This window comes from Punica granatum, chromosome 3, assembly GCF_007655135.1.
Source record: "Punica granatum isolate Tunisia-2019 chromosome 3, ASM765513v2, whole genome shotgun sequence".
NCBI classification, from domain to species: Eukaryota; Viridiplantae; Streptophyta; class Magnoliopsida; order Myrtales; family Lythraceae; genus Punica; species Punica granatum.
In genome coordinates this window covers 15,121,356-15,265,534 of record NC_045129.1, presented here as the reverse complement: position 1 = coordinate 15,265,534, position 144,179 = coordinate 15,121,356, and the positions used below count along the sequence as shown (strand labels likewise).

The following is a 144,179-nucleotide window of genomic DNA, read 5'->3' as shown; positions in this document are numbered from 1 at the left end:
CTAAGAAATGATTTAAGATATATGAATTATTTGAAATCATCTCGTTAATCTTTTGCAATCTTTTATTTGTATTCCAATGAATTGGATACATTTTAATGGCTTGTTTGGATTTTAAATAAGATTTTAAAATCTTACTTTTACTTAATTCTGCCAACAACAAAATAAAATAATTCATACAAAGTTAAATAGTGAGTCCCATTTATACCTCTTCTTTTTTTCACAACAAAACAAAATATCTCATACAAAGTCAAAGGGTGGGTATCATTTATACCACTCTTTTTCAAAATCAAAATATAATTTTAAAATATTACTTACAAACCAAACGCAGCATAAATCATGTCGTTAATCTCTTACATGATTTATTTCAATAGTATTATTTTGTTAATGAGAAAGCATTTATTGTGAAAGAAGTCAATAGATTTACCTTCATAGCATTATTATACTATTTAAAAAATTACAATTCTGACCATATTTATTATGCGGTTTACAATTTTATGTATATTTATTTATCTGCACATGTAGATAGGTGGTTGTCTGATGATATTCCCCCTTGAGGAGAAATGAAATGTAATATGGGCCAGAACGTAGCAGGTTTAGGCCCAACCCAACATGCCGTCGTCTGTAAAGACTGGGCCATCAGGCCCACGAAGCCCAACCCTCAAGATCCAATCCTTTGTCATCAAAGTCGGGTCTTCTTTTTCTACGTTTAACGCCGTAGGCACCCAGCCAGCCCGCCTGCCTGCCTTTTTGGAAAGAGAAGAAACAATAAAGAACAAAGAAGACGAAGATCTTTCTAGAAGCAATTAGGGTTCTCTCCAGATCTCTCGAGGACCATTCAGAACTTCTCTCTCTCAACTCAACCCACCCTTCCTCTCTCTGTTTCTCTCTCCTGAGGCTCTCCGTCGCCAAGAGCCCCATTTAAAAACCATGGACTCTCAGCTCTAACAACCTCTCGATTATTCCACACAGGCACCCTCCCTCTCTCGCTCTATCTCTCGTCTCCGTCTCTCTCTGCAGCGCTCGCTGCTCCGTGGGACTCCGCTGAAGCTCGGCGCCGCTCCCGATCTGTCCTGTTAAAGGTGAGATCGGTGGACCTTTTAGATCTAGCCGCTTGCTTGCATGTCTTCGTTTTTGATCGGCCCGAGGAAGTTCCTGGATTCTGTCCTGTTTTGATTGTTTGAATGGTTGATTCTGGGGTGATGCCGTGGTCCGTACGTACCGGTGTATCTTGGGTTGATTCTATTAACGGCTGTTTGTACTTCCGGGTTTAGGCTTCTGTTTTTCCTGCGAAAAAGTTGCCGGCTTTCGAATCCCACTAGCTTTGCTGCATTGGCATGGACTTCAGCTTCGTTGTTTCGTATTTTGTCGCTTTTGCTGCTTTGCCTACAGCTTGGACGTGTGAAGACTGCAAATTTCGTCAAATGAGTGTTATTGTGGTGGCAGATGTACTCAGTTCAGTGGTATAGGATGGTGGCTGAGTGCCATGGTTGTTTGGATGTCGGAGTTTTGGTGTTAAATTCTCGCTGTAGCTCGTAACTCCTTTTTGTTATTGCTGCCTTTAGAACTTATCGTTTGAATGATGGTTTCCCTATCGTTCCTTGCCTGTGCTGTCAGCAGTTGCCTGTCATTATGTGTATGATATTGATGCCGCTTGCTCTGATGTTTGCCTTTCTTGATGCTGCTGCTGTACAGGTGGTTGTGATTGGCAAAGATGAGCGTTGTCGGCTTTGATTTTGGAAACGAGAGTTGCATTGTTGCTGTCGCGAGGCAGAGGGGAATAGACGTTGTGCTTAACGATGAATCCAAGCGTGAAACTCCTGCAATTGTCTGCTTCGGCGAGAAGCAACGGTTCATTGGCACTGCTGGAGCTGCCTCTACAATGATGAACCCCAAAAATGCCATTTCTCAGATTAAGCGGTTGATCGGCCGTAAGTTCTCGGATCCTGAACTTCAGAGTGATCTTAAGTCATTGCCTTTCGCTGTTACAGAAGGGCCAGATGGATTCCCATTGATCCATGCTAGGTATTTGGGTGAATTGAGGACATTTACACCGATCCAAGTTCTGGGCATGCTGTTCTCTGATCTCAAAGGCATAGCTGAGAAAAATCTCAATGCAGCAGTAGTAGATTGTTGCATTGGGATTCCTGTATATTTCACAGATATCCAGAGAAGAGCTGTCCTCGATGCTGCCATGATCGCCGGGTTGCATCCTCTCCGTCTGCTTCATGAAACTACGGCAACTGCCCTGGCTTATGGTATATACAAGACGGACTTGCCTGAGAATGACCAGCTTAATGTTGCATTTGTTGACCTTGGTCACTCGAGTATGCAAGTTTGCATTGCTGGCTTCAAAAAGGGGCAATTGAAAATATTGGGGCATTCCTATGACCGGAATCTTGGTGGTAGAGATTTTGATGAGGTTCTTTTCCGGCATTTTGCCGCAAAATTTAAGGAGGAATACAAGATCGATGTATACCAGAATGCTAGAGCATGCCTGAGGCTCCGAGCAGCATGTGAGAAACTGAAAAAGGTTCTCAGTGCCAATCCTGAGGCGCCCCTTAATATAGAATGCTTGATGGAAGAAAAGGATGTTAGGGGCTTTATCAAAAGGGAGGAGTTTGAACAAATTAGTGCTCCAATCTTGGAACGTGTCAAAGTACCATTGGCAAAGGCCCTTGCAGATGCGGGACTTGCAGTTGAGAATGTTCATATGGTTGAGGTTGTTGGTGGAGCTTCTCGCATTCCAGCTGTCGTGAAGATTATGACAGAGTTTTTCGGAAAGGAACTCAGGAGGACAATGAATGCTACTGAATGCGTGGCTAAAGGGTGTGCTCTCCAGTGTGCCATTCTAAGTCCCACTTTCAAAGTTAGAGAGTTTCAGGTAAATTTTGATGACTGCACTGCATGGTTGCTATCTTTCTGCATCTTTTACTGTCCCTATGCCCCCTGAGCAATTGGCATTGCTGTGCTTATGATTTTGTGCTGTGTGGTCGCATCATTTTGTGAATTGGGTTGTTTTATTTTGGATTTTGTTCTATCCATGTCTTTTGTGAAGAGAGCTTGTATTTTGTTGTTCTATATCTAGCCTCGCCTTTCTTCTTTTTGTTAATTCTCACTGTTGTTGAATCTATTCGATTATGAAGTTATTCTGGGTCATTTTAGGGTGGGTAATGCCATGAAACATTTTCTGGACTTGAGAGTTTGAGATCGACTTTACTTCTGCAGGTTCACGAGAGTTTTCCATTTTCTATATCCTTGTCGTGGAAAGGTGCCTCTTCAGAAGTTCAGAATGGAGCAGCAGAAAACCAACAAAGTACTGTTGTATTCCCCAAGGGAAATTCAATACCCAGTGTGAAAGCTTTGACATTTTTTCGATCAGGAACATTCACTGTTGATGTCCAGTATACAGATGACAGTGAGTTCCAGGGTGCAGCAAAGATCAGTACGGCAATGGTAAATACAGCTGCCCGCTGATATATTGTACCTCACTCAAGGATGGGACTACCTTCTCTAGTATTTTAGCTCATAATATGTTGCATCTCCCTGCAGATTGGTCCTTTCCAGTGTACCAAAGGTGAACGTGCTAAGGTGAAGGTGAAAGCCCGGTTGAATTTGCATGGGATTGTGTCTATTGAATCTGCAACTGTAAGTAAAAGACAGCCCCGGCAATAACATCGTTGCTTTCAGTATAGGCATTTAGCTAATAATAATTTGGTTGATGCTGTAGCTGTTGGAAGAAGAGGAGGTTGAGGTACCAGTTACAAGTGACCCTGCAAAAGAAGTCAACAAGATGGACACTGATGAACAGCCAGGTTCCGTGCCCCCTACTTCAGGTGAAGCTGATGTTAACATGCAAGATGCTAAAGGAACAGCTGAGGGTGATGCCACTGGTGTTGAGAATGGCGTTCCTGAATCTACTGACAAGCCTGTGCAGATGGAGACAGATAACAAGGTTAGTGCTGCAAAATATTCCCAGGTTTACTTGAAAAATTTCTGGATTGACTAGTTTTCTTGGCAACTAAATGAAATTAGAACAATGTCAGTGGATTAAACTATCTGGAGGATCTTGGAGGTGAAGTGATGTGTTAGTCATTCATTTTGTTTTGCCCTTAACTGCAAACCTCTGTTGTCTTTTCTAAGATTCGTTGATGAAATTTAATAATGAGGTTATGGTTTTGTTATTATTCTGTAGACTGAGGCTCTGAAGAAGAAAGTGAAGAAAACAAATATTCCTGTGGTGGAGACCGTTAATGGTGGGTTGTCTCAAGCAGACTTGCAGAAAGCAGTGGAGAAGGAGTTTGAAATGGCTTTGCAGGATCGCATCATGGAAGAAACCAAAGACAAGAAGAATGCTGTAGAAGCCTATGTGTATGATATGAGGAACAAGGTGGGGAGGCCGGTCCAACTCCAATAATTGTCTTTTTAGTAACTTTTAATTAATGTGTGACCTAACCCTTTCTTGTGTTCTCTCAGTTGTCTGACAAGTATCAGGAATTTGTGACCGAGTCGGAGAAGGATCAGTTCATCAGTACGTTACAGGAAGTGGAAGACTGGCTGTATGAAGATGGCGAAGACGAAACAAAGGGTGTCTACATTGCGAAGTTGGAGGAGCTTAAGAAGGTAATGAATCTCCCCGTCTGTTTCCTATTTCCAATATGTGTTCTCTGTCTCAAATACAAATTAATTGTGGGAACCACAGGAAGGTGATCCAATTGAAGAGCGATACAAGGAACATATGGAGAGGGGAACGGTGATCAGCCAGCTCGCTTACTGTATTAACAGCTACAGAGAAGCGGCCATGACAAATGACCCGAAATTTGATCACATTGATGTGTCGGAGAAACAGAAGGTTTTATTGTCCTTCCTTCTTCTGGTTCCCTCCTCCCTTGCCTCCTCTATCTGCCCCATTGAACTGAACAAAATGAGTGGTTTCTTTGCTCTAGGTATTGAATGAGTGTGTTGAGACAGAGGCCTGGTTGAGGGAGAAGCAGCAACAGCAGGATTCTCTTCCTAAACATGTCACTCCAGTTCTCTTGTCTGCCGATATAAGAAAGAAGGCAGAGGCTCTTGACAGGTGCATATAGTACATTCATAACTTTCGTGATGGTGATATGGTTCGTAACCTGTTTCCCAGGGAAGGAAATTAACAACCTATGAGTTTAAGTTGGATGGGAACTTTGAAGCCTTAGGTTAATTGTTCCTCAAGTAACACAAATAATTCTAGAAACTAGGCCCGAATTCTTGACATTCAGTTCTTTGTGCTTCCATCTCTTTGCTGGATATCCTATGACAGGGGTTTCTTTGTCATTATTATTATTATGGACACACTAATAATTGATTAGGTTGGTTTAAGCTCACTTGTCCGATGTGATAATAAAGATTATTATTAGATTAGTATGGGGTTGTCCTTGCCTTTTACCCAATTGAAAGTTGAATGTGCTTCCAACAGGGTATGTAGACCTATAATGACGAAACCGAAGCCTGCTAAGCCAGCATCCCCCGAGGTTCCTCCGAGCCCGCCACCTCAGACTAGCGAGCAGCAGCCTCAAGGTGGGAGTGAAGATAAAGAGGCTGCCCCTGGGGATAGTGAAGTTCCCCCACCACCTGCAGAACCAATGGAAACTGACAAGTCCGATGCACCTCCTGCAGCTTCATAGGTCCGTGAAGATCCGCGGGAGTGTGGGGTCGTACAATTTGGTTCTTGTGTGGTAGGAAGGATCTATTATGTGCTTTTTTGTTAGACGTGTTTATCGATTTTTAATCTTAAATTGTTCTCCAGAGTCCGGGGTTCTTTTTTTTTTTCAAATGGGGCTTTCGAGGGGAAGGATACTCTAATGATATGGGAAGCGTCTAGGTTGCTGTTCCCAATATACTATTGGTTATCTTCTCACGATAAGTGTCAAGAGGGATAAAAATTTTTTACCTGTGGAAGAAGTTTTATCCGAGTCTATAATTTTAATTATGCCGTTGTGATGCTTGGAGTGGACTGCCCCTTAACTGCCCTTTGGTACCAGTTTCATTGTGTGGATGCGCAGTCACTATGGTTATTGCGGTAGCTATTAGGACTGCTCGAGGCAATTAAGACTCCAGCTAGCCTCACAGCTAGCCTCACAAGGAGATGATCCTGTGTTTTATTGTGGGATGAGCAGAAAAGATACCGGGTATTGTCTGTAAAACCTTGGCGATAACGCTTAGGTGCGCCGAAGTTGGCGCTACATACAAATAATTCATTAGACAATAAAAAAAATTTGATTTTGGGTTGTAGTCGGAGAGCCTGAAGTTGTGGCCAGAAAAGATCGGGTGGCTTGCTCAGCAGTGAAGGAAGACCCACTCTATCTCCCGTTATGGAGGTGGCGTATCAGAGTGTCGTATAGGCCCGTTGTCAGCACCTAATTTCGATCCATCGGCTCTGGGGGGTAAAATTGTCATTTTCAAATTTATTACCTTTATAAAAAAAATTAAATTAAATTAAATTAAATTATATATATATGTATAAAAAAAAAGAAAAAAAAAGAAAGGATTTAAATCTCGGGCAGGCCGGGCAGCGTTGACCGACTGCCCGGGACCCGCCGGTTTTAAAAAAAAAGAAAGATTCGGGCAGGTCGGGCAGCGCTCGCCGGCTGCCCGCGATCCCCGCCGGTTCGCAACCCCCCAAATCGCGATTTTTCGCGATTTTCGCCAAATCGATCGAAATCTCAACGGAAAGGTGATGGAATTGCAATTAAAGGAAACAGAAAGTCGATTCGGAGGGGGGGGAACAGGACCCAGGAAGCAAAAACAGAAAATTGGCCCTTGATTTGAAGAATTTTGAAATCGGAGAACTCGGAGCTTTTGCTGGAACACCGCAAGTTTTCCCCCCGATTCCGGCGGATTAAGCGCTGGTGAGGTCCTGATCGACCACGGCGAAGCATCGGCGGCGTCCAGAGCTATCTCCCGCACCCTCTCGGGCCGTCGTCGCGGCGTCCAGGGGCAAGAGCCGCCGCCCGCGGCGCCATCGCCGCCGTCCTCCTCAGACCCTGACCGCCTTGAGTTAACGGGCCTCGGCCAAATTCTCTTTCTTCGCAGGTCCAGCCCAGAAGTTCGGCCCATTCGGCCCAACGCTCCAGTTCGGCCCAGCGTCTATCCCGGGCGGTTTCTCCTTCGGGCGGGCTAGCCCGATCCGGCCCGGCCCGATCCGATCCGATCCGACCCGACCCGATTGTCCAGCAATTTTTTTTTTTACAGAGAAGCCCCTCAACTTTCTGGACTAGGTAAATTCTCGACTTAATAGCATGATTAGGGCTCCTTTCCTGAAAAAGAAATCAACAAACCTCGAAAAAAGGGGAGCAGCAGATGCAACTCCTCGACGGAGACAGAACGCAACGCACTCGGAGGTCAAATCTTTCGAACCCTTCGCCCTTGCAAACTCGAGAGACAAAAGAATCGAGCCCACTAGGTCGAAAACCCCTCGGGGCGACCTAAGCAAAAGCTAGGGCAAGAGAGAGGCACGACTGAAAATCCCGAGGCGGGCAGTCGCGGCAAAAGGAGAGCTAATCCCCTTTAGGTTGAGAGGTACGGCCCCGAGGTGGGTAACTGTAGCAAAAGGAGAGCAAAATGAGAGATAGATAAAATTGAAGCCCTAGTCTCTCACACATCGTGCGGACTGGGGATCCTCAACGGAAGTGGCCAGATTATCTACTCCAACATGATCCTCGATCAACCCTCCAACACAGCTCAACCGTCCAGCGTGGATTCCTCTTCAAGCACAGTGGGCAAACCAAGCATGCTATCCAAGCAGTTTAATACAGCCTACACAACAGAAGAACATAAGAAAAAGGGTACATCTCGCTACAGGCGTGAACTCGTGTATCCTTTTAGATTGGGACAACGCGTTCCCCCAAGCTTTCTCTTTTCTGTTTGTCTTTGCATAACTCCAGAATGGGTCACAGCCACCCTTCAACAGGCTACCACAAAGCCGAAATTCCAGACATTCCTTTCTGAGGTCTAGTCATAGTATTCTGGAAATGGTCAGACCGAGTCTGATAAAATCTGGGCAAAAAAAATCCCAGTGCGGGTTACAAACGCAGTCACCTTATGGCACCCTGACGAGAAGGGTCCTAAGCCGACGGGCGTGTCGAATAATCGACAGAGCTGCTAGAGCATCATTGAAAATGTTTCGATATGCTTGTGCATGGCCAACAAGAGCCTTGGAGGCCTCGCATTGAGGCTTTCGAAAATGGGATCTCATTCGCATCGCCAAAGCAAAAACTCTCCACGGGTCGCCTCGGCGACTCGAAACTGAAGAACATGCGTCGCGAACACATCCTTTTACTTGTACTTATACATTGTTAGTAACCCCATGACTTACTGATAATGCCAGGATCACAGGTACAACAAACGCAAGAATCACGACGGACTTTGATCCCCTGTCCAAGAGGGTACGTAGGCGCTCGCAGAGCTCGAGTCCTGCACCGCAAGACACCGGTCCCTCAGCAAAGCACAACCATCCCAGCAGGGCCGGCATCCGGCGGAGCAACGAGCAACCGCCTCGTAAGCAAAAGTCCCAGTGGCGAGACCAGCTGCTAGCAAGAGCAACAAACAATCGATCCAGCAGCAGGGTCGGCTTTCGGCAAATCAAACACACTGCCGTCCCAGGGGCAAAGCACCGACGAAGCAACTTCATCGCAGCAGCAACGTCAATCGACAGTAGATCAACACCTTTGGGACAGCATAAGCCTTGTACACTCAGCGCGCACCACTGTCCACATGACTAACGAAGAGTTATGCTCTTCTCTACAGCACCGCCTCTCGACAATAACATTCACAAGCTACTGGGGCATCCTCGGTGAACACAGCGACTGGACCATTTTCGCCAAAGACAAATTGCAATTTCAGTGGTCTCACGAGATTGACATCCACCGTTAGCTATTGTTCTCTTCTACGTGCAGATGCGCATGGAACTCCAAGGGGCATCTCCCCTTGACGGACTCATGTCTGCCTCATACGACAAGATTGCAATCTCAAACTCGAGCGAAAGGCCTTCAAGGAGACACCTGGCACCATCATTTGACAAATCCGTTAGCATTAACGGGCCCAAGTCAACTCTCTCGCGTTCTCGAGCCATCCTCGATGACCGAAACCTTTTACTGCTTTGAGTTTAGACACCCACATTTACTACTTTGGGTTTGGACACCCACATTTTACTACTTTGGGTTTGGACACCCACCTTTACTGCTTTGGGTTTGGACACCCACATTTACTGCCTTGGGTTTGGACACCCACATTTTTGGACACCCACATTTTACTGCTTTGGGTTTGGACACCCACCTTTGCTGCTTTGGGTTTGGACACCCACCTTTTATTGCTTTGGGTTTGGACACCCACTTTTACTGCTTTCGGTTTGGACACCCACATTTACTGCTTTGGGTTTAGACACCCACCTTTTACTGCTTTGGGTTTGGACACCCACTTTTACTGCTTTGGGTTTGGACACCCACCTTTTACTGTTTTGGGTTTGAACACCCACCTTTACTGCTTTGGGTTTGGACACCCACCTTTTACTGCTTTCGGTTTGGACACCCACCTTTTACTGCTTTCGGTTTGGACACCCACTTTTACTGCTTTCGGTTTGGACACCCACATTTATTGCTTTGGGTTTGGACACCCACCTTTACTGCTTTGGGTTTGGACACCCACCTTCTACTGCTTTGGGTTTGGACACCTACCTTTACTGCTTTGGGTTTGGACACCCACCTTTTACTGTTTTGGGTTTGGACATCCACCTTTACTGCTTTGGGTACAAACGCCCACCTTTACTGCTTTGGGTTTGGACACCCACCTTTGACTGCTTTGGGTTTGGACACTCACATTTACTGCTTTGGGTTTGGACACCCACATTTATTGCTTTGGGTTTGGACACCCACATTTTTACTTTGTTTGGGCCCGTAAACCCATCTTTACTGCTTTCAAGGCCATAAGCCCACCTTTATTGCTTTTGGATCCATAAACCACCTCTTCACTTCTTTCAGGTACATACGTTTATCCAACTCCCATGAATCTAAAACTAGAGAGAACAAGTGGCTGTGGGGAAATATGCCAGGACGGTCGCCGAGATCAGACGGGGTACTTCTTATGGTCATTGGCTGCATCTTCTATCCGTGGGGCACGACTTAAAATCCCGTAAAGGGGAGCCGCGGCAAAAGGAGAGCATGAATTATATCCTTGCTAGGCTGAAAACCCACAAGGGGCGGTTTAGGCAAAAGTTAAAGGAACCGAGAGGTGCGATCGAACCCTATCCTGGGCGGTCGCAGCAAAATGTCTGAGTGTACAGTTCCTGGGAGGCGTCCCCCGAGCGGGCGTATGTCTGTCTCGTTCGACAAGTCGTAGTCCCTATCCGGGTGAAGGGCCCGAAAAGGAGCACACATCAACTTCGCCAAACAAACCCATAGGCGCACGACCAGCGACAAGGCGCGGCTATCACTGCATCGTTTCAGTACCATACCGGCTTAACACCGAACATATCACCCTACACTATCCCATAACAGCCCACATATTAGCAAAAACGAGGAGAATTGCCAAACGGTCGCCAGGACCAAACAAGGTGCTTCTTTTAGTCTTTGGCTGCATCCTCTATCCGAGCACGCAACCAAAGAGGGGCAAGTTGTCAGCACCTAATTTCGGTCCATCAGCTCCGGGGGGCAAAATTGTCATTTTCAAATTTATTACCTTTATAAAAAAATTAAATTAAATTATATATATATGTATAAAAAAAAGAAAAAAAAAGAAAAGATTTAAATCTCGGGCAGGCCGGGCAGCGTTGACCGGCTGCCCGGGACCCGCCGGTTTAAAAAAAAAAGAAAAAAAAAAGAAAGATTCGGGCAGGTCGGGCAGGGGCCGGGCAGCGCTCGCCGGCTGCCCGCGATCCCCGCCGGCCCGCAACCCCCCCAAATCGCGATTTTTCGCGATTTCCGCCAAATCGATCGAAATCTCAACGGAAAGGTGATGGAATTGCAATTAAAGGAAACAAAAAGTCGATTCGGAGGGGGAGGAACAAGACCCAGGAAGCAAAAACAGAAAATTGGCCCTCGATTTGAAGAATTTTGAAATCGGAGAACTCAGAGCTTTTGCCGGAAAACCGCAAGTTTTCCCCCCGATTCCGACGAATTAAGCGCTGGTAAGGTCCCGATCGACCACGGCGAAACATCGGCGGCGCCCAGAGCTATCTCCCGCACCCTCTCGGGCCGTCGTCGCGGCGTCTAGGGGCAAGAGCCATCGCCCGCGGCGCCATCGCCGCCGTTCTCCTCAGACCCCGACCGCCTTGAGTTAACGGGCCTCGGCCAAATTCTCTTTCTTCGCAGGTCCAGCCCAGAAGTTCGGCCCATTCGGCCCAACGCTCCAGTTCGGCCCAGCTTCTATCCCTGGCGGTTTCTCCTTCGGGCGGGCTAGCCCGATCCGGCCCGATCCGATCCGACCCGATTGTCCAGCGTTTTTTTTTTAAGAGAAGCCCCTCAACTTTCTGGACTAGGTAAGTTCTCGACATAGTGGCATGATTAGGGCTCCTTTCCTGAATATTATTGCTTGCTTGATAGATATAATGTGAAATGAGTATTCTTGGGTCGTGTGGGTGATCGGATTTGTCCCGAACTCGATTTTACGAACTTTCTATTTTGTCACATTTCAGTCCAGAGGACGTATTTTATTTTTTTAAGATCTGCCCCGAATTTCAAAATTATTTTCAATCAAGCCCTGATCATTTTTATTATTTTCCAATCAGTTCTTGGATTTTTCTGAATTTTCCCAAGAATCCCAATGAACTTTTCAAATTGTTTCAGTTTAGTCTCGGGACCATTTTTCACCCTTTTCAGATCTGCCCCGAATTTCAAAATTTCTTTTCAATAAAGTCCCAGTCATTTTACTATTTTCCAATCAGCCCTGGAATTCCCATAATTTTTCAAGAATCCCTAGGAACTTTTCAAGTTGTTTCAGTTTTGTCCTGGGGCCATTTTTTTTGTTTTCAGATCAATCCTGATTTTCAAATTCAGGTCAAATAAGTCATAGGACATTTTCAGTAAATTTTTTTTACACAGTCCCTTTTTTTAGAATTTTCAGATCAGTCCCCAATTTTTTAGAATTTTCAAATCAGTCCTCAATTTTTTTAAAATAGCTCAATTCAGTCCCCTGGACATTTTCTAAAATATCCGGCCTTTTTCTACTTGGATCACCCACCGACAATGTATGTGCCCCATTTAAATATTTCATTTTTGTAATTATGTGACCATGTCAGAAATTAGAGTTTATCGGACGGTCAACTAATGGCTATCTCGACGGCTCGAAATCCGTAGACTAAGGCATTCGGCAAGTTTTTAATTAACCTAAAATTCTACATACGGGATATTCGGGACGTTAAATTTGGCTAAATTAAATCACTTGATTTCTTTAATTGAATTGTACGAATTGATTAATAATTTGTAATCACGTCGACAGTTCAAGAACTGTTAGTCATGCCCTTTTCAAAATTCACAATTTCAAAAGCACCGAAATACGTACAACGTAATCTTGATTTTCATGCACACACATATTTACCGATTCAAGGGCTTGATTACCAGTTCTTGTCCTGCCGTGATCCTAGCGTAGGTTTGTGCATAGAATTGGTCAAAACATGGGAAAACAAATTAATCACAAACTCGGCTTAAATCAAACATGGGTAATAGTCGAATAGAGGGTTAGGTTTTGAGTTTTTTAGGTGAAAATACTTTTAATCTGTAAAAGCCATATTGTCGCGATCCAGAATAATCTAAAAATAACCCACTCATTCGAGACTTGACTATGGACATCATGTCTGTCGGGTCCGTTAAATGATGCCGAATGCTACATACCCTATCCATCATCCTATTTGTTTGTTTTAGGGTAGGATTTGTATGCCAAGATACCCGGGATAATAATTGATTAACTCACATAAATTCGGCGATAACAAAATCTCATTGTTTGTTTATTTGCGCTTGCTTGTTACATTTTTACACTTATTTGTTATGCGGGTCGAGCCCGATCCTTTAGGATACGATTCACTAGGTCCAATGCCCATAACCTTCGATCACGGGGTCCAATGCCCCCATACACCGAGTGTGTATTTAATTTAATTTTCGGTCTTTTTCAAAATCATACGGTGAGCATGAGTGAAATAACGGCTGAACGCGAACCGACCGGGATTCAGTCATTGTAATTTATTTTTTATTTGAGAGAACAATGTAAGGGTTTTATGATGCATATTTATTCATGTAATAATCCCGGTTGGAGAGTGGACGGTCCAATGCCCATAACCTTCGATCACGGGGTCCAATGCCCCCATACACCGAGTGTGTATTTAATTTAATTTCCGGTCTTTTTCAAAATCATACGGTGAGCATGAGTGAAATAACGGCTGAACGCGAACCGACCGGGATTCAGTCATTGTAATTTATTTTTTATTTGAGAGAACAATGTAAGGGTTTTATGATGCATATTTATTCATGTAATAATCTCGGTTGGAGAGTGGACGGTTCAAGTGTCTATTCGAATTTACGGTGTCAAAACGCGTAAGATGAGCGGAACTTAATTAAGCGGTAATTAAATAAAAATGGCAAGCCTAGACAAGCTAGAGTACCGATAGGGCATGCGAGATATAGGCTCGCATGTAACAGAACCCCCGAATTCGGAACCTCGGGTTTCGCAGACCATATGCTTTAGCAATTAGGTGTACCCCGTACCCCTAGACCCGGGTAACTCACCGGCCCTCGACTTTCGAATCGTAAACAGGTAGTGGCGACTCCTTCTCACGTGCGTCCGTCGCGCGTCCCCGGGAAGGTGGACACTCCCAAGCCGCGTTGCATTTAGGCGCGCGCGCACGTGTCCCGACGAGACGAAATTCGGGTGCGCACACCCGTGTTAAGTCGAGAAGGCGTATCAGCGTCGTATAGACCTGTGTTAAGTCGAGAAAATGTCACGAGGGTGTGTTTCCAGATCAGTCGGTCCTTGCATTCCGCTTTACCATTTCTTCGGAAGCATAGAGAGTTTGCAATTATAATAAAGGAGTGTTCACCGACATCAGAACTTTTGGAAGTAGACCGGGAGCAGAAGCTGCCTAACAAATGGATTGAAATGGTTAACCCGGGCGAGATTGATGTATGTTTCCGATAAAAAGCGGTTGGCCGGCTCGTTAGGATATAAGCGATCAATTTTTCGAAGTATTAATACTGCGTTTGGTTTCAATGTAGAGTTTTAAAATCAGATTTTGATTTTAAAAAAGAGTGGTATAAATGGTTATGTATGAGATTCACTCTTTGATTATGTATGAATTATTTTATTTTGTTATGGGTATAATTAAGTTAAAGTTATTTTGAAACCAAACGAGCCATAACTTTCTGCACTACAGGATAATTAGTGAAGTAACCTGCATTTGCATTCCGTGCTGTGATAGACATAAGTGGACAATAAAATGATTAAAAATTGTAATTTGCATAGCCACACAAACAAATCCGAACTGTAAGAAAGGCCCGTGCATAGAGCTCTTTTATATATGTACTAAAAAAGATCTAATTGTATAATTAAACGGGTATATAAGTAGCATAAAATTTAATTGTGAAGGAATCTTTGTTTACGAGAAATCTAATTTTAATTTTCTTTTTCGATCGTGGCAATTTATTTTATTAAAAATTATTTTTTCGCTGTGCGTACGTAATATGTTTATATATATATATATATATATATATAATGTAATAGACTTTTCAACTTGGAGTTTCACGAGTAATATAACACGATAATGGCACGTCATTTGTCGTGTAATAATTGATAGGAATTTCAAGTCACTCAATCAAAATCATTTATGAATTTATAGTCACAATTAATAGTTAATGGTTCCATAAGCATATTCTACATGTTACCATTCTATGAGTTGTTTTAAATTACATTGAATCATACAAAAATATCGTTTAATAAAATCGTGGTTAATAAAATGGTGGGTAGTAGTGATGGCAATCTTACTGCTCCTGCTATGCAATATTCAGGCTCCGGTGTATAAACTGAATAACCAGTAGCACCACCAGCCACCAAGGGGTTCACAGAAGTCAGAGATGACTCCAAACCCAAGTCAAATAGCCAATCCTAGCATATGTCAACGGGGGGATTCGAACTTGAAACCTGAGAGGTCGTGAAACCATATGGAAGTGAGCTTGGAACCATTAGATCATTATCCCGATGGTGGTTGAAATTTGAAATTGACTTTCGAAAATACTGTTTAAAAAAATTAGGGGAAAAGGAAGGCAGTGGCATACGAACGGATAGGTTTGGGTTGTAAACATGAGATCGAAAGTTTTTTTTTTCTTGGGGCCATATACAACAATAGCAAAGATACAGATTCTGCAGTTTGATTCATCCTCGTTGTGTTCGTGACAAAGAATTATGTTCCAGTGTCCACAATTCATTATATATGGATTATTGAGTGCCAATGCGACCGCATCACTGTCTGAGTTCTGATGAGATAAAATCATGTCCAACAATCAAATGAATGACTAGAATAATTAGACTTGAGGCCCGCGCGTTGCTCATGCGCTTGTGATTTTTTTTAGTTGATTTATTGCAAATAAATAAATAAAATATTTTTATTTCTATGACTTATTATGTTTTTAGCTTATATGTAGTATTGTATTTAGAGAAAACTATTAATTCGGTTCATGAGGTTTATCGAAACCCTCAGCTTGATACGGGAAGAAAATTTGCCATCAATAAGGTACATGAAGTTTGATTCCATCAAAGTAGCCCGATGTCAAATCTCCGCGACAGAAATCCTATGTGAATTGCCGCGTGGTTCACAGGTCGAGAAAAATTACTGAAAAATCGCAAATAACCAAAACGATGTAGTTTTGATTTGATATAATTTCTTTTTAAATTACTTAAAAAAAATAGGGGAGCTCTAGTGGGGGCTCCCCTCATTCCCCCTCCCAGGTCAGAGAGAGAAAGAGAGAGAGAGCGAGGTGGAGCTCTGGTGGGGCTCCCCCATCCTCCTCTATTCCCTCACTTTCGAAAGAGAGGGAATAGAGGATGGTGGAAGAGCTCCGATGGGGGCTCCCCGTTTTTTTAATTATTTAACAAAGCAAAATGGCATTGTTTGAAAGCATCGCTTCAAACGACGTTGTATAAATTATTAAATTTTTTTTATCAAATACAACGTCGTTATGGACTTTATGCTCAAAACGACTTCATTTTGTTTTTTCTTAAAAAGAAGAAAATGGCTAGGGGAGCTCGACTAGAGCTCCCCATTTTTTTTAAGTAATTTAAAAAATCAAAATCAAAATCAAACCAAAACTATGTCGTTTCGGTTCCTTGTGATTTTTTAATAATTTATCTTGATGCCGTGAGCTGCTTGGCAGTCCATGTAGGATTTCCGCCACGGAGATTTGACGTTGGGCTATTTTGATAGATGGAATGGAATTCAAGAACTGTTTTGATGGCAAATTTTCTTCATGTATCGAACTGAGGGTTTTTGTAAACCTCATGTACTGAATTGATAATTTTCTCCTATATTTATATATTAGTAGATGTTATGTTGTTACTCTTTTTTTTAATTGAATTTTTTGAATCTATTTGTAATATATTTGTCTAGGTAGTGTTATTTATTTTTTGAAATTTATTCATAAATAATATACGTTATAATACTCAATCCAATACATCTTTTCATATGAATAGTTATATCAAATAATACCTATTTCACTTATTGATATTGAAAATATAGGGTAATTTGTACATTTCATGATAATAAGAGTTACATATTTGAAACTCTGAGTCTTAAAAGTTCAATATCTATATAACATATTGGACATATGATATGTACATCACTTTACAAAGGCCCGGAAGGGGGGAGTCCCCATCCAATCCCCCCTCTTGGCGACCACTCAACTCCTTGGGGTTGGATTTTTTAATTTAATTTTAATTTCTCATTTTCTATTACCTTTTAAATAATTTTAATTTGCAATTAGTAACTACTTACCACGCGGAATTAAAAGCGTCAATTCCAAATTAGCAGCTCCTCACGAAACGAACCAAAACTGTCTAATGGACCAAATATATAGTATCAATTTTGCTTTTTTAAAAATTGTATGAGCAAAATGGACTGAAGACCAAAACCATAGGACCAATTTTTTTTCAAAATAAAATATGAAAAAGAAAAGAATAAAAAAAGTAAGAAAAATTGAATGGAATGTTTTGAACACAAAACAAGGTACGGAATTAACCATCTCTACCACTACAACACCAATAAACTTATACTCACCTCTCACATTCTTTAAATTTTTTTAATTAATTAGTTTTTGTAAGTTATTAAATTAAGAAAATTTACCTAAAATGACCTATGGTTTATCCATTTTGTCAAATCTATCCCATAGTTTACTTTTTGCATCAAATCTATCATGGCGTTATCTTTTCCATCGACATCTAACGGCCGTGTTGACATGGCGCCCGCGTGGCAAGTGTGGCCCACTATCTCTCCACGTGCCACATCAGCATGACCGTTAAATGTTGACGGAAAAGATAACGCCGGGATAGATTTGATGCAAAAAGTAAACCATGTGATAAATTTGACCAGAAAAAAAACATGAGATAGATTTGAAAAAAAGGGTAAACCATAGGCCATTTTAGGTAAAAATCCCTTAAATTAAAGAAGGAAAATGAAGAGACACTCAATGAGGAGTTGCTTGAAAATCTTACGTGACAGACTCATATCGCACGAATGGGGGCTTCTCGTCACAAGGGCTTGAAGAGCCTACTTTAAATACCTAAAATAGATAGATTAACAAGATATCGTGTAAATAATATACCGCGTGTAACAATAATAGAAAACTTTATTTTGATAAGAAAATATATATTGAAGTTTTTATTAAAAATTCTTAAAATTTTAAAAAATTATAAAATGCTAATATGGCGGCATGAGAGGACCTAGAACTTCGATGACGTGATAGCATAAGAAAAGGCGATTTTAATTTTGATAAGGTGCCAACGTAATATGCTGGCTCGAGAGTTTGTTATTATATATTATATATTATACATTATATAGCGTAAACTATATATATACGATATAATCTTATCCTACCATACTCAATTGTACGTTTGTGTTTTGTCACTTTTTGTATGGCCTACATTTCCAATCTAAGCAATTAAATTCTTTTATAATTAGATAGAAATGTATTTAAATGTTTTTGAATCAAGTGCTCGGCTAGTAGAGATGCAAGTGGTTGGGTTAGATCCAAGAATATTTATTAGGAACTAGGAGTTGGGAGAGGGACATCTGATCCAAATTCTACTTCATGTTACATAATTGGAGCCTTAAATGACAATCATGTACTCATGCAGTCCATGCATTATGTAGGCGTTTGTATTTTCTATTTTAATCGATCTGTAAAAATTATATTTTAGAAAATTAATTAAATTAAAAGCTTAGAAGTTTTGGACGATAAGTCATTGCCTAGAATTCGATAAAAGATAATACGAGAGGATGATCATAATGAGAGAATTATGTTTTAATCTTTACTCAATTAGGGATTATAAAATTAGTAAATTATCTCTATTTAATAAGATAATTTTTTAAATGAATTTAATCTAAATTATGTCTTAATTATATATATATATATACACACACTAGTATTCATTTTTCCCCCAATTTGCTCCTCGGCAACTCCAATAGTTATAGGTAACGAGGATTTAATTAGAGGTGCACTTCATGCCAAATGAATAGAGAAGCATGCATGGATTCCATATGCCAGATTATTCAATTCTTTTTTTTTTACATAACATTAAAATTAATTATGGGCTCATTCATATATTATATTTTATAAGAGGCTTTCTTTTCGTTTGCTGTGTTTTAATATCGTGAAAAGCAGAATTGAACGGGATATTCAATAATTCATGCACAGATAATTAGTTCCGCAAAGATGAAAATAAAGCACTGATATAGAGCATAGAGGAAGAAGGAGAAAGTAGAAGATGGTGGAATTGGGGAAGCATTTCGGGAACTTTTGCATCTTTGAAAGTAAGTAGATTTATTATTATTATTATTATTAAAAAAATTTTATGAGGAATTCTTATAAAAAAATTGATCTGATAAAAAGAAATGGTCAAGAGACTAACGCCATATATCCTAGAATTGGTGGTTAATGAAAGATATCAAAAAAGTTACCAATATTAGTCCTAGGTTATGATATTTTATAATATTCATTTTCAGAAAGTGAATTTTAGATAAATCTCTTAGCTGTTAATTTTGTGGCATTGGTTTATTCCGATTCCAACAAAAGTTTATGTCTCTTTGTGAAAAATTCATTATTTAAATAATACAAAAGAACTACACTAACAAAATTGATACTCTCTGATTTCATTTAGGACTGTGGTGCAATCAAATAAGTATTTATTTTACTGAGTTTTAAGTGGAAGCAATATTTGATCAATTCTTTCAAAATTATGATTTGACTAATTTTTTACGGTTGAAATCGTGATTTTCTTAAGTAGGTTGATAGTTGTTTATAAAAACTACTTATATTTATTCTCTATTTTAAACATTAAAAGGCTTCATTTGAGAGTGTTGTTGTTAAATTAAAAGTGCTGAAGTATAATTGCTAAAAAATAAGTGCTGATTTAAAAATAAGGAAAAGCATTTGGAATGTAATATTTTAAAACTACTAAAATTAAAATTAATATTTAAAATAGGGAATAAGCAAAATCAATTTTTATAAAGACTTATCAATTTACGAGAGAAAATCACGTTTCTAATCGCAAAAATTAGGCAAACTATGGTTTTGAAAGAATTTATCAAACACTGATTTTACTGACAACTTAACAAAATAAGCACTTATCCAACTACCACCACATTTTCAAATGAAATTTAATTTTAATTTTAACAGTTTCAAATTATCATCACTTCCCAAATGCTTTTATATATTCTAAAATCAGTACTTATTTTTTTATAATTATACTTCAACACTTTAATTTCAGCAGCAACACTCCCACATTAAGCCTATTAAGAGAAGACACATCGCGTTTCTAGAATTGAGATCTCAGTTAAAGAGAGTGGCAGAGAATATCCGAATTCCTTGGACGTGGTAGGATTTTTCTTCTACGACATGGTACGTACTTTAGTCTTTATCTTCTTTGTTTTTTTTTCCCTTCTTAAGTGAAACTTAAACTTAACTACATTGAGAATTCAAATATAAAACTAAGAAATTCTTTCTTCATGATATTCTTGCAATACTCCTAATCAACAACCAGCCAAAAAGAACCTTATATATCGATCGTTAGTACACATGCGACCCCATGCGCCAATTGTCGCTCAAAATTACAAAATAAATGAAAGTGAATCGCATTCATAGTCTTGGAAAAAAGAGATTGGGGAAAGAGAGTTCCGATTAATTAAAGAACAATTATCAGCAGGAAATATCGGCAGACGAAACGGAAAGAGGATTCAAGAATTGGGCAGTATAATGAAAAGAGACAGCAATTCCGGGCAAGAGAGGTCGGCCATTGTTGACCAAGCAGTCGTCGTACTGTAAACGCCTGAAGCCATTAGGATTTATGAGGGTGGCCGACGTAAACCATCCGCATCGGAGGCGGATGTTAGAGATGTTGCATGGGAAGTCGCACTCGTTTAATATCACCACCGAATAAATTGGGATGCCGGAAGGGTGTTTTCCCGTCACGCCGTTGGAGATTGTAATATCTTCGTAAGTGCATGCCCCGTTTTGCAGCAGCGCTCTCCCTTCAGCTCGTGCCACTGCAAGAGTTTCACCACACACATATAGTAATAATAATAAGATTGATCCTAACGTACTTAGTAATTCGTCCGTACAATAAAAGTCTACTTGGTCTTCGATACGTACTCTATATATGTGCCAAAATATCAATCATGAAATGGAGTTTCAAGCATAATTAAACAGCGAATTAGTGAGGACTGAGATTATATATGTAACGAACCGTCTTGAGAGAATGCAATTAGGAGCAGAAGGCCCAATACATAGAGGGTTGCTGCCATTGCAAGAGATCGTGGCTTCTTCTTCCCTATATTCTCAATAGAGCATGAAAGAATTCACACCCACAGACACAGATATATATACATATGTAATTCGTTCACCTATATATATATATATATATATTATTTAAGATATATTATATTTCTTAAAATAGTGAGATAATGTGCTGTTATTAGTGGAAGGATAATTTATCTAACGGTCGAAAGATAAATTGATCTTTCCACATGGTCCAAAAGTATCGATGATGATTTATATACTTTCCTAGTTTGGCAACTAATATAAAAAACAAAAAGTATATATCTATACGAGTCGAGACATGTACTTCTTGGAGTTGAACAAAAAGTATATATCAATTGTTTATTGCCATTTTTGTTATTTAGTCAAAATTGCAATTGACTTTTGCTGTTCATAAAGTGAATCAGCATTTTTCAAGTATCAAATAGAAAAAATAGGCTCGCGCTGTTACCACGGCCAAATTAGCTAATTCCACCACCACATTTATATTAGTGACAAATAGTGAGAAAAAATAATATAGAAAAAATTGTGTGAGTGCCACATGGCTTTATGTAAAGGGGAAGTAAATCGATGTTATAATTATATTATTATTTATATCTTTTAATTTTCATATATATCTTATCGTTTGTATGGCCACAAATTTTTTTATTAGTATTGTTTCATATTAAACTATTTTTTATATGTAATATTATTTATTAGTCACATTACTGGTTAGCTTGTATAATGTACATATATTTGATGGTGTGGATTGGTTTGCGCTAAATATGTATAATGGATTAAACATTTTAGAATTTAGAATTTATTCATTCAAAACTCAAACTCAAATTTTAATATACTTATAGAACTTGTAAGGAAAAAATATAAATTTGATTTTCTAGGTTTGAGAACTTTTCTATTTTCATTCTTTTTTTATTATCTTTTTTGTTTTCGTCTTTTACCTTTAAAAACTTTTCTATTTTAAGCCTTTAATTGGAGAAACCGTTAAATGTGACTGAGTTAGAGCCACATCAACCATCACGTCATTTTAATAGAAAGTGATACTTTAGTTTACTCTATTTTTAATTTTACATGCTTACATAAAATTAAAATAGATTAAACTTTAGATAAGTACAATCCATACTCATATTATTTACTATTTACTAATTATAAAACTGGTCGATCAGATCGGTTCGACCGGGAATCGACACCTTATTTGGTCTGGTTCTTTGAAAAACCGAAGTAGCACCTTTAGACCGGTGACCCATTAAACCAGGCAATTTTTCGGCTGAACCCATACAAATCGGCCAGTTTTATAGGTTTCCTTTTATTGAAAAATTAAATTACATGAATGGAGACTTGAACCAAGGACCTCAATCCCTCTAAGAGTCACATGCCTAACCTCTTAGCCATTTAGGCAATAGCCATATTTATTTTCTTTTGATCATTCTTTATCCCTTTAACCATAACAAAGGAAGAAACAATTTCAATAAAAAAACTTTCTTTCATTCATTATTTGAATTATTTGAATTATTGTATATATATTTGATTTAACATAGTCTTTTTTAATTTTATATGCTCATTATTTATTATTTAATTAGATGTGCGGTTCGACCCATCGAACCCCTGGTTGGACTCATAAACCCGTGAACCTATACCTTGACCGATTTAGCGTCCGGTCCGGTTTATAATAACATTGCGTAATACAATATCTTTTTTTTAATCTTTTTTAATGGCTAAATATAATTACTTTCACAATATTGACATGCAAAAGTTGCCTCCATCATATCATCCATATTTTTATTTATTTATTTTTATGTTATTAATTATATCTTTATCATTTATAATTATCTAAATTAACCCCCGTGATTTTCAATTCTCTTTCGCGTTCTAAAAACCAAAACCATAATATTACGGATAACCATGCCTATATTAAGTATAGTATTTACACTATGTGGAAGATCCACGCTTCCGGCGAAAAAGTTTGAATTTATTAATTATATCAAAATAAATTTTTATGATTATTTATTTATTCATTAACTGAACAGTAAATAATATGAATGTAACTTAGCATATAAAGTATGACATAAGATAAATAAAATAAATGAAATGATAAGATGACTAATAATAAAGATAGTAAAAACTTGATAACATATATGGCTATAATTTTCAAATATACCGAAACTATCCTCAATTTTTCAAATACAAATAAGGTCCATCAAATTTTAAAAGAATAATGATATCGGTTAGATTAAAAATTAGATTTCATTGAATCAAAGTATCTTTCTTTGCTTAAGTATTACTCGCCATTACAAATTATGTGGGCATGCTTCAATAGAGACCAAAGTTTTATTTATATATTGTTTAGATCAACCACGTTTTAGAATATGATTTATTTCTTGGACAATTGCGTAAAATTTGCCAAAAAAATATCTTTTTGGATTAGACCGAATATTATAAGATTAAGTTAATATGTACAATTAATTATTGATCTGAAGAGCCATTTCGCCCTGCAACAAGGCGTGGGACATATGCGTAATAATATATAAAAAGGGAAGAACAGAGGTAGCTGCATTCGTTCAAGCCTTGCCTCTAGACTTTTATCTTTTCTTTTTTTGGGTGAAAGGGAAAATTTCAATAAAAGCCAAATAGCAAGAAGATCTACAAGGGTGGGCATACTTATCCCAATTCGGTCTCTAAAGAGAGCAAGACTTAAAAAAAGGAGGGGTCTTATGGACTAAGATATGTGTTATAACAAGATGTCCAAATGAGATTAGAACAATGAAAAATCGAAAAATAAATAACACTAAATATATGTGGTAAAGCTCTCTAGGTGAGGGAAACATCTACGGATAAAGCAGGAGTATCCACTCGACCAAAAATAGGAGATTACAATAGAGATTACACTCGTATTTTCTTTATCCCCTTACAAGACTCAACCCGAGAAGAGTAACAATCTTCTTAATTCTCACAACCCTCTTACTCTATGAACCCTAGAGCTTTCAAGAGAATAACCCAAGAATTTCTCAAGAGAATTACACGTGACACTCATACAATGTAATCTGTCTTCCAAGACTCTTCCTATATATATATAGACAAGACCCCCATCTCTAGTACCAAGTATATACTCTAAATATTCCCAAGATAATATTCTAGAATATCTTATCTTTAACGAAATCTGAGTTACAACGAGTCACTGAATCTCGAGATTCTCTTGCTTTCGGCCAAGATTCTTGCGATAGCTCACAAAATGCCATGGCACTTCTGCCTCAATAGGTCTGTTAAAATTGTTGTGGCAATTCTGGTACATTATCGTGGCAATTTTTACTGATTGCTCATTCCTTTTCTCCGATTAATTCTTCGTTCTCGTTTTCGGATTTTCGAATCTTTCGATCTTCCAGCTTTGATGCGAGACACCTCTAACAATATGCTTCAATTGGCTGGCTTCCCGGTAGATCTTCATTGGTTGGGATTCCTCAAAAGAGCCATAGAGATTCCTACAGTCACAAATGATGTGATCGAATAAGAAATTAGTAGGGGCTACAACTCCATATCCAATCACGTATCACACATGCATCAATTTCAATAAGTAGCCTTTTAGCCCACCTATTGCATGGGTCACATTTCAATTAGTATTTTGTAAAATAATTGATAAGGAAAATTCGGCAGAGCCAAGCCTAGCAACAATTGAAGAAATAACTCCAGTAACCCTTGATAAGGCAAGTCCGGAATCAATTCTCTCTGGTTTTTCGACATTTTATCACCTTTTGTTTTATGAAAATAACATTTTATCTTTTGTGCTGTTTACATTCCTAATAATTCTGAAGGAGCATGTTGTGGATCTTCTGCAAAAAGCCAGCTTTCGCGATTGTCACTTTGTTGTTCCTCATGGTCAACCAAATGTACCTCGACAAGATTTGCATCTTCATGTTACCCTCGCTATGTTCCCCACTAACTCTAGGACCTTGCGGCCGCTGCCGTTACCTCCACCTCGATCCGAGAATATCAATCAAATCATCAACCTCGAATTGAAATCCACGCAAAAAGGTTGTAATTAAATTATCAAAAGTGAAAAACGTCAATCCTTATCTCGGCAGTGAAAAGCTCGAGGACGATGGCGAGGTAGATAGAAGCGCCAACAACAATTTGCTCAGCGTACTTCTCGATCTTGAGGAATTGGATGGAGGGTTTGGTGACTAATTAGGCGCTTTGATTGCGTTAAACAGTGAGAATTAATGGAGATGATTCATACATAGTTAGGATGGAAGGGATGGGAGGGCCAATAAGGAGAGAATTTTAGATAATGAAAGATAGTGGGATATTAATTTATTGCAATAAATAGATATTAATTGATATCCTTTAATGCAATAAATTCATTTGTTTAAACTTACTTATTTAGATGCATCCGAAATGACTTCCGATGAGGAGCATATGAAATAATGAAAAATTTGACGTGGCAATCTATCCCTCATGAAATGAACGGGAGTCTCTCGTTGCTCGAGTGCAGGAAGTCAACTTTAATATAATATATAAATAGATTAGGCGCCTAATGCCCTCGGACTTCTATGATACTCATAGCATTATGCTCGCCAACACATATTTAAAATATAAAAAAAATTGAGAAAATATTGAATAGTTTTTTGAAAATTAAGAATGTTTTGATAAATTAAATATTTTTTGGTCCTGCGCCTTCGTCTAATTTATCTATATATACTATTATAATGGGCAAAAGAAAACAGTCGGTGCAATTTTTATTCTCCTTATAAAACCCATAATAATATACTTTAATTAACTAAAAACCACTAAATCATGGAAAAATTAAGGGGCGATAAAATCATATCGAATTTTTATTAACTACCTATAATCCAGTTATTTCCTCTCCCTCTCCCTCTCTCTCTCTCTCTCTCTCTCTCTACATCCTCCCTCCCGTTCCCTCACTTCACGGCCTTTGTTTTCTTTTATTATTTTATGATTAAAATTAAACTGTCCACATAAAATGATCAATACAATTTTAAAAAAGATTATGAACAATAATTAGTTTTTCGCAAAGTTTCAGAAAAGGAATGAAAAATTGATGTTAAGCGGTACGCGTCTTGTATTGATTATGCAATACATGAAGCGGTCTTTCCTGGGAACGACCTATATACCTCAAACCAAAAGCCTGCAATTTTGGCAAAAAACGCATTCCAATCCATAGGTTTCTGACTTGTGCATTCCGGTCCCTAATCTTTGTATTCAACATGAGGTTAGTCTTACTATGTGCATATTTAAGAGGATATAAATTCTCTTGGTTCTATTTTCCGAAAATATCGCAAATATAATTTAGGTTGTTCATAGATAATAAAATAAAATATTTTATATAATAATACGAAAGTTAGTATGGATACTTTCTAAAGATGATTTTGACATTTTTCCTTTGATTAACAAACTCCATCTATCTTATCTATCGTACCATAAGTACGTAATGCTATTTTGTTTCCTAAAAGTTTTACATGCCAAACTTGACTTCTTCTTCTTCTTTTTTCGAGTCATTAGATTAAGAATAAGATAATAAAATTGATTCACTTATTTCCACTCTTTCCATTAAAAAATTAGCAACGCATCTCTCCATTCTAAAACCACTTCCGACTCAATAGACTTTCCGATCTATATAATAATTAATAAGATATTGGCAAAATATTTTTAGTCAAGATTTTGATATCTCCGAGAGCGTAATGGAGGAAACAGAACTGGAGTTTTCACGTGTATAAATATGCCATGGCATTCATTCAGAACAGTCATTTACGAACTTTGAACTGTTGAGTTTAAGTTAATGCTACGTGCGGAACTGCAGCGGCATGACGACCCTGATTCAATATAGGAAGAACGACAAGAAGTAGAGGAAAATATGGCAAGTAAAGAAAAGGAAGGGTTAAAACGGAAGGAATGAAAAAGGAATTAATAAAAGACATAGCTTATCATATCATACGACCAATAAACAGCATATGTGAGTCCACCTACGGGGACGCTGAAAATTCCGACAGAAACAGACGCCCCCCCCTTCCCCCCCCCCCTCTCTCTCTCTCCCCTCTTCTTCTTCCTCTGCTTGTTCCCCTGCGAGCTGAGGAGGAGCTGCGGAGATTCCTGACATACCCAAGTCGGACGCCCTGGAGCTCGATCAGTTCCTGTAAGGTAAGATCTATCAATCCTCGGAATATGTCGTGGAATTAACCGTATGCCGGCTTTTGTTGCTCTTCTTGCCGTTGCCATGTCCTTCTTGATCCTTGATTTGTCCAGTCTTTCAATTGTGATTCCTGCTGCCGTTCTCTTTGCTGCTGGAGGGTGCAGAATGAAGATCAACATGTTATGTGTATATTCGCTGTTTAATTTGGTTTAGATCGATTTATATGTTGCGCCGTTGATTGGCTGTGCAACGGTAAGTTCATGAGGTGCATCTGAATTGCCTGCATTGGGGTGGTTCTCGGCGTCTGCGCCTTAATTCTGGACAATGAGATGAATATGATATTGCATAATTGCTTGCATTCTCGATGTGGAACGAAGGCAACCTTTAGATCTCTGAAGGGTTTACATCTAGATGGAATGTAGGGGATAATGTAGCCAATTCAGTCTTTTATTAAAGTTTGGGAGATACAGGGGGATTTGAAGGTTGTGTTGTTGTGTTTGAGCTTGTTTACTTACTAGTTGCAGGTTGGATTCCACAATTTCAATGTCATAGTTTCTATATTAAGCTTCTCAAAGAGCACAATTGTCTTCTGTTTCAATTGCAGGTTTCATCCCTTTCTTTAGTAGCTCCTATTTGTTGTGTGGGTTGGGCGTGCTCTGCAAAAATGAGCGTAGTTGGGTTTGATTTTGGAAATGAGAGCTGCGTCGTTGCAGTTGCAAGGCAAAGGGGAATTGATGTTGTGCTCAATGATGAGTCAAAGCGAGAAACTCCTGCAATTGTATGTTTCGGTGAGAAACAAAGATTTATTGGGACTGCTGGAGCTGCTTCTACCATGATGAATCCGGTGAATTCCATTTCCCAGATAAAGCGCTTGATTGGCCGTCAATTTTCTGACCCCGAGCTCCAAAGGGATTTAAAATCCTTTCCTTGTCTTGTCACAGAGGGGCCAGATGGTTACCCCTTGATTCATGTGAGGTACTTGGGTGAGTCGAAGACGTTTACCCCAACCCAAGTTCTGGGCATGCTGTTCTCTGATCTTAAGGGCATAGCTGAGAAGAATTTGAAGGCAGCTGTGGTTGATTGCTGCATTGGGATTCCAGTTTATTTCACGGATCTTCAGAGGAGAGCTGTTCTAGATGCTGCCACTATTGTGGGGTTGCATCCTCTTCAGCTGATTCATGAGACTACCGCAACTGCCTTGGCTTATGGTATTTACAAGTCTGATTTGCCTGAGAATGACCAGCTCAATGTTGCATTCATTGATATTGGTCATTCAAGCTTGCAAGTCTGCATTGCTGGCTTCAAAAAGGGCCAGCTGAAAATATTGGCTCACTCCTATGACAGGAATCTCGGCGGTAGAGATTTTGATGAGGTTCTCTTCCAGCATTTTGCTGCGAAGTTCAAGGAGGAGTACAAGATTGATGTATTCCAGAGCGCAAGAGCATGTCTGAGGCTCCGTGCTGGTTGTGAAAAGCTTAAGAAGATTCTTAGTGCTAATCCCGAGGCACCTCTGCATGTTGAGTGTTTGATGGATGATAAGGATGTGAGGGGCTTCATCAAGCGGGAGGATTTTGAGCGGATTAGTGCTCCAATCTTAGAGCGTGTCAAGAGACCCCTAGAGAAGGCCCTTGCTGATGCTGCACTTTCGGTTGAGAATGTTCACATGGTTGAGGTTGTTGGATCAGGATCACGTGTTCCCGCTGTTGGGAAGATATTGACAGAATTCTTTGGGAAGGAACTTAGGCACACTATGAATGCAAGCGAGTGTGTGGCCAAGGGGTGTGCACTCCAGTGTGCCATCTTAAGCCCCACCTTCAAAGTTCGAGACTTTCAGGTAACTTCCTCCTTTTTGGCCCCTGTAATATTTTCTTTCAGTTTTCTGTTTCTTGCTCAACATTGGGAGTGCCTTTATTGGCAATACATGTGTTGGTAGTTAGTGCTTTATCTTTTTCTCTAGAAATTCCTTTCGGAGAAGGTCAAGTTGGCTTGTCTAAGAATTAATAATAATGGGAGCCTCAGTTGCATTGTTGGGCTCTCTTCATTCTGATTATGCTTCTAGCATTGATGTATGACTGTCTGAAACCAACGTGTTCCTCTCAACATCAGGTCAATGAGAGCTTTCCATTTTCAATTGGCTTGACTTGGAAAGCCGCGGATTCCCCGAACGGGGGTGCGGAGGGTCAACAAGGAACAGTAGTGTTCCCTAAAGGAAATCGAATACCTAGTGTAAAAGCTTTGACATTTTTCAGATCAAACACATTTACCGTTGATGTCCACTATGCGGATGTCGGTGACTCGCCTTATCCTGCAAAAATCAGTACATATACTGTAAGTATCTGCTTGAACGATTATCGTTTTAGGGAGAAACATTGCTATTGCAATCTGTTTTGCCGTTGGCATCTAATGATGTTACATTATTGTGAAGATTGGTCCCTTCCATTGTACAAAAGGTGAGCGAGGCAAAGTTAAGTTGAAAGTTCGCTTGAATCTGCATGGAATTGTATCTATTGAGTCGGCAGCGGTAAATCTACGAACATTTCTGGTTTTAAATGAATTTGATTCTTTGTCAACCTTAATTTTCTCAATGACTTGAATGGGATTGCAGCTTCTGGAAGAAGAGGAGGTTGAGGTTCCGGTCACAGAACATTCAGTTAATGAAGGTGACGAGATGGACACTGATGAAGCTTCAGCTGGTCCTACTCCATCTAGTTCCCATGATGCCGGTGCTGATGCTTCTGGTGTTGAAAACAGAGCTCCTGAATCTGGTGATAAAACTGCTCATATGGATATAAATACCAATGTAAGTTTGTTATGTCTTCGGCCATCTTTCTTCTTGAATCTTCCAATTTGGCTCCCCTCCCTCTTCAGTTTCTCTCTTCTTTATTTATTTAAACTTAATGGCAACTGTAATTTTTATCTCTGAAATGTATACTGATTGCGCTTCTATCTCGTGTTTTTTTTTCCCCAACAAGGCTCCAAAGAAGAACGTGAAGAAAATAAATATTCCCGTGGCAGAGTTCATCTCTGGTGGATTATTGCCCTTGGATCTCCAGAAAGCTGTGGAGAAGGAGTTTGAAATGGCTTTGCAGGATCGCATCATGGAAGAAACCAAAGACAAGAAGAATGCTGTGGAAGCCTATGTTTATGATATGAGAAACAAGGTACTGAGCTTCCGTTGCTGGTAATTTTGTCATTTGTCTTCTTTTGATGCATGGACTGATGTCGATCTTCTCCTATCATCAGCTCAACGACAAATATTATGAGTTTGTTACCAATTCAGAAAGGGAGGACTTCATTAATAAGCTGCAGGATGTTGAGGACTGGTTGTATGATGAAGGTGAGGATGAAACAAAAGGCGTCTACGTTTCAAAGCTCGAGGAACTTAAGAAGGTGATTCTGACTCACTGTGCATCGCTCCCTCTTCTCTCTTTCTCTCCCCTTCTCGCTCTAATAATTATCTTGTCTTTTAGAGAGGTGACCCCGTTGAAGTGCGGTATAAGGAACATATGGAGAGAGGAACGGTGATGAGCCAACTTATTTACTGCATTAATAGCTACCGTGAAGCAGCTATGTCGAATGATCCCAAATTTGATCACATTGATATGGCTGAAAAACATAAGGTTTGCAGATTTTTTTTCTCTCTTCTTCCTACGAAAGCATTGATCCTCCCTCCCCAATTAAATTTAGAACTCCATTATTGCAGGTGTTGAATGAGTGCATGCAAGCTGAGGTGTGGTTAAGGGAGAAGAAGCAGCAGCAAGATTCACTTCCGAAACATGCTAATCCAGTTCTCCTGTCGGCTGAGATGACAAAGAAGGCTGAAGCCCTTGACAGGTATATCCTATCCTCTTTCTTCTTCAAATCCTAGCTGAGGTTGTACCAATACCTGAAATTTTTGTGCAAAAATGCTTATGACAAATTTTATAATATCGGACACTTTCGATTTAAAGATGCAGAACTTTCAACCCTGTAATTTAGATGACATTCCTCTCTCCTAAATGTCTTGATCCGAGCACTGTTCTAGCTGTTGAAGCCGTAACACCATATTTTGGGATTAGGAAGGAAGCATTCTTCTTTCATGGGAGTTCTGTTCTTGGAGAGGGTGGGAGTCTGAAGGAATAGAATAAACTCAAACTATGGATTTCTCTCTTTCCATTTCACTTTCATAAGGTGGATTTCATTCTCCTCTTGATTGATCTCATCCGAATAAGGAAGATCATTTCCCTTTCCCTTTCTATTCCTTCTGTTTGATTCCCTTTTTCACTAGGATGCATCGAAACCTGCCACATGGTAGGGTCCTCATAATAGTTCATTATGGGATTGCTGTCACTATTCTTCTTTTTCCCCACAACTATAATTCTTAGTCTGTTAAATAGGTTGGTTTTCGGACAGGGTTAATATATTTCACCGGTGGTGGCCCTTTGAGAAATAGGAATAGGATAGAACTCTGTATAGAACTATAATATCATGGAATTGCATTCCCTTTTGGTTTATACGCATAAAATGGTCTTCAAATTCTGGTCTTATTGTTACGGGGCATGTGATGAATAATTTCATTTACTTTTAGCTCTGTGGAGCGTTTCTTGTAACACTTTCAGAACGTTGACAATATTACATCTCAAATTCACCAGATTTTGCCGTCCAATAATGACAAAACCGAAGCCCAAGCCGGCAAAGCCAGCCACTCCAGAAGTCCCACCAAGCTCTCCTAGTCATGGCGAGCACCAGTATCAAGGTGGGAATTCTGGTCCAAAAGCCAACTCCAATAACAATCCCCCTGCCCCAGAAGCTTATGAGGAGTCAATGGACTCCGACAAATCCGATGCACCGAGTTCTGTGTAAGTTTTTCTCATAATAAATCGATTCCCTCGGAGATTCACTTGGTTCGGCCAAGCTTGACTCCTATAAAGAGAATTTCTGCTGCACAAACCGGAGATGTAATTTTCTAGCAGAGAGGAAAGGCTGTGCAAGACTGTTGTATGTTGTCTGGAAATGATCTATATATGTATCTTCAGCCCTCATTTAAGTTTTGTTTGCCGTTTCTTAACACTTTGCTTTTGGAGAGTGTCATCTACTCAGGACTCGAGCAGAGCTGTACTGTACGATGTTGTCGTCGGGGAAAAGCACTTTTGCTTTTCTAGAAGTTACACGATATTGAGAATTGCGGGAAAATTTGCTCCCCAGAGTTTATAACGGTGCATTTTGTTTCAGAGTTAAAGTAACTTTGATTTTGATTGTGAAAAATGGCAAATGATTATATCGTGTATTGAGTTAAAGTTAAAAGTTAAAATTTTTTATTTGAGAAATGTGTATTTTTATTGTGTAGTGTATTGAGTTAAAGTTAAAGTTAAAATTTTTGTGATTTTAACTGCGAAACTAAATGGAGAATACTTTTGCTTGATTGCTTGATACACTTTATTGGTGGTGATAAAGGGTTCACATGTGGCGAATCGACATCCCACCATCTCTTCCTTGTGGTCCATTATATTCCACTACTTTTATATCATGAATGTTTGTATGGAGACATATTTTAAGTGTTCGACTCGTGGCTGTGGTACATTAATAGCATAACAGAGAATTCGACTTCCTTAGACTTCCTTTTGCTAGAATCATCGCCGCCTAAGCAAATGCTAATTGCACATGACAGTCTCGTGGACGGGAAAATGCTTTCTTTTGGAAATTTATGAGATAATTTCAGCTTATTGACCTTTTTTTATTAATTGACATTTTCTAAGTAAAAGTAAATGTGATTCATCGATAAGACGATATAATTTTGTCGACTCCATCATATGTCGTGATCGGTATCGGCTTCTTCTATTAGCTTCTCTTATATTTATGGTTGCGACAGGCGGTGGGGGGGCGCCCCATATGCGTCTCCCAGCGTGAAAGCATCACTTCAGGAGGATTGCGGGTCGGGCGAGGAGGGGTCTCTAAGGCGCGGTGGGTCCAAGAGGAAGAGGGAACTGGCAGCCGTCGGATGTGCTGACTCCTATCAGAGAATCTCGCGAGGTGAGCCGTCCGATCCTCATAGAAACCCCAGCACGTGCGAGTGAATTTCCCGACTCGTCGAGGAGGCGACGACAAAGCAAAACCAGGAACGGTACGAAATGAAATGAATGAATACAAAAAAAAAGGCGAGAGCAATTATTGCGCGAGGGGGAGGAGGGGCTAATTTACCGAGGGGAAAAAAAACTGCTCATTGAAACTTGTCAACTTTGTTTTTCTTTTTTAATTTTATTTTTCGAGTATTGTCTTATCCTCCTAGTAATTGACCTTACAATCCTTCGGATTCAAAATCTTGCTCATCCAAAATCTTGCTCATAACGGGATGAATTGTAATTTAACAATATCAAAAATTATTCGGTAGACGTAAGTGAAATTTTGAATTAGGAGGATTTTTTAGCACACAACTTAGGAGGATTTAGCAATCTTAATTTTGTTATTTTTTAGAAATTCTGTGCCCTAGATGTGGAATTTCTAGCCATTTCTTGCCCTCCTTATTGTGCGGAATTGTTGAACTGAAGTGTGAAACGTTTTGACAATTTTTTTTTTCTGTGAATAAAATTTTTACATTTTAATTCAATAATTTCAATACAAACTGTTATTCTATTTATGTGAAAAGTTTTCACATTTTACTTTAATAATTACACATTGAAAGGACTTAAAAAGTTATTGTGCGAAATATTGTTGCATTTTAATTCAACAGTTTCATGCCAAAAGAATTTTTTTTTTTGTGACAAAAGATGGCAGAAAAATCCGTTACTTAATCATAAAATTTAAGTTCGTTTTTCGAAGAAAAAATGGTGGTGTCATTGGAGTGATGTTCAGTGTCGTGGAGGATTAGAGCGGGCCCGACCTAGTCATGGTGTTGATGGTGATCTCACAGCGTTGAATTCGAGCGTGATCTACCCGATCTTACAAATTTTGCAAATTAAGTATTTTATTTTAGGGTTTTTCTATTCTATGCCCTATAGAATAACCAATAATCTCTTACCATTGTAGAATCATTTTTTTTTTATGAATAACATATAGAATCATGTTGATCATTTAATAATCATTCCCAAATATTTCAATGCCTAAAGTACCCTATGTTACAATTTTGGCAATAATCCAACCTAATTAATTCTCTCTTCTGATTAATTCTCCTTTTCGCCAAAAAAAAAGAGTCCTTTTTAAATACTAAATTTAATAAATATAATTTTCGAGATAAACAACTCTAAGATTCTATCTAAAATTTGAAAATTATAATCCTAAAATACTAATATTAAAATTTTAATCCTCAAACTAAAACCCTAAAATCTTGAACCTTGAATTTCTAAAACCCAAATCTAACCCTAAAAACTAAATCCTATAATTCTAAAACCCAAAACCGTAAATCGTAAAACCCGAAATCCTAAAATTTTAGATTTATGTGGTTCCAAATTTTCCAGTTTAGGATTCAAAGCTTTAAAGTAATTTTGATTTTCTAGGAAATATCTTGGATCTTTTTCCATATTTTGTATGCCTAGAATTTTAATTCTATTTCCCTTAAGTTAGACATTTGAAAAGTCAAATATGCATTAATAAATGAACACCTAATCAAATATGGTAAATCTATCATTGCTTAAATTATATGCCCTTAGGTAATCGAATAGAAAAATCCTTTATTTTATCATCTTCAAATGATTGTAAACCATGTTAGATGCAAGTCATATAACTTCATTCAATCAGTAGAAATTAATCACAAGAATAATCAACTATGAAATTCTAACTGTAACGATTTGTAACTTTATTATCATTTATTGTGCAAGTCATATAATTTCACCAGAGGGTGGAGCAATCGGAGCTCTTCATGTCCAAGCCTACCGCTCATGGAGTTGGAGGAAAATGTTAGAGCTGCGTGATATTATCTAACTTCATCTTAGTTGGAGATTGCGAGATGGTTGGGACATTTCTTCTTGGTATGATTCATGTGCTCTCGTAGGACCTCTTATTGATTATTGTTCTACATAATATATATGGCTTTCCCTCTCGTTCGAAGTTCATTTTCCCCGACCCTCCTTTATTTCCTGGCTGGCTATCTTAAATAGGCTTGTTACTAAGGAAAGACAGTATGTTGTATCCACTCATATCTGTGTGTGGTATCATGAAGCCCTTGAGACTCGTGATCATATATTCTTTAGCTGTGCATTTGCAAACCAGATTTGGAGCTCTATTTTGATGCAGCTTCATATCTCAAGAGGTAGCGGCAATTGGGAGCGGGAATTTGGCCTTGCATATGCCTAGAAAGGGAAACCCTCAGGCTCCATCATTCTGAAACTTATTGCACATGCTATATCTACGGAGTATGGAACGAGCGTGATGGCAGGAGTTTTTCGAGAAGTATCGCAAATTTTCAAAAATGTTGTCAAGCAGATTGTTGCCGATGTGAAGGGAAGGGTCATGTTAATCCCAATCCTCATCTCAAGCTACTCGACTGTCCTTATAGCTCATTGGTACGATTTTGACCTGTATAATGTTTTTTTTTTGATGATTTCGATCTTTGAGCATCTCTCAATATGTGTACTTGAAGACAATTTTGTTTAGAATAAATCATCACTTATAAAAAAAAAAAGCTCTTATATGGTCATTTGTATAATTTTTTATGGTGAACTATCATTTTTTTATGCTAAAATAGATATAAATGTAAGAAAGATCTTTTTAGTTACTAAGAGGGTTAAAGAGCATACTTTCTATATATAATATTATTATTAACAAAATACTTTCTTAAGAAAATAGAAGTTTCTTCCGATAAAAACAAAAAATTTCCTGTACTAATATGAATATCAAAAGTAATCTTAAATAAATCCGAGACGAGTATTAAATAAGTTAAATTTTGTACATCCTCACAATGCATGGGCCTACACCTACTTACGATAAAACATAAGAATAACAATCCAATGCGTTATAATTATTCTTATATAAACAAAATATGACGTGCATATTTCAAAATCAGTTTTTAGAGAATCAAAGATGGTGTATCACATCGGTGCATGCTCTCTCTTGTTAACTAAGATGATGTTTGTTTGATACTTAGTAGGACTTTTCCTACTCCTTTATTTAATATTAAAATTTTTATTTCATTATACTAAGCTCATGTGCCTTCTTTGTACCGAAAAAAATCATTTTCGGAGAGCATCTAATTTAATATACATATACATCTATCCATATATAAGTATCTTTTTCAGTAGGCATATACAATTAAAATTTACTTCAGTTACAATAAGCTACTCAATTAATGCTCTTCAATTAATACAATTTAAACATAGGAAAATATTAATATTAATTTAAATATGTTATAAGTTAAAATAAAAAAATAACCTAACAAAGGTAAAATAGAGATTCATCTATCTATTAAATTAAGTAAAATGAATTTGCCATATTTTATATGTGTAGGTGCAACGAATTTTAGATTGTATTTAAGTAAAAAATTGAATGTTCTTTTTGAAAAACTAAAAATGCTCTAATAATTTAAAAGTGTTTCTTGTAATATGACATGTTTTCTTAAGGTCAATACACCCACTATATTTGGTTTCAGAGTTAAAATCACAAAAATTTTAACTTTAACTTTAACACAACACACTACACAACAAAAATACACATTTCCCAAGTCAAAAATTTTAACTTTAACTTTAACTCAACATACTACACAACAAAAAACACACGTTTCCCAAGTCAAATTTATAATATCATCTCATTTTTCCTTTTCCATAATCAAAATCAAAGTTACTTTAATTCCGAAACTAAACGCACCGTCATGTCCTAGAAATAAAATACGAAAAAAATCATTTTACGCACTATTTTTTTTACTTTTATTTCTCAATACACCGTATCTCGAGCTGTTTCTCTCACAATTTTATATTTGTAAATAATTTAAAATTTTGTCTGAATAATAACCATTTGTACTATAATTTTTTATTCATATCGCACGTATATTTATATATTTTTCTATATAATGAGGCTTTTTGCAATATTTTATTGAAATAATAATCTCAAGCGAATCAAGTTAATTTTTCTTATCGTTACAATTTTTTCTTCTTAATTTTATTGGATAACTTCTCCTTTTACATATATATATATATATATATATATATTTCATAATACCTTTTTTGCATGATTCACTTGTTGCAATTAAATTTTTCGTTTCTGTATTACTTAGAGTTATTATCTATTTTAATCATATACAAAAATATATATAAAAAATTACTGTGCAATACGTTGGAGCTCCATTTTGACAATACTTTGTCATTGTTTTATTTTTTTGATTATTTTATTCTTAACAAAATTGTAAAATTTAATGTTATATTAAAAATATATGAACGTTAAAAAATTTCAAACGAAAGGTTTTTTTTATTTCACAAATGTATTGAAATTTGAAAGTCCTACAAAAAAAAATTCAAAATTATTTAAATTAAATATTTTTCACACCAGCACAACACCCAGACTTGTACCTGGTTTAGCATAAAAACTAAAACTCATGCTTTGCATGGCCATTTTACTAGTATAAGATGAAAGGGGAATTATAAAATAGATTAGCGTGATATTTGATTCATTGAAATGGAATTGAAAGGGATTAGAATCGACAGAGAATGGAATTTAAGGGAAACAGAATTAAAATTCTGATTCAAAACCTTTGTTTGATTGAGCCTTCAAATTAACATAAAATGGAATCAGATAAATTTTGAAAAGACTAAAACGCCCTCTGTAACTCTCGGAACCTCATGGCTTTGGGAGCCACGAGGCTCAGGTGGGTTCACCGAGCCCTCGCAAACCCGGACCAAGGGTACAAGCCACAGGTGGAAGCCTCGAAGGAGGCAGGAGGTGGACCGGAGGGAGGAGCAGCACGGTTGGGTTCACCACTGCTCGAAAGCTGCGGAGCCTCGTTTGTGGGCTTGCGGACCTCGTCCCGTGGTCGCCGGTGCTCGTGAGCCCTCGGCGAAGGTTGTAGTTGGCTCCGGCGACCTTGGGACGAGCTCGCCCTGAGCCCACGACTAGCGTAGTGGGTTCAAGCCGACGACTCCCGTGAGCTGCTTGCAACAGCCTCATGGTTTCTGGCCTCTTCGTGCCTAATGCCGGCCGAAAAAGCTTGTTTGGAGCTTCTCAGGTGGTGGTCGAGGGGCAGCGACGACGGCGGCAGCAGCGAGGTAGTGGCGGCGGTTCTGGTACATTAGAGTTGTGGGGGTGGCAGTTTTTGAAAATTAAATGAATAGTGGAAGGGTATATTAGGTGTTTCATTTAAAACCAAATATGATCCAGACAGATTCGCAAAACTGGCCGGGTTGAGGGGAATGGCAAATCTGCATCCGTACAGAATAGGAAAGGAGTTAAAAAAATGCAATTCGGAGCACAATGTGTAACCAAACATGAGCACTTTAATTCCGGGCGGAATTGGGTCAAAATCGAATCTGGACTCCCTTGACCAGACAGCCCATAAGTGAGTCTTTTAGAAATAAATTAAAGATGGTGAATTGAGATGTATAATAAAGTATTTTATTGAAAGTTTATACGGTTCCTTTAAGAGATCACTTTTGTCCTTTTTTAACCATCATATCAACAACTCTAATTGAGGACTATAGCATAATAAGTTGATTTGAAGAGCATCCGTGATGCGGGAGAAAATTGACTAGAGGTCCACGAACCACAGTACCAACGAACTTTCCTCAAAGAACTCTAATTACGTTGCCTCCATTGCGGATTCGCTAGCGAATCACACGCTATCAATGCCTCATGATAGTCATAGATTTAGTTATTGCTCGGATGTGCTTAATTTTACTCTGTTTGGAGATATTATAGGGCCACTATGCCTCGATTATGTATCCATTAATTTTCTTATTAATGCATTGGGACTGGCCCCGTATTCAAAAAAAAAAAAAACTAATTACATGCAAAAGGGTAAAAGAGAGACTCTCCTCTCCATGCATAAATAAGAAAGTGGATATAATAACTTCAAATAGAAGTGTCTAAGATGTTCGGCGTCTTGCTTTTAGGCTTATATAGACAGCGTGGAGATTTAATAGGGAATATCTATCTTGATATCACATCTTTGACCTTAATTACAGTTTCAAGCAGGTTTACTTACGTAATACGTGCCTTGAAGAGAACATAATATTTCGATAAGAAATTGTTGGTGGATAATAATATAGGTAATATTATAATATTTATAGAACAGTAAACTACCAATTTGTCCACTGTGAGATTAATTTTACATCAAATCTGACCTTAATAAATTTTCTACATCAAATTTGATAATGACAGACTAAGTGTACATTAATTGACCTATTATGTCAACAACTATGTTAATTTTAACCAGAATTACTGACGTGTACATAACAGTGTTACGTAACACACGATAATTGGCCGAGTGAGTTTCACATATTTTTTAAAAATAAAATGTATTCTGAAAATTAAAAAATAACAAAAAAAAGGCCAAAGGTATCGAAGTGAGGAGGTGGGCAGAGGTGCCTCCCCCCCCAAAAGCAATCGGGTTCGCCGGAGACAGTAGTGACTTTCTCTGTCTCTGGTGATCTCGATTGGGGGTAGAGACCGGCATCGAGGCCCCCAACCATCGAAAACAAAAAAAATCCCCAAATTCCAATGATCTTAATTGAGGGGATGGGGGTGGTGGCCAGAGTCGAGAACCCCACCGCTGGCCACCTCCCTACCTCCTCCCTTCGAGCCTTTCAACTTTTTTTTATTTTTTATTTTTTTAATTTTTAGAATAATTTTTATTTTCAACAACATATGGTACCCACTCGCGCCAATCACCTGATTAGGTACTACGGTACATATGTATATATATAATGAAAATATTGATTATTTAATAGAGTCTATAAGAGGAACATGTTTCCTTATTATTATGTATTAGATTTATAATTGCATCTGCACATATCTAAACTCTAAATAATAGTTAATACAAATGTTTCAAATATATTTCATGATTTTTGGTTTTTTTTCACTAAAAAAAGTTTTTCAAGTGACGAAATATTATTTTTGTTTACGTTTACATTAGGATAAATATTTTTTTAATGAAAGATGGATATTAATCTTTTTTAATTTTATTTTCATTTGTTTCTTTATTTTCGATTTTCTAAATTTCACCATTTTCCACTAAAGAATTCTTTTATGAGGGATTATCTCCTACTTTCATATATCAATATGTCTCTATATCACTGATTACTTGAAATTTTGCTAGAAATAACTTTATCACTAAATTATAATTATGATTATGATTATGATTATGATTATAAGTTTGTGTAATTTTTGATAATATAACAGTAATAAAAATAATTAAAATCTAAAAATTATTGTTTATAGACTTTGGACCTATGTATTGCATGAGTGAATTAATCTAGTTTATTTCAAATGTAAATATCGTTATTCATGAATCGTCAGATACTAAAATCCTGAGAAATAATTACATAGTAAACTCTATTTCACTCTACTCTATTCTTCTCTCAATTTAATGACATAACAATTACTTTTTTTTTTTAATTTGATAGTAAATTTTCTCACATACTTTTTTCTTAATCATTATTACAACTAATTTTTTATATTAAAATTTTCCAACTATTCATTATTTTAAGTTATTTTCTTTAACTTTATAATAAATTTTCTCAAATACTTTTTCTTAATAATTATTAAAACCGTTTTTTAATACTTTCTCCAAACTATTTTGTCTTCATTTTATGGAATAAAATAGAGTATAACTCTACTCCGAAATTAAACTTCCAGTCAATGACTATGCAAGTAGGAAGTTCATCACTCATAACAGTATCATTACTAATTCGTGAACTATCAAAACCTATAACCCTAAAGAAGAACCACATACTGAGAGTAGACAATAAAAAAAAAGAGCTTAATTTATATTAAACAACAAAAGAAGAGCTTAATTTATTACTACCTGTGGAGATGCTGTCGCCGCCGTTGTTTTGGTCATGATGATCTTCCTGGGGCATGATGATTCCCTCTTGGGTGCCGTATTGAACCAATGCCTTGAGATGACCAAGTTGGATTAATCTTCTCGATGGCTTGTTTGAGTACATGGAGACTCGATATCGTGCCTTTATTAGTACTTCAAACACTGGACGTTCTCGATTGATGGGATCTATATTTTCTCTCATGAATATTAATATGAGTGAAATTAAATTTGTAAAGTAACTTATTTTATACGTAGATGATTTTCCAGATATGGGATTTTCACATTCTCATTGAGAGGGATAAGGCCCAATTGCTTTCATTTAGTAGCTTTAACTCCTATCACCTTTAAATTCATTGATGGTGCGGTTGGATATCATTTGGGCTGTGGACAGGGATGGACCGGGAAGGAGCTGAGGTGGCAGTGGACCCTTTACAATTCTCACCCTTAAAAAAATTTATGTATAATTCTTCAAATTTTAATAAAAATTTTTATATTCATCTTTTATAATTCGAAAAAAATACCCTATTATTCATCCCCTCAGATATCTCGCTCCCCTAAATCCAAAGTCTGAGTCCGTGGTTGCCTGTCGGCACTTTGAGCTCAGGATTTTGACCATTCATTCAGATTTCAAGAAGCATCGCTACATATATACCAATGATGATTTATAGGAAAAACCGATTGGAAGTCTCCTAGACGTGTCAGATTGACGTTTCTTCAACCGATTTCAATAATCTCCAAAATGGGAAAGAGGAAGTCTCATTCCTCCCCTTCTACGTGAGGTCAACACATTAAAAAGAATGTAAACTATCATTTTGGTGTCTTGGTTTTGTTAATTTTTGTCATCAATTTCTTGCCTAAACGTCCACATTTTGTAACAAATCTAACGGAAATCTAACGTAGACGCCTATGTGGAGCAAATGACTTTAAAAAGAGTCAATTTAAAAGTAGACAACACAAAACGCAATCGTTTTCGTTTTTTTTTAAATTTAAAAATATTTTTTAACATTTTTAGCGCTGCGAAAGGGGGAAGATGGATCGGGTTGAGCTAGGGGCTCCTAAACGGGCGCCATCCCCCTGGGTTAGGTCGCCGAGGACACCATGGGCCTCTGGCAACATCGCCAAAGGGGATGGTTCAAAAGATAGTGGAGAGATGGAGACGCAAATTGAGCCAGAAGCCTCTCGCCCACTATGTTTTTTTCCACTGTGTTTTACGTATGCTTCCTTGTTAACTTTCCATTTTAAAGATGTTGATGACGGACCAAATTCATAAATGGAATGTGAATGTTTAAGCTAAATTTATGATAAATGAGGGACTGAATTGTTGGATAAAAAAAAGTTACGGTACAGAGTGATAGATTCTTTTTTTTTTTTTTTTTAGGTCCATAGTTGGCATGTTCGTGAGTTTTTTATAAAAGGGTTTTGACCTTTTCCAAACCCCAGTGATGCGTGAACCAGTTTTGCTCGTTGAGTTATGAGAATGGTTTAGAAGAGATTTTTTAACCAGAATCCTAAGGGTTAGGAAGGTTATGGTATTTTGACCAGTGCCAAATCCTGTTAAGGTATGAATAATAGTAAATTATAAAAAAGAGTATAGTATAACGACACACGTTTTCATATTGTAATCAAAATGTTTTAAATTTGATATTTATTATGAAATTACTTTTATCCATTTATGAGTTAGGAATATTCATGGGATAGAATCTAGAACGGTTAGATTCTTTCCTATCCAAATCCTTTAGAAATGATCAACCTCCAAACTCTTTTCAAACTAGTTTCAGGAAATAAAATATCAATTAAACTAACATCACTCCTGAAAGAATTTCATCACTCACGTTTCACCAATAACATGAAAAATGACGCCGATACTTCTCAATCCAACAAAAGATGGATCAAAAGATGATCTCGAGCCCAACTTTGATAACTTAAAACAATCCATTAAAACGAAAGAACTAAATTGAAGAACGGAAAGAGAACACGCCTAAAGAACTAGAATATGGTTTTCTTTAAATCTATTAAATAATTGGGGTTATTTTAGCTATAAAAATAACATGAAAACAACTTTAATATATTTGAGAGAATATCAGAGAGTACTAAAATATTCGTTGGATGTAACTTAGAGGAGTATCCGCCACATATTTTTCTATTATTTGTATTTTTTTTTCCTTTGGTGAATACTAACTATTATAGACGGATTGATATCTATGGACCCCATAAGGGACAAGCGAATTGAAATCGAGTATAACGACAATCACTATGCAAACGACATCGCTGTTATTCAAATTATACTCCACTAGATCCACAATCGTTCACTGAATAATAGTAAATCATGAAATTTACTATTATAAAAAGATAAGTCGTTACGCTCTTTCACGAATATTTCAATTGTTTATGTTAAGATCTGCATGTCCTATGTGTAGCTTATGACAATAGATAATGAGATAATTCTCATTTCTCACAAGAAGGTACTGTTCCTATTCAGGTGGTCTATCATCAGGTTTATATCAGTGCGTGAGCTGAATAAGCATATGAATCATAGATTTAGTTAATGCAATGAAATTGTATATCAAAGCCTAACGTATACCATGAGATGATGTGTGCTGCATTTTTAATTGGCCAAATGGGCATTTGAAGACTGGCTCTGATCACTAAGCCTCGTTAGGGTTTTTTTTTAATTGGATTTGATTTGCCCATTTGGAATTTAACCCACGGTTCCATTTTGGAGAATGGACGTTTGGTGCGTCATTTTATATTTTATCATGTCCCCATCAGCTTTGTCTTCTTATGCTGCCCAACGTGACATATATCTATTTGATTCATTATTGTATATTTCCCCTTAAAAAAATATATTACAAAATATAATATAAAAATCTTCTTCCTTGTTAGATTTACCATAAGAACAATAACAAAAATCATTCCAGGGGAAAGTCCACGTAGATGGGTCCCAGGTTTTCTTATGATAGTCATCATACAAGAAATAAAGGATTGGGACCCCTTTCCTTGTGCCATCGCTCGGAACTATTTGATGCGGGGAAAATAACAATTTTAATGTTATTATGTAATTCGAAAAGAGATATACATGCATTTTTAAAAACTCTCACACGTTATTGGAAAATTATTGTCAAATCTCGATTTTTGGACTCTAAAAAAAAAATTCTTACAATTTACTATTCATGGCTGGTGAAATCGCCATAAAAGCTCAAATTAATAAACTCACAGAAAATCGAGTTTTATTGAGTCAAAGACCTGATAACAGAGAGTCAAGCTAATATGAGAGTTGAGTTACAATTTACGAGAAAGGTTTAAAAGTCAAAAAGATGAAAAAGATTCAAGAATATTACGGGTGTGTTTATTTTTAAATTTTTTTTTTAATTTAACTGAATTTCATTTATATTTAATTCAACAATACAATCATTATTTTTTTAATTTTTTTAATCATTCAATTCAATTTTTAATATTACATTATCTCAACTATTTATTACTTTTTCACAATTCAACAACACAATCATTACTTTTTCTCAACTATTCATTATTTTTTCACACTTTTTCTCATAATTAAACAATACAATCATTACAAACTAATTAAAATCAAAATTCAACTAATCTCTAAATTCAAACGCACTCGCAATATTTCAGAACTTCAACTCATCTATACATATGTAATCGATCTACTTGTAAGTAAAATTTTAAGGATATTACATAACATAAAGCAAAAGGGTATGAGAAACACAATTTCACATCGAAAATGAGAGTCATTGTATCAATTTTCAATTTGTAACCAAGATGGGGCTTTACTTAAACATATTTTCATGAGATGAAGAGGACCAATTTTAATTGATAACCTCATGATATATTTATATATACTTATCTATTATTTACATCATTAATATTAAAAAGTCCTATGGTCTTGATTTATTTTTATTCGAGTTAGATTGGTTTACGAAAAAATAAAAATTTTCCAATTATGAATTTTTTCACCCATAAAATTCCAATTCAAGATCTTGCTTGTGAAAATCGGACGTTGAATGGACTAAACCACCTATCCTATGTATGTATGATTTATATAATTACTGGTGGATAAAGAAAGAAAGGAACAAGGAATTGTTAGGTACGAAGAGTTTCCGTGTGCGTGCTCGTATGCAACACTTCCCCTTCTTTTCTTCTCTGTCTCTCTCTTTTTCCCTCATATTATCAATCCAAAAAAGCAGAGGAATATACGCAGTCACAAAGACCGTATCCGTATCCGTATACATACCAGTCTTCCTTTGACAGTCACAGAGAGAGTGAACATGAACAAGATAGAGACAGAGAAGAATATACGGTGTATGTACGCTGACCTTATACGTCCCCGTCCCCGTATAGCTCTCCTAATCATCATCATCATGTGGAGAGAGAGAAGAGAGAGAGAGGGAGGGAGAGAGAGAGAGAGAGAGAGAGAGAGAGAGAGAGGAGTATATCAGAAGTCTCAGAGCTTCAAATGCTTCGCCGATTCCGATAAATGCATGACACGAGAAGAAGAAGATGAAGACGAAGAAGAAATCAAAAGAAAATCTCTGATGGCCTAATAGCTTTAGCTGAGGGATACTGAGAGAGCAAGAACTAATGGGTCCTTCTGGGTCGACTCCAGCTTTGCTGCATTTGGGCTGAGCTTTTCACGGGGGAGAGAGTGAGACCCAGGTGGGTTTTTACTGGATTTTTTTTTCTTGAACCCCATCCCTTCCGATCTTCGAGTCCTTCAGTTTCAGCAGGTTGAATCTGATCATAAGCTTGCCGGATAGTTCAGTGGTGTCAGTCATGGCATTGATATAATACATGGGTTTCAGTTTGGTTTCCAGTCCATTGATCACACGATCAGTAGTAGTAGTTAGTGGTCATCTTGGGGTTTTCTTTCACGGTTTCATTGTGGTTGGATCTTATGAGCAACGGGCCATCTTCTGCTGCTGATTTTGTTATGTGATTGTGATCTTCAGTTGATGCCCAGAATCTTCTTCATTTGCCCCCTTTATCACTGTTTTCCGAGGTTTTGTTCTCCATTGCGTTCTCTGTTCTGCGGTATGGTCACAGATCAGTGCTCTGTGGGCAAACCCATGCTTTTGTCTGTATTTGGGTGTGAAGGATTTCTCTGTTCCGGTCTGTGTCTTTTTCTCCCATTTGCTCATGTTCTTATCTTGATTTCAATCTTGAAGCCGGGGGTTTGATTGGTTTTCATCAAGGCTGAGAGTTCTCTTGTTGTTTCTTATCAATGGCTTTATAACTATGATGGAAATCGGTCGAATGCACGGGTGTTAGTTCCAGTTGCTTGCTCGTTGTTCGACTTGGATAGACAATTCGTCCAACCCAGCCCCTCTGATGAAATAAATTATATTCTGGGCTACGCTTGGTTTTTTGTCGTATTTCAATTTGTTCTTCCTTTTCAATTCTTTGATTGAATTAATATGTTTGTGGTTTGCAGGAACATATTGCAAATTTACTCAGAAATGGTTCGGGACTCTGAAGATGCAAATTTACCCGACCCCCTTGCGAACCCTCTATGATTGATACTTTGAGCTCTGATGGCTGATTCTTCCTCCGAGTTCTACTTCCATTCTGATATTTTTGGCCTGAGACACATCAGCAGTTCATTACCGAGCATCCCAAGTCCGTTTGTCGGTTTAAGTACAAAAGGTCCCTCGGATTCTGACTCAGTTCGGAGCCCGACTTCTCCTCTTGACTTCAAGCTCTTTTCCAACCTCAGCAACTCATTCAATCACAAGTCACCAAGATCAAACGGGCCTCACAAGAAGTGGGACTGCTCTGAAGTTGGCCTTGGCATCGTTAACTCGATAGCCAACGAAGTCAACTCTAGTGATGATACTCCCGTTTTGCAGCATAAGCATATTATCTTTGGACGCCAGGTGAAGAACATTGGGGATTTTGATCTGAATTACCAATGCTCACGGTTTCATCCCGTTAAATCTAATTCCTTGCCCAGAAACTACACTGTCTTGCCTCAAAGAAAGGTCAGGTCGCCAGAGCCTGTTTTGTGTAGCACAAATGTCTCTTTTCGGAACGGAGAATTCCCTTTAAAACCGGAACTGTTGAGAAGCCGTTCCCTAGATACTGGTAAATCTTTCTCCTCCATTGAAAAGCCAAGTTCCAATTGCTTGCATTCAGAAAAGTTAGCTACAAGGACAATTTCGGAGAAACCTTTGGAAGTTAAGGAGAGTTCTCTTCCAATTCCTGTTGGCAGTAGCAACGGAAGTTTGGGCTCTCTTTCTGCAGGAGAAATAGAATTGTCTGAGGACTATACATGCATCATATCCTATGGTCCAAACTCGAAAACAACCCATATCTTTGGCGACTGCATTTTGGAGTATTTCACAAGCAGCAATTCGTCTGATTTGAAAAAGGAAGAACAGGGAACAGAAACGACTACAGTACTGGAGTCCAGCAGGAAAGCAGACTCTCACCCTTCTGAGGAACCGTCGAGGTTCTGTTACTTGTGCAACAGAGAACTCAGGGGAAGAGAGGAAGTTTACACCGATGGGTTTGTCTCTCAAAACCTATAACATGATTTATTACTTTGCTATAGATCTGATATTATCAAGAATGTGTTTGTTCTCTGTTAATTTTACTTTACAGATTCGAGAAAGCATTCTGCAGCAGTGAATGCCAGTCCAAGACCACAGAGCAAATTGATAAGCATTCCTCGGAAAATTCGTCAGAATTGATCGACCATGAAAATCTCTTCTTAATGGGTACTCCATTTGCAACTTAATAAGTCACAATAACTGCTCCCCACCAGCTCCTACTGCAATGACTCTTCCATGCCCTCGCCGAAATAAAGTACGGGTAGGAGAAGAGCTGTTTCTTTGCGTTAGTTGCAGCCATGGCGAGCGAGGGTATAGAGTTTCTTTCCATAGCGGGGACTTAAGTTATATCTGCCGGTGCTATTGCGAGTCGATGGGTAGAAGTGGCCGAAAGCCCTCACTCACCAAAATGGTTTCTTTTTCTGATGTTTCATCTCTTTTTCCCGGCCATTTGCCCGATATGAGGTCATGTTGAGGTTTCTGAATATATTCAAGATCTTGTGGACGCTGCCAGTACTCTTTCCATGGATAAAAGAATTCTCTTCTGCTGATGATCAAGTCTAAATATATACATATAATACACACAGCCACACACAGCCACACACACACACACACACATATATATATTGACAGTTTGTGGGTTATTATTATTAATGTTATCTTGAGTTGAAATGGTGGCTGCTCTGTCATGGAAATCCTTTTCATACCTCTCTTGTACATCCATAATCTGTTGCTTTCTGAAGAACAAGTGGTGTTTCTCTTTTCAGATGTTTGATTGTGATTGATTAACCTCTCTCCTTTGAGAATTAGAAGCCTCATTTTGCTTCTCAGCCATTCTTTTTTAAAGTGGAAGCCTGGGTGGTCAATAGAATTCTTTTTTTCTAAATTCTCAGGAACTTTGACTGGAAATCCAGTGGCTGGCACAGCCAAATCTTTGAGCTAATTCCATTTAAAGCAAATTTGATGGATTTTGTTTATTTTGGTACAGTGGTCTTTTGACAGTGATACGCCTGTTTTCCATATATAAGTGTTTCGGACCTCCGACTCGTTTCTGCTAAGAGCAGTGCATCCGCTTCTCGACATAATCGCTATACTGCCCCCTCACAGGACCTGGAGTATTGGTGGCAGCAGCAGCTTTTCGGTTACGCTATATGTAGCAGATATATAAATCTTCCATAGCTCCCCAGTATGATGTTCTCGGCCTCTAAAGTTTAGGCCTCTATCTATTTTTCATTTGAGAATAATAATAAAAAACAAGAAGAAAAGAATTCATCCTGGCAGTTTCTTTCAACATGACAAAGTCACCTCAATCGTGAATCTTGGACTGCCGAGCCAATTCGATCCCCCACAAATACGGAAAGACTTATCTTTATGCATGTCATTTTATTTATACAAGTTTCTATACTTCTACAACTAATTCGCGAAAAAAGAAAATGCTTCTTTCTTCTTCTACACTTAAAATCTCTCTCTCTCTCTCTCTCTCTATATATATATATATATATATATGGCATCATACTAAATAGTGGTGAAATAGTAAAACCATTAGTAATTCCTATGTTAATATACCATATAGAAAATAAATGACAATAGTTAAGATTCTAATCAATAACAATATATGAATATAAAGAAAATATTCAAAGAAATATGAAAGAATATTTCAATCCCTTATTATCATATCATCCATAAATATATATTTATTATTTCAAGAAAATAGACAATCATCTATATAAACATTTTTTATGAATAAATTTTTTTTTCGATGAATATCATCTATATAAACTTAAAATTAGCTTAATAAATTTTATGATTAATTACACTAGTGGTCCAAAAAATTTTACAAATGTATTAAATTGGTCCAAAAAGTTTTTTTTGCTACTTGATGGTACAAAATGTTTCAAAAGTATAACATGATAGTATAAACCGTCAAATCGCAACTGAGTCCGTCAAGCGACGCTGACGTGGCGCCCTGCGTGTCATCTCCTTTCTGACGTGGCCGAAACAGAAGACTGATGTGGCTTGGGTGGGAAAACATGGATAGCAAAGAGGACTAAAATTAAACCAAAAAAAAGGAGAAAACTTCAAATATCAGAGACGAGAGGAGAGAAAGGAAAGAACTTACGGAGTCCTTTGCCCAGAAACTAGAAACCATTCGTCTTTCTCACTATCTCTCACCAAGCTCTCTCTTTTACCAGTGAAAATCTGATTTTGAGTGCAAATCAAGCTCTTAAGGTGATCAAATACCAGTGTGAGGGTCGTTTAAGTGAAATCGGTGGGTGTTGAGGGAGAAAGAACAGAGAGCTGAGAACCAAGACAGAGTGTTGAGGGAGAAAGAAGAAAACCCATCATCTCTTTGGCCAAGCTCTCTCTTTTGAGTGCGATCAGAGTTTGAGGGTGATCACAAACCATTGTGAGGGTTGTCAAGTGCAATGGCGTTCGTTCCCGAAGATGAAGGTCGATTTAGAAATGAACATGATGCTGCTCCCTTGTATGGTAAGTAATCTACTTTCGAGCTATGTGGATGATTTTTTCTGTTTAAACTTTGGCTTTAGAAAGGACATGCAAAACCCTTGTCAAATTTTTGAAAGGTAATGGCAACATTGAGCAATATAATTGATTTGGTGCTTACTTGTTTTTGACAGTTGAAGGTTCTCAACATTTTACAATCGAATATCATCATGGGGGCAAGTTTGAACGAGGTAGGATACATACTGTTTATGTTGGGGGTGAACTAGATTTTGTGGATTTTGTATCTGTTGAATACATATCCCTGCTAGAGATTGATGCTCATCTTAAGGAGTTAGGAATAAGTAGATTTGCAGATTACTTTTGGACAACTGATGTAGAGAAGTTGGGTGATAGTCTAGAGAAGCTTCGAACCGATGATGATACATTGAAGATGGCAAATCAAGCTGTAAGGGAAAGGAATTATGTGCATATATACATTGTTACTAAATCAACACAAGAGGTGCTAGAGGAGTATATGAAAGAGGAACAAGCAAGGAAAGTTCCTAGTAATGTTAGGATCGAGGAGTTGGAAGATGAAAACACCTCCATGCCAGTGCAAAGGCCTAAGGATATTAGAAGCAAAAGAAGACCTTCTTATTGGTTGGCATGCAGATGATGGGGGTTTGGCTGAGGAAAATATGGGTGAAGAGCATAGAATGGAAGCAAACAGAGATGTTGATGAGGCTGGTGATGGGTTAGTTAGAGGTGGTAAAGACAGAGTGAAGTTATCAGGTGTCAATGCCACAATGAATGATATTAACTTGTAATATATTGATTGGGATGATCTTAACTTGGAAGAGATTGATAAGTTGACATCTTCTGCAACACTGAATGCCACTGTAACCTCTACAACAGTCCATGCTATGGAGGGGCAAGAAAGAACTAGGAGAGAATCAGTGGAAGATATTGTTAGTGACTTCAATGATAGTGATTTTGATATTAATGATGATGTGGAACAGGTTGAAGCAAATGTTGCAATGGCAGAAGGATTTCAACATGGGGGAGAAAGAGAGGAAGCAGATCATGAAGTAGAAGGTGGAGAGGTACAACATGAAGAAGTAGAAGGTGGAGAGGCAGAACATGAAGACGCTGAAGGTGGAGAGGCAGAACCTGAAGAAGCTGAAGGTGCATGGGAGGCAGGTGACCATGGTGATGAATCTGATGGCTTTCAAAGCGTACATTCCGATGATGAGGATGAGACCAGACAAATGCTACTAGAATTTAGGCTAGAAAGGGACATGGAAGATCCCAAATTTTGGAGAGGTATGTTATTTCCTACTACGAAGGTCCTTAAGCAAGCAGTGAGACATTATGCTATATTAAACAAGGTAAATGTGGTCTTTGAGAAAAACCACAAGGATAGAGTGAATGCGAAGGGCAAAAATTGTGAGTGGATTCTGAAGGCATCACTCAACAAAAAGCGCCAGGCGATTCAAACAAAGAAGTTCCGTGGTGAGCATACATGTGGGAAGGAGGTGCCAACTCATTTTGTGTCATATAAGTAGATAAGTAAGCAATATCAGGACCACATTAGGGCTTACCCAACATGGTCACAGAAGTCCTTTGCCCATCAGTTGGACCATGATTATAAGGTGAGATGCAACAGAATGAAGTTGTGGAGGGCAAGAAAACATGCCTTCAACATATTAAGGACCTCAGATGTCAAACAATATGCTAAGTTGAGGGACTATGCTGGAGAGCTTAGGAAGACCAATCCTAGAACCACTGTGAATATTGGGTGTGACCTGATGATTTTTCAGAACATGTATATATGTCTTGATGCTTGCAAGAGGGGTTTCTTAAGTGGCTGCAGGCCATTAATTGGGTTGGATGGTTGTTGTTTGAAAGGCAGATATGGGGGGCAGCTTCTTGCAGCAGTTGGGATTGATGCAAACAATTGCATCTATCCTATAGCATATGGAGTGGTAGATATTGAATGCAGAGAAACATGGTCTTGGTTTTTAAGGAATCTAGCTCAAGACCTGGAAATTCAGAATTCTAGACCTTGGACCTTTATGGGAGACAAGGAAAAGGTAAACAATGAGTTCATTTATATGTAGATGCATACATAGTTATTATGCCATATTATTAGTTGCTTTAACTGCTTTTTCTTCCTCTGTTATTTAGGGACTGGTACAATCCCTTGAGCAGTTGTTTCCTGATGTTGAGAAAAGGTTTTGCACACGCCACCTATGGAAGAATTTATGCACCATACAGACTATCAAGAAGGGGAAAGAGATTAAAGATCTTCTTTGGACAGTTGTTAAAGCTACTTACCCAGCTGAATTTTTTAGAGCCATGGAAGTACTCAAGAGAGAGGATGGAAAGGCTTGGCAGTGGCTCCAAGATAAGGACCCACCACAATGGCCTAAATCTCATTTTAGACCATACCCCAAGTGTGATATCATATTGAACAACCATTCTGAATGCTTCAACAGGTAACAAATATATTTAAGCATTTAAGTGAAAAAATATAACTTAAAAGTATGTGTTGATGCTTAATTCATTTCTTTCTTTTGTAGGTGAATTTTAGAGGCAAGAGATAAGCCTATTCTTACCTTATTGGAGACTATCAGAACACAACTAATGAAGAGGATGGTCCTTAAAAGGAAAGTAGCTGAGAAGTATACAGGTAAGTACTGTCCAAAGATTTTGAAAAAGCTTAAGAAATACAAGTCACTTGCTTCTGGTTGTTGGGCAACAGAGTCTGGTGCTAAAAAGTATAGTGTATCTGTTGGTGAGAAGCTGTATGTGGTAGATTTGGGAGAAAATTCTTGCAGCTGTAGGAGGTGGCAGCTATCATATATCCCCTGTCAACATGGCATTTAATGTATTTTGGAAGAAAGGAAAAGGCCTGAGGATTTCATTCACAACAGCTATACTGTTGATAAATTTAGATCATCATATGGGCCAATCATATATCCCTTAAGGTATATAGCTGACTATGACCCTACTGGTTTGCCCCCCGTGAAACCTCCTCCCATTAAGGCCAAAAGAGGTAGACCCAAGATTGTCAGGAAAATGGGTGCTAATGAGCAGGGCATAAGAGTCAAGAAAAATGGTACTGAGATTGTCGGAAATAAAGGATGCATCATCAACAATTGCAGTAACTGCGGTGGCTAGGGTCACAACAAGTGGACTTGTAAGAAAAGAGGCAGTGCTACAAGTACTGAAGCTAGTTCTTCTAGCAGAGTGAGTTTACGCTATCCAATAGTTTGTGCTATACTGTTGGTGCTCCACATTTCTATTAAACATTGAATTCTAAGTTACAATTGTAGGCAAAGAGAATGAAAGCAACTGATAGTATTCCCCCACCCCCTGATAATACTGTACCTAGGCCAGGTGGTACGCCACCAGATACATAGGTATATATATCAATATCAATTACACATACTGAATTGAAGGATATTGTGTAGATCAATTGATGAGTTTTGTGGATATTTAGGTTGCACCTGAAAGTTCTGCCCCAAGTACAATGCCAGAATCATAGTTCATCACAAGTTTCGAGCCACCTGATGCATCTGCTTCAACATCCATTGGGAGAGGCACAGGGACGGGGAGAAGGAGAGGAAAGGGAGGCACAACTGCTGCAACTGCTCCAAGATCCATTGGGAGAACTACAAGATCTATGAGCCAGCAGCCAACTACAAGAAGGAGATGGCGTTATTGAACATGGGTCTGGGTCTGGATCTGGTCCTTCTTTGGGTTAGACTGTTGGTTGTAATCAAATGTTTTCCTTTTGTTAGTTGGCCTGCCCTAAACACTATTGGCTGTTTACATATTCATTTTGGGTATGGAACACTGGATGTCACTAGCCTAATTGGCATGTTGCCCTTTTTTGCTCGTATGTATTCATTTTGGGTTGTGAGCATACACACTGTTGTTTTTCCCTTTAATGGTTTACTGAAGCATCCAGCTCTCACAGATTGCGTTTAAGGGTTTACTGTGAACCCTTAAGTTACTTAAAAGAAACATTTTGTACCATTATGTTATATATAAAAAACATTTTGTACTATCAAGTAACTTACATAAAATATTTTGTACTATTAAGTTACAACTTAAAAACAATTTGAACCATCATGTAACTTATGTAAAACATTTTATACTATTATGTTACAATTTTAAAACATTTTGTACCGTCGTGTAACGTCCCACCATAACTGGTAACGGCCATCTTCTTCCTGTAAGCCATCTTCTTCCTGTAACGTCTCTGTGTATAAAGTTGTTCGTAACCATCAGTTTTTAGAAACCCAAATGGATGAACTCAGAGCCAGGCTTTCACAAAAACACGACATTGCCACTTCCTTTACAAGATCTATAAGCACCTTCACCATTACAACCATATGAATTCATTTCCATTACAACACCTTCTCGATGATTTTCCCTCCTTCTTGGATCAATAGCCACGGAATCGTTGGCCTAACTTTGCCTCTGTCCATGATGTCAGCAGGCGTCGACAATGCCATCTCCACGATTGCATACAAGCTGAAACTTCTGTGATGTAAGCTCTGAGCTTCGATCTTGATTTCACGAGTTTTGGAGCCCTTGAACGATTTCACGCGTATTCAAGCCACATAAGTCTTTTGTTTGGGCCACATCAGTCTTCTGTTTCGGCCACGTCAGAAAGGAGATGACACGTAGGGCGCCACGTCAGCGTCGCTTGATGGCGTCAGTTGCGATTTGACGGTTTGTACTATCATGTTATACTTTTGAAACATTTTGTACCATCAAGTAGCAAAAAAAACTTTTTAGACCAACTTAATACATTTGTAAAACTTTTTGGACCACCAGTGTATTAACCCTAAATTTTAAGCATTATAGCTAATCTTATAATCCAACTAATTAGGTCATTTGATCTAAAAGTGTTCAAATTTATAAAATTTAATATATTTAATATAAGTTATAATAAAGCACAAGCAAATAATAAAATTTAAAAGTTTTGATAGGCTTTAAGAGTATTATTCTTACAGTAATTAAAACCAATGATTTTATCTAAAAGTATAAAAAAATTTAAATTAATTTTTCACACAAATAAAATTAATAATTTCAATGATGCCATACTGCACGAATTTCTTACTCAAAAAAATTTAATATATATTCGATATGTATCCTTCCATTGCAAGTCTGAATTTACCACATTAATTTTTATACAGTATAAAAATATAAAATTTTTACATGTTAATATAAACTATAAATTAAATTATTCAAAATTAATTTTCATAGAAAGATAAATTGATAATTGCAATCATATATATTACATGAATTCCTTCCTCAATAACTTTTTCATATATATTCTTCACAAGTCTGATTTTATCGCATTAAGTTTATACAATATAAAAGGGGGTTTTTACATCAGATATCTCATGGTTTTATCTGTTTCTCAAATCTATCCCATGGTTTAAAAATTACTCAGAAATGCCTACGGTTTACATTTGGTTCTAAATCTATTTTGGCGTTAATTTCTCCATCAATATTTAACGGTGATGCTGATGTGGAAAGTAAGTGGGCCCATCCTTGCTTCTGTGGCCCTTTACCTATGATAGATTTGAGAAAAAAAATTAAAATCATGAGATAGATTTTAGAAAAAATTAAAATCATGTGATAGATTTTGGGCCAACGACGTTTCATTGACGAACAAATTGTCGCCGTGATATATTTGGAACAAGATGTAAACCATAGGTCTTTCTAGGTAATTTTTAAAGCATGAGATATATTTGAAAAAAGGGTAAAATCATAAGATATATGGCTTAAAAACTATAAAAGAAAATAATTTTTTTACATACTATAAATTAAAGTATTCAAAATTAATTTTGTTAGAAATTAAATAGATAATTGCAATGATGTATATATTACATGAATCCCTCATCCAAGAACTTTTGATATATATTCTTCTATTACAAGCTTGAATTTACTGCCTTAAGTTTATACGATATAAAAATAATTTTTTTACATGTTAATATAAACTATGAATCAAAGTAATCAAAATTAATTTTCTTAGAAATTAAAATGATAATTGCAATGATGTATGAATCTCTTACTCAAGAACTTTTGAAACATATTTGATATATATTCTTCTATTACAAGTATGAATTCATCATATTAAAGTTTATACAACACAAAATATAATTTTTTTACATGTTAATATAAACTATAAATTAAAGTATTCAAATTTTGAAGTAATTTCAAATGAATTCATCGTTTTCAATGATGTATTTATTACATGAATTCCTTATTCAAAAAGTTTTGATGCGTATTTGATATATATTCTTCTATTACAAGTTTGAATTTAGCACATTAAAGTTTATACATTATAAAATATAAATCTTTTACATGTTGATATAAACTATAAATTAAAGTATTTAAATTTTAAATTCATTTTTGTAGAAATTCAATTGATAAGTGCAATGATTTATATATTACAGGAAATTCTTCTAAAGAACTTTTGATGTATCGTTGATGTATATTTTTCTATTACAAGTCTAAATTTACTGCATTAACTTTACACAATATAAAAAAAAATTCCATGTTAATATAAACTATAAATTAAAATATTCAAATTGTTTCATAACATGAAGAGAATTCATATAGATCTACAACAAATGAAATATGCACATACACTTATTGCTTATACATTCCTTAGCATATATCTAAATTTTGCTACCTTGCAACTTGCACACACACACACTACATTTAAAATGTACTTGCTTCTTAGCTATTTGTTTGTATCAATAGAAGATGGAATTTGTATTCACCAAGAAAGGTCAGATCATTCATGTATATTTAAGCACCTCCTGTAAGAAATCAACCGAAGGTGATGTTAGATAACCGCATGAGAGTAAATGCCATCTATTTGTATTTTTTTTTGCCACCATCTAATTGCAATTTGAAGTCTATAATATAATTCAGTGGAAATCAACATCGAGATTTTGTTTCTCTGTAAATTTGATAATAAAACCCGCCCCTCTAGAATAGAAACAGAAATAAATTTCCCATGGCTTTGTTTGATGAACTCATAAGGCGCACCTATAGAAAAGAAGAGGAACTTTTGAAGGGATAAATTCTTAATATAATAAGCAACGTAACAAAATACCGAAACATAAAGAATATACCTGTGTCTTTGTCTGACGAACTTATATGTTGCATGGCTTTTCCATTTAAAAAATTGAGAGGTCTGGATATATGAGGATCATACACACACACACACACACACACACATATATATAGCCTGATTTTGTTGTAGCTATTTGACCACAATAAATGGAAGTAATTGAAAACGAAAAAGAAAAGTAATGGACAATAGAAAGGCACAGTTACCATATTAATATTATTACAAAAGGATCAGAATGTAACTTCATTTTTAAGAATTTAAAGAGTAATGGAGAGTAACGGATTCCTATGGATCCGAATGGTACTAACTGAAAAAGGTTAATTTACCATAATTAAATTATAATAATTATTAATTATCATAATTATTGTACACTTTTGATATATATTTTTTGTTCATATTACTTGTTCATATATATTGTACAATTATTTATAGTTGTACCCCTATTTAATGTAGGGAATACAACTTTATGTATGTCAACGCAGACTTCGGGATGTTCTGTTAGTACACGTGGCTTGTGATCCAATTTGGGATCGTATTTATTTGGCTGATGAGCCACCTAACTCATCTACGGGGTCAAAATATTAATCGCCTAAGGATTTTAAGTTTGACTCAGTCTTTCTAACCAGAGAAATGAGTCTGAGGGCTTTGTTACGAGATTAGAGGCCCGCAAGCCAATAACTCACCCTTTCGGTACCCTCCTAAGCTCCTAATAGTTCTAACACTTTTTATTCGTTAAAGTCGAGTAATTTAATCTTAGTTCAGGTCTATGTTCGCGAATGTGTAAGGAAATTAAAGAATGAATTACAGACTCCGCACGATACACGTGTTTATACAATTATATAGTTCGACTCAAAATGGGTCACACATTTGGGCCAAGAAAGAATGAAAATGGTCATACCTTCATGCCGATCATACATGGGCCATACATTCAGGTCAACATTCATACAACGGGCCGAGTGGGCCTATAAATGGGCCTAAAGCTTAAAAGAGAAAAATGGGCCTAGGGCCTTTAACCTAAAAAAATTCTAAGTTAATTTCCCGTGTCTACTTATTTTATTCACGGTTTCTCGATTTTATTCACATGGCCACGTTTATATGAATTAGCCGATTAATCCCCAAAATTCTACAAAAGGAGTGATCTTAATCCCTCAAGGTCAATTTGAATTCCAAGACTCAATTAATGGGTTAATCACCCTCGATCCCCTTGACATGTGTCGACATACATGATTATCCATTTTAATACAAGAAATCGAATTATTAATTTGATTAAACCAAGTGATCGGCTTTAATCCGGTTTAAGGAACCTTGAGTCCTAATGACTCGCCCTCAAGGTCACGAAGACCTTCCTAGGTCCTAAGACTCCTAATTAAATTACTAATTGACCTAAACTCGTGAATTATGCCAAGTATACATGAATGATAGACCTAACCCGGGCCGGAACAAGGTGCTTCAATATTTATAGATTTTTGTTCATATATATTGTACAATTATTTACAGTTGTGCCCTTATTTATTCTAGGGGATACAATTTTATATATATAGATTGTTATAAATTCTTAGCTATTTTTGCTAATTTTTATTGTTCTAATTAAAATAATTAAATTTTTCTTTAAAAAATCTAAAAATAATTATTAAAATAAGTCTGAGTAACGCACAGGTCAGAACACTAGTTTATACATATTTTTATCAACCAGTTCACCTGTGCCACTTTAAACTAATTATCCTAAAACTGAAAATAAATGGTCTACTAGCCCACCTAGAACAATAACAAGAACAATAATACCAACGTTTCTGCTAAATTCTTCTCAGGATCCTTATAACTACTTTTAGTAATAGCTTGAGTTGACCATCAAGGTGGTAGCCCAGTTGGTAACGGACTTCATCTTCTAAAGGGGAGGTCGATGGGTCAAAACTCGACTTAAATACGAAAGCGCTTGCTTTAGTAGACCCTTGTCCTCTACCATATGGGAGTTGTTCTAGTCCACTGTACGCTTTGGTAGGGTCTTGGTGACCTACGTGGGCTATGTCTCACCGAGCTCTTTACCCATTCGGGCAAATGGAATATTCCATGGTGACTGTGGAGCCCCTCTGATCTCCAGAGGGGGGTTGCTACGCTGGTCTCCCCCTCCCGGCCTTTTATTCAGCAAAAAAAGTAATAGCTTGAGTTGCAAAAACATTCATGACCTCATTTTTTTAGAAAGGATGATTGGTACAGTAACATAAATCATCGACTTGGAAACACTAGATCTTGGATTCAATACTTAGTAATGTAACTTATGCGTCGCTTTATTGCGCTTAATTTTGTATTAGGTCTTTGACTTCTTTATAACGAAAAAAACTGCATTTTTTTTTGCTATGACCGGAAGAAGGATTTTTATATAAAATATCTTTAGAAATGCGACATGGCGACCAAGCGCACGCATAGGGGTGGCAATTCGTAACGTGTTGTGTCTAAACGGATTCGTGTCATCGAAGTCAGTACCCGTACACGATAAGATTATTAAACGGGTCATGTTTCACATACACGAACACGGCACGTTTATATCCGTGTCAACTCGCACACGACATGTTTAAATCTATTTATTGAAATGTGTCATAATAGGTACACATATCCATACACGACACGATTATACCCGGTTACTCGGACACGTTAACACGATCTGTTTATCCAACTCGGTTACCCGTTTAACACGACCTGATCATGATTCATATATATACCCACTCTGTACAGCTTTGAACATTCATTTGACCTCATATGCTTCAAGAAGAATATACATTAGAGGAGAGGAAAAAAGACATTTGATCATATCACTTGGTCACTCAAGTACAACAAACTCGAAACCAATGACAACTGTGGCATCGGGAAAGGAATAAACAGGCAACTACATCTCTCATCTCAAACAAACAAAGTGGGGATCAGACAAGCAGCAAGCAACAAAGCAGAGCAATATTCAATTGCAAGTATTCAAGTCAGTTATCTAATTGAATTTCCACAAATAAGTTAAACTGCAAGTATTCAAGTTCAACAATCAACAATCAACAAGCAGTAAAGCAGAGCTGAATAGATTGGGCGAAATAAAACAAGCAGCAAAGCAAAGCAGGGAAGAGGGGGGGTGGGGTCCGCAGAGCAGCCAGTAGGGATACTTGACGTCGAGGTCACGTGGTCGAGTCGGGGTCGAGGTCGACTTTGTTTGAGGTCCAGGTGACGTCGCTTCGTCTGAACAGTTAGAGAGGGCTCGAGGTCGAGGGCTCAACAGTCGAGGGCTCAACGGTCAAGGGCGCAGGATGGTGGTCGCGGTCGTGGGGTCGAGGTTGCTGGGCTGAGGTCGTGGGGTCGAGGTTGCTGGGCCGAGGTCGCGGGGTCGAGCCGGGGTCGAAGTCGTGAGGCCGAGCCTAGGTCGAGGTCGACTTCGTCTGAGGTCAAGGACCGAGCTGACGTCGCTTCGTCTAAGACTTTGAGGTCAGAGAGAGGGCTTGAGTCGAGTGTCGCAGGATCGTGGTCGCAGGGTCGAGGTCGCAGGGTCGAGCCGGGGTCGAGGTCGAGCGGAACGGCGAAAGGATTCAGGACCGTGGATGGTGGAGCGGTGGAGGCTTCGTCTGATTGAGGTGGAGGTGGAACGGAAGGAGGAAGGGTTACAGGAAGGCAAGGGCTGAAGGAGGAAATTTCAAAATTAGAGTTAGCAGAAGGGTGTTTTGGTAAATTCAGTTAGATAAATGGGTTAACATGTTACACGATTAAATAACACGATTAAAAACGTCTAAATAAACAGGCTTAATCGTGTATAATCGGGTTACATGGGTTCAACCCAGTAAGTCACGCTTATTAATTGTATCTAAACGGGTTGGACCCGTTTAGACCGAATTCCAAAAATGCCCAACCCAAACCGTTTAATTCCGTGTCGTGTTATCGTGTCATTTCAAATATTGCCGACCCTACGCACGCACAATGACATAAAATCAGTTTCTTTTCTTGTTTTCTTATTTTCTCAAAAAACAAAGGGAATATCGAGATTAGCGGGAAAAATTGATCAGTTTACAATTTTGCTTGAAATATAGGTCGTATTTGAAGATTGTTATGTTTGATAAGTATATTAAATAATTAGGAATATGAATAGTGATATAATATTACAGTGTTTGGTTTGTTAAACAAATTGATGTGTAATGAATGTAAATTTACAATAATATCTTTGCCCGCTAACAAAAAATAATTACTATATAATATATGTTATGTTGGTGATGTACATTAGAGATGGATCAGACAAGAAGTGGAACCGAATTTGGAGATAGGGCCTATGAAGAGCATCGAACAACTCATGGTGATAAATTAAAGAAGACGAACTATGACGAAAATGAAAGGCTCAAGGCATGAAGGGAGTTCTTCCTCAGTGAACATTTTTGAAGAGGGAAATAATCACCTGTACAGTCTATTGAGGATTTATACCGTAGGAGGATGGTTTGAAGACGAATGGAACCGAATTCAGATTCGAAGAAGAGGGATTGGAGACGGTCGATGAAGATAATATAGATCATGAACTGAGAGTTGAAGAAGGGATAAACAAGATTTTCGATGTTGAACAATTGCTTCAAGTCACAGGGTCAACGCTTTCCAAAATGAGTTATTCGCCCCTACACAAAGTTGTTAAAGAGTTTCGGCGAGTCTCTTTGGGGATACAATAAAGCCTTGGTGTGTTCTACGATTAGCAAACTCGCAGAACACCCAAACTCTCTCACTCTATATTTTGGAATTATTTCAAATAATTGATTATATGACTTCTGGCACGAAAACCTCTATTTATTTGTATCGAGTGGACATAGATCAAGAGAAAAGATTTATCCTTTTCTTTGGGACGTGTCCCATGGAAGCACCTTGTACATTTTTGGTCAAATAATTGTCTGTGCAGACGGTCAAATGGGCGTTGACTGTACGGATGGTCAAACAGGCGTTGGCTGTACGGATTTTTTTTATCGAAATTTTATTTTCATCCACTTAGTACGAAAATTACACTTAAATATTTAATGAAAATAAAGCCTATTGAATTTGCAATCTAATATACTCATCAATCCCCTACTAGATTGCACATTGCAAAAATTAAATGATTACGGATATGCATAAAGAGTGGTATCATTATATTTAAACCGTCCCTTAGTACAAAACCCTCAAGGCATCAACAAAGTGATTGATGGTTAGTCGCTTAAACCATCGCTCTTAAAGTCGATACCCGAAAATTCTCACACTCAACCATGAAAGAATTCAAGTAAGAGTTTCTTTGCTTTAGCACCGTTATGGTCATGTACTCATCCCATTTTCATGAACATGTACGAGAGAGAAAATCTTGTGAAAGAAAGGGAAAAAACTCTCGTTCGAAGTGGCACCATTTCATTTCCATATAAGCGGATTACTCAATAACTAATATCGAATAAAAATCCATTAAGGGTTAAAATTCATCCTCCTAAATCGAGCACTAAATCCTCATTCTTAGTGCAAATTTTTCATTCAATAACTTATTATTACCGGTTCAACCTCGTAACTAACTTTTGGCTAGAATAAGGTAGGGTTCCCATTATCAATGACGCGAATAATGATTTTAATTCTATTTTAGCAACGGTATCTATACCAAGTCCATCAACTAACCTTTCATTGATGAGATCTCTAAATTTTCACACATCTTAACATTTCAAACTCATGTCTCAAGTTAGTATGTCTAACTTTCAAAATTTCATTTAGTAATACATTTAAGACACAGTCAACCCCCTAATCACAATATGCTGAAATAACAACCTACGTTGTGGCCACAACTTTATCTCTAACAAGAGATCTCTCCGCCGTTCTGCTTTCTTAGCCTCATTATTTCGAACATGTGTATTAGTTTGATCACTAGAGATCATGTGTCCAGACTCTCATTATCTCACCTTTAGAATTTTTCTAGCATCAATAACCACATATATATACAAAAAAACATTTTAGTTGAATCCCTTGTGATCAAATGTTCGAATTGGACTCATGTTCCAAATCCTCTAAATCCTTATTAGTTTAATCAATACAGATAAAGTTTTTGGACAAATACTCCGAATCGTTTGATCATAAAAAAAAGCTTATTTTCAATGAACACACTTTCCTTAACACTAGATAAAATTCGATAAGCCTTAAAATCTCGAGAATATCTCTAAGTACGCCCGTGATTACTCTTAATCCCAACTTTGGTCTTCGTTGATCGTGAAAATCATGAGGCCAAACACCCTGGCACTTTGAAATATTCCAAAATCAATTTTATACATTTTCATAACCCACATGGAAGATATCTTGACAATCCTCGACATTATCCGATTAAAGATGTGACACACAATCAATAATGTATCACTCTAGAGATCATATGGATGTTTGGCGTTCAATAACATCTAGTTAATTATATCCACCAAGGTATACTTTTTTATTAAATATAAGTTTCACAATTATCCAGAAAATTATTATCACTTAGATTGATGTAATTGCTCATTTACATATATTGAATAGACAGATTAAAAGTGGAAACCTCACACATCTCAAAAAGGGCACAAATAAATGGTATAAGCAAATTAACAAGGTTTAATGGTTTTGTTACTTACCTCGAACGCAACATTAGCCTCTACAACCATCTCAAATAACTCTTTTTGATTGTTGAGGATTTGTACCTTAGGGTGGGTGGTTTGAAGACAAACGGGACCAAATCTTGAAGATGAACGAAACCGAATTCGGATTCGGAGAAGATAGACTTTGGAAACGGTTGATGAAGATGATGTCGATCATGAACTCAGAGTCAAGGAAGATGATAAACTTGATCTTCGATGTTGAACCGTTGTTTCGAGGCATGGGTCAAGACTTTCCGAAAAGAGTTAGTCGCCCCCAAACAAAGATGATACAACGAATCGTTTGTGTGTTCTACGATTGACAAACTCGTAGAACACCTTAACTCTCTCAATCAATATTCTGAAATTGTTTCGAATAACTGATTTTATGACTTTTGGCATGAAAGCCTTTATTTAGTTGTGTGCAATGGGAATAGATCAAGAGAAAAGATGTGTCCTTTTCTTTAGGACGAACCTTGTACATTTTCTGCCAAATAACTATCTGTACCAATGGTCAGATGGGCATTGACACTAGGACTTTTTTGTGTTTATCGAAATTTTATTTTCGTCCACTTAGTATGAAAATTACACTAGTTGAAAATTATGCTCATCATAGTCTACTGCACCAGTTGACAGTCAGTGGATTATGTACTATTCTCTACCTGTGCATTATATAGTCAACTGCTCGCAGTATTACAACCAATTGCTCATGGTGTCGGCCTTAATTCCTTTTCATCGTAATCTCAATTTCATCCAAAAGTAATTCACCGAAATGCAAACTCAAAGATTTTGCAATATAATTTTTCAACGATATAAACACGTATAATTGGACATGTCATTACTTACCAAAGACTTGATGGAGTCATTCTTATGTACAAAAATTAATATGAATATCATTTCCATAGTCACATGACATAGGCAAAAGAACATCTTCATGATCACGTAATTTATAGAAATAATAGCAAGCATAATTTCTAATGACTCAATAGACACTTGATCCATTTGAAGAATATGAAGAACTAACTTATTAGCCTCTCCAACCGGCAAAAGATATAGAAGATAAAAAATAAATAAAAAGCCCAAAGAATCGTCATTATACTCTCTCATAACAATAACAAAGTCATGAATGCTCAGTTATCTCTTTTCTTTCTTCAGTTCTAGTGGTAGTATATAGTGTTATTATATAAGAGAATATACTAATTAGCAAATAAAACGAATCCTATACAAGAAATTATGAAGAAAAATATTGAAATCAATACTCCTTTTCATAATTTTGCTAATGCTAATAGTAATTTATTAGAATGCAATACATTTGGCAATGGTCCAACTAACCCAAATCAAATCCCTATAAATTTTTTCTTTTGGTTTTTCACATTACAACCTACAATCAATTATCAGTTTTGAATTAAAAAACAAGAATTTCAGGATGGTGATAAAAAGAAATGAAGCAAGAAATATCACATTGTCATGACAAATTGAGGTTAACAATGAATGGTTCTTGTACAATGAGAATAGATCGAGTGACAAGGAAAATGAAACATAAAAATGGAATGAGAATCATAACAAAGATCCTAAATTTCAAAAGAAATCAATTCATAGACGTACATGATGACAAATCGAAGTGAGAGACGAAGAGTTGTCGGCTAAGCCAAAGGCAATGGAGGAATGGAAGAACTATGGAGATGGATGAGTAATTGGGAAGGTAGGGTTTGAGAGTTAGAAGAAAAATGTGAGATGAGGCAATGGAGTATATTGTGGATGAAGATGACTTTTTCACTTTACAATGGTAGGCCCCAACTTGGTCATTGGAGAATAGAGACCACTAACATTGTCATCCACAAATTTCCATACCACCATTTTAGTCCCTAAGCAAAAGATGTCGGATGGTTTGAGTTGAACCCATTTTATCAAAACCCTAATTGCAGAGGAGTGCAAATGAGAATCTGAACCATCTTGTGCGGGTGAGATTGCAATCGTGCCAGGATTCATTTAGGTCAAGCACATTTGTAAGAAAAAGAGGTTAGTGAAGCTTCATTTAGTGTAAAGTTTGCTCCTTTTTCATTTGAATGCAGTCCTTGTTGCTATTTGTTCTGCTTGTGGTCCATTTACTTGCATAGTTGAATGCTTTTTTGTCCTTTTGCGATTTGTGTGTTGGCTGATATGTGGGAGATGCATAAAGTACCCAAATTTTCTTGTTTTGGACTCGCCTGCCTTTAATGCAATTGCTTATTTTACTTAAAATGGATTGTTTAATGGCTTTGGGGTTTAATGGCAGTTGTTTATTTTATTAAAAATAGATAATTTGTTACCATACCCATTTCTCTGATTTGATGCTTTATTTAATTAAGATAATAGCTAAAGATAGTGATCAGTTTATTGAATTTGATGAGATTGGATTTGGTAGTGATGATAGAGATGATTATGGTGATGAAGATGGATCCGATGATCCTTCATATGAACCTACAGCAGATGAGCATGCTAATTAAAATGACGATGAGGAATTCTTGGCACAAACCATTAATTTTACAGATAGGATTGAAAGTGATACTACATAATCATCAAGGCAGAGAAAGTCAAAATGGAGGGCACATTCTGGTATTTCGATTAACTCAGTGAATGATGATATAGCAATAATTGACAAGGCTCAGGAAAGAGTTGAAAGGACTGAGGAAAAAGTTGACAGGGTTGAGGAAGAAGATGAATTTCATGGCATTAGAATGAGCGATGATGAAGAGAATGATAATATGCCTGCATATTTTATTAATGGAACACCATTTGGTATGGTCCATTTCGAGCTGGAAATGGTCTTTTCAACCCTAAAACAGTTTAAATAAGCTGTCATGAACTACAATATATATCTTGGGAGGGTTCTTATATTTGTAAAGAATGATTAGATGTAGAGCACATTGTGTTCAAGAGTATTATGAGTGGGAGATGTATTGTTCATAGTGTGAGCCTTTGGGGATTTCCAAATAAAGACTTACAAACCCATCCATAGTTGTAGCAGGATCTTGAGGAATCCTTTAACAAATAGGAAATTGGTTGGGAAGAAGTTAGTGGATGCTTTGAGGCTTCACCTAACTATGATATCCAGAGATGCTTGAAAATACATGCTACTGATTATCATGTTCAGTTGGTTGAGATGAAACTCTATAGATCATTTGCTATGGCTTGGGAGGTGGTAGAAGGTTTTGAGAAGGAGCAATATATTGTAGTGTGAGTTTATTGTGCAGAGCTCAGGAGAAGTGACCCTGGGACAACAATAGGATTAAGTGTTGAGAGGATAGATGAGCATGCTCTTGCTAGGTTTGATAAATTTTATGTATGATTCTAATCTTGCAAGAGTGGGACAATAGGTGCTTCTAGACCCCTGATAGGTCTTGATGGATGTTTTCTCAAAGGATATTATGGAGGCACTACCCCGACAGCAGTTACTCAAGATCCAAACAACTCATTCTCCGGCATTGCATATGCAGTGGTCGAGCTCGAGTCAAAAGAGACATGGAAGTGGTTCTTAACAACATTATTTAAGGACATAGGATATTCTTGTGAGCATGGTTACGAATTCATTTATGACAGGCAAAATGTACTTATACTTATTTGTTTTATACATTTTGATATTAACATGCTATTATATCTATGATCTAAACAAATATATGTATATATTTGTGATTGTAGGGTCTATTGCTAGAAATGCAAGAGCTCTTTCTAGGAACCAAACATAAGTTTTGGGTGAAGCATTTGGAGGCCAATTTGTGGAGCCACTGGAGAAATAAGGAACTGACAGGTCTGTTGTGGACTTATGCCAAGTCAAACGTAATGACTAAGTTTAACTGGAATTTAAAGAACGTTAAGAACTTGAATGAAGAAGCATGGTTTTCCCTGAAGAATATTGATGCAAAGCATTGGACCAAAACAACATTGAGTACTGCATCAAAGAATGATGTGTTGATGAATAATATATCTAAAAAATTCAATGCAACAATAGTTAAGATCAGTGGGAAGTCGATCATCATGACATCATGCAATACTTGATGCAATGAAAAAAATCAAGGAGGGAGATTAAAAGATACAATGGACCAATCACTCATGCAGTTCAGAACAGGCTTGAGGAGGCCAAGACGCATGCTAACATGTGGCATCCAATGTGGGTAGATGGGGCAATATTTCAAATGCTGCACACTTTTAGGCCAAATGAGAAGTATGTAGTGAACTCGATTGAGTTTAGTTGTTCTTGCAGGGAGTGAAGTCTGTGTGGTATTCCTTGTAGTCATGCATTGGCTTGTATATCCCATAATGGATTACAACATGAAAGGTTTGGTCATGCATACTACTCACATGATGCATGGAAATGTATTTATAGACCATTCCTTCGACCAATGAGAGGGCAAATTCATTGGACAAGACTGGATATGATCCAATCCTACCACCACAGTGTAGCAAGGGTGGTAGTAGACCTAAACAAAAAGGAAATAAGCAAAATGATGTGCCACCTAATCATTTCAAGGCCAAGAGGAAGTACAAAGCCACCACATACTCTAAGTGTGGAGAGAAAGGCCAAAATATGACTTCATGTATTGGCACGATGGACAAATAGAAGAAGCAAAGAAAGAATAAGGTATAAGAGTGACTTACTACTTCGATAGATGGATAAGATGGATTAAGTTATACATAACATTTTTTTTGGACATGGCAAATTTGTGGCTGGATCAGGCCAAGCACAAGGACATGATGGAGTTGCTACAAAGCCAATGGTGCAGTCACAATAGGTTTTTGTGGCTTCTATCATGTTATTTTTGCTAATTAGATTGTTGTTACATTGTTTATTTAAGGCCAAAATTGCATTTATGATTGCGGACTAGTGAGATCTGAAGACCAACTCCAACCATTCATACTTGGAGTATAGGGTAACCATTATAGTACATACCAGTTTTCATACCAACTCCTACAGTGAATGCTCAACATTTAGTGTAACTGATTTTTTAGTATATTGTAGAGGTTTAGATTAATTGAACATGTAATGTTATTGCATATTCTGATATGCTGTAATTGACAATTGCAGGCAAACATAACTTATCTACCACCTCCACATCAGATGGGCCATCCAAATGTAGGTCAAAGGTCTTCTAGCTTTACCAGTAGAGCTGCAGTAAGGCCCCCAATGCAGGCTTCCAATAATTGCTATTGCCCTACAACAACAACTGAAGGCCCATTTTCCACTGCCAAGGACTTCTCATGTCCCAATAGTAATGCCAAGGACCCCCTAGTCCCTAGCACCAATGCTCTTCCAGCATCAACATCTATTCCAATTGGTGCTATTAGACTGAAAGCTACACCATTTCAAAGGAGGAGAGAAAATTGTGTTACATACCAAACACTCCTGCTAGATTCAAAGGTAATAAGGAGTATGACAACCAAATAAGCTCAACAGTCCTCATCGAGCTCGAAGTAGCACATACCAACTCAAGAGTCATGCAACAAAGAAACTTAGAGAAATAAGAAGTAGAAGGATGAAGTGAATGAACAGCCTAAGTTACTTTTTGGTATAGATTACATATTATGATGTGGATATCAATAGCAACATAGTTTTTGTGGTATATGAAAGCTGGACAGATCTTACTGGACTTAGTTCACGATTTTAACATTGAACTTGGTATTAGAATAAGATTATGGTGACAAGAGGGTCTGCTTTTGTATAGGTCACCATCTATTACTAGGTGAAAGTGCCACTATATGATGGTTAGATGGTCACTTTTAGATCACTTAGTGCCTCATTTTGTGATCTTGTAAATGGTTATCTGACCATTTTGAACACTTCTATTAGCATCTTTCAATATCTGACAATTGCTACTCTATTTTGTTGTTTCTCTATCTATTTATCATTTTGGTCGGTTGGTATGTCAATTAGTTTGTCATTTCCCAACTTAAGTATTGCTAAGTTAATAATTTGCCAAGTTAAGTTCATGCCAAATGTTTGGCCATTTATACACATGATGCCAAAGCCAAACTTCATTACCACCTAATAGATAAACCAATGACAATGATATTGGACAAATGATAATCCAAACTTCATTACATAAAATTGCATGTCTACATAATCAAACTGACAGACCATCATCACCACCATCATTTCAATATATAAAATTGCAGCTAAGAAGCATTATCTACTTCTGACCCCCTGCATAACGATCAATCCATTTCATCAACTAACAGACCATCATTACCACCAATCCTTAGATAATTGCTTTAACACAACATACCACCATCTCCACCATTGCCAAAAGACCAGACTCAAACTAATTCTATAATTTCATAGCTAAACATTTGACAAAATCAAACATAGAACTCTAAGCCCCTTCGGCTCTCTCTCGTTAGTAACATTCCTCCTCCTAAGCTGACCAATCAACCTCTCATTTGAGAAGCTTAATTGATCCTCCAAAAAAAAAAATAGTCACAGCTTAATGTGTTGTTCCTCCACAGTGGGCATCTATAAAATGCCCTTCCATGATTCAATTTTGTTCTAGAAGTAATTCTCAGAACTCTTCGCTCGCAGTGACGGAAGATTCCTTGATCATTAGAGATGCTCGAATTGCTCTAGCTTGTGCTCATTGGGTGGAAGGTCAAATTAATAGCAAAATCATCACACCCACGACCTCGATTACAACATTGACACTGTGATTGAGAGTAGCAGCTCATGATCATCTCTAATTTGGGATAGCAATCCTTTTCTCCCCCGCTCTTCAATGTCAAGATTCGAGGGTTAGGGTTTCTGATTGCACAAATTTGGGAATTAGGGATTAAGAAGTTGAGATTGGCAAACGATGTCGTTTTCTAATTGTTGGGGAATAAAAAAACGATTGATGTTGGGTATGGGAGAGTGAGTAAACGAAGCCGTTTTGCCTCAGCTATGTGCAAGGGAATAAAAAATTAATTTTTTAACGTTGTTAGTGCCAAATCACTGGCCACATAAGATTTCCGTCTAGCCAATTAACGCTGAGATCTAGGTGTAAAACATAATTGAAATGTGGAGACTGATTCACAGGCAATTGTTTTTTTTGGGATAACTGGTGGTTTTGGAAAAATTTAAGGATGACAACGCTAGTGGTCTCTTGAAGAATACCATGTGTGAGGATGGGAAAATTTTTCCCTTGACCCGAGAGCTTTTTTTAAGGAAGGAAACCCGTGAAGCCATTTTCCCGAGAAACACTTTCCTACCAAACATTGTATTTTAGAAAGTAAAGTTCAAGGATTCTCGGAAATCTTCGAACTTTACATCAATCCAAACAACCTCTAATTGAATTGCTATTTTTCTTTTTTTATTCTCCCTCTAGGCTCTCAGCTGACTCTAATTTTGAGAAATTTAGATATATATATATATATATATATATATATATATAAAGAGAGAGACCCGGCTTATCTTACTCTTCACAAAGACACAAAAAGAGATCCAGGTCAGCACAAAATCACATGAATGCCATGTATTATATATTCCGTCATAGTTTCATATCTAATGCATATTTTTCTTTCCAGTCTCTTCCCTCAAAGTTGCATACTATCCTCTCTATAAGTATTATACAAATACAAATAAACCTATCTGATCATTGGTTTTATTGGAACGTTTTATACCATTAATTTTTAATTACAATAACAATAAAGTAGGGCTATTCTCAACATTAATTCACCCTTTTAATGTGTTGGCTGACAAGCAAAATTAGTCCTATTTGAAATCCATCCATTAATTTTCTCTCTTTATCAGAAAAAATTATATCTGAATAAATAGTCTTTCTCTATCACAATTATCAAATTCAAGAGTTACCATAAGTTCGATGAAGACTCCTATAAATTAGGTTTGTGAATCTATGGATGATACAAGTTTAAATATCAAAATTATATAGGTTTTCACAACGTAGGACGATAAACTTGAACAATAAAATTCCTAATAAAATAAATTTCAAGATTCAAAACAACTTCAATAATGATAAAACACTTTCCCCGATTACTGCAAATTGATAAGGTATGAATTCATTGGAATCAAGAGAAAAAATCACGTCCATAGAAATTACAAGTTTAGAATTCAATTCCACCTAGATAACCAAATTAGAAAAGAGAGTGAAACCGTGTGTTTAATAACCACTTAATTAAATAAGTCTTTAAAACTTAGTTACCAGTTAGTTATAATAAAAAATGAAAAGAGGAAAGATGAGAGGCTAATCTACTTAATTATTAAGTCAAAATCTACATAATGAGTAAGTAATAAAAATTGACTTAATCATTAAGTGGTTTTTGATTCAATGATTAAGTAGATTGGACCTTCACCTTTCACCTTTCCTATTTCCCTCTTTCTCCCTTTGATTTCTTATTACACAAGACTCTAGCCGTGATTACATTTTGAGTTATGAAAATAGCCGCAGATATATCATTGCATATGTACCTAGTGTATGCAGAAGGACTCAGGTTTCGTTTCGTTATCAAGTTTAAGATAAGGATGGGATTTTAAATAAGTTTACATTAACCTAATCAAGTGTTACCCCACTTCTCAATATCCTAACCAAGTGTTTGAGTCATTGCATGGCATGGGATGGGGATAACTAGCTAGACAAATGACCCCTATATCCTTTAGTTTAATATTTTTTTTGAATTTTTTAAATAAAAATAATTTCAAAATTTAGAAAAAAAAATTACTTGAAGAAGTGAATAGGGCCAAGGTATAGAGGCGGTGGTGGCTCGATGTCCTCGACCATCGCCCAGGCAAGCTCGCTTAGAGCGGTGGTGGCCGGCATCAAGCCCCACATTGTCCTAGGATCATGTCTCTCTTTGAATAGAGAGAAAGAGGTAGATCAAGGTTTCTGAAGCTCAATTCCGGCCAATATAGCCTCAATCAAGGTCATCGATGATCATCGAGATTGTCGGTGACCTTGATCGAGGCTGTGATGGCTGGAACCACAACCCCGATTTACCTCTTTCTCTTTTCGAGTGAAGAGAGAAAAAGAGACGATACTAGGGCAGTGGGGGTCCAACGCCGGCAACCATCGCCCCCAGGCGAGCTTGCTGGCGGCCCAAGTGTTTGGCCCCTATCACCCCTCTTCCTTCTTCAGTTTCACGACAAAAAACAAAAATGATGGCAATATTTTGTAAATGCAAAACAGAAGTAAGGGCATTCATGTCTTTTCGCATAAGGTTTTATTCTTGTCCACACTTAAATCATCCCCTAATTGAGATTAGATCATTAATATAATATCTCAACGAATCTCTAATCCAAACCTTATCTTTTTATAACCAAATATGAATTTGGGATATGAGAAATCCTAGGGGTGTGCACGGGTATCGGGTATATCGTTGGAAACTACCCTAACGGGTAGAGTCCGGGTAGTTTATATTGAAAATAGGGTAGGTTCCGGGTATTAAAATTAGGAACTTGTGAAAATCGATTCCGGTTTCGGTTCTTGCCTAAAGGGTACCCGGAACCGGTTATTTATTAAAAAAAAAGAGAGGAAAGAGTAAAGTTACTACCTCTTCTAATGAATCAGAATATAGACACTTTGTTGTGTGAGATTGTATTATGAATGTTCAATTTTGTCGATGGATTGATGAGACATATTATTATTTCATTATTGTGGATTAATTTAAATTTTGTTGATATTCTATTTGGCGTGATTATTGATTATGTATGTGACATTTTCGACTTTATTTAGTGAGAGAAAAAAATTTACAGGTTCCAACAGGGTATCCGGAACCCGTGGTATAATACAGATTCCGATTCCATGATTCAACATGATAGGGTCCGATTCCAAAATCTTGGAACCTATCCCCTTACAGGGTAGGGTCCGGGTATTATGAAAAATACCGGATATCTGGAACCGATCACTCCTAAAAAATCCTATCCCATCTATTATCGCGGGACCAAACGTGGTCTAATAGTAATAATAAGAATAACAAGCCCAAAGTTTAGGGATAAGTCGTAAATAGCAAATACCAGAGGGGGGGAAGAATGAATTTGTGCCTTTCCCTTCCAACAAGTCATCTCCCATGGAGAGTGAGAAGGCCTTTCGACGGTTATTACAGCAGTCCGTCGGGGGTAAAGGTGTCAACTCAGCTGATTGAGGAGCGAGGCGATGACTAATGACGGGGAGAGGGAATCTGAGAAACTGAACTGAAGGGACAGAGGGATAGAATAGTGAGAGAGAGAGAGAGTGAGTGAGTGATCGCAGAGCGGAGGCGGAGAGAAAGAACAGAAGAGAGAAGCAAATCAAGGCGGAGTCTCTGCTTCTCAGTGCCTCGCCTTATCTCTCTTTCCCTCTCTACCCACAAATAAAGGAGGGGCAGAAGGAGGAGGAGAAGTTGTTTGGCAATGGTGGGCTACTGCTATTTGCAGCCCACCTCCTACCACTCTCCCTTCATCGCCTCCTCTTCTTCTCCTTCTTCTTCTTGCTGTCAGCCCGTGTACTTGTACTTGAGAAACGCACAGAGCAAGAGACGGAACGCGGCGACGGCTTCTCTGCGCAGGGAAGATTCAACCGACCCCGTCTCTTGCCGCCGGAGACCCGTCCTATTTGTCGGCGTCTCGGTTCTTCCCTTCTTGCAGCTGCAGCTTGGGGCCAAAGCTCTCCAAGCCCCTGAGACGAGTGAGCTCCGATACTCTCTGGTCTTTCCCGTTTCTCTTGCAGAATTGGTGAAAATGTGTTGCTTTACTGTCGGGTGATGGTGGCCATTGGTTCTTGTTTCGATGCTTGCCCTGCTACTTTAGTTATTGAACTCGAACGGGGTTGTTCTTGTCGATTGTTTGAGCAGGAAATCCATTAAAAGAGTCCTTCGTTAGTTTCTCTTTCTTGACATTGCTGCAAAGGTTCATTCTGAAGAAACAAGAACAGCAGATTTGGGGTTGACTTGATAGAATAAATTTTCATTCGAAAAAGATAATTGTGGAATGGCCTGCTTTGCGATCGCTGAATCATTAATGAAGCTGCATATTCCGATTGAAGAGATCTTCGTTAATGTAAGCCCCATGATGCCCGAGTCTTGTTAATCTAACTTGGTTGTCGAGTTTTGAGAAGTCGACACGAATCCAAATTAAAGAAGTTTGAGAAGGGTACGTAAGCATATAAGGAACTACTCGGTGCCGGCTAAAAGTGGAAATTCCTTTTTTTCCTTTCTAATTTTTATTTTGGGTGCTTAACCTGGTTGCTTGAATATTGAAGATGCTGCGATCTCCTGCCGCACAATGTTAGTGCTATGTAATTTGAATCTCTTTTAGCTTGCGTTGTTGCTGCAACTGTCTTTGTTCTATTAGGCTGTTCTGTTGGATCATTCCCCGAACAACTCGGACCATTCTGCTCATCATGTGTCTTATAATTAAACATCCCTGGTCTCTTCTTCTGTCCAACGTTGTAATCTTTTCATTCTGTTCCAGAGGAAAGCGAGCTGAAGACCGTGGCAGATATTTCAGAGGCAGAGGTTCACATCTCTACTTGATCTGCAGATTGTTTGTCCTTTATCAGTTTCAATAGGAACTTGTCACTTTTCCTGATCTGCATGGTTCTGGCACATTTAGGAAGCATTGAGTCAAGAAGCTTCACCGAATCCTTTCCTGTCTCTCCTGAATGGAGTCGGAGTATTCAGTTCGGGAGTCCTTGGTGCTCTTTATGCTCTGGGTCGGAAGGAGAAGGAAGCTACCGAGGCAGAAATAGAATCAGTGAGTTATTTGGCACTATAGAAGATGTTCTGTAAGAATATAGCTGAGATGAATAATGATGCATTAGAGTTTTTGAGTTAACCACTTATGCTGGTTAAAAGTGCAGATGGAAAACAGATTGAAAGAAAAAGAAGCTTCAGTTGTTTCACTTGAAAAGAGCTATGAGTCGAAATTGACAAAGGAACAGGAAGAACGAAATAAACTTGTCAAGAAAGCTAAGGAAGAGCAACAGTCACTACTGAACCAGCTAAATTCGGCGAATGCGACAATTTCAGGTTTAGGACAGGAGCTGAAGAGTGAGAAAAGATCAGCCGAGGATCTGAGAATTCAATTTGATGCCCTTCAAGCCAAGCTTTCGAAGTCTGATGAAGACAAGAAGATTCTTGAAGAAAATTTGAAGGAGAAGCTTAGCACGATCGAAGTCTTGCAAGAACGGGTGAATTTGCTGAGTGCGGAACTCAAGGAAAAAGAAGATAATATTCAAATACTCAGCTCCAATTATGCGGAAAAGGAGTTAGAGTTGAAGAACTTGAACTTTAGTTACGAGCAAGCTAAGTCCGATTTAGCAAAAGAGCGGCCAGAGGTTGAAGTTCTGAAGAATGAACTTGGCAAAACTCAGAGTGAATTACAGTCAAAGAGCTCTCTGATCAGTGAACTGAATGCTAGAATTAGTTCTCTGGAGGTTGAGAGAGATGGTATTAGGGGTACACTGGAGGCTTCTGAGAGAGAGTATAATGAGCTGAAGTTATCTTCAGAGAAACGTGCAGAGTTAGATTCTAAGTTTCTGAAGGAAAGAGAAGACGAACTCCACCAGCTTAATGAAAAGCTCATACTTGCTAGGAGAGAGGTTACAGAAAATCGAGCGGCAATTTCTGATTTGACAGACGAAAGAGAAAATCTGAAGAAGCAGTTGGAAATTGAGATAGGCTATGTGAAAGATTTTAAACAAGAGCTTAATGTGACACGGGAATTACTCACAACTTCGAAAACTGAAGCTTCAGAGCTTGGAAAGCAGCTAAAGCAATCGAAAGTCACGACCTCTGAGCTCGAGGCCCAAATTTCAAGAATTAAAGAAGAGTACTCCAAAGAGATAGAGGCAATGCAGAGGAGCCTCGATGAGGTGAAAAAGAGCAAAGATGTGTTAAAGACACAGGTTGCTTCAGCAGAGGAACTTTACAGAAAAACAGTGGATGAGCTCCAAAAGGTGTCTCAAGAGCTCACATCTTTGGCAGAAAATCGCGATAACCTTCAGAAAGAACTCATCGAAGTCTACAAGAAGGCAGAATCTGCAGCCAACGATTTGCAAGAAGAGAAGAAGATAGTCTCCACTCTGAACAAGGAGCTCCAGGCACTGGAGAAGCAGCTCTCGAAAGACAAGGAGTCTCGGAAATCCCTCGAGATGCAGCTCGAGGAAGCCACAAGATCCCTCGATGAGATGAACCGGAATGCTTTGGTTCTCTCGGGGGACCTCGATAAGGCGTATTCCCAGGTGTCAAGCCTTGAGAACGAGCGAGAGGTGCTCTACAAGACTCTCTCGGAGCAGAAGAATGTGGCTAAGGAGGCGAGGGAGAATCTCGAGGATGCTCATAACCTTGTGATGAGGCTCGGCAAGGAGAGGGAGGGGCTAGGGAAGAGGTCGAAGAAGCTTGAGGAGGAGCTCATGGCCGCCAAGGGGGAGATCCTGCGGCTGAGGAGCGAGATGAAGAGTGCTCCCTCTCCCTCACCGAAGCCTAAGGACAGTGGGGACGACCAGAAGGTTGAGAAAGAGCAAGACCAACGAGTAGAGAATGTGACGGTCAGTGCTACTACTGGTAGGAGGAATGGAGGGAGAAGGAGAAGAAATTCTAACTCACAGTGAGAGAGGGAGACATGAATATCGGGTCTCATTGAAAGGCTTTCTGGCCCGAGTGATTTTCTGATAATACTATCTGTAGACATATGTCGTCGAGGTATGGGAACTAATTATCGATATGTATATTCTGATTCTTCATTGCTTTGCTTGGTATACCAAATAAATTTGCGGTGGAATCTCGATAAGTTGAAGCGGAACAAAATATTGTGAAATTAATTGTCAGTCAAAGCGAGGAGAAGTCTGTATAATGGTTTTGTTGGCTCATAGACCCCAAAAAATAAAAATAATAAATAAAAACGACCACAGTGGGAGTCGAACCCACGACCTTCTGATCCGAAGTCAGACGCGCTAATCCACTGCGCTATGCGGTCTGTTGATGTCATATCTTCGTGATTTATGATATTGACTGTAATGTTAATTTGAGTCTGTAACGATTGGAGGAGAACAAAACGAGTGTGGGAATTCAAATATTTTGTTTTTGATGGGCACCTCACATTTGATTATAGAAGCTGGAGATCGGTCGACATGAAAACTGATGTATGGCACTTGCACATGTGAGTTTGAATCTTACTTGAGATCTCCTAAATGGCCATGTTCTGCCAACATATCTTCTGATGTCAGCCTATTTGCTTGACCGACTTAGCATGGATGATAAGCTCATGTTGGGTATCCTTCCAATTTGGAGGAAGTTGGGTTCAAATCGTATTGGGCTTTTATCGGGTTTTGGTAGGCCCAATGACCCATTTTTGTTAGGGTTTATTTTTCAGCACAGAGGCAGCAAAACAGGTGCTGATCCGCAGTATAGAAAAGCTGCAGAAATAGAGCTAAAATTCGGGTATAGAGGGCAATGCGCAGCTGGAGATCAAATCTCGATGGGGACGTCAAACGAACTCCGATTGAAACAAAATTTTGACAGCAGCCGTCATCAAGTATCCCGAAGTGGATTTTCAGGAAACGATATCTCCTGTCATATCCGTATCCGTGTATCCCACTAACTCCGGCTTACCCATACCAAAGTGCAAACACACCTTGGAAGTTCCTCTGAGATACCTCAGGATCCACTTAACCGCATTCCAATGTTCTTTCCCTGAATTGGAGAGAAAACGACTAATTACACCAATAGAATGAGCGATATCTGGTCTTGTACAGACCATGGCATACATCAAACTCTCTACAGCTGATGAGTAAGGGACTTTTTCATCTCTTCTTTCTCCTTCTCACTTGTAGGACATTGCTTCGAGCTAAGTTTAAAATGAGAAGCAAGTGGTGATGAAACTGGTTTAGTATTACCCATGTTGAACCGATCTAAAATCTTCTCGATATACTTCTCTTGAGAAAGCCAAAGTTTTTCACTTGATCTGTCACGAGAAATATGCATCCCAAGGATCAGCTTCTGTCACGAGAAATATGTATCCCAAGGATCTGCTTCGCTAGTCCCAAATCATTCATGGCAAAGGACTTGCTGAGCTCTTTCTTCAACTCTACAGTCTTGCTCATATCATGACCAACAAGCAATATATCATCCACATATAACAGTAAAATGATAAAATCACCATGATAATCTGAAGTGGTCTGTGTGTAGCCATGGCTCAACATGAAAGAGTCAAACTTTTTGTACCACTACCGAGATACTTGCTTAAGCCCATACAAGCTCGTCATCAGCCTGCACACCAAATGCTCATTACCTTTAACTCGGAATCCTTTAGGTTGCTCCATATATATTTCTTCCTCCAAGTCACCATGCAGGAAAGATGTTTTAACACCGAGCTATTCGATCTCTTGTTAGGAATCGACAGGCCTACTTCGGACTCGGGTCCATCTGTAACTCAAAAGCTTAAGCCAATGTGTTGTTAGACCATTGTCTCTTATAAACCTATAGATTTCCTCTTAACTTTTCCATGTGGGATTACCTCCAACATCGGCTATCACCATTTTCCATATAGGAGAGAAACCGTCCCAACAATTCTCCCCCTTCTCGACTATGTGGAGGATTTCGTCGTAATCCTTGTGATACGACGGTAAGCAACATACTGGACACAATTAACTTCGAGCCGGGCTCCTACTTCCGGACTCGGATACCAATTGTTAGGACCTTCACTAGCCATGAGTTCCACATTAAGGCCTGTTGTGGTGTGGGCTTCCCTAGAATCATTACCTTGAGTTCTGATACCACTTGTTAGGAAAAATCCACATGCCTACTTCGGACTCGGGTCTATCCACAACTCAAAAACTTAAGCTAATGTGTTGTTAGATCATTATCTCTTATAAACTTATGGATTTCCTCTCAACTTTTCCATGTGGTATTACCTCTAACACTCGCTCTCACCATTCTCCATATAGGAGAGAAACCGTCCCAACAGTTCCTAAGCCAACTGTGCATAACTTACTGAGCTTTTTATGCTTATGTAACTAATTAGTTTATTACCTTTGAGTATTCATGTCATTCAGTCAGTCGATTGTATTAAGCGCCAGCCTACTGTTGTATCGAACTTTTGTACATCTTGCTCATCATCTATTTCTTAGTTGGGTGTGCCAGCTAAAGATCTATTTCATCCTTCGGCAGTAATTATATTCCTAATCAACGATGGCTTGTCGATTGTATTAAGTGCCAGCCTACTGTTGTATCGAACTTTTGCACATCTTGCCCATCATCTATTTCTTAGTCGGGTGTGCTAGCTAAAGATCTATTTCATCCTTCAGCAGTAATTATATTCCTAATCAACGACGGATTGTCAATTGTGTTAAGCGCCAACCTACTTTTGTATCGAACTTTTGCACATCTTGCTCATCATCTATTTCTTAGTCAGGTGTGCTAGCTAAAAAGATCTATTTCATCCTTCGGCAGTAATTATATTCCTAATCAACGATGGATTGATCAAAGACCTAAAAAACCTAAACCGTGAGGCCTAACTTTTAATTTCGTAAAAAATTCTAACATCGACTTTGTTGTCTTGCGTTCTTAAATTTGCTAACGCCAATTGAGCAGCTTAATTGTTAACCAAGTTGAATAACTGCAAAAGTGCTTAATTAGTATTTTATATGTTATGAAAATCTTAATAAATTTTTCTTTTGTATTATATATATATATATATCATCAAGATATACTTTGAGATGAAAGCATATAGAGATTTTTTTTTTGGGGTGAAAATACGGGTGAAAGCCCAAATGCATTAGAAGGTTAACGAATAGAAAGGCAAGGCATGGTGGCCCCTACAATATCTCCAAAGAGAACAAGATCGAGCCCCATGAGGACAGGCGCTAAGTCTACGCACACCAATAGGGAGTATCAGCGCATGGTTGGCTAACCAATCCGTACATTTATTACCTTCCTTACAAACATGCTCTACCAAGACTGTCCAATTCCGACGAAGTCAAGCTCGAATGTCTCCTAACTTTTTTTCGTTCAGAAAACTTGTTTTTTGACTTAATTAGACTGAGTTTATTTTTATTGTACTTAAACGAACCGTATATATATGTATGTATCATTCATTGATTTATAATTTGAACAGTGTTCCGTCAAATCGACACTTCCAACACATTTCGCTTATCCACTATCTTCATTATATTTGTGCACGGTGATAACATTATATCTAAAGGTTATTACAAAAGGCATTTCCCTAATATATTGGTTCGAAGGTAGTTTAGAACCACAACCAAAAAAATAGACGATCAAAAACAAACATAATGCGATTTATATTTCATCAATTAATAATTAGAGTAGGTTGATAACTCTATGAAATAGGGTTGTTTTACTCTTTAACTGCCTATGACTTGATGCTAAGTTTTCAAATAAGCTCATGTTTCTTTAGTTTAAATTAAAGAGGCTTATGCTTGGTTCCGTCAGAGAGAAGAAAAGAGTAGAGGAGCCCCCATTTGAAGATGGAAGAAGACAATGAATTCGGTCCACCTTGCACGGACCCGAGTGTGGACTCTCGTCGGGGACCGCATGCTTGCTTTTAGATTGCACGGCTTGGGAGTGTCCACCTTCCCGGGGATGCGTGACGGACACGCGTGAGAAGGAGTCGTCACTTATCATTTTACGACTCGAAAGTCGAGGGCTTATAAGTTACCCGGGTCTAGGGGTGTGAAACACATAGTTTTGCTAAGGTATTGATCTGTGCGGAATCGGAAAGTCCGAGTTCGGTGGTTCACGTTACGTGCGGGCCTATATCCTGCACGCCCTTTCGGTACCCTGGTTTGCTAGGCTTGCTGTTTTTATTTACCGCGTGAATTAGGTTGCGCTCGGCATACACGTTTTGACACCGGAAATTAGGTGAACTAAACGATGTCGGTTGAGAAGTCGAGAGAGATGTAGACCCGTGTGTCGGGGAATCGGTTCACAATCTTGCGTTACAGTTAATCAAACTATGATGTTTGAATTCCTGCGTGAACCGGAATCATGAGATCTTGGGATTACTCTTGTTTAGGCAAGCACTGGACCGATTTGATTGATTCGACTCTCGGATCGTTCGCTCACCGACTGGGATTCTTATAGAATGAATGTACAAAATAAATCCTTACAATGCTCTCAAAAATAATAAATACAAATTACAAATGATTGAATCCCAGTCGATTCGAGTTCGGTTATTATTCCGCTCCGACTAACCGTGAGTTCAGGGAAAAAATTGAAATTCAACTGAGTTCTCAGTGAATAGGGCGTTGGACCCTAAGTGCGATGTGTCCTATGGGTCGGGCTCGATTCGCATGGACAGACAAGAGCAGAAAAGTAACAAACAACAATGTGAATTGCAGACAATGTGTTTGTTATTGTCGAGTTTACGTAGATTAACAAATTATTAACCCATGAGCATTTTGCAAGCAAATGCTATATGCTAAACAAGCAAACACGTGTAAAACATTTTGCATTCAGCTTTGTTTCAAGGACCTGACAGACATGATGTCTGTAGTCAAGTTCTTTGTGTGTGGATTGTTTTAAAAATTGTTCCGTATTGTGACACTGAATTACCATTGAATTAGCGAAACTCGTGTTTTGACTCTAGATTTGGAACCTAGAGTTCCCCTAACCATTATCTAGTGTTTGGTTAGGTCGAGTGAAGGTTAATAAGCATTTTGCATGTTTTGTGATAGAGGTAATCGTTCTAGTTACCCGAGTCTACGATAGGATAACAGAAACTCATCAGTGGATAAGAAAAGGCTTTGTAGATGAACCTGTACCTGAACAGGTAGCCTATTCTTATCCTGATACCGTAGTGTTTCTATCAAGCTAACCCTATGGGTGTCGTTAGGTTGTGAAAAGACAGTTCTGCCCTTTATTTGAAAATTATTTTCAGAAAAGGGAAACATCGTAGTGCGGGCCACCTCGGCCTGTAGCAGGTGTCAACCAATTCCCTGGATTTTCCAAGGTTGTGCAAGAACCCCGAAAAAGTCAAAGAACTGGTCGATCTAACCGGAAGTGATTTAAAAAGATCTTTTGTATCCTGAACCGAGTTACTTGAAATCAGGTAAAAACTCAAGTTGAGATACACAAGTCCTTTCTAGACATTCGTGCTACATCGGACTGTGCGTTTCGGGTTTTGAAATGGGCAAGTTTTGAAAAAGGCATTAACGCATTCATCGACGTGAGTTATTAGTTAATTACCAATTCATGCAAACTTATCAGTGCCAAGTGGGTTTCATCATGTGAACGTCCCGATTAACCCGTTTGTGAATTTACAACTTAAAATTAAAATGCCGAATGCAGTAAATGTGCGGGTTACGGACAATTAGATAGATCATGAATTGATTCACTGAATGAAGTCCGAGTACCCGAAAAGCTTAATTTAATGAAAACAATTCATGACATGGTGACCAAAACGGGTCCAGGAAAGTCGAGGATAATTTGGTCAAAATGACCAAAATACCCTCGGAACCCAAATGACCCCAAAAGAGTCACCGATACATGAACCCATGCATTTTGCTTTAAAAATAATATTTTAAAGTTGTTAGCATGCGGGATTTGCGACAATATTGAAATTTACAATTTGCACAAAATCTGAGAAATGAATTTTATCGAGGTAAAGAGACCGTTCTTAACCCGAATAAGGTCAAAGAACTCTCGGCTCTTTCCTCTTGGGAATAGCAGTGGATTTCCTTGACTTGTTTCGGGTTTCAAGCGTTCTCTTTAACCCAATTTCGACTATTTCTCACATGCTCAAACGTTAAACACGGTAAATAATACGTATTTAACAAAGTCGGTATTGCCATGAGTTTGAAAAACGCATTCAAACATACAAACATGTACAAACACGTTATTTATGGAATCGATAAAACAATGCTGGCTCCATGGATGCGGAAAAACATAAAGATTCGGGAAACAACTTAAATAGGGGCAAGGAAACCGGTCTTGACCAGAAAAGGTCAAGAGCACCCTCGATTACCTTTCCAAGAGGTTAATCCGAGAGCTATCTTGGCTTTTCCGGGTCGATATGGTTTCCTCAACTTTGATTTAAACATTTCCCGACATATTAGCACGTTAAACGATAATAAACATGCATGATATAACATTGAAATTGCATAAAAATTAAAACTTGGAAGTAAAACGTGCATAAAATCAACTTATAACTCCGTAAACACAACAAAAATGTAAAAGTCCTAGTTCCTCTAAGTCGGAAATGGTCATACCTAGTCCTGGGATGCGGGATGGGATTGTTGGAAGTCGGGTTGGATCGTTGGTAAGTCAGTTTTTGGGCTGTTTTTCGTTGAGCAGACTCGAAAGCGCAAACAAACCTAGTTGGAACACTGAACAGACCCGACTGGCACAAGTGGGGTCGGACGTCACCACGGAGGCTCCCGATAAAATTTTGAGACAAGGTCAGCGGCCTTGGGTAGCCAAGGGACCCCTCTAGGTGATCGTTATGGTCGTTTGCTCCTAGAGTTATCAGGCCGACCCGTATAGTCCTGCAAAGATCATGGAAAATAGAGTGTGTCCTGGAAGTTGGCCCGACTGGGCAGTTGTCGGGTCGGAATTCACCACGGTGGATCCCGATGGAATTTTGATGCAAGGTCAACTGCTCCCGACTCCTAACTTACCTCCGGAGGTGATGGTAGTGGTCATTTGGCGTAAAGGGTCTCGGATCGACCCGATTTGCAAGAAAAACCGCAAGTCAGACAGAAAATGTGACCCGACTGGGCAGTCGGGTTGTTTCTTCGTGCCAGGATAAAACCAACGGGTTTTTCTTCGATTTCTTGACTCCTTGATATCCTCGGGTTGTGTGGGGAAGTGTTTGATGGGTTTTGGCAGCTCAAACCGGTTTGGAAAGGCTTGAAACCCGGGTTGCCATTTTTGACCAGAGAATAGGGTTTTCTGGGTTCAGTTCTGTGATGGCTGTTCCGATGGATTAGAGGCTTCAAACTTAAAATCTAAGCTCTTAAATGAATAGAGGGGGTCGAAAACATGTGGGATATGAAGTTTTGTGAAGTTTGGATTTAAGTCAGGATGGTTTCCGACTTAAGACTTTGCCCAGTTTTTGCTTGGTTTTGCTTGTTCTTGCTGAGCTGCGGTTTGCTTGAGTTCTTGAGAGTATTTCAAGAGCGAGAAAGCTTGAGAGATGGTGTGAAGTGAGTTGTGATTAAGTTAATGACTTAGAAAGTATATATAGGCTATGCTTAAGTGCAATTAGTGAAAGAAAAGTGCAATTAAGGGGCATAGATTAGGGGATCCGAATTTATTAAGGAAATATCAAGCTCAATCCTCATCCATTGCATTAATGGAGAAGAGATGAAAGCATTGATGAAGATGGAGTGTGATCTTGGTTGATTGAAAGATATTTGAAGAGGAAGACAAATGCAAGTTGCCTTGCCCCTTTAGAGAATTCGGCCATGAAGGGAAAGAGAAGACTAGGGTTGATCCGTGGGTCCCACGGGTCATGAGGGAAGTTCGGGACAAAGTTCGAGTCTCGATTGATCGCGCGTTCGAGGTTCATGGCTCAGACGAACGTCGAATTGTCAATGTGCGTGCGAAACAGTTTAAATGAGCCCGAAATCACCCATTTTGTTTAAAGAAATGTTCGTGTGGTTTTTGGGCTCGGAAGCCGGTTTTGCTCATTTCAGGCGATCAGAGCAAAGTTAGTCGTTTCTGAATGCATATCTCGTATCTGCATTCCGCATTTGTCATTTTGATGTGCATTGTCAATCATACTGCAAATTTGACCAATAAGCCGATATTGAAAATGTGAAGCCAAAGACGTCCTAGGAGTCCGAATCCGGATTTCTCAGAATGCTTTCTAAGTTGCTTGGATGATTCGGAGATCGCTGCGATCTCTGTTCGTTGAGAACGAACTCCGAAGGATTGAAAAAGTGCATCTAAGACCCTAAAAGCATTGTTCTGAGGGCCTAGATGGGTTGTGAGATTCCGTCTGAGGATTTCACATTGAGCCTTGGGATAAGCGGCACTGGATTGACCAACCATCTGACGTCAAATTTTCGTAAAATGGACACTCGGTTATGAATTTCGATTGAAAATGGTCTTTTCTGCCATTCGGAGGTCACTTGGGAAACTGAAAGGGATATTGCAGTATGATTTGCCCATTTGCGTATGTCCGCTGTAGTTTTTAGAGCAATGGATGGCTAACTTGGATTGTCGATGTTCTGTCAGAGCAGTCTCCGGATATGATTTTCCGTTAAGGGGTATGCTTGTTCTGCCACTCGGGAGTCGTTCGAGGTGTCTGCGTGACTTTCGAAGAACAATTTGAAACAATGCTCATGCTCTGTATAATTGTTGAATATGATTGCATCTGACATCGGGCATTAACTTTTCTCTGGTGAACTGTGTTTTTGAACTCCCACTGAAAAGTTCTCTGTATACAGAAAATTATTATGTATAGAGCAGATGATCTGCGAAATGTGTTTGAAAATACTTTTCATCTGTTTGGCACCGCTAGGGATTTTTGGAGTCCAATATTGGATATTTTCTAATGGTTGAGCGAACCAGCAGGAAATAGCACTATTGGCGACGTATTTTGAAAACACCGGTTTGGATGTTGTTTAAGGTCTCTGTTTGCTCTGTATGTTGCTGGATGATTCTATATGTTCTTTTGTCATGTGCATGAATCATATGCCTGTTTCTGTTGACTTGAGAATGAATATCAATTTGCCACTCCGTCGAGCATTCTTCTGCATCGATACTCAAGTCATAGCCTGAATTGATGTGGATAAGCATTGCCTGAACTGGTGAGCCAAAATGGGGTGCTGACACACCTCTTGAGGAGGCGGCTCCCCAGTCTCCCCAAAATAGGGGGGGAGGGGAAGAAGCCCTACAAGAAATGGTTACTTTGGGATCTCAATCTCGAGATTGAGGAATGGGGTCTTCACTAGCAGCCACCACCCTTCATATGAAATGGTTCGGCTGCCTCATAAGGCCCTGGCAACGTCCGCCTTGAGAGTGGTGGTCGCTGATGGGGGCTCCTCCTCTCAGGGATCAAGATCTACAACCCATGGCCTTTAGAATCTCGATCTCTGAAGGGTGGAATCATCGCCAGTAGCCACCACCTGCTTGCCCTAGGTTGCCAACAACTAACCTCGGTAGGGTCACGGGGTGGTGGTGTCCATCAACGAGGCTCATCACTTTTAACTCTCTTTACACTCTCCTTATATGTAGCTCTCTCAATTTCTTTTTCCCTTAAATTTCAAAATATGATTTTTCATTGAAAAATATATCATTCTTAATTTCCTAAGACGGTGCTATGCCAAAGAGACGGTGACATGCCGGATGACTTATGCTATAATTTCTAGTAATTGAGGGAGTAGATTTTATTTTTGCAATAATTGTGGGAGTGAATATGTCAAAAACTTCATGAGGCAAAATTTCTCGAGCTTTATAATTTATGAGGTGGACGGGTTATTTTTTCTCGGTGACGAAAGAGGCCTAACGCCCCGTACAAAATATGAAAATGAACAGGAACAAGGTATGGAGATTCTCAATAATTAACGTGCCTTATAAAAGATGATCTAAACCGTTACGAATCAAACGAAGAGCGCGAACTCCCAGCTGAAGCGAAATAGCTCTCCTCGCAATCACAATCCAAGTGTAGCAATAATCTCTCGATTCCTCAGAATGGACTCCTTGACTTATGATAGAAGAGCACGAAGAGGAGCACCAGCCTCTGTCCCAAGATGAGTGCTCGAACTACAGTAGGATCAACTAGCTCCACACCCGAATGAACCCTCCACGGTTCGGCTAACGCTGAGGTTGCAGAGAATAATTATTTTGGTCGTGTTCGCGTTAAAATATTTCCTAAATTTTCTTTATTATTATTATTTAATTGAAAAACAGAGGTTCAATATAATAGTACATGCTCTCGACGAAATTAAAGGTCCTCATTTCAATTTTCGTTAGTAGAAGACTAATTGGACCGATTAGTCATCAATTGGGGATAAAGATGTATGGAAGCAAAACCACTTGAGATGTGGAAATGCCCCAGCCATAAAGAAATTGATAGAAAGGAACAAATTGTTCATCCATGGTAAGAGATGAGAATTATTTTCAAACACCGTGCGAAGTTGTTCCTCTTATAAAAGAAAAACAAAAAGTTTTGTCGTCTCCCTCTCAATTGCTTGCACGTTCTTTTCACCTAAAAGACTGGTGAATCGACTAAACGCACGCAATTCTTCAATTTTATTTTCTAATATATGGGTAGGCAAACATACGTGCATGTTTCATGTACGTGTAATGATACCAAGAGGTTTCGATACATTTCTCGTGGAGCCGATCCCGCGATTAATTTACGGGCTCTAGTTTACAAAGTTGTGCACCCGAACAGTCAGGTCAATAACGAGAACAAGTGTTTGACTTTTCATCTATGATGATTTGAGGCCTGGTTTGGAAACTCGATGAAATCATTATGATGACGACCAAAGCATGTATGAAGATAATATGTGCTTAGATTCGTGGCATGTTAAGTGTATAATATTACAGGGGAATATAATTCCATATGTTATTGAAAGATCCGGGACTGGATGATCGCACACAATATTACTTATGACAGCTTAATTAATTATATTAATCCAATTTTCTTGTATCATCTTCGAGCTTGGCATACAGGGCGGAAACCGTATCAGATTATTGCAAAAAGATATATAGTAGTACTGAATTTAATAAAATGTGTCATAATAATTGAAAATTCAATAGACTTATACTGGCTCAGACCTATTTCCACTTAAAAACTTAAACTGATAAGCGGTGATACCCAAGTCGTATATTAATCTATGGATTTTTCTTTTCTTTTCGAATGAAGGATTTATCTCCTTTTACTTCTCATCGATAGTTTGCCCAACTAATTGTATTAGAACACACCATAGTCTTTTTATACACTGATCAAATACCTAATGATCGTCTAGTTGGCCACGACATCATGGAATAAAATATAAAGAAAACCACTCTCGAAGTATTGGCGGTTCACTCGGACTGAGGAAGTAATCGAGCATGGAGGAGGACTTCACTCACCCTCATTACCGACGCATGAGGCTTCACTTAGAACTTATTACCAAACCGAAATTTATGTACAAACACGCGTGCCTGACTGATCTCTCTTTAGATGTATCTCAGTTCTCGCTCTGATCACGCCAACAGATGAGGATCGCGATGCACCGCCGAAGGATGTGAAATTTTGCGGGCTGCTTCTGCATGCTATGGCTGCACTTCTCACCTATGGATCGGCCACTACCATGACTGATTCGTTGATTGCAAGAGCATCTACGCCTGTGATTCTCGTGAATCGTCTCCATCTCTTGATGTGATTGTTTTTGTACGTGTAATTTTTTCTTCATATGTGGTGTTGAGGTCTCGCAGAGTATATATAGAGGAATAAGATGATATTATTGGAGTTAATTGGGGTTATGGACTTGCAGTGAAATTTATGTAAGGCGTTCTCGTTCTTCTAATTCGGGTAATGAGCTAGCTGAGATATTTTGAGTGAATACCAATCTCTCAATCTAAAAGTTTAAGCTTGTTACTTTATCTTATGCACTAATCAAAAAATGATATGATTTGATTTCCTGGATAATCTAATGTTCCTAACGCTTCCAATCAAGAGGAGCATGTAACGCAACAATAACAAGCTCCATGCATTTAAATGTCCAGCTACTCAACGACATTTGACGACTGCGGGGGGCTCCTTGGGCCAACAATAATATTCATGAATCGACAAGGACCTCTTCTACCCAGTGATCATAAAAAGGAAAGGGAAAATGATTTGAGCATCTTGAACTCAGGCATTGATAAATAATGGTTGACCTAAGAGTTCTTAGATGTAAAAATTGGGCAGAAAATGGTTAATTCAAGCGGTTCAGCGCTTGTTCTCCTTAAGCAACATTTAGGGTTCAAGTCTTGTTAATGAAGAAAATCCTTAATTATGAGAGTTTTACTCATTGCTGCACTAATCGATTCGAACTGGATTAGTCATGATTCGTTAGATTTCTGGCTACCAGCGTACACAAAAAATAATAAAATTGCAATCTGGTACTTTACATTAATTTTGCGTGCAACACGTGATAATTTTAGTAGTTTATGTAAATATAATATGAATTTGGAAATATATAAGGAGGGGGGAAATAGAAATACGTTTTCCACATGTAAAAGCCCGTACCACCAAATTACTTTTTACTGTATGCACTCATCACCTAAATATTATTCGAAAAGACCATAAGAGTGTGAGCACTACAACAAAATAGTTTATAGGTAACGAATTGGTTAATTTTAGTTGTCAAAAAGTTATTTTTAACATCTAATGTGGCATTGGGCCATTCCAAATATATATATATATATATATATATATATATATATTTAAGTGAGATTATAATGATGGTGAGGAAAAAATACGCGTGAAAATTTATTATTAAATAGAATAAAAAGATAAAATAATAATGATAATGTTGTTGAATTGATGGAATAATATAGTGGAGTTGAAAATTTTATTATTAAAAAATTGATTGTAACAATGATTAGAAAAAAAATATGTGTGAAAAATTATTATTAAATGGGAGAAAAAAATAAAATAGTAATAATTATATTGTTGAATTTGAAAAAAAAATTGAGTGGAATGGAGTTGTAATGGAGTTGAACTCTATTACCAAACATGACATTATAATTTTTTTTACCATACACATATTTAGTCGCCAAACTCTTTAGCTACAACGAAGTTATTTTAGTTGTTGTAGGTTTTAGCAACTATATTTTATTAGGGAAATTTACTTAAAATGGCCCGTAGTTTATTTATTTTGTCAAATCCATCATATGTTTTTTTGTCAAATATATCCCATGGTTTATTTTTTGCATCAAATCTATCCCGGCGTTATCTTTTCCGTCTACATTTAACGGCCGTGCTAACGTGGCACGTAGGTAAAAAATCCCATTTTATTATTGCTTACCAAAAAACTACATTTTACTATTTAGCAGCTGAAAATTGAGTTAATAAATACTTTATTGGTTGTTGATTAAACTCTTCCGACAACTAAACTTTTCACTTTACCAAAGAGTAAATTGTAGTTAGTTAGTACCTAGAACAACTAAAATGACTTGGTTGTATATCAGTTGTTACAGTTTAGTAGTCAAAGGACTTGGCAACTGAATATATGTATGGTTGAAATATATTTTAGTTGTTAAACATTACTTTTTTAATTACTAAAATTTATTCATAAGTTGTTAATAAGTTACTTTTCTATAGTTGACGCAGTTATAAATTGAGTTCGTGTGGGTGAAATTTTTCCTTGTAGTGCAAGGAGTTAAATTCATCGAAAGCACCTTATGACCAGACTAAGCAAACATCATAATCAAATTAGTCTTAACCAATAAATTAAGGATATCCATGAATTTCACTTAAAAAGGGAAAAAAAAAAGGGCTGGTGAGAAACCTTTTGGCCTTTATATCAATAAATTATATGGCTCTATATCATAGTTTCACTATAAAATTATCTAATTATTTTTTTGGAAAAAATAAGTATACATAAAAGCACTCTTGGACTTTCTCTTTTTTCTAGTTATGGAGAGGTCCATGAATCTAGTACAATGAAAATGAGATATTAATTGAAATAGAATTACTAATAGCTACCGTATTAGACTAGTGAGTCTCCTTTGTATAAAAAAGTACTAATAACTATTAAAAGGGCACGAGTAGTCCCACAACGAGTATAAAAAATGTACCTATTATTTACTAAGTGAAGATAAGTGCTGCACCCTCTTAGTTTGGTCTTATTTGCTTTGTTAGATTCATGGCAAAGAATGTACAAAATTATCTTTGAATGTATATAATTATCTTTTTTGATAAATAAAATAGTAGGCAGCAGTAGTGGCGACTTTGCCGCTCCTCGCTATGCAATATTCGAAATCTCGTGTTCAACTGCGAACATATCTGACGATTGAACAATACAAGCATTGACTCCGTCAATGTAGCACCACATAAGACCTAATATAGTTCACAAAAAACCGTTATTTCTAAAATCCAAGCAAAGGGCACACTTCTAGCAAATGTTTGAGACAAATGCATATGGGAGATATAGAGTTACTAAACCACTTGAGAGTAAGCTTGGAACCACTAAACTACCATCTTTGGCGATTTACATAATTATCCTTAAAATTGAGTGTTGATTCTTAAGTAAGATCTTGAGTTGAAGTCTTGTAGATAGAGAAAATTTATTATTCGAAGAATTTTACCTATTAGTGGACCTACCTAGCTTGAATTTGGATTAGTCAAAATTCATCACACTTCCACAATCCACATACCTAATGGTGCAAATAGAAAACACGTATTGGATTTTGTGAAAACAGTTAATGTGGATTCATATAACAATCAGAATGGAAAAGTTCTATCGAAATTCTTTCAGAGTACTTTTGGTTCCCTACGCTAGCATTACTCACTTTTTTTTTTCCTCCGGTTACAAGAAAGGCATATGAGCCTAGTATAATTAAATAGGAATCTTAATATTTAATAAATGGGTATAGGTAGTTCTATTGGATGTTAAACATGAAAACTCTTGGTTACTAGGCGAAAACATGGGCCACTGCATTATACTCTCTTTTGATTAGTGAATGTAACTTTAACAAATAGTAAATTGTATCCTTATGTATAAAATTACTTTAAATTTATTACTCAATTAATAATTCCTATAATTATGATATTTTAGACTACCGTAAATAAATTCAAATTCAAATAAGCTAAAAATTCACAAGTAGTATTTTTCTAGTAAACATGACGAACCAAATTAAGAGAATATAAAATGGGAAATAGCCTAAAAATTCAAATAGGTTCCTTAAATTCTTAATGTATCAACTTTTTCAATTTTTGACATGAAAAACCAAATCCTTCCGTTTTTCTAATCTACCAACCCATTAGTTTTGGCATTAATGGCGCTGACATTACCATTAAATCTGCCTATGTGGCAGATGACAACACACGTGGCAGCAGTGTGTGTTTCTTTTAACCCGATAAATTAAATAGTTTGACATTTTTCCCCCAATCTACCAAAATATCATAAACTCAAAAAATTAACATATTTTTCATATGTTCCCTAATCTACCTAAATGTGATTTATAAGTTTGAATTATGAAGTCATACATATGTATGTAGGTTTGATTATTGAAAAATATCGTCATATATCCAACATCTGCACTTTTTCTCAATTTCATCCCCACCTACGAAAATGACAACACGAGGCACCCCAACGTTTATGGTGATGTCTGAAATCTATCCCACCGTCAATATTTCACCCATTTTGGACGGAAAATCTGACGTAGCATGTAATAGTGCGGATGTGGCAATATTTGGGCCACTCCTATGTTGGCAATCATGAAGAGTTCATCGGCCAAATTTGAGCTACCTATTTTAATCGCTTGGGCCACCATAATGTGAATTCTTGGATGCTACGGAAAGCTCATATACAGGACTACAGCTTAGATCAAGTTTCGAGTTAAAAAGCAAAAAAACAAACTAGAAAACTATTCTTGAAATTCAATTTTCATCACAGAAAGTAGAAATTTTGTAGAGCTATATCTCTCAAACCGTACAATGAAATTATTAGTTGTCGATTGTTGTAACTTGGTTGTGACATGAAGAATCTGACCACGTAAATTTTTAGGATAAAAAAATGATTTTAATGGAATTCTCCATTTATGCAAAGTTCATCGGGCCAACTTTGAGCTGACTGTTTTCATCGTTTGAGCCACCAATTTATGAGTTCTTCGATGCTATGAAAAATTCATATATAGGACTATAACAATTGGCCGCTCGTAATTTCATTTTACGGTTTGGAGATATAACTCTACAAAATTTCTGCTTTGTGTGATGAAAATCGAATTTCAAGAGCAATTTTCGGGCTCGTTTCTTAGCTTTTTGACTCAAAACTTGCTGCTAAGCTATAGTCCTATATATGAGCTTTCCATAGCATCCAAGAAATGCCAATTGGTGGCTCGAGAGATGGAAACGGTCGGCTCGAAGTTGGCCATATGAAATTTCATAAACAACAAATTCCATTAAAGTCATTTTTTGTCCAAAACATTTACATCATCAGAATCCCCATGTCACAAGAAAGCTACAACAATTGACCGCTCATAATTTCGTTGTACGCTTTGAGAGATATAGCTCTGCAAAATTTCTGCTTTGCATGATGAAAAATTGAATTTCAACAACAATTTCGTAGCTCGTTTCTTCTCTTTTTGACTCGAAATTTTCTTCTTAGTTGTATTCATATATATGAGCTTTCCATAGCATCCAAGAACTCGCGATATGGTGGCCCGAGCGATAAAAATATGTAGCTCCAAGTTGGCTCGATGAACTCTTCATGTCAGCCAACATAGGGGTGGCCTAGACTCTGCCATGTCAGCACCGTTACGTGCAACGTCAGATTTTTCGTTCAAAATGGATAGAATATTGATGGAGATTTGAGACGTCACCCTAAACATTGGGGTACCTCCTGTCATTTTTTGTAGGTTGGATAAAATTGAGAAAAAAATGCAGATGTTGGAATATGTGGTGATATTTTTCAATTTTCAAACCAACATATATATATATATATGTATGACTTTGTAATTCAAATTTATAATCCACATTTTGGTAGATTAGGGAACATATGAAAAATATGTTAATTTTTTGAGTTTTTGATATTTTGGTGGATCACGAAAATATGTCATACTATTTGATTTTTTGGGTTAAAAAGACCACACATTGCCGCCTTGTGTGTTGTCGTCTGCCACATAGGTAGATTTAACGGCCTCGTCAGCGCCGTTAATGCCGAAACTAACGGGTTGGTAGATAGGGGAAACGGAAGAAGATGTTTTGATTTTTCAGGTCAAAAATTGAAAAGTTGGTACATTTGAAAATTTAAGGAAACTATTGAATTTTTAGGCTATTTCCCAAATGTAAAGCCTCATTTTATCAGTGAATAAAAGCCTAATTTTCGTAGGAAATAGACATAGTTTTAGAAAAAACATAAAAATGTGAATTTTTAGAAGGACGATAAAAGAAAAAAGAGTTGAAATTCAGATATTAATGAATAATTAGGATGTGTATAAATTTCATAAAAGGAAAAGAAAAGAAAAGAAAAAGGTGTTAAAGATAGGGGAAGTAGTAAGACAGAAAAAAGAAAAAAGTAATAACGAAGAATGAATAGTTACAAAAAAAGAAAGAAAGAAAATGTGGAATTTCAGCTATCATGCCTTAGTTCAAGTGGTTTGAGATTTGTTTCCCTTAATCAGGTCTCAGATCCAGATTTGTGAATGGAAAAAATTTACGTTAGAACAGTTTTACACCTTAATGGATCGATCATATTCGAACTAAAATAGTTGGATCCTTTTACGCATTCGAATATCAGAGTACACCGAAAAAATATGAGATTTCAGAGAGTGTAAACTCTTTCTACGATGAGATATACGAGATTGTAGTAAGATAGATTAATAGGACTTTTTTTCGGCAGAGAGATTAATTGGACTTTGTGGGGGTGTATTCCAGTAAAGAATTAGTTTCTTAATTTGATTTGATTAGATTTTTTTTTCTTGATTATAAAAGAGGATCATGGCCTAGTATAATAAAATAAAAATTCTAATATCTAATAAAAGGCATGAGTAGTTGCATCGCGAGTTCAAACCTACAACCTCTTGATTGATGGGGAAGAGCGCGCGCCACTACACTACAATCTTGTAAAACGAGAAAATCCACTTTAGGAGAATTAATTCCTTAATAGGTCGACTCAGCTTGATTTTAGATTAGTCGGAGTCCGTTGGAATTTCAGATATCAGTGGTGGATATAGAAAAATATAATGCAGATATAAGAGAAAGAAGTTTAATCAATACGATGGAAGTCTATGATTCTTGAATTCAATTTTCACTATAAGTCATTGGTTCAATTGCAATAAGGAGCTCGTCGTTCATAAAACTTTACTTCATCGATATTATTCACATTTCAACGAAAAAAAAAAAGAGTAGGGACACGAAGCCTGGTTCTCTATTTACGGAGCTTGATCCTTTTTACAATATTATCAACTAATAAGAATGGTTTAGTTTGTTAGATCATGGTATTTAATTTGCCACCAAATAAAGATCCTCGTATACAAGGACTCTCGCTTCGTACTTCTTTAATTTTCTCTCCTTTCGATCGTATTCTAGGTCTTTGAACTTTTTTTATAATTAAAAAAAAAAATACGAGGAAGCACTTGGGTTGGGATTGCTACGAGATAAGGTTGCGATCACGACCTTAAAAGAAGAAACCAGCATGTAATACACTTTCTTTGGATTTTTTTTTTCAAAACAAAGTCTTATATGCTTTACTGATAAAGATGGAATTTCGAATCGATATCTTATACTATTGCATTAAAGCTCCTTCTTATGTATCATATATAATAGGTAGTATACGCATATGTATGTGCGAAAGATATTTCACATCTTTGTCAAATATGCCACGTACACAGTTCAAGAAATTACAGCAGCTTCATTCATGATTTTTTTTTCTTTTCTTTTCATAATTTGGATGGCCAAATGATCAAACATAAAGGACGACATTTCTGAAGCTTTCCATTTGCTTCAAAACGTTTGTTGTATAAGGAAATTGCAATTCATCCTAGTGACTGGACTTTTTACCCGTAGTACAGAAGATTGAAATGTATTGAAAGTAACTCATAATTCTTTTTTTTTTCAGAAAAAAGATTCATAAATTTAATATAATGAAATAAAAATTCTTTTACTCAATAAAGATGTACGGATAATCTCATTACGAGGATCGAACCTATAACTTCTTAATTGATAAGCAAAGGCTTGCGCCACTCGCTACACCTTCTTTCTCATCAAGTACCGCGTGCTAAATGAGAATTAATTTTACTCAATAGGTCATTGTCATATTGGCACCTTGTAATCCATCGAAATACAAAGTATTTAAAAATAATGAAGCCTTTTCACAATCCGAAAATTGATCAAGGAATAAAGGCAAAAAAATACTTTTGGTCCTCAACATTTGACATTTTTGTCTTAAACCTTTTTTTTACCATTCTCATCCTCAATCTTTTGTTTATTTGCCACTTTAGTCCGGCCGTCCAATTTTCCATCAAAAAATTCATTTCCTGTCCCAAAAATATATTATTTAAAATAACATAATTTTCAAATTTTTAAAAAATTACAAAAAATTTAAAGAAAAAGGAAGTGGATCGTATAGGCAAGGCTCCCACCGTCCCCTCTCCCTCAACCTCAATACTTTTTTTTCAAAATCTGTAAAATTAGGGCAACGGGGCGCGATGTCGGTGGCCACCACCCCGATTGTTAGCGCCCCCTCCTCCTTCATCCTTTTCACTGTGCGAACTGCGATCCCCTCCCCTTGTTTTTTTGGGTAATTTTTTTTATAATTTTGAAAATTATATTATTTTAAAAAATTAGTTTTTGGATAGAAAATGAATTTTTTGACGGAAACTTGGAAGCCAAACTAAAGTGGTAAAATGACAAAAGGTTGAGAACAAGAATGGCAAAAAGAAAAAGAAAAAGAAAAAGAAGTTTGAGACCATGATGGTAAAAATTCCAAAAATTGAGTTCTTCCCTAAACCAAAGTACATCATATCAAAATGGACGGTATGGGAGATGACGCGTATGACACAGCAACACGTGAACCAATCTTGTGGTGTTGCAATTTTAGCCATGCACACCCACGAGGAATAAGGACCAGTGTGTCCTTCAGAACCCTTTATTACAATACCCAAATTAAAAAAATGTGAGAAAAAAAATTATAAGGATTGATTGCTTGATAAAGAATTCTAAAAGAAAAACTTTTTGGGAAGAGTTCAGTGCAAAACATCCGTCCTCGACCTAAAATCGTTCAAAAAATTGTCTTGCACTCATCGTCAAATTCTCTCTGCCTATTTTTTTATTAGCCTAATCGACCTCTCTTATGTAACTCTTTTCTTGTTGAACCGATTCCTTGTGATTTTCAAAAACAAAAAATATGCGTACATATATATATATAAATATGTATATATATATATATATATGTGTGGATGGATAACTGAACACCAATTTGGATTGGTTCAAATTCCCATTAAATGAGGTATTGGATATAAGTATTGTGAATGGAGAAAATTCATGCTAAGAGATTTTACCTCTTAGTAGCCGAGCCGGTTTAAATTAGATTGGTTTGGAAATTTCCGAATATCAGGACTCATACCAAAAAAATGAATGATGGAGCAAATGATGTATGGAACGTGAAAATGAAAATGTCATCAACTGCTGTCCTTTTTCTTTTAAAGGCGAATCAATGATGATGGCGGTAATACGTCGCCCGCCTGTTCTTTTCTCGAAAGCGTCCTTTTAAAATGCAACCAGATCCGTTTTCATGGATATTCTTTGTGATAAGTTAAGAGGATTATGCATAATCAATTTCAATTACTTCACGTAAAGTGCGTCAATTACTATTACTACTATGGGTTCTGGTTGTAATCCAAACCACAGACTTCTAGATTCACCTGCAGCTAGCAATACCGATATCCATGACCTATGTTATACGAATCCTGCGAAATGCATGGTTAATGATGGACTGAACTAACACACCCATAGCAATATTTGATCAATATTTATAGTATACTTACGTTGAGGATGATGTCGACTGTGATGGGGCTTGGGAATTGAAACCTGTCGAAGGCATCAGTAACATAGAGAATTGATATAGAACAACGGAGGCTTATCATCTGAGGCAAATAGAAAAGTGCTGCCAATACATTCCTTTAGAGGTAAAAGTTGTACATGCTTCAAGTGATTCTTCAGTGATCTTATCTCACCACGTGACTTGAGAAAATACCAATTAAATCATGACAAATAGGTAAATCGGTGCTAATGATGCGATTAATTGTCATAAATATTTATAGTTATAGCAATTTTACAGTTCTTCCTCGTCACTTTTTTTTTGTGAGATATGACTTTTGAATGTGCGGTAATTCTTGCCTCTAATTATTTTGATTTTGTATTTCGAAAGTAAGATTTAGTCATATTTGGATATCGGCAATAATTCCATGTTCATTTGACTATAAATTATTATTATACCATAAGTGGAAATCTAAAAGTTGATTCCAAAGTTTATTTTTTGAAGGCAATTTTCATATTCAACTAGTGCTCAATGATGTTCATTGCATGGATTTTGAATCACAAATATAATATTTATGATGAAAATTTTAATTTTTAAGAACAAAGAACTATTAGTTTCAAATTTCAAACGATAATCTATAATATAATAGGCTAAATTTAAATGGTTCAGAGGCAAATTTCTTTTCTTTTTTGAACATTAATTCTTAGAATTAGTGTTTAAAAATAAATCTTTAGCAAATCTAGTGTGTGAATTGACTTAATTATTTTCGGATAGAATTATTTTAATGAGCAATAGTTTTGCAATTAATCTTTTTTATTTAGTATGTATTGCATATTTGTTTACTACATATATTTACTTTAGACAATACTGATCGTTTTGCTTATATATTTTTTTGAAGTAGCATCCTTCGATGTTCATAATTTTATACGTGAAATTTTTATTTCTTGCATACGATCATTAATTATAATTTCTGACTTTGTGATAATCTATTCATATACGCTCAATAATTTGAATAGAATAAAAATAATCTTATATCAATTTTCACATTTCTTTTTTATTTTTCAAGTGCATGCCGTTATTGGTCCATTGTACATAGTTAAGTCTGACCCACCAAGCCCTAAATGTCAACTACCTCAAGTGCATGCAATTATTGGCAGCTAGCAATCTAGACATCACATGTTTTAATATTCATGCAAAAAGATCACCTCGTCTGTCTCGTGCCCTCGTGTGTCCACGACCGACAACGAAACAAATTAAAACTCTCTGGAGAATACTTTGGTGGAGAGCCATGATAAAGGTTCACAGCCTTATGTCATTCCCGACTTGATATTTTAATTTAGAAGATTTTCTTTAAGGTGACCTAATTACTATTTGGTATCACTTTGCACATTATCCGTATCCACACATCCCATGCACAAATATATACTCGAAATCGATAAAAGTACGATCATGGACTTACTATTAACCTAATCCTAGAGCCACAAGAATTAAGCAAAAAAATTTCTAAAATTCCATAATCACACACCATGCTCAAAATTTATAAAAGGAAACTAATAACATGAAAGGAAATAAATTTCATGCCAATTTTGTAACTCTTTACAAAAATATTCTAATATCACATATTAGGAAGTTTCTATTTTGAAAAATATACAAGATATCATATATCTAGTATATCTTCCAAAATACCGTTTGATATCAAATATCATATCTCTAATCTAATTAGAATAGGATATCAAATATCTGGTTTCCATAAAATCAAATTTTAAGAAAACAATTTCGGTAATCAATTGTTCTGGAAATCTAATTTTAAATATTATCGAAAATTGCCCATCACGCGACAATCGCCGACTCGAGGCAGCCGATACACCTCAGCCATTCACAATGGAGAATCTTAGCCGCCCGATTCAACTGGGCAGTAGACAGGCCACCCGAGAGCAGCCCATCAGCGGTTGGAACGCAGCCAACAACCGTCCAGCACCTGCCTTCTACCGCCTGACATAAACCAGCAGCCACAAATTGCTTAGCAGCGGCTCGCAGCCTCCAGGGCCATTCAAGCAGCCGATCACGACCCAGCAGCCATCAGCACAGCTACCGATCAGCAGCCCGCAGCAACTGGCCTCCAACGGCCACCCAAAGCCACTTGAGAACACCCAGTTCAGTCCTGAGTGTCTAGCAGCCATTGGACGTCCAGTAGCTACCACTTGTGACTGTTCTTCGCCCGTGAAGGCCATCTCGAGCTGTTCAACAGCCGAGAGAAATCACCGGTTTGGTGATCGTACGAGAAACGATTTCTCGTGCTCGATTCGATACCGATTCGTCGAACACCTCAATAAATCGCAATCAACTACCAAAAATAGGTACAAAACATGTATCTAATCAAATAGAATGGTGACTCTAATACTACTGTTAGAAAACCGAGCAAGTGCGCAACGGAAACTTTAAAATTGGTAAAAATCAAATTTTTATCGCATGCTCGTTTTATCAAAAAACTCAATATCAAATCTTGACATGAAGAATCACCTTTTAACGAATAGATAACATTAAATATCGAATCCTCAAGAAAAAAGTGACAACCTTTAAACTTACCTTGACGGATTCAAGTTGTTTCGGTCGATCAAAATAACGGTCCAAATGTCCGGTCTCTTGCTCATCCACATGAACGTGTCGCCACCGAGTATAACTCATCTCGACCCGTACACTTTGATCTAGGTCGCCAAACTTGAACGGAATCGTCACGGAAGGAAAAGACCGCTTTAAGAATTTCTTGGACAACACCGGATTGTCGAACCGAAGCCGAGAAGACCTTCGATCTGCAAAGGGCAGGGGGCGGCTAACCTTAAGAGGTCTTAGCTGACTCTCTTCCCTTTCTCACTCTATTTCAGGTGTTGAGGATAATCAACACTACTAGGGTTAATCACAAGATCATACATATATATAGATTTACCCTAGGGACCTAATTGCAATTATTAATTAATCCACATTAATTAATTAATCACAAATTAGTCCTCACACTTTGAGTCATCTTATGACTTGCCCTCCAAGTAAGAAAGAATGATCAATCTTGTCCTTGACATAAGTTTCCATTAAAAAACAATCTATTTAAAGAAACTTTCCAAATAAGAAAACTCTCGTATTTCCTTAATTAGATTTATCCTTGATGTTGAATTCGACTTCAGGATGTGCTAGCACCCTTGCAACCACATTGCAAGCCTCATTCGATAATTAATTCCTAATTAACTTCCTCTATCATAATTAATTTTTTTCTCGATTTAGACACACTCAATGTGTGTCACTAATTAGGTTCATCACCAAATGGTAATGGGATTGTAACATCAACCCATTTGACATTTACCAAAAACTCTTTATGTAACCAAAAGGATAATTCTCAAGATACCTTGGTTCTCAAAGTTCACGAGTGACGCCTAACAGCACATCATGACAATCCAAATGGCGACAAATACATAATTAAAACATTCTGACGAACATGTGATCATATATACCATGCACTGAGTCCCTTCACTACAAGATTTCGATCTAGCCAAAGCTACGGTAAATGCCAAACCTATAGATCACATGAATTCTTTGATTTCTTTCTTAGATTTGTAGAACTTAAGTAGAAACTCTTTTCTATTCAAGTTTATCTATCCCGGCTGAGGATTTCTCGATCTAGAATAAAACTTACATCCATAAGACCTTTTCCCTATTTACTCAGGTTAGTGAATCATGTCTTGATCAAACACCTACATCCAAGTATAACTAACTAGAATCACTATCTGCCGAATACTCAATCTGAGCAAAAATACATTAGCAGTAGCAAATTCTCATTACACATTCATGAGATAGTGTTTCATCTCAGGTCTAAGGATTATATGCACTAATATGATCTAAATAATATTCATTGACATTAGTAAATTACTGTATGAATATTATGTGTACATCACGCTCAACTACTTATCCTATAAGTATTCACATAAACAGTTATCAGATAGCATGAGACTCACTATTCCATCTTCATTAGTATATATATATTAATCATGGATACAAAGAGCGGCGACAATCTATCTTGAGAGATAATGTCTGGTTAAGTCTCCTACGATCGTAAACAGTAATTACTTCATCACTCATATTCTTAATTCTTTAAGAACGAAGCATTCAAAATATCTTAAGAACTTTATTCTAATAAACATAGACAATATACGATTAATAGAATAAACTCCATTGCCATAAAAGGAATTATCCAAGTACATAAACCGACTCGAGGGCATATCACTAACAGAGTCATAAAGTGAGGGCAGTTTGTCGGTGAGCTCGTTGCTGCAACATGCAGGAAAGGAAGAAATGAATGGCGGGAGAGGTTGATTCCATGGATGGGAGACGGAAGAGAAGGGCAGTGTGGGTAATGGTGGTCGAGTTGAGGTTGCGGCAATGTTCTCTGCATGCAGCGAGGAGGAAGGGAACAATGAAGGGGAGGGGCAAGTGGCTTGAGGGAAGGGAGGGGTTGATGAGACCGACAACAAATGGACAGGCGGCCGCCGTGCTTAGAGGTGGAGGCATGAATCAAGGCTTGACGGTAAATGCAGGGAAGAATGGACGAGACTGGTTGGGTCTGTTTTATTTGCTAAATAGAGGAATTTGCTAGTGCGAAGGGATAGATGCCCCCCCTTAATTAGTAAGGAGGCGAAACGGTGTATGCAAAAGGAGAGGAAAGGTGGAGGAATGCAACCAAGAGTAGCATTTTGATGGCGGGTAACAAACGGTAGCAATTTTAGTGGGGGCAGGAGCAATTCTGGAATTTTAAAAATATAGGATTAACCTATACTTGTTATTTTATTGTATTGCATGTATAATATATAGGGATATGTGGGTCTGAGTATTCTTTTCTTTCCACGATACCCGGACTTTACCCTGTAGGGAACAAGTTTCAAGATTTTGGAATCAGACCCTACCATGTTGGAATCTATAATTTTTTTTCTTAGCACAATAAATGAAATAAATAACTAAATAAAAAGATTACATTCACAACCATGCAAAACAAATAAATGTCGACATAAATTAATCGGATCACATCCATCCACATAATTAAAGGATTACGTAACTCTCTTTAGGATTATATTATAGACAAAGCATATAGGCAACTAAAAGATTTTGCAGTTATTTTGCAAAAAAAGGATGATGTAGCTTTTCTTAATAAACAAAGCAAATAAGCTCTCTTTAGAATTTTGTAACTACTACATCGCACATAGAGAATAACTAAATATAAAATAATTTTTTCAAAAAAAATATAGGTCCTAGATACCGGTTCTATGGGTACCATGTATGTTGGAATAAGAACCTATTTTCACCGATTTTTTAAATTACTACATGGATTATACCCTAACGGATAGGTTCCAACTTGTTTCGGGTATATCCGGTCTCCATGCACACCCCTAATAATAGAGTAGAATTGTTACATTCATTTATTTATTTGAAGAGTATTTAATGACCTGAAGTGAACTTTAGATTGACAAGCATTTATTGACTTCAAGTGAATTTTACTTGGGTATAGATAAATGCCTCTAATAATATCAACTCAGGATCATTTAGAAAATGAATTTTAAAATATTTAAGAGTGCATCTACAAGTGCGATAGAAGGTTCTATAAAGCACCATCACATAATTTTTGATAAAAAATCTTTGTTGGGCAAATAATTTCAACACCATTATGCATGGCAATTAAATTTGTGATTGCAGACAAGATATTTTCCTATAGGTGAAAGGGGTCTTGGTGTAGTGATACAAGGTGTTGACTCGGAACAAAAAGGTCCTCGATCTAATTCTCATTAGTGGACCTCCCTTATGACGGAAAAAAAAGGGAGATATTTCCTATTGGTGAATGCATGATTATATATGAAGATTGATTATACTTAATCTATATATCGAATATCAATTAATCATTTATTTTAATTTTATTAGCTTTTAATTATTGTCTCATAAATACTATCTCATTTTGAAATCAATAATTATTTTAAAAGCAAAATAGGAACATACCGAAATTGATTCTGCGAATGGTACTAAAACTAATAGGCACTAGCATCTAGGGAAAGTTCCTCTCTATATCATATTTCAAGTTATAAGGAAATTTGTTTCGACCAATTAGTTCAACTCCTAAAGCTTACAACACGGCATAACCATCCAAGTATTATCGGAAAATTTTGACATTTAATGCTGTAAATGGTCTCTTTTATTTTTTGCTGAATAAAGTTCTTCATTAATGGGAGGTTGTGTTTACATTGATTCCTAGACTTACATCTGGATATCCCTCGAAAGTGCATAGAAAGTGAAAATTTGACAATGAGACATATTGACCCAAGTCGTGGGCTAGGGAGTTGTTTGTCCTAGGGATCCATGAACATAATCAATCCGAAAAGAATTTTAGAGTTACAAAAATATCCGAAACTATGCTCCTAATTTCCCATGGAGAGTTTTGTGGGTGCAAAATGGCGTCTACAAATAGCAATGTGTCGCAGCGTAGCCAGATCTTCTTCATTCCTCTTTCTGCAGCTATGTTTAGGGTAAGGAAGGCTACTCGGGCTTCTGCCTGAAGTGGTTTGTCCTCTTGCGATACTTGGAACCATGATAGTGCATGTGGGTTGTTCGGATATTGTAGTATTCCCGCCAAGCATGATCTGCTGCTATTCCAGGATGCGTCTGTACTAATGATGGTCCAGTCAGATCTTGTAGGCTCCTGTGATGCTTCGAGTTGTAGTGATCGTGCATGTGAACTTTCTTCTTGTTGCAACTTGTTGTGTCCGCTCCTATTATGTTCCCAGAAAGACCTCGTAATTCTTTTGATCGTTTCGTGGAGATCTGCTGTTTTTCCTGCATGCAAGATATTGTTACGTGAGTTCTACAGTTGGTATAAAGTGATAGTTGCATATAGAGATAACATGGTCTTATCGGAGCTATTTGTTAAAAAACTGCGTGGAGGGCAACCAACAAAATCAATCAAATCCTTTGGATTGGAACACGGGATGGAGTTTGAGTGTATATCATAAGGTGATTCCCTCCAAGCAACACGATAAAAGATACAATCGTTGTAGATATGTTCAAATTTATCGGAACTAGTTAAGCAAAGAGGACAAGGTGTGTTTTCTTCGCTAAATCAGGGGAGGCTTTAATTAGCTATTCTCCAAAGATGGAGTTTAAGGCATTCATGGATTTTTAGATTCCATATGACTTTCTACACTATTCCACTATGATTTAAGAACCTATGCTTCTGGTCTATGAGGTAGAAGGATCTGACAAAATGCTTCCCTGATGTGTTTGGAGTCCAAAGTGTTAAGTCTTCGTAGTCTTCTCGGGTAGGTGCATCTTGAGTCTGTTTTCCACTCTTTCTTGATTGAAGAGGTTTGTGAGTAGTGGAATGTTCCATCTTTTCGAATGAAAGAGCATCAGATCTCATACTTTTAGCTCCGAGTTTGGAGCTGCTTCTGTCTTGGGGGATGCTTTGTGATCTTCCTTGCCTGGGACCCATGGGTCTGTCCAAGCAGCAATGGTTGAGCCGTCACCTACAGAAAAGCAAGTACTTACCTGTATGGTATCCTTGCACCATTGGAGACCTTTTCATATTGGCGAGGGTGAGGATCGGTTGGAGGAGTTTAGGAAATTACCCAACTTCGCCTTGAGAGTCCTGCCCGTAAGGCTATCGTTTGTTTTTGGTAGAGCCCATGCAGTTTTGGATAGCATCTCTTTGTTTGAGTCTTCTGCTCTTCGGAAGCCAACTCATTGGTTCATAGTAGTTGCCTTCTTCCTTACTAGTACCCCACCAGAATCTTCTTGTCACTTTGTCGATAGAGTTTAATATGGATTTTGGAAGCTAGAACAGTGACATAATGTAGATTGGTGTGATGTTGATCACTGAGTTGATCAGAGTGGCCTACTCATGAGAGTGCTCTTGTCTTCCATGATGCCAGTTTGCTTTTAATTATGTCGATGAGAGAATGGAAGGATTCTTTCTTTCTACTTTTGATGAACATTGGGTTTCCTAAATATTTGGCGCCTTCCTTTAGTTTTCTCATACCCAGGATGGCTTTAGCATTTCTCTTCGTGTCTGCACTGGCATTCCTGGAGAAAAAGAGGTCTGACTTTGAGCAACTAACTTCTTGGCCTGACCAAGAGCAGAATTTGTCGAGAGTGCTCTTAATACTTCTGATGTTTGCTTCAGTTGCTCTTAATAGGATGATAATGTTATCAGCAAACATAAGGTGTGAGATTTGTGGTCCTCCTCTACTTATCTGTATTCCCTTGATATCCCCGTTGGCTTTGGCCCTATAAAAGAGTCTAGAAAGTATTTCCATTAAAATTACAAATAGGTAGGGTGAGATAGGGTCTTCCTGCCTTATACCTCTAGATGGCGAAAAATGTTTGTGGGGCGAGCCGTTGTGTACAATTGAGAATGTTGAGGTTGAGATGCACTAATAGATCCATGATATAAAGGTTGAGTGGAATCTAAGTTTTTCTAGAATCTTTATAATGAAGCTCCATTCCAATTTGTCGAAGGCTTTCATAAAGTCTATTTTCATTCCTATCCATATACTGCGCGTTTCGTCTTCCTCGTTGTATGTAGGATCTCTTGGGCTAGGAGTCCATTCTCATTTATCCATCTTTCTTCGATAAAAGCGGTTTGGTTTGGGGAGATGATTTTGTGAAGCAAAGGTTTGAGTCTATTAGCAATGATTTTCAAGATGACCTTATAGCTGACATTGTGTAGACTGATGGGTCTGAAGTCCTTGAAGGTGGAGGCTCCTTGACTTTTTGGTGCTAGGCGGATAAACGTGTTATTCTACTCAAGGAGTATATGGCTCAATCTGAAAAAGTTTTTGACTGCATCTAGAAGAAGTGGCTTAACAGTTTCATCGTAATGCTTGTAGAACGGGAAAGGGATTCCGTCCGGGCCTGGTGCCTTGAGGTTTGGGATTGAGTTTAGGGCCATGAGAATTTCATTGTCATCCGAGATTTGGGTTAGGCTTTCATTCTCCGAGTCTAGTATTGTGGGGTTGATAAGCCCTTCCAAATCATCGAGTATATGTGGGTGGAAGGTGTTAAAGAGTTATTGAAAATTCCTAAGGAAATAGTTTTCTATTCCTTTGTGATACTGTCTCCATTCCCCATCACTATCCTTTATGGCTACAATGCGGTTTGATCTACGCTGGATGACAGTTGATAGATGGAAGAATTTTCAGTTTATGTCTCCTTCCTTCAGCCAGATTTCCCTCGATTTCTGTCGCTATATCATATCTTTCCTTGTAAGGTTTTCTTCTAGTTCTGCAGTGAATTTTTCTTCTTGCGCCTTGGTCTCAGTTGTGGGGTGTTTCCCTTGGATCTCTTGTATTCTTTCCATGATTCCTGCAATGTTAGTATCGCAATATCCAAATACCTCATTGTCCCATTTCCTAAATTCTTTTTTGACCATTTTTATTTTGGAAGAGAGTTGAAACACCTTCGAACCATTAACTATTCTATTCCATGTGTTTTTAACAATCTCCTTACTGGAATTGTCCCGAGTCCAAGCTTCTTCAAAACGAAAGAGTATAGGTTTGAACGAAGAGTCCATCCACAGTTTTAAAATAATCGAATTATAATCAGATTGAATTTGAGGGAGGTGTAAAAACCCCACTCTTGGAAATGTAGTTCTCCATTCATTATTAGTAATGGCTCTATCTAGTCTTTGCTTAATGGAAGCTAGACCAAGTCTCTTATTATGCTAGGTGAAGGGATTACTGGTAAACTCGATATCAAAACATCCAGAAAGATTAAGAAAGGAGTATAGAAAAGATCGTGAAGATGAAGCAAAATTTCGACCTCCTATCTTATCAGTAGCAATACAGATTTCATTAAAGTCTCCAATAATCAATCAGGGCTGATCAATAGAAGTTGCAAGTTCAACAAGCTCAGCCTAGAACGAAGATTTTTCATGTATGTAAGGTGGTCCATAAATAGCAGTTAGTATCCACAGGGTAGGCAATACATGATGTTCAATGATAGCATGGATATAGTATGATGAAGATTTGAGAATGGTTACCTTTAGCTCCATCTTCCAGAGTATACAGAGACCTCTTGTTGCATTTAAGGATTCTACTGAGAAAAAGCCTTCTAAGTTGCAACGCTTTGCTATTTTATTGTAGTGGTCGGAGTTGGCCTTGGTTTCTGAAAGAAAGATAATACTCGGTCTATACTTTCTGACGAGCAGTCTTAGAGCTCGGACTGTCGGTTCACCTCTTAAACCCTGACAGCTCCATGCCAATAGACTCATGGCTGCATTGGGGGCTTGATTAGGCCCGCCTCCTCGGCCATTTGGTCATCTTCGGTGTAGGATTCTTGTTTCATCTCCTTGTCATAAAATTTGGCAAGTTGTTGTGGTGAGTTCAGTGGCCTTTGCATCATTTGGTACTGGTATTTTGAGCTCCTTGAATAGTTTCCGTATAGCTCTGATTCCCCGTAAATGATGTTGCTGCCCCTTATTCCCGTGAAAAAAGATTGCATTGGCTTCCAATCTGCTTCCATCACATTATCGAAGGTTTTTGCTATTTTGTTGCATGATCTGGAGCCAGGGACCGTGAGCTTGAAGATATCTTCCAATGACAATTCAAATTTCTGTTTTCTCCTTGGGAATGAGATCACGACTTCCTCAGTTAAGGAGCTACTGGCTTTGCTTGGTTGGTGGTTGAACTTGCTGGAGTTGGGATGGATAGGTCGGGCGGCCCACAGGGCTGGGATTGATTGGTCGAGCTGGGTTGGATGGGTCAAGCAGCGGCTTCGGAGTGGGCTAAGGCCTCGGAGCGGGTTGTGGCTTCGGTGTGGGCTGTAGCTGTGAGGTATGTTGCCTGTTGTCTGTGGGCCTTGGCTTCGGAGTGGGCTGGGCTGTGTGGCCTGATCTGTTGGGCTTCCTTTCTCTTGATAATGGGCCTATGTTTGGGCTTATTGCTCCACTAGCCCAGAATAGAATGAGTCTAGATGGAGGGCCTAGAGTTCCATTTTCTTCCCTACCGTCTTCTTCCTAGGAGAGAAAATCGAGTCAGCCCTGTGCAAAAAGTAGGGCTCGATGTCTATGGAGTATTTCTTCTTTGAGCTTCCAATGGTCAGAAGGTCAGGCACGATGTTAGGGCACATTCCTTCTATCGCATTAATTATGGGCATGTTGTCATTTTCATTTGTCAGAGATTTCCTCGGTGAGTCAAATTTGTCCCCGTGCCCCATTTTTTGGGAAATCAAGCCTCGACGGAGGGTTGGGGAGGAAGCTCCAAGACATAAGTGTGTATCTGGGTTTGTCGCCATAGTCAACGACGTTACGGAGATGTCTGAGAGGGTCTGCAGTGGTAGGAGGTCTGTCTGTAGGTCAAAACATAACCAAGGGCCGTATAGGTTCAGGGACGTTGGGGCTTTCGACGTGCAGTGGGCTTGATCGTGGCCAAGGATCCCGCAATCATGGCAAAACATCTTCAAGTGTTCGAATTTGAAAAAAACCCTGGTTGTTACTCCATTCTTTCTTATGATAAGATGTTCAGGACATAAAGGCTTGGTGATAGGGACCTTGACTAGGGCTCTTGGCGTGACATACCACTTCGGGAGAGAAGGTGAGTCTTTCTAGTCGATTTCCAGAACTTGTCCTGCTCTTTGTGCTAGCTTAGAAATGTTTCCTATGGAGAGTAATTTGGGTGGGATGCCCCTTATTTGAATCCAGAATGAAATTGAATCAAATTTGATTTCTTCTAATGAAAGTCCTATGTCCCACCATGTTATCATCATATGGGCACCTTGAACTGACCAAGCTCGGTCCTTTTCAACGTATAACATGTCTCTTTTGTCCCTGAAAAGGCAAATCGGTATATCTTCTGCGTATTTCTTCGGTGTGATGTCCCTTCTTGGTATTCCATGCTTGAAGCAGGCGGGGGATGATGGCTTTTGGTGGTTGGGGTTTGAAGCCGAAAGGCTTGATAAGGAGGGTCAATGGTATCGAGTCCTGTGGTTCTTCTTCACGGTCGACAAGTCTAGGATTTCTTGTCTGTGGGCCATAGATACCTGCAAGCCAAACATTTCCGATAGGGAGCTTTCAATGTCTACTGGGTCCATTGGTGGTGGTGGGGTGTCTTGTGGTTGTAGGGGAGGTTTTGGGATGTTTGAATGGTAGAGTCCTTGTTTGCGTTTTGTATCCTTTGGAGGCAGAATGGGAGAGATGATCGGGGGGGTGGTTGGGGTGGTACTAGCCATTAAAGCTCTGGCAGCAAGTTAGATGCTGGAGGAAAGTTTGGATGGTATGATCTCTTGTGGCGGTTGGTGAGCTGAAGGGAGTTTGGATGGTGTTGTAGGCTGTAGTTGGGTGAATGAGTGCTGCGTATCTAGTGGTGTGATCTAGATGCTTGTTCTTTTACTGGATTGCAAGAGTGATTGTGTGGACTATGATGAATTCCTTATGTTGAAAGTTGCAGGTTGATGAATGCTGAATTGTTGAGTCGATTGAGAAGGAAAAGGGGGGAAGAGGAGATGGAAAGCTTCCAACAAAGGGAAGATTTTTAGAGAGAGAGGCTCTCAACTTAGGAGAGAGAAAGTTGTTTCAACTACGCGTTTCCCTTTAGTTTGTGGGGTTGATCTTCTTCCGTAAATGTTCTTTCAAATTACTTAAAGCTATGTCCGCTTCGTTCTTATCTTACAACCTTAGGATCTCTTCTTGAAAAAATCAACAGCAAGAAGGGTGGTCGGACATATCTCGAGAAGGCGTGCGATTTGTCATGGTCACTGGCGTGCGATTTGTCATGGTCACTTATCTTAATACTGCGAACTTCAAAAGGATAATTTATTGAACACGCTCTAAATTTCCATTTGCAACAAGTAAGCGGGGAAAAAAAATTAAATCATTTGCAACAATCTGCCGTAGGGTTATTGCCCTGTCCATATTATGCATCTCTGTAAACCGGCCCAATGTATCAAGCTCAGCCCAATTCCTTTACCCGGCCCAATGTCAACCGTTTCCAGTTGTCAGAGGGGTCAGATTACCGTTGTCACTCGAGTTCATATATAACCACTGACCAATAATAATTCCAAAGGATTTGACCTAGTGGTTTTAGTGTAGCTCATGTATCTACCCGATCCCAGTTCGAAACCTCTTGGCTCCACCAGAGTGCCTTTGGCGTAATTACCTACTCCTTGCACCTTTGGAAATAGGCTCTACAATGCAGAATGGTTGGGAGGATTGAATGATTATCCCGAAGATCGATCTTTTCTTCTCCTCGTTCACTGTTTTCTTCTCTTTTTGCCCATCTCGTGTTTCCCCTTTCGATTATTGCATCAGAAAGTCACAGTTAAGTATCTTATTCGATTCGGGATAACTCGTTCCTACCACTTGGTGGTAGTACTTGCAATAACTCTAGTCTTTCCTCGTGCACAGGATTACAATTTTTTTTCAGTCGGTTCTTGAGGATCTGCATTAAAGATTGGAAAAAGATCATAAGGCTGCACTTCTGTAATTGTGACATGACCATGAGATATAGCTGCACAGCTTGCTTCTAACCGTAATTGATATTGTCTACCACGAATGAAGGAATGAGCGACAATCGCAGCTTCCTATTCATGCTTATGCCTGAATTCAAAAAAATATTAGTGCGAAAGCGGAAGACGAAGTGAAGCTGCTCAGATACTTGCTTATGCATGGACGTGAGCTGAAGAAAATTTGGTTCACTGCAAATCTTAATTATCTAGGCCGTGGAGATCAGGACTTCCTCTACAACAAGGTAGAAAACTTCTATACGGCTTCCGAAGCTTGTAAGTTCAATGTTAGACTAAGATCAGTTCTTAAATGAGACTGGGAAAACACGCATTTTTCACTCAGTGTGACATGGGTCAAGCATAGCTATCTTTCATCCATTTGGTCCATTATTTTGCTTCCTTACTGTAAAATGCCGTGAACTTTCAGGCTGCACATTCACCATACCTTGGATGGTGGTCAGATACAATCATAAGTACATAAATAATCTAAGATGAGGAGAAACTTATCATTGATCTCTGATGTTTTAGACTGAGCTTGGTGTATCGTGATTGAAATGATGAGATGATGTTCGTGCAAAGGAACCTTAAGTTTACACTTCCTTTCGGAAGCATTACTAGAGTTTGGCAGACCACAACTTTTCAATGTTAAAGAATTTTATCACGGTTGTTTTCTGTTTTCTAGGACCTTAACGGTCGTTATTTTGAAAATAAAAGGATTTGCCTTTTCTGTTCGAGGGTTTTGGTTGTTATGGTTAAATGCTGCACGGGCTCCAGCAGCTAAAGTCCATGTTCCAATCTACATCCGATCATACATATTCTCTATGCTCAGTTCCTAACCAAAGTCCATGAGAACAAAACCAGAGCCCAATTCTCAATAGACTTCCCGGAGTCAGCCTGTCCAGAGGACCTGTTAGGAAACTGTTTTGTTAGTTATAAAATGAGTGGAAGGAGCAGAATTCTGTTGAGTCGCCCAGTCTATTCTGAGCTCTCTGACAGTTGCATTCGCCCTTCAGAAATCTTGGTGTCAGGCACAGATAAAGAACTTCTTCCAAGTTAAATTCCGAAAGTTTTCCACCTTTCGGCATCGGATATTCTCCATTCATTTCCATTACCAAGTAAGGTCTCTCCCTCAGATCGTGAAAGCATCTCCCCTTCCAAACAAGCTTTTTATGTCTTGCTTGTCGCTCTCTTCGTTCTTCTATCCTATCCCATGTTTTCTTCCTGACTAATTTCGAGGTATCACTAGGATGTCGCACTGGATTCGGTAATCAAGAGAACTATCCACTGTTGTGAAGTTGCATTACTCTGGTGATCTTTCTTTGCCGGCCAGAGCGTTTGTATGTTTCTTGCTTTTACGAAATCTTTTTACTGCTTCCATTAGTCAGTTTTTTAAGAATCTGCATGAAGGCATAAAGTTTCAACCTAGAGTTGCACTTTGAGTGTTTTGAACTTAATGAAAAGTTATCGCGACGAAGGGCCTCTGTCATTACCCCCTGAGCTATTCATACGTGAGTCGCTGGAGGTCCTAAAACTCAACTGCAACTTAAACCTTGACGACTCCATTAAAAAAAATCCCCCGAACCTGAAGGTCCACTAGATCTCCCTGCATTACCCGAATCAAGATCTTGTGAAGAGGTTGCTCAGGTGGTGTCCTAGGCTGGAAGACCTCTCCATACCTGGGAAGCTGTTCTTGGGTCAACAGAGAAAGAAGATGCGCATGATCCTCGCCGTACTTCTGGACTACGAGAAGCCCTTCAACGGCATCCACCTGACGACCAGGAAGAGCTTTGCTTTCTCCAATCAGGTTCTCTAAAGCGGCTAAGCATATGTTCACCACTAGAGTCTCCCAGGCTTAACTACAAGCTCAACATCAAATGCCCGGATGTCAATATTCCCAGTATTTTTCATGGAACTATACCGCTCTCCTATTCCATAAAGAAGTTAGAGAAACTTGCTGAGAAACCAACCGACATTGACAGGGGAGAATGCTTTCAACAGTTCTATGGGATTCGCCAGTATCTGCTCGTTAGGGTGACAGCCGGAGTCACATTTTCCAGTACAGTCTTGAAGGTAAGCGGCAAATATTCAAATATAGCTTCAGCCTTCAGCTTTATCATACATTTTCTTTTTCTATGACTTGGAGATGTCGGGCTGTCTATGAACTTACGATGATGAGATGGAATGGTAATTTCTTTGTGAAGGCTGCGGTGCTTTGGAGTCCTCGTGATCTACCGACATTTCGAGGTCTGACTCTGATGTGTGTGACGCATCTTCGGGTTCATTTACCTAATAACTTCTGCAGCGAAGTGATACCTTATCTACTCAAGTGCTTCCAAGATCTTGAAAAGCTATGCGTAACTAAGGTCAGATCAATTCTACTTACCGCAGTGACAAAAGAAAACTGGAAATTTGTCAGCTGATGTTCTGAATTGTTTTTCTCTTTTCCTCTTTGTTTGCATTTGCAGGAGTCTCCACCAGGCTGCCACCAGATGCCCCAGAAGTTCAACTTTCCCGCATGGGCACCTGACTGTTTGACGAGTAGCCTCAAGGAAATCACATTCAGTAATTTCCGGACCAATATTCAAGCAGAGATAACGTTGCTGTTATACTTTCTGGTGCATGGAGAAAAGCTGAACAGGTGAAGCTCAATGTGGGTCACCAGTTCGAGTCAGATGCAATCAGAATGTTCTACAATATCTACAGATTCCAGAAAGCTTCTCGATCCTGTTGGATCATGATCACAGCTGATCCAAGAGTAGAAGACCATTTTGGAGATGTTGAGTGTGATCGATCCCACTCGATGTTACTTCAATCAAGCTGGATGAGCTTTTTTCTTTCTGATCCGTGTGTTTCGCCACTTCATTGATGCACTTCTGTGTGACTCGATGTCCTGTTTTTGTGCTTTTTAATGGAAGTTTCTTAATGGAACCAGCAAAGCATTTGGAATTGGACCTGTTCCAGGGAGATGCGAGTAAAAGTATCAAATGTATTTGTCGACGCTTTTAGATTGATAACGCGCCTTGTGTCCATGTATCGGACCAAGCACCAGATTAGACTGTCAATCTTGGACATGAGGGATCATCATCGTAATTAACTGAGTTTAAATGACTCCCCACCCTGACCCACTCCTTCCTAATTCTATCCAAACACGGGTTATGAAGCATTAAGAGAATCCCTCCATCAACTATCCTCCTAGGCCACCCTCTAATCTAAACAAGCTGTTAGTTTTGATAGTTTTGAATGCATACTTGACAAAGGTGTGAAACGGAGAATCGGGAGCGCAAAGAGCAAAGGGAGATGTTGGCCAGGTTTACTAATTAGTGATAGAGGAAATAACACAAAGCGAGACCCGACGTATGAGCCAACAATAGAAACAGTATTTTGCCCATTTGTTGAATTTTCATATACTGTGATTCGAAAAGTCACTTAGCCATAATATAGTCTATTATACGCAACACCTTCTTATGCATTCCCTCTCCTTTTGAAGCACTGTGACTTCCCCATGTAATTTCTTGTAGCTTCATAATTTTTACTAGATTCGATTAAGAGAAATTCATAGTCATTCACTTCAGTCATTTCTTATCCAATTTTCATTTCTACATTGCATATCATTGACTTAAGAACTTTTATCAGTGTTGGATTTGAATCAGATTTTAGATTCATCTATATTGATTGACTGCCTCCACTATGTTGTTGCTAGCAAAGACCACTATTTCAAATCATTCCTGCAGGAGATCCAAACCCTTTTTGTTTTTTTTCCCTGATCTTTCAATAAAAGGTAAATTCTTCAATGGTACACTCTGTTGTGTACCACAATGGCACAAAAATTATAGAGTTGTGCATAATTTACATATTTTACCTCTTCACACTTTTGTTTCTTTACATTTTGCTCGACAATGTTATGTAGTTGTTTTCGGCTCGTCCTGCCGCATGTACCACAATTCCTCTGCGTCACCAACCACTAAATCATTCTAATAAATTAGTTTTTCCATTTTTAAAATTCGAACTTGAAACACGTAAAAGAAAACACTTAAAAAAAACAAGGGTGGAACCGCTCGGACCAATCCACTTTGGTTGTTATCTCCCTTCTTTCTTTCACTTCTCAGTCCTCGCACGGGGCAGCCGCTATTCGAATCCACCTCGCGGCTCCATCTGCTTCTTGTCGCGGTTCCCGTCGTCCATCGCGATCCCGAAGACTGTTCATTCTCGCGGTTCGCTGCTTCTCTCATCCGTTGCTCCTCCGTTTCGTTTTCCCTTTATCATTTTCTCTAACTTCAACGTTTGTGCAGCCTCAATCGAAGTCTGGGAGCCGTCCCCTTCCCATCATCTCTGTCTGTCTAGGGTTGCCAGGAACCTCATTTGACTGGTACGTTTACTCTCATAGATGAATTAGATATTTGGTCGTAGTTATGCTTGTGCTGGTTGCTGCTTGCTGCTCCGATGAATTGCTTGTTTCTATGTTCTGCTTGCTTGCTGCTTTTGCTTGGGTTCCTTTGTTCTACTGCAGCTTGCCAACTTTCTCTTGTCTATGTGCTCTTCATAGTTGATAGCATTCTCCTGCTGTTTGGCCTTTCGGATATTGTTTCTGTACACCTTCAAAATCTTTTCATCTTTCCCCTCGACTCTGCGAAACATATATCATTATCCTCGAGCCTCCCATTCTCTTTTCCAATTGAATACGAAGAGACAAATTGACTTAGAGCTTTATGATTTCATCATCATTTTTTTATTTTTTGCTTAAATGATGTCGGAAATAGATTGTTTTGATTTCGATAAGTTGTAATTCTTCTCTAGTGCCACTGAGTTGTTTGTTTTCTTGAATCTTCAGTTGCTAATAATCCTGATTATTGTCAGTCTTTTAATTGTTAATGAATTGCAGCTGCTGCTGTTGCGGTCCTTTCACCTTCGTGATTGAGTTTTTTTTTTTTTGGTTGCATTATGGGTTCTAATATATGGTAATACTTATCATGCTAGTGGATGTATTTTTTCTTTACTCTTTAAACTTAGAATTATACTTTTTGCTGAAATTAGACAATGTGATGATTTTGGAGTTGGAATTTAGTCTATGAACTGTGATATTAAGGCTTGATAATATTAATTGAAAAATCCGTCGAACCCATAAGCCCATGACTTGATGGATTCGATTGCCGGTCCGGTTCTGAAAACACCGAGTTTTACTCTCTGCTGTTGGTTGCTGCTGCTCAGTCTGGTCAAGGAGCTCAAACTCTCTGCTGGTAGCAGTAGCAGTAGGAGAAGCAGAAGCACGAAGATGCTGAAGTTCCTGTCAAAGGTGAGAATCGAGTTCAACGCCCTCGACCCGCGCATCGCGTCATGCATGGAGTTCCTGGCGCAGTGCAACGCCCGCAAAGCCAAGGAGTCCAACCCCGCCTGCCAGGTCGTTGTCAAGCGCCGAACCGATGAACACCCGCCCCAGATCACCGTCACCTTCGTCAATGGAGTCGAGGAGGTCTTCGACGCCACCTCTACCCCTGCCCAAAACATCCGGACCATGATCCTCGAGAAGGGCCAGTACCTCGAGACTGAGCAGATGTTCCATGAGGCGGGCGAGGCGTGGCCCGTCATCATCCCTGATGAGGAGCTCCACCAGTTCGCCCCCGGCACTAAGGTTGGTCTTTTCATTTCATTTGTTTGCTTTTCGTGATAGGGGTGTGTGGGTCGAGGTCCGGTTTTACTGGATTAGGGTGTTTTGCCTCTGTGACTGACATTTGTTGAACAGGGAGGGTATTTGTTTCGGTGTCTGCATTTGCTGGTTTATTTAAGTCTGTGTTTTGAGGCCCCAAGCTCTAGCATTTTGTAGCATAACCTGGGATTTTTATCGGAGATCCTCTTGAGAATTTTTCAGAGCCCCCAATCCCAACCAAAAAGTTTCCTCCTGGGCTACCAAAGAATTGGCTTCTATACGTTTGTTTCTTGCTTGGTGATCTAAAACTTGCAAGTTCTTTTCTTTTCAAAGTTCTCATTATTACCCCCTCATTTTTAGTTATATGTTGGTCGTGTACTTCTTATTTTTACTTAGTTTATCACTGTACTGCATTGATTGGCTTCCCCTTTGACTTCCTCTCGTTGTAGTCAAGTACTCTGTAAAATGTGATTCCAAGCACGTAGTTACAGTTATTTAGTATTCTTTTACCTTTTGTTCTTCATGTATACATGGTTCTTGCTATTATCTGTTTCCAAATTAGTTGAACTTTATAAGGGAGGACACCCAAGTTTTGGATGGGGATGTTACCTAATCTGAACTGCTAAGAAGGTTTTTCAGAGTTATAAGAAGATTAGTTGGACTTTATCGCATGGTTAATTCGTGTCTCTACAAGATCTATTCTCTTTATTTGACTCGTGTCTCTACCCATGGGCAATCTTTGGTGGGCTAATATTATGAATTTTGCCAACTTTTGACATGATTAATGGTATTGTCATTTGGTCTTGACAGCCTCGGAAAGCAGAGGAGAAGAAGCTGTAGGAGCCCATCCTTGCTCAATGTACTCTTGCAGGCCATCATCATATATGGCCATCTTATCCTCCGAGAACCTGGTTGAATCTTTCTTATCACCAAGGAGCACAATAACTGATGCAGAGCTTCAAGATTTAGCATGTTGATCAAGCTTCTTGATGCTGCTGAGGGACTGTTAAGATGAAAGAGTTTTCTTCAATTGAGTTCTCTTTCCTTCGTGGCGCTACAATTGTTTCCAATTAGGCGCGATCAAAGTAGTGACATGTTCAGTTGGACACTTTTTGGTAACGGTTGCTTGTAAGTCGCTCATTTTGGTTACTAAGACGGCAAAAGTTCATTCCTCACACCCTCATTGATTGGAACCATGATCAATCATGAGGTACAATCATAGTGTCGACTTTCCAATCATTCAAAGAGTCGGACTGCCATGCAAGGGATCTGGAGCATTTGAATCCATTGTTATGTCGACTGATTGCGGAGAAAGGTGAAAGAAGTGTGGATAGGATTCATCAAACACTGGCCCCTGAGCTGTTCTGTTACCAGAATCTGGTGGTGTCGCTGACGCCTTGCTGCTACATAGACCTCGATGAATATACTGCTAACGATCTCCCGAAGGTCAAGGAGCTCGAAATTTCCCTCAGTTCCCTGAACCGACAACTAGTGGTCAGTTTAATCCAGGGTTGTCCTTTGCTGGAAGGTCTAAACCATATGTCGGGCGCTGTTCCGAGGTCGAGAAGGTAGAAACCTTAGAGACGATCTCAAAGAGGAGATTCTCGTTCCCCATGTGATCTCGATTTGATAATTTGAGGGAGTTCATAGCATGGCAATATTTATACCGTCCACCACATGTGAAAATCGATTTTTCACAAGCAGTTTCTCAAATTGCACCATGTGTTCCATCTTAACTTCTAAGACTGATGGTTTAACTAAAATTTTATAATAATTACCTTACTTACAATACTAAATTTAAAAATCTTATTTTCATTCTTATTTCATTTTATCTCACAAATATTATGTAATAGATATTAAAAGTATCACTTTAAAGATATAGCTTGAGAATTATGCTCCAAGTCTATTATCTATTACTGCAATTGACTTTTTGATACAAACAAGATATTCTCCGGAAGGTGATTACATGATTATGAAGATCGATTCTCTTTAATCTATATTTCAAGTATCAATTAATCATTTTATTTAATTTTAATATCTTTTAATTAGTGATTCTCAGTTATTATTTTATTTTGAAATCAATAATTATTTTTTACAAAACGAGAACATACCATAATTGACTACGCAAATGGAAATAACTTTTATGCCCAAAAAAATGTTTTCCAGTCTGCCGGACGCAAAGAGCCAAACAATTGCCCATGATACAGCCCAAAAATCCCATCCCGATTGCGTCTGTTCTGCACATGACTTCGGCAGAAACAGTAGGCAGAATTAGCACTGCTCTTAGGCAAATGGTACCACTAATTGGTACGAGCATGTGGGGAGAGTTCCTCTCCATTTCATATTTCAAAGGTTAATTAACTTAGAAAATCAAGAACTTCACTCATCTTATCTTTTTCAATAGGAGTTTTCATAAATTGTACAAAAAATTCACCAACTTTGCCTTTATTATATCATCACTTCTTTGGTCAAATTTCAGCAATTTTACTGACGTGGCACTGACGGTGCGTAGCGCACATGGCACTAATTGTGGGCGCATAAAGTCTTTAAATAATGTTAATTTTTTTCTAAAAACTGAAAAAAAAAAAGAAATAAAATAAAATAAAAGACTTGAACGGAGGGAGGGGGTGTCGATAGTGGGGACCTTGCCGGCGCCGCCACAACCACAATCGGAGGTCGCCAGCGACTCCACAAGGGCGGTGGTGGTGTCAACAAGGCCCCACGACTTCAAGTTTAAATAAGAAAAAAGGGAGAGAACAATCAGGAAGGGGAAAAGGAGAGGGAGTTTGGAATTGGGGACGTATCTGACAGCCACGGTACCCGCCCGTCCCCTACCCAATCGAGTCATTAGCGACATCAGATCTCACCGGCAACCCTGATTGGGAGAATGGTGGCCTTCAATGAGGCCCCTATCACTGCCTCCTCTTTCTCTTCTCTTTTGTTTTGCTTTTTTTTTTTTTTGGTGCAATTCAGGGGTGGCTGCTGGCAATCCCGCCTGGGCCGGCGGAGGTCTTCACTGCGGGCAACCCCTCCCTTTCATTCATGTCTTTGCTTGTTTTTTTTTTTAATAAATTGAGCATTATTTATGTTGAGGAGTAAAATGGGATAAATCCCACATCGGAAAAGAAAAGGAAAATCAATGGGTTAATATATGGCTTGGGTACTACCACTTATCAGCTTGAGCTTTTAAGTGGAAATGAGCCCAGGTCCGTATAAGTTCAATGAAAATTTAATATGGTATCAGAGCCCAGGTTATGCGTAGCGCGCTCATACCGCGCCAAGCCCAATATGTCCGAATGCAGCCAATAGTGCGCCTCGTGTTACTGTTTAAGGGCACCTGACTACAACGTGTAGGTAGAAATAAACCACACGGGTTAATATATGGCTTAGGTACCACCACTTTTTAAGTGGAAATGGACCCAGGTCCGTATAAGCATGGAAAGATCATCCGAGCATTCTCGATAAATTTTGGCTTTCATGTTGTAAACGGTGTCTCATATGACTTGTACGTTGGAGTATTGACTTGCCTAAGGGGAAAAATGGAAAACGACTTAGAGCTATGCCTCCTTTGCTATTTTCTTTTTTAATTTTAAAATCTCCTCTCCAATAATCAACGGCAACAAACATGGTCAGACATATTTCGAAAAGGATTACGATTTATCATGGTCACTTCTCGTACCACCGTGAATTCAAAAGGACAGTTCATTAAACAAGATCTGAATTTCTGTTTGTGACAAATCTATCCCAACGTTATTGCGCGGTCCACTTTAGGGTATTGCATGTAAACCGGCCCAATGCATCAAACTCGGCCCAATTCCAGCTACTTGTGTTTCAGTTGTCAGAGTGATCAGATCATCAGAGTACCGTTAGTCACTCAGTTTATATATGATCACCCAGGGCCGTAAGCTCTGACCAATAATGTGAAGGTATGGTATTCCCGCCAACAAAAATTCCAATCCGTACAGCTAACTGAACAATTTCCACCTTTCAGTGAAGTTTTCGGGTTCTCGATAATTGCCGTCGAAATTTCAATGCCAAGTAAGTTCATTCTCCCCGATCACAAGATTGCCCTGCTTCTGCTTTCTTAATTTGTTTTCCATATTTTCTTTTTCAAATCCATGGAAATAGACTCTTCAATTCAGAATGGCTGGTACGATTGAATGATAATCCCGAAGATCTTTTCTTCTCCTTGTTTGCTGTTTTCTTCTGTTTCTGCCCCCATCCCGTGTTTCCCCTTTTCGATTATTGCATCAGGAAATCACAGTTAAGTATCTGATTGATGTCGGGATAATTCATTTCGTCTTTCCTCTTGTAAAGAATCACCACTAGTTTTACTCGGTTCTTGAAGATCTCCATTAAAGATTGGAAAAAGATTCATGAGGTTGTTCCTTCAATAATTGTGAAGATAACTACGAGCTGTAGCTGAATAACTTGCTAGTAATTGTAATCGATTTCGTCTACCATGATTGAAGGGGTGAGCAACGATCGCAGCTTCTCGTTCATAGTGTTGAACCCCCATGCAAGGGATCTGGAGCATTTGAATCCATTGTTACGGAGTCTGATCGCGGAGGAGAAGGTGGAAGAAGTGTGGATAGAATTCATGTTCAAACACAAACAGCCTCAAAGATTGGCCCCTGAGTTGTTCAGTTACAAACACCTGGTGGTGTTGAGACTTGGCTGCTATATAGACCTCGATGAATCTACTGCTATCAATCTCCAGAAGGTCAAGGAGCTCGAGATTTCCCTCAGTTCCCTGAACCAACATCTAGTGGATAGATTCATCCAGGGTTGTCCTTTGCTGGAAGATCTAACCATCTGTGGGCCGCTGTTCCAAGGTCAAGAAGGTCGACACCTTGGACATGATCTCAGAGAGGAGATTCTTGTTCCCGGTTCGATGCATCTGAGAAGGGTAACGATACTCTTGCTGGAACCTTCAATGGTCAACTACAAGATCATAATCCAAGCCTCATCTCTTCAGAGCCTCACTGTTTCGGATGGAAATATCCTAGCACTGTACTCCTTATCTGAAGCTGCACGAAAGCACAAGGAACTTCTTATCGGGGAGTGCTTTCTGAGATCCTTTGGAATTCGTCTATATCGTCTTCACTTCTCTTTCTCTGATAACCAAGCAGGCACCACTGAACTCTATAGTGACTTAATATGCGTAAGTTTACTTTCAGATCTCTGACATGTTTCTGCTCTTTGCTTTTGTTATTAGATTGTCAAATGCCGTGTACATGAATGAATCAGTAGATTTCTATTGTAAAGGGCTTAGCTGATCTTCTCCGTGATGACGTGCCGGTACAAAGTGATGTGGTCGATCTTCGAATTACTCTAGCTGAGGAGTTCAAGGACTTTGAACTGATACCTCATCTACTCAAATGCTTTCCGAGTCTTAAAAGGCTATGCCTATTAAAGGTCAGGTTGTTTCCAATGAGAAAAATATCTATCGGATGATCCTTTTCTTTCTAAACTTTGTGACATTTTTTTCCGTGACTGTATCTATAGGATGACTATTCAGCGTGCCTTGAGCAGAAATTTGACTTACCGGACAGGATACCGATGTGTCTAAGCAATCGCATCAAGGAAATTGAGTTCAGGGATATTAGTCCGAAAATGGAATCCGAAATGAAGCTGCTGAAGTACTTGCTTATGCATGGACGCGAGCTGAAAAAAATTCGGTTCGCTGTCAATCTTAGATTCCTGGACCATGGAGATGAGAACTTTCTCCACAACAAGGTCAAAAAACTCAAAAGGGCATCCAAAGATTGTAATTTTCTTGTTGACTACATCTGAGTTCTAGATTGAGACTACGATAAACACCTTTGACTGAGTTTGGTGTCCCGTGGTTGGAAATGAAATGATGAGATGATGTTCATGCAAAGGAACCATAAGTTTACAATTCCATTCCGAAGCATTGCTGGAGTTCTTCAAACCATGAATTGTCAATGTTAAAGAACTTTATCACATTTGTTTTCCGTTTTCTCGAACGTTAATGACCATTATTTTGAAAATAAAAGGATTTTTCTGTTTGGTTCGATCGTTTTGGTTTTTATGGTTAAATGCTGCACGGGCTCCACCAGCTAAACTCCATTTGCCTCTCTACCAATCATACCAACTCTCTACGCTCAGTTCCTGACCAAAGTCCATGAGAACAAAACAGGAGCCCGATTATCAATAGTCTTCCTGCTGTCAGCCCGTCCCATGGACCTGAAAGGAAACCGTTTTGTTAGTTATAACAAGAGTGGAAGGAACAGAATTCTGTTGAGTCGCCCATTATACTCCGAGCTCTCTGACAGTTGCATTCCCACTTCATCAATCTCAGTCTCAGAAGTTATAAATCCCGAGAGTTTTCCACATTTTGGCATCAGATATTCTCCATCGGTTTCCATTACCTACTCGGAATTAGCATTGCATTGGGTAATCAAGAGAATTATCTTTGTTCAATTTGTAATGTTGCCAGAATCCGGTGATCTTTCTTTGCTAGCTGGAGCATTTGTATCTTTCTTGCTTTTACGAAATCTTCTTACTGTTTCCATTAATCGGTTTCTATAGACTCTGCATGAAAGATCAGAGGAAGGCATAAAGTCCCAACCTAGAGTTGCACTTTGAGTGTTTTGAACTTAATGAAAACCCAAAAGATTGTTCTCTTTCTGCTGGAAGACATATAGTTGTGATATGCTTATACGTTTGTAGTAATATTCGACAAGGAACCAGACACTGGGGACCCACACATTCGGCTTATCGTGCTTGAATGTGTGGATACAATATGCAATGATAGTGCTGGGCCAATGATTGAGGATTGATCTTCGTAATAAAGGGCCTCCGTCATTACTGTCCGAGCTATTCACATGTGAGACGCTGTTGGTCCTAAAACTCAACTGCAACTTTAACCTCGACGGCTCCAGCAGAATCAATCTCCTGAACCCTAAGGTCCTGAAGATCTCCCTGCATTACCTGGATTAAGATCTCGCCAAAAGGTTCCTAACGTGGTGTCACAGGCTGGAAGACCTCCCCAAACTGGAAAGCTGTTTGTGGTCCACAAAGAAAGAAATTTGTGCACGATCCTCGCCGTACTTCTGGACTACAAGGAACACTTCAACGGAACCTACCCGAGGACCGTGAAGAGCTTTGCTTTCTCCAATAAGGCTCCCTGAAGCGGCCGAGCATATTCACCGTTAGAGTCTCCCAGGCTTAACTGCTATAGTTTGACATCAACGGCCTGGATATCGACATTCTCACTATTTTTTATGGAACTGTACGGTTATCCTATTCCATAAGGAAGTTATAGAAACTGGTAACCCAACTGACATTGACAGGGGAGAATGCTTCCTAAATTTCTGAGGATTTGCCCGTATCTGCTCAAGAGGGTAACAGCCGGAGTCGCTTTTTCCAGTACAGTCTTGAAGATAAGCGGCAAATATTCAAACATAGCTTCGGCCTGCAGCTTCATCATGCATATTCTTTTGCTATGACTTGGAGTAGTCGGTCTAGCTATGAACTTACGATGTTGGGATGAAACGTTAATTTCTCTCTGAAGGCCCCAGCGCTTTAGAGTCCTCGTGAGATCTACCTACATTCAAGAGTCTTCACTCTGACTTGTGTGACACATCTTTGGGTTCAAGTTATAGATCAGTTGTAGTTAGCGCACCAACGAAAGCAAACTGGATATTTGTCAGCTGATGTTCTAAATTGTCTTTCTTTTCCTCTTTGTTAACATTTGTAGGAGTCTCCACGGGGCTGCTACCAGATGCCCCATATGTTCGACTTTCCCGCATGGGCACCTGACTGTTTGACAAGTAGCCTCAAGGAAATCACATTCAGTAATTTCCAGGCCAATATTCGATCAGAGATAATGTTGCTGTTATACTTTCTGGTGCCTGGAAAATAGCTGAACAGCTTGAAGTTCAATATCTGTCAACAAATCCAGTCGGATGTAATCAGAAAGATCTTCTACAATAAATACAAATTCCAGAAAGCTTCTCGATCCTGTTGGATCATGATCACAGCTGATCCAAGAGTAGAAGACCATTTTGGAGATCTCGAGTCTGATCGATCCAACTCGATGTTACTGTAGTCGAGCTCCACCAGCATTTTCTTTCTGATCCGTGTGTTTTGCTGCTTCATTTATGCGCGTGACTTGATGTTCTGTTTTTGTGCTTTTCAATGAAAGTTCCTTAATGTAACCAACAAAGTATTTGGAATTGGACCAAGCATCAGATTAGACTATCAATCTTGGAGAGGTGGGATTATCATCATGAACTGTGTCAAAGCGACTCCGAACCCCACCGTACTCCTTCCTAATTCTATCCAAACACGAGTTATGATGAAGCATTAAGAGAATCTCTCCATAAACTATGCTCCTACGCTGCCCTACATAAGCCAGGCCATCCTCTAATCTAAGCAAGCTGTTAGTTTTGATAATGTTGAATGCATACTGGAGACCGGGGTTTCGATTCATGTCAGGGAAATTTTGAATTTGTAATTGAACCAGAAAATGTCAGAATGCACTCTCCTGAGTAGCTCTCCCAAACGAGAAATTGATCCGTGCATATATCATGGACTAAGTTCCTGATAAAATTTCCGTGCTCAAGTTCGAGTTCATCTCCTCCGATTGTCATCTCCCCTCTATCCCCAACAGATTGTATATAGATCGCTTCACAGGAGTAAATGGTTTTTGAAAATTTTTCCCCCTAAGAGAAAAGGCTCCCTTACTCACTTTATCATAAACTCGGGGAACTTTTCAATTTCACCCCATGACATTATATTACATCAATGAAAAAATGTTTCCAATTTAGTTCGAGCAAATTATGAAGCAACGACTTCGTCGTGTTATTTCTTTGCAGCTTCACAATTTTAATATATATTCAATTAAGAGAAATTGATAGCCATTCAATTCAATCATTTTTATTTTTTTTACCAATTTTCATCTCTATATATTGCATATCATTGACTTATAATGGGTCAAGGTCGGTTGGTGGGATGGTGGGGATAAGCCTAACCCGGGAAAAATTACAAAATTTATAGTGTACTTTATCGTATTCATCAATAATCTTTTTTATGATCTTATGATTATATTATTCATTCATGATCCCTCCCCCTCCCCACTTTTTCTCTCGCTGACTAAATTCCTATATCCATCGCTAAACCTCAACATCTTAAGTTGTCCTGAATTCTACTGTCACTACATCAAAAGAAATAACAATGGGTCCACAATCATAAAAGTAAAGAAAATTTTATCCATTATATATATGATATTTTTTTTTTATAAATCCTAATATTCGGAAGTCCAATTGAGCCCCCACTAATCGAGTCAATCCGGGTCTACCCATTAAAGGGTAAAACTCTTCCGGCGTGAATTTATAACTTTTGTATTAGTTAGGGATTTTCTTAATTTCATAAATAGTAACTTTTCAACTACTATAGGTTATGACACTTTTGCGCTTTCAATGACTTGATACTATATTATTGTGTTATTTGTGATTGTGACCAGAAAAGTCGATCATATTGTATATATACAAAAGTAAATGTTTTTGAAAGTTTTGCCCCGTATATTAAAAAAACAAACAAAAAAAAACACCCTACTCAGTCTATCATAACCTTGGGAAACTTTTCAATTTTACCACGGAACATTATATTGCTTCAACTAAAAATGCTTCCAATTTATTGATCGAAAAAAGAAAATGCTTCCAATATATTTGGGTAAATCATGAAGCAGCGATCGTGTTATTTCTTTGAAGCTTCATGATTTTTTACTTTATATTCAATATAAAGAAATTTATAGCCATTCAATTCAATCATTTTTAACCAATTTTCATCTCTATATATTGCATAAGAGAAAACTGACATTTTGATCCTCGAAAGATTTCAAAACCACCAATTTGGTCCTCAAAAGATTTTGTTGGACAAATTAATCATCCAAAGATCATTCCGTCGGAAAAAATAGTTCTGACGTCAAGTGGCCGTCAAAGGCCGTCACGATTGCCTGACGTGGATGCTTATGTGACGATGACTTGGCAAACATCATTTTTTTATTTCCCTGAACAAAACGACTCGGTTTTTTGCTAGCTTCACCAACCCCGATCGAACTTCGTCTTCCTCACCTAAATTAGCTGCCCCTCCCCAAAACCCTAGAGCCACTCCCTCTAATCGGAGCCCTGGCCGCAGCAACTACAATGGCGCCCATCATGGCAACCCTCTACGACGGCAATAGCTATCGCGTCGCTAGCTTGACTATCACCGAGTTGGTCTGGGCTCAAGAGAGAGACAAAGATCGAGGAGAGGGACGGGATAGCTCGAGAGGACCTTCACGATGTAAATCCGAGGGGAGATAAAGATCAGGGGTCATTGATCATCGATTGCAGTGCCGGCGAGTCGGAATTCGAGGGGACCTTCGCTGTTTGCAGTTGTGGTGGTTTTGCCCGACTACAGCCCTGCTCTTGAGCCATCCTGTCTCTCTCCTCTCCTCGATCTCTATCTCTCTTCTGAGCCCATACCTAGCCGGTGATAATCGAGACCAAATATGCGGTAGTCAAAGAGGGTGGCAATGACAGGCGACGTTGTAGTTGCTACGGCTAGGGCTTCAGTCAGAGGGAGCGACGCTAAGATTTCGGGAAGGGGCAGCTAATTCGGGTGAGGAAGACAAAGTCTGACCCAGGTCGATGGGGTTATCAAAAAACAACGTCATTTGGTTCGGGGGATGGATAAGAGCCGACAACGTCGTTTTGTTTGAGCGGGAGAGAGAGCAAAAATGACATCGTTTGGTTCGGAAAATTAAAAAAAAATCAAACGATGTCGTTTTGTTGGTTTTCGATTTTCAAGAAATAAAAAAATAAAAATTTTAAAAAGAATTGTTCTCCTTCTCCTTTGAAGGACATGAACAATTATTTTTTTAATTTTTCATTTTTTTATTCTTTTGAAAATCGAAAACCAGCAAAACGACGTCTTTCTGATTGGGCAGGAGAGAGAACAAAAACAATGTCGTTTGGTTCAGGGAAATAAAAAGAAAACAATTTTGCAGTTTTCGTTTGCCAAGTCATCACCACATAAGCCGCTCGACGTCGAGACTATTTTGTCTGATGAAATAATCTTTGGAGGATTAATTTGTCCAACAAAATCTTTTTGAGGACCAAACTAGCGGCTATGAAATCTTTCGATGATCAAAATGTCAGTTTTCTCTATTGCATATCATTGACTTACAATTGGTCAAAGTCGGCCGATGATGATGAGGATAAGCTATATTTACTAATATTTCTATTCATCAATATGAATACGAACTTCTTTTTCGCATTGTACAATTTTTTTTCCTTTTCAATAAGTGCATTGTACTTTTTTATTAAAATCGTTACACTACATGATTTGTATCGTCATTATTTTGACTTGCCAAAAGAAAATTGACTCCGTCCTTGTTCATGAGGACCCTGTGAACTGTTATATCAATACTTCGTGGTAGATTATCCATGGTTAAAATAAGAACAATCAGAGCGATTATTTTTTCAGTCAATATATGTTCACTCACCCTTATTCAGTCTAATCTCAGGTTTACCCAGTGGAGGATTGCGTGCCATTACTCATACTTGACTTTTGAAGCTCTGGTGCCCCTTGGACAAGTGCCTTCTTTAAATTTCACGGAAAGTGGTTTAATATAAATCACTATTGCCTATTGGAGAAATTAAATACATGACGATAAAATGCTTGATGATATGTCATTGACTATTGAGCGGTAGCACCTCTCGTTCAAACTTGAATCGGCCCACCATGGAAGTCATGTTAGAATTCCCCAAGCATAGGAAACAGCAAAGGAAACAGCATAGTACAATACAGCTTCAGGCCGGGATATTTCGTCACCTCACCGATGATCCCAATTAGCATAGGAAACAGCAAAGATTAGATTAAAATAATGTTTAATTATTTATCATAATCTGTTGGGGACGGTTTCCCTCCGATATGGAGAATGGTGAGTGTAGGTGTAGAAGATAGTCACCACATAGAAAAGTTGAGAAGAAATCTTTATAAGAGACAAAGGTCTAGCAATCCATTGGCTTAAACTTTTAGGTTACGGATGAACCCGAGTTCAAAGTAGGCCTGTGAATTTTACCTAACATAATCTATGTCTATACCAATGCAAGTCCTTGGTACTTCGAAAATACCAATGCATAGGGTTGTAAAGTACAAAACATAGAGGGCTCATCGTCTCCTTCCTACGTCCTTTCTTGCCTCATTTGGGTTGTCTCCTACAATTCAGTTCTTCGTCGAGTTTTGGTTAGTTGTCTCAAATTTATGGGGGTGTTGACTTCCTCGTTGACTATGTTCCACCTGGAATATTAATTCACCGAAAGTTTCTTTCCCTTGCTTCTTCTCTGCTCTTTGAACTCCCCATCACTTGATTTCCTACTGAATTTTGATCATGGCTGAGCTGCTCTTGAGCGCTTTCCTTCAAGTGTTGTTCGACAGATTGGCCTCTCGCGAGCTCCTCAACTTTGCGCGGCGGAAGAAGCTCCATTCCCTGCTTAAAAGGTGGGAGACGACCCTGAAGGATATTCACATCGTCCTGGAAGATGTCGAAGACCAAGCAATGGCCAGAGAGAGCCGGGTGACTCCTTGGCTAGATGACCTGAGGGACTTGGCTTATGACGTGGAGAACTTGCTCGATGAATTCGCCACTGAGGAGGCGCTGCGCGCCCTCTCCATGCCGTCCAACAAGGCCAGTGCTTCTTCAACTTCGAGCAAGGTGCGGGATGCTATCATCCATAGCTACTCCGCTTCTTTTTTGAGCCCCCGAAGGTTCACATTTGACCGGCAGATGAGATCCAAGGTTGAAGAGATTGATAAAAGATTGGCTGAAATCATGTCTCGGAAGAAAACACTTGGCTTAAGGGAGGGTGGTGGAAGCAGGATTTATGGAAATGGAACTTGCGGCAAGAGAAGATTGCCCAGCACTTCTTTGGTGGAGGCCTTCATTGTCGGGAGGGAAGATGACAGAAAGGCCATCCTGAACTTGGTAATGGCTGAAACCGAGGATCTCTCGGTGATACCCATCATCGGGATGGGAGGGGTAGGAAGACGACTCTCACTCAGTCGGTCTATAATGATGAGACCGTCAAAGGATCCTTCCCTGTGAGAGCGTGGGCTTGTGTCTCCGTTGAGCTCGATGAGGTTGCTATAACGAGAACGATCTTGCAGTCGGTGGGCGGGGCTCATGCTCATGAGGGAAAGGACTTGAATGCCCTCCAAGTTGAACTCCAGAGAAGCCTTGCTGGAAAGAAATTCCTCATTGTTCTGGACGACTTGTGGAATGAGAAGTACGACAGATGGACTCTCCTTCGAAGGCCATTTGAATCCTGTGGAGCAAAAGGCAGTAAGATCATTGTGACGACTCGAAGCAAGTCTATTGCATCTACAGTGAAGACTGGGACTGGCATAATATACCCGTTGAGTACGCTATGCAGGGACGATTGTCTGGCTTTACTCGCTTACCATGCTCTTGGTGTGGATAACTTCGATAATCACCCTCATCTCAAGCCCGAGGGTGAGAAGATGGTTGAAAAGTGTGGAGGCTTGCCTCTTGCAGCGAAGACTTTAGGGGGTCTGTTACGCTCCAATTACAACCTCAACGAGTGGATAGCCATAGCAGACAGTAAGATATGGGATCTCCCAGAAGACATTAATGGTGTTCCCCAGGCTCTGAACCTCAGCTACATTTATCTTCCCCCAGACTTGAAGCGGTGCTTTGTGTACTGTGCAGTATTCCCCAAGAATCATGAATTCGACAGGGATGATTTGATCTCACTTTGGATGGCCGAGGGTCTTCTGGGGAGGCCACAACCAGAGGGGAGCATGCGAGGCCTAAAATGCTTCCATGAACTATTGAATAGATCATTCTTTCAGCCATCCAGCAGGGGAATATCGTTATTTGTGATGCATGATCTCTTGAATGACCTGGCAGCATCGATTGCGAGTGAGTCCTGCTTAAGTTTAGGGGAAGGTCAGCTGTACTCTTGCAAGCAGAAGATATGCCTTGAAAAGGTACGGCACTTGTCACTTATCCCCCACTTTTACGAGGTATCAGCAAGGTTTGAAGGGTTTTGTTCCTTAAGGAGATTGAGAACCTTCCTAGCACTGGAGTCTAATCCATATAATTATATGGCGGAGAATGTTATAGATGATGTGCTTCGAAACCAAAAGCATTTGAGGGTCCTTTCTTTATGCGGTTACCAAATCAGGGAAGTACCGAATTGCATTGGGAGTTTGAGGCATTTACGTTATCTTAATCTTTTGAAAAGTCATATAGAATGCCTTCCTAGTTCGTTGTCTACTCTATACAACCTAGAGACCTTGATACTGAGAGAGTGTTATAACTTGGTGGAATTGCCGGGTTGGATCAACAAGTTAATTAACCTGAGGTGTGTTGATATCCTCAAAACTCGCTTTAGGAAGATGCCGGCAGGCATAGGCGACTTGTGTAAGCTGGAGATACTCCCAATATTCGTTGTTGGAGACAGTGGAGCGAGGCTTAAAGAACTGAAGGACCTACAGTGTCTTCGAGGGGAGCTTACCATCCACAGTCTTTGTGATCTCGCAAATGTTGAAGATGCAAGGGATGCTGCTTTGAATGCTAAGCCTGGGCTGACATCTTTGATTTTGAGGTGGAACCAGGCTAAAGGCCCAGCTAGTGCGAGAGATGTGGCAAGTCAAATGCAGGTCCTCGACTGGCTTCAACCTCAAACTAAGATAAAGAATATCGAAATTGAAGGTTATGGAGGTACAAAGTTCCCGTTTTGGATCGGAGATCCCTCATTTGTTAAGTTAGAGCGCGTGACATTGCGTGATTGCCTACAGGCTGAGACATTACCGTCACTTGGGTGGCTGCCTTTGCTTAAGGAAGTGAAAGTTAAAGGTATGAGTGCAGTATGCATCGTGGGACCTGAATTTTATGGAAATATAGCGAGGCCCTTTCCATCTCTAGAGACTCTGGCTTTTGTTGATATGTTTGCATGGGAGAGATGGTCTTTCTTAACGGGCAGTGAGCATGAAAACAATTCATTTCCGCAACTTCATGAGCTGAGGCTGCAAAATTGTCCAAAGTTGATCGGGAGGTGGCCCAGTCAGTTTCCTGCACTCATGAAAATTAAAATTCAAAGGTGTCCACTGCTGGAAACTCCTGTCAATCTGCCATCTCTGGAAGAGGGTTGGTTTGGATATTGTGATGGAAGAGTACTGAGAGGTGTGATTAGCATATGCCCTTTAACGTGTCTTACCATGGTTAAGATCGTGAGAATTTCCGAGCTAACCTTCTTGCAAGGAGGTTCCCTATGTTCCTTGACATCACTTCAAGACTTGCACATAGAGAAGTGCCATGAATTGATGTGTTTGTGGGAGGACAAAGAGGGATGTGCAGCAGGTATTGGTTCCAGTCATGCTTTGAAGCGTCTGACAGTGAAAGATTGTCATCGACTTGCAAAGATTGGGAGATTTCCAAGTAACCTTGAATATTTGTGCCTGGCATTTTGTGACAATCTAGAAGAGCTACCAAACAATATGCAAGGCTATGGGACTTCTCTGAAAGAGTTGAGGATTTTGTGGTGCTCGAAGATCATGTCCTTGCCAAAGGGTATGATGATGTGCAATCTTACTGAGTTGGAGATCAGGCACTGTCCGTCACTCAGATCATTTTCAGGGGCCAAACTGCCATGCACTTTGAGAAGTCTAAAGGTGCGGGATTGCGAGAAATTGCAGTCCTTGCCAAAGGGGATTGCAACGGCCCCCAACCGTGATAATGACTCAAGCAGCAGCAGTAATGGCTGTTGGAACGGAGTTAACAGCAGGGCAATGTGGTCTCAGCCAACTCAGCTTCAAGAACTAGTAATTGCATGGTGTCCTTCTCTCTTGCCTTTATTCGATGGCAATGTGAAGTTTGTGCCGAGCCTCAAGAAACTTTATATCGAGAGAAGCGAGATACTGGGGTCGTCTCTGGAAGGGATAGCAGTGTGCCATGAGCCAGATAGCAGTCTGTCAATTGAGGAAATCCGGATCACAGACTGCAAGATGATCAAGAGGTTAAGCCAAAACCTGCACAGGTTTGCCCATCTCACTGAGTTGCATCTAAGGAACTGTCCCGCTCTAGAGTTGGAGTGCTTCCCGCACATTCCAGACAGCCTGCGTCGCCTTTCGCTTGACAGATGTCCCGGAATCAAGTCTCTCCGGCATCAGATGCACGCTCTCCGGCGCTCTCTGCGCGAACTAAAGATAGTGCATTGTCCGGGAATCGCGTCCTTCCCTGAGGAGGGCTTGCCACCAAACTTGGAGGTGCTCGAGGTGTCAAACTGCGAGAATTTGTACCAGCCCATGTCGAAGTGGGGATTGCAGCAAGCCACAGCCTTGTGGAGATTGGAGATTGATGGGAAGATAGGGTGCCTGGAAGGGAACAGTTCGTTTCCTCCACAAGATGAGGGAGGGTGGCATGTGCTCCCTCCAAGCCTCACTCACCTTAAGATTCAGGATCAGCACACCCTGGTAACTCTATCCTCTGGGCTGCAAAACCACCTGACTTCTCTTCAAGGTTTATCGATCTATCGGTGCCCGAAGCTCAAATGCTTGCCGCGCGAAGGATTCCCTGCCTCTCTTGGTTCACTTTACATCGAAGGGTGCACAGAAATTCTCAAAAAGAGGTGCAACCCACTCATTGATGGCATCCCGGTAGTCTCAATACGAACCCATCCTTTTATCCCGAGTTCTTTTTCTTTCCATTAATTTAACATTTCTTAATTATTTGGTTTTCTTATATTTTTAGAACCATCATTTGTACTTTCAGTTCTTAATTCTATTGTACAGGCTCGTTCACAGACCGGGAATGATATTATAGACAAAACTAGACCCTCAATTTCGATTTTGATAAACTGGTTAGAATTTTTTTTCATTTCAATTATTGATGAATTGACTATCACGTCGTCCGAGGAACATGGTAATCAATTTTGGTTTTAATATGCATAAGGAAGCCCGTCTCATAGCAATCCTATCAGGATAATGTTGTTTTCTCATTAATCTATAAAACAATATTTACTTGGGGACAAAGTTCATATCCTTGTCCCAGTAACCGTCTCTACAACAAAGCCGTGGCTATAGCCCAACCAAGAATCCAATTAAAAAGGGGGTCAAAAAAAGAGGAATCATGTCAACAGGCAAGCACAAAACAGAGCTTAAATGCCTAAAGATTCTCCCACGTATGATTCTGCAAGCTCGACCCTCTTCTTCAGAAAAGAGAGAATCCTCAGCTTTACTTTGTCAATTATCTACTACAAGACACTTGATATCTCAGCAGTTTTCTTCTGAACGTCCGAGCATTGCGTTCCATCCACATGGCACATGCATGGTATATCCATCTGAACCTCTTTGAGTCAAGTGCTCTACGCGGAAAGCCCGAAGCGCAAGCAAACTCTGATGTCCAATCATCGACCTTTCTGGTAACTCCCTTCATGCACATAATTAAGCTCATCCAAACTACTTTTGTAGGCATGAATGCTGATGCTAGAGGGCGAAAGTGGACCGGGAAGTTGTTTGTTATCCTAAAAAGAAAGGACAGTGGTTTGGGTGTTAGAGACATCAGAGTCTGGAACAAAGCTTGCATATTGAGATTCATCTGGATGCTAGTCAAGGAGGCAGAATCTCTTTGGATTGCTTGGGTTGTTGCCTACTTGATCAAAGGTAGAAGCTCTTGGTCCCTTAACTTTCCGAGCTCCTGTTCTCATGCTTTTGTAGAAAGATTCTGAAAATGAGGGACCTTGTGATTTGGTTGTATGGACAGCAGATAAAAAGGAGAGGTTTCTCGGTTTCCAGTGCTTGGCACTTATCGAGATCGAAGAAAAATAAGGTTCCTTGGCATAATCTTCTCTTGTCTCACCCTAGCGTACTCAAACACTGCTTCATCAGTTGGCTAGACATCCACATAGGGAAAGTAGTATAGGCAATATAATGAAATATATGCGTAGGATACTCTCTGAAATTATACAAGAGAATACTCTTTATTGGTAACTGTATGGCCAGTGTGGCCGGACCTATCTGTCCCGTGGGATTGTATTGTCAGCACCTCATTTCGGTCCATCGGCTTCAAAGGGTAAAATCGTCATGTTTTTCAATTTATTACCTTTTCTTTAAAAAATAAAAAATAAAAAATTTTAATTTTAATTTAAATTAAATTTTATATATATATGTATTAAAAAAAGAGAAAAGAAAAGAAAACATTGGGGCAGGTCACGGGCAGGCCGGGAAGCGTTGACTGGCTGCCCGGCTGCCCGTGACCGTCGGCCTATTTAAAAAAAAAAAACGATTCGGGCAGGGCTGGGCAGCGCTCGCCGGCTGCCCGCGACCCCGCCGGCCCAGGATTCCCCAAAATCGCGATTTCCGCCAAATCAGCCGAAATCTCAACGGAAAGCGGATGAAATTGAAATCAAAATAAACAGAAAGGGGATTCGGCTCGGGACGAACACGACCCAGTGAAAAAAAACAGAAAATTGGCTCTCGATTTGGCGAATTTGGAAGTCGAAGAACTCGGAACTTTCGCCGGAAAACCGTGGCTTTTCCCCCCGATTCCGACAGATTGAGCGCCGGTGAGGTCCCGATCGACCACGGCGGAGTGCCGGCGGCGTCCAGAGCTATCTCCCGCGTCCATTCCAACCTTCATCGCGGCGTCCAGGGGCGAGAACCGCCGCCCAAAAGCCGTTGCCGCCGCTGCCCCCCGATCCCGACCGCCTTTGGTTAACGGGCCTCGGCCCAGTTCGGTTTCTTTTGCAGGCCCAGCCCAAGCCCAGAAGTTCGGCCCATTCGGCCCAACGCTCCGGTCCGGTCCAACAGCTCTTCCGGGCGGTTCTTCTTTCGGGCGGGCAGTCCGAACCGATCTGATCCGACCCGAATGTTCAGCGAATTTTTTTATTTTTACAGAGAAGCCCCTCAACTTTCCGAACTAAGTAAATTCTCGACTTAGTGGCATGATTAGGGCTCCTTTCCTGAATATTATTGCTTGCTTGATGGATATAATGTGAAATGAGTGTTCTTGGGTCGCGTGGGTGATCGGATTTGTCCCGAACTCGATTTTACGAACTTTCCATTTTGTCACATTTCAGTCCAGAGGAATCATTTTATTTTTTTCAGATTTTCCCCGAACTCTAAAATTTATTTTCAACCAAGTCCCGGTCATTTTACTATTTTCCAATCAGTCCTTGGATTTTTCAGAATTTCTCAAGCATCCCTAAGGACTTTTCAAGTTGTTTCAGTTTAGTCCTGGGCCATTTTTCACCCTTTTCAGATCTGCCCCGAATTTCAAAATTTCTTTTCAATCAAGTCCCAGTCATTTTACTATTTTCCAATCAGTCCTGGAATTCCCAGAATTGTTCAAGCATCCCAAAGAACTTTCCAAGTTGTTTCAGTTTAGGCCCGAGGTCATTATTTTTATTTTCAGATCGATCCCGATTTTCAAATTCATTTCAAATAAGTCCTAGGACATTTTCAGTAATTTTTTTTACACAGTCCCTATTTCTTAGAATTTTCAAATCAGTCCCCAATTTCTTCAGAATTTTCAAATCAGTCCCCAAAATGTTTATAATTTTCAAATCAGTCCCTGCTCTTTTAAAATCGTTCAATTCAGTCCCCTGAACACTTTCTAAAAATATCCGACCCTTTCCTACTCGGATCACCCACCGACGATGTATGTGCCCCATTTAAATATTTTATTTTTGTAATTATATGTGACCATGTCGGAAATTAGAGTTTATCGGGTGGTCAATTAATGACTATCTCGACGGCTCGAAATCCGTAGACTAAAGCATTTGGTAAATTTCTAATTAACCCAAAAATTCTACATACGGGATAATCGGGACGTTAAATTTGGTTAAATTAAATCACTTGACTCTTTTAAATGAATTGCACGAACTGATTAATAACTTGTAATCGTATCGACAGTTCAAGAACTGTTAGTCATGCCCTTTTCAAAATTCACAATTTCAAAAGCACCGAGATACGTACAACGTAATCTTGATTTTCATGGACATACATATTTACCGATTCAAGGGTATGATTACCGATTCTTGAACTGTCGTCACTCTAGTGTAGGTTTGTGTTTAAAACTGGTTAAAACATGGGAAAACGGATTAATTTCAAATTCGGTTTAAATCAAACATGGGCAATAGTCAGATAGAGGGTTATGTCTTTTGGATTTTAGATAAAAATACTCTTAATTTGTAAAAGCCGTATTGTCACGATATAGAATAATCTAAAAACAACCCACACATTCGAGACTTGACTACAGACATCATGTCTATCGGGTCCGTTTAAATAATGTCGAATGCTACATATCCTATCCATTATCCCTTTTGTTTGTTTTAAGGTATGATTTGTATGCCAACATACCCCGGTTAATAATCAGTTAATTCACGTAAATTCGGCGATAACAAGAAACCCCATTGTTTGTTTATTTGAGCTTGCTTGTTACATTTTTGCACTTGTTTGTTATGCGGATCGAGCCCGATCCTTTAGGACTCGATTCACACTGGATCCAACGCCCATAACCTTCGATCACGGGGTCCAATGCCCCCATACACCAAGTGCGCATTTAATTTAATTTTTTGGTCTTTTCCAAACCATACGGTGAGTATGAGTGAAATAATGGCCGAACGCGAACCGACCGGGATTTAGTCATTGTAGCTTGTCCTTTATTTATTTGAGAGAACAATGTAAGGGTTTATGATGTATATTTATCCGTGTAATAATCCCAGTCGGAGAGCGGACGGTTCAAGTGTCTCTTCGAATTTACGGTGTCAAAACGTATAAGATGAGCGGAACTTAATTAAGCGGTAATTAAATTAAAATGGCAAACCTAGACAAGCTAGAGTACCGAAAGGGCGTGTGGGATATAGGCCCACACGTAATAGAACCCCCGAATTCGGAATTTTTGGTTCCGAACAGACCATAGGCCTTAGCAATTAGGTGTACCCCGTACCCCTAGACCTGGGCAACTCACCGGCCCTCGACCTTCAGGTCGTAAACAGGTAGTGGCGACTCTTTCTCACGTGCGTCCGTCGCGCGTCCCCGGGAAGGTGGACACTCCCAAACCGCGTTGCATTTAGGCGGGCGCATGCGTGCCCCGACGAGACGAAATTCGAGTGCGCACATGTATAATGGCCATGAGGGTCGTAGATAGTCTGGCCAAACCCAAACACTGCTTGTTATTAAAAATATATATATAAAAAGGCTGAAATTAAAAGAAAAAGAAAAGAAACCACACTCACGACTTGGAGCCACTCTCTTGGGTTTGGAAAAACCCATGTACTCACCTGGACATGCTGACGGACGATCGGCCACTAGGGCCAGGATCTCAAAGTGGTATGTTGCTGCTAGTATGTTTTCTTCTTTGCTTATTGATCTGTGGCTCTGCAGAACAGCATCCCCTTGCTGTTATGTTCATCCTTTTGATTTATGAGAATAAAGAGCACCAGTTCTTCCGAGTAAAAAAGAAATTGTATTGTTTATTTTTTTTTCTTTATGTATATATTTATTTTGGCATTATTATGATATGTTGAGAGAGTTAACACCTAAAAAAGATACGTGCAATATAAAACTTAGGTGATCAAGACTCAAGTTAGAGACTCATAATAATAAAATGAACACAAATTTGATTAGTCTAGATGTATCTTTTCCAATGAAAATGTAAGAATTCTCATTACCCATTAATATTTTCTCTTATGAATTGTGATATCATATTCTTACCTTACATATTGCTTTTTCCCTACTTAATGAATAAAAAATAACACAATAGTAATATTCTTAATTTTTTTAATTTTAATGGAATAGATACTTTCACGCAGGTATACCAAAAATTCGAGCGACCTACATGGATCATTTATACATTACCGAATAAATCTCAAATTAAAGTTTTTATCATTTTTTCATAGTATTATTTAATAAATTCGAACTTTGGATTTCTTAATTTTGGAAAGACATCATGCAGTAGCGGCGATTACTCTTGCCATCTGTTTAGAAGGATTCAGTGCCTTCTGTGAGCTTATGAGCCTACTGTTTTTGGTCTCCTTCGCCCTGTTGCCCATTGCCGTTGAAGCCAAAACTTTCTTCTGTTTGTCTTCCACGTTTTTGTTTAATGGATTCTTGAGGAAGACCTGAAAGGGAACCGTTTTGTTAGTTATACAATCGGTGGAGGGAACACAATTCTGTTTCATTCCCACTTCATAACGTTCTTCAGGGTTGAAGAACTCGTGGACAGTCATTTCATGCTCAGAGAAACAAGTTCTTCAGAGTCGAATTGGAAGAGTTCTCCGCTTTTCGGCACCGGATTTTCTTCATTCATTCGGTTTCCATTACCAGTAAGTTCTTTTCCCTCGGATAATGAAAAATATCTCTGCTTCAGCTTGAAGTGCTCCCATCTGCCGTTTTCTTCTTTCTGCTATCCCATTCGTTGTTTCTTCCAGAACATCGAGCGGTTTTTCCTGAGTAAACTCGAAGCATCACTAGGAAGTTGCACCCATTAACCAAGGGCCCATGTCAATACACTCAACTGTTGTGAAGTCGCGAGAAGCCGGCAAATAGGCGAATATAGCTTTAGCCTTCAGCTTTATCACACGTATTCTATTTATATACTTGGAGTAGTTGTTGGTCTGGCTATGAAAAGTTGATTTCTTTGTGAAGGCCTTGGCGCTTTGGAGTTCTCATGTCTTACCTACATATGAGAGCGCAACTCTGGCTTAGGTGACACATCTTCGGGTTCATTTACCTCACCACTTCTGGGGCAGCAGAGCAATACCTTATCTACTCAAATGCTTCCCAGATCTTGAAAAGCTATGCCTCACTAAGGTCATATTTATTCTACTTAGCACACAGAATGAAAATAAATTCAGTCGGCTGATGTTCTGAATTGATTTTTCTCTTTTCCTCCATGGTTTCATCTGCAGGAGTCTCCACCAGGCTGCTATCAGATGGCCTATAAGTTCGTCTTTCCTTTATGGGCACCTGACTGTTTAACGAGTTGCCTCAAGGAAATCACATTTGGTAATTTCGGGCCAATGTTCAATATGAGATAATCCTGCTGTTATACTTTCTGATGCATGGGAAAAAGCTGAACACGGTGAAGCTCAATGTTCATGAGTGTGACCAAATCCAGTCGGATGCAACCAGAAGGATCTTCTACAACATCTACGAATTCCAGAAGGCTTCTCGATCCTGTCAGATCCTGGTCACAGCTGATCCAAGTCTAGAACGCAAGTTTGGAGATGTAGAGGGTGATAGATCCGACTCGATGTTGCTGTAGTCAAACTCCATGAGCTTTTCTTTCTGATCCTCATTTTTTTTGCTGCTGCTTCTGTGCACGTCTGTGACTGGATCTCCTGTTTCGATGTTTGTTAACAATGTCATTTGGACCTGCTTCACAAAGACGAGAGTAGTAATATCAAATGCATTGCTCATGTGGTAGTATTAGATCGATACCTCACATCCATAAACTGGACTGACCATCAGACTCTCAATCTCGAACAAGGCGGATATCATCGTGAACTACTAGATGAACCCAAGCGTCTCCCTGCTCCACTCTTTCATAACCCTCCCTACACCACCTTTATAACTCGCCACCCTTAGGACGGGGTTTCATTTTGCACGACAGGGAAATTCTGAATTTCTCGTTAAAATGGAGAAGGCCAGATTGCCATATCGCGTGCAGTTCCCCAACGGGAAATTGCTTGGTGACAATGCTTCCCCATTTCTATCTTTAGCATGCATAATGTCAGCTGGATACACCGATTTTGCGGGTGAACTCCAAAGAAGGTCTACCATCTCAAGTGCGATTGACCTTCGGCACGCTCACAAGGAGCAAGTGTTTAGTGTCTGAATTGTTGCGTCCACAACTGAGACAGTAATGTAATGAATTCTATTAGTGATGTTGATGTCTTAAATGCATAATCGAGAGCCCAACAAACCCGTTTGCCCATCTTCAATAAGCGATAATAATGCCAATGCATATAAGAACTATGAATTAATGAGGCTTTGATCCATGGGATCCGTGTATTCGGTATATATAATTACAAGAGAGTCCAAGAGTGTGTCCCGATTCATGATATCACATACCAGGCAAGTGTATAATGTAATGAGGGAATGTAATCCCGAATTATATTCTAATACACCCCTTCAATCTGTTGGAGGTAAAGACAATGACAGATTACGACAGTGTAATTGAAAGAGACACCGATAAATTTTTAGTTACTATATCCGCCAACTGATTTGACGTCGCAACATATCGTCCTAGCAAATCTCCTCTCTATAGCCGCTCTCGAACAAAGTGATAGTCCACAGCAATGTGGTTGGACCGCTGGTGTTGAATCGGATTAGCAGATTGATATTGTCACAGCACACAATAATGGGACTCGGTGTGGAACACCCAATGTCCGCAAGGAGTTGTCAGAGCTAGAGAGTTTCTGCCACTGCTTATGCTAAAGCATGATACTCGACCTCGTTGGAGCTCTTGAACACCGTTGGTTGCTTCTTGGATTGCCAGGAGATGAGATTGGGACCAACGAAAACTGCATAGTTCGTAGTTGACTAGCTCGTATCTGGATAGCCTACCAGCTTGCATCTGTGTACACAATAATCTGTAGATTTGTGGACTGGCATAGAGTCAACCCATGTGAAACAGTCCCTTGTAGATAGCACAAAATCCTCTTCACTGCTTGTAGATGCATTGTACGGCGAGCATGCATAAACTGACTCACTAGATTGACTGTAAAACAAATGTCAGGCCGAGTAATAGTGATGTATTGAAGGGCACCGATCATACTTTGATACTCAATAGGATCACCTAATAATTCTCCATCACTCAATGATAGACTAGTGCGGGACAGTAGAGGTGTCTTAACGACAATAGATTTTTCGAGACCAAACCAAGTAACCACGTCAGAGATATATTTTTGCTGGGATAGGAAAAGAGAGGAAGAGGACCGCTTTACCTGGATAACTAGGAAGAAATGTGGCAGACCAAGATCTTTCATGGCAAACTCAACAGAAAGAATGCTAATGAACCGATCAAGGAGTGATGGTGAGCTCCCGGTAAAGATAATGTCATCAACATATAACAATAAGAGAGTAGCGTGCTGGTGGTTTCTATATATAAACATAGATGAATCAATAGGAGTGGAGACAAACCAGAGAGAGTGTAAAAATGTGCTAAACTAGGTGAACAATGCTCTAGGAGCCTGTTTCAGACCATATAAACTTTTATGAAGACGGCATATATGATTTGGAAAAAGTTGATGAACAAATCGGGGAGGTTGTTTCATATGTACTTCCTCTAGAAGATTCCAATGGAGAAAAGCGTTTTTAATGTCTAGCTAGCATGTATCCCAGGGCTTAACTACTGGACTGAAAGTATCATGATAATCCATACCTGGCTACTGATGAAAGCCTTATGCTACGAGTCGAGCTTTATACAGCTCTATAAAGCCATATGTACGGTTCTTTACCTTGAATTTCCATGTGCTACCCACCACATGAACCCGAGGGTTTGGCGGACCAAGCTCCAAGTTCCATTATGTATTAACGCATTAAGTTCATCCGTCATGGCATTACGCCAGTTAGCATCTTTTGCAGCATGCAAATAGCAAGTCTGTCTTGTGACCATAGTAGATGAAGTAGTGAGAAATGAAAATTTCAGATCAGAATTGACGATACCTGATTTTAATCAAGTAGTCATGGGATAAATTTTTGAGGTATCTCTGGTTGTAGTTGTCTGAATTAAGGACAATCAGAATTGGACAAAGAATTAGACTGAGTAGAGTTCGGGTCAGGGATCGGATCAATGGACTAGTGTGAGGAATCGGACCTGGGTGGGGAAGCGGAAGGAACCTGGGCCGTAGACACGAAGCGCTGGGAAGTGGACCGGGTCGGGAAGGCTGCACTAATGGGATCGGATCTAGTCGAAGAGGCCAGCTGGGTCTGATCAGAAGTGGCGGGGCGGAGATGTGGATTGGATTGGGCTAGTGAGAGAGAGATGGGCCGGTGATGAATTAATTTCTGGAGCTGAGGATGACCGGGCCTAGGCTTGGGTTTCACTAGGACAAATTGGTAGGGTTATTGGGATAAACCTCAGCCGACTCAGATTTGTAGCACCCGATTGCGACCTGGACATGATAAGTCGATCATAGGGAAAATCAAGTTCATTAAACCTGACATATCGTGATGCATAAATTTTAAACAATTCCCCATTTCCTTAAAATTATGAATTATTATTTACTAATAAAAACCTTAGAGTTAAGAATATTTATTTACTTATGAAATAACAATAAGTGATTAATATATCTCCTTGGATATATTTATTTCTTTACTGACAATAAATAATTTATATATTGTATATTAATATATTAAGACATTTACTATTGGATATATTTTTTTAATAATTATTATTATTTAATTTCTATATTGCATATTAATTTTATTAAGATATTTACTATTTTTATTTATTTGATTATTATTACTATTATTGTGATTTAAAATCTATATTGCATATTAATTTATTA

General features: G+C 38.7%; 6 protein-coding genes and 1 non-coding gene across 7 annotated transcripts; 6 read left to right on the top strand and 1 right to left on the bottom strand.

Moving 5' to 3' along the window:
• The first annotated feature begins 797 nt into the window (after positions 1-797).
• LOC116201171 (heat shock 70 kDa protein 15-like) lies at positions 798-5,977 on the top strand. Its single transcript, XM_031532302.1, has 10 exons — positions 798-1,079; positions 1,693-2,881; positions 3,226-3,453; positions 3,550-3,645; positions 3,728-3,952; positions 4,193-4,387; positions 4,474-4,620; positions 4,700-4,849; positions 4,944-5,074; positions 5,450-5,977. Exons 2-10 carry the CDS (start codon positions 1,712-1,714, stop codon positions 5,655-5,657), a joined length of 2,550 nt encoding a protein of 849 aa, XP_031388162.1. The 5' UTR covers positions 798-1,079; positions 1,693-1,711; the 3' UTR covers positions 5,658-5,977.
• A 21,049-nt stretch (positions 5,978-27,026) lies between these two features.
• LOC116201170 (heat shock 70 kDa protein 15-like) lies at positions 27,027-32,389 on the top strand. The gene is made up of 10 exons (XM_031532301.1): positions 27,027-27,179; positions 27,776-29,005; positions 29,278-29,499; positions 29,597-29,692; positions 29,777-29,971; positions 30,144-30,332; positions 30,415-30,561; positions 30,642-30,791; positions 30,875-31,005; positions 31,803-32,389. The coding sequence occupies exons 2-10, from the start codon at positions 27,836-27,838 to the stop codon at positions 32,011-32,013; spliced, it is 2,511 nt and encodes an 836-aa protein (XP_031388161.1). The 5' UTR covers positions 27,027-27,179; positions 27,776-27,835; the 3' UTR covers positions 32,014-32,389.
• A 13,083-nt stretch (positions 32,390-45,472) lies between these two features.
• LOC116200705 (FCS-Like Zinc finger 10) lies at positions 45,473-48,224 on the top strand. The gene is made up of 3 exons (XM_031531559.1): positions 45,473-45,781; positions 46,557-47,630; positions 47,726-48,224. The coding sequence occupies exons 2-3, from the start codon at positions 46,657-46,659 to the stop codon at positions 47,859-47,861; spliced, it is 1,110 nt and encodes a 369-aa protein (XP_031387419.1). The 5' UTR covers positions 45,473-45,781; positions 46,557-46,656; the 3' UTR covers positions 47,862-48,224.
• Positions 48,225-74,020: 25,796 nt separating this feature from the next.
• LOC116200732 (MAR-binding filament-like protein 1-1) lies at positions 74,021-77,609 on the top strand. Its single transcript, XM_031531598.1, has 4 exons — positions 74,021-74,510; positions 75,296-75,339; positions 75,437-75,577; positions 75,684-77,609. The coding sequence occupies exons 1-4, from the start codon at positions 74,237-74,239 to the stop codon at positions 77,433-77,435; spliced, it is 2,211 nt and encodes a 736-aa protein (XP_031387458.1). The 5' UTR covers positions 74,021-74,236; the 3' UTR covers positions 77,436-77,609.
• A 117-nt stretch (positions 77,610-77,726) lies between these two features.
• On the bottom strand, positions 77,727-77,800 carry TRNAR-UCG. The gene has a single exon. It is a non-coding gene; the product is annotated as a tRNA-Arg (tRNA).
• A 38,236-nt stretch (positions 77,801-116,036) lies between these two features.
• On the top strand, positions 116,037-118,863 carry LOC116202012. The gene is made up of 4 exons (XM_031533522.1): positions 116,037-116,194; positions 116,273-116,349; positions 117,189-117,609; positions 118,435-118,863. Exons 3-4 carry the CDS (start codon positions 117,253-117,255, stop codon positions 118,462-118,464), a joined length of 387 nt encoding a protein of 128 aa, XP_031389382.1. The 5' UTR covers positions 116,037-116,194; positions 116,273-116,349; positions 117,189-117,252; the 3' UTR covers positions 118,465-118,863.
• An 11,167-nt stretch (positions 118,864-130,030) lies between these two features.
• On the top strand, positions 130,031-140,929 carry LOC116200419 (putative disease resistance protein At3g14460). The gene is made up of 7 exons (XM_031531264.1): positions 130,031-130,678; positions 130,807-134,319; positions 134,455-134,522; positions 134,939-135,324; positions 139,868-139,988; positions 140,574-140,637; positions 140,738-140,929. Exons 1-7 carry the CDS (start codon positions 130,031-130,033, stop codon positions 140,927-140,929), a joined length of 4,992 nt encoding a protein of 1,663 aa, XP_031387124.1.
• Positions 140,930-144,179: the final 3,250 nt, after the last annotated feature.

Excerpts from the sequence above, each read along its gene's own strand:
- LOC116202012 (XM_031533522.1), top strand. The coding sequence starts at position 117,253 with ATGCTGAAGTTCCTGTCAAAGGTGAGAATCGAGTTCAACGCCCTCGAC. Across the intron at positions 117,610-118,434 it reads AGTTCGCCCCCGGCACTAAG|CCTCGGAAAGCAGAGGAGAA; the intron begins GTTGGTCTTTTC and ends TGGTCTTGACAG.
- LOC116201170 (XM_031532301.1), top strand. The coding sequence starts at position 27,836 with ATGAGCGTAGTTGGGTTTGATTTTGGAAATGAGAGCTGCGTCGTTGCA. Across the intron at positions 29,006-29,277 it reads TCAAAGTTCGAGACTTTCAG|GTCAATGAGAGCTTTCCATT; the intron begins GTAACTTCCTCC and ends TCTCAACATCAG. Across the intron at positions 30,333-30,414 it reads TTTATGATATGAGAAACAAG|CTCAACGACAAATATTATGA; the intron begins GTACTGAGCTTC and ends TCCTATCATCAG.
- LOC116200705 (XM_031531559.1), top strand. The coding sequence starts at position 46,657 with ATGGCTGATTCTTCCTCCGAGTTCTACTTCCATTCTGATATTTTTGGC. Across the intron at positions 47,631-47,725 it reads GAGGAAGTTTACACCGATGG|ATTCGAGAAAGCATTCTGCA; the intron begins GTTTGTCTCTCA and ends TTTACTTTACAG.
- LOC116200732 (XM_031531598.1), top strand. The coding sequence starts at position 74,237 with ATGGTGGGCTACTGCTATTTGCAGCCCACCTCCTACCACTCTCCCTTC. Across the intron at positions 74,511-75,295 it reads TCTCCAAGCCCCTGAGACGA|AGGAAAGCGAGCTGAAGACC; the intron begins GTGAGCTCCGAT and ends ATTCTGTTCCAG. Across the intron at positions 75,340-75,436 it reads CAGATATTTCAGAGGCAGAG|GAAGCATTGAGTCAAGAAGC; the intron begins GTTCACATCTCT and ends TGGCACATTTAG.
- LOC116200419 (XM_031531264.1), top strand. The coding sequence starts at position 130,031 with ATGGCTGAGCTGCTCTTGAGCGCTTTCCTTCAAGTGTTGTTCGACAGA. Across the intron at positions 130,679-130,806 it reads CCATCATCGGGATGGGAGGG|TCGGTGGGCGGGGCTCATGC; the intron begins GTAGGAAGACGA and ends ACGATCTTGCAG. Across the intron at positions 135,325-139,867 it reads TGTTGCCTACTTGATCAAAG|GGTTGAAGAACTCGTGGACA; the intron begins GTAGAAGCTCTT and ends AACGTTCTTCAG.
- LOC116201171 (XM_031532302.1), top strand. The coding sequence starts at position 1,712 with ATGAGCGTTGTCGGCTTTGATTTTGGAAACGAGAGTTGCATTGTTGCT. Across the intron at positions 3,646-3,727 it reads TGTCTATTGAATCTGCAACT|CTGTTGGAAGAAGAGGAGGT; the intron begins GTAAGTAAAAGA and ends TTGATGCTGTAG. Across the intron at positions 4,621-4,699 it reads AGTTGGAGGAGCTTAAGAAG|GAAGGTGATCCAATTGAAGA; the intron begins GTAATGAATCTC and ends TGGGAACCACAG.